Genomic DNA, 144,179 nt, shown 5'->3' with positions numbered 1-144,179 from the left:
TGCGCCTTCATGACATAAACGCGCTTACATATTGCACAGACGCGCCTGCTTTGCACAGACGTGCCCACATAGCACAAACGCACCTGCACAACGCAGACACGCTTGCATTTGACATAGACGCCTTCTCCTGCACAGACGCGCCTGGCACAAACATAGACGCACCTAGCCAACCTAGATGTGCCTGGCACCAACACAGATGCGCCTCGACATTTTTTGACCTTGTTTGACATACCTAAAATGCATTTATTGTGCTACCTAACATGCATTAATGACAACATGTATTACGACAAAGTACAAAGAGGTTTTGCGGTACTTGCAGTACTTACCGACTCTCCTGCATCTGCTGGCCTTTGAAATCGGTGAATGCAATCGAATCTGTGAACCAATGCCATCGCTGCTGACTGCTGCTGCTCTTTGCTCTTTCCACTCTGATCTCTTAGGTGTGTGGATGACAATGAGGATGTTTTCCCTCGTAATCTATCTTATAGACTACCCTAGCCCTAGTCTCCTGAGTCAGTCTTCTTTATCCCATGACTCTGTCACTCTATCTTGTCAGTCCATTCTAGCCTTTCTTTTTTATCGAGAGATTGTCTACGATATTTTCAGACATTTTCATCCAATCTCTCGAGGGGGCATATCATTCCCATCTTAGGGCAACTTTGTATCAGTTCATATTATCTTCTTTGAAACAACGCAACAAGCTGCATTGTCTCAAAGAGGGGCAAAATGTAGACACCTAAAATTGTCCAGTCTAATTAAATAAATGTCTTTATTTATTTAATTATTTAAGCCTAATTCTTCTATTAATTAAATAAATATTTATTTATTTAATTAATTCGTTTATCCTCTTCTAGCCTTATTTCTCATTTAAATAAATACATTTATTTATTTAAATTATCCTTTTCCTAAATTAAATAAATATCTTATTTATTTAATTGATCCCACTTCCTCTATTGATTAAATAAATCTTTATTTATTTAATTAATTCATTAGCCTTTTCTACCCATGACACATGTCATTCTTCTTAATTCCTACACTACCTACCCTCTCATTGTTTTCTTATTTCCTTTACCTACCCTCTAATCATAGCCGACCATTTATCTTTTACACCTCTCAATCTTACCCCTCCATTTCTTATAGTGTCTTCTATATAAGGAGATGCTTCCTTCATTATCAACCCTGAACTAACTAATGGACTGATCAATTGACTACACTACGCTTTTGACCTTTCATACACGATCCTACTTGCAACCGCATTTCTGTTCTTTGTTGAGCTCTTATGCACATATAAAATTTGAGAGCAAATATATCAAGCAAGATCAATGGAGATAGGAAGAATGGAGATTCAAACCTTATTGGACATGTGATGGTATAATCTTTGTGATTTCGTTTGATTTGCATTGTCTTAGGTAATCTTCATATGTTTTGGTGGATCTTTGTTGTTGTTAGGCTAGGGTTTTGTGGTTGAATTCATTTAGCCTTTGAATATTTTTGTTATCCATTTTCACCGTATACAGTTCTATTACCCATCAAATTAGAGATCATGGCTTGTCAAAGGAATTTTTTAGAGGAAAGTCTATGGTAGTAAAAGAACTGGAGGAATGGGAGCTTTGAGAAGAGATCTTTTGGAAGAAAAAGTCAAGTGTTGACTGGCTCTAGGAAGGTGATAGAAACACAAAGTTCTTTCACAATTTTGTGAAGGATAGAAGGTATGGAAACTCAATTACTTCTTCTTTTTCCTATAAAGGATTCCACTCTCCTCCTTTAGGGATTTCTTTCAGGAGGTGGTTTGATTATTTGCAACTTTGTTTGTTGAAGATTCTCCCTGTGCTAGTGTGGAAGAAGGTCTTGTGCTTGATTGTATTCCTTCTTAGACCTATTTCCTTGCGTGAAGTTGAGGATTTTGTGCCTGGGATGAAGTAGGGTAAATATCTAGGTTCAGATGGATTTCCTAAGAGTTTTATCCAAAATTTTGGGATGTAACTAAGCTTGATATCCTAGAGGTGATGCAGGAGTCTTTTAGAAATAAACATATGCTAAAGGCTATGAGCACTACTCTTCTTGACCTCATCCCAAAAATGGTAGGAGCTTGTTCTTGCGGTTCCTTTTGTCCTACAACTTTATGTAATTTGTGTGCTATAAAATTCACAAAATTGATTATTGAATGACTTAAGCCATAAATCAATAATCTTGTCTCTAAGGAACAAGGTAGTTTTGTTGCTGGGAGACAAATTCTTGATGGGATTATCATAGAAACAAAAGCCATTCATTCTATGGAAATTTCTACGGATAAGTCCATGTTTATAAAACTAAAAATGGTCAAAGCGTACATGGTAGAGTCAAATGGAATTTCCTTAAAAAAATGCTTGCTTCCTTTAGCTTTGATAATGAGTGGATTAAATGGGGCATAAGTTGTATCACTTACACCTCTTTTTTAGTTTTGATCAATGGCGAGCCCATTGAGCTCTTTGGTGCCTCTAGAGGCTTGAACGCCAAGGCAACTTTGTCTCCCCTTATTTGTTTATCATAATGGTAGAGGGTTTGGGAAGATTTATCAAGTCTAATGTGAGACAAGCGTTGATTCAGGGTTGGGCTTGGGATAATGGTCTTCCTCCTTCTTTCCATCTTCAACTTGTATATGATACTACTTTGATGGGTGTTACTAGAATTAATGAGGTTGCTAATTTTAGAATGGCCTTAGATGTTTAAATTTGGATGCTTTAGGAAAAAAAATCAATGAAGATAAATATTTTATCTTCTATTTCAATACCCCCATTCTTATTGAGACTAGGATTGTCAGGATCTTGAGATTTCAAGTTGGTTCTCTTCCTCTTGTTTATATGGGAGTTCCTCTCTTAGCTTGCTCCTTACCTAGTAGGTTTTGGCAAGATATTTTGGATAAGCTTCACATTAAGGTTATTGGAATTTTAGATGGATCTCAATTGCTGGGAGAGTGACTCACTTGAAGTTTGTGGTTCAGGCTCTCCCTATTCATAGATTCTTTGTGTTGATTTCTCTAGCTAGTTTTATTAAGGAATTTGATGCACTCTCCAGACATTTTTCGTGGATAGGTAATTTTCTCTCTTCGAAGTAGAGCTTGGTTAAATGGAATTGTATTTGTAGGTTGATATAGTATGGAGGTCTTGGTATGTGCCAAGTAGGCATGAATAGTTGTTCTCTGGCCACTAACCTTTTTTGGAGATGGTGCACCAACCAAGATCAACACGACCAAAATTCTTAATGTCAAGTATCTTGGAGGAGTTACTGGCAAGGATGTTCCTCATTACAATTTGACAGGTAATGGCCCTATGATTTGGAGCACTCTTAAGAAGGGAGCACAATTAATTAAGCAAGGGCTCTTTTGGATCTATACCAAGGGTGTTGAAGTGATATTTTGGCATGATTCCTGAGATGGGTTTTCTCCCATTCTCTCCTAATTTCCTTATTTGCAATCTCTATGTGACAAATTTTTGGAAGTTGGTTGGAGTAGAGTGGAGGATTTTAAAATTGCTTTGAATTTGGGGCAAGGGGAAGTTGTTAGGTGGAAAGAACCGCATTAATGGCCTCTTGGAGGATTTATGGAAGCTAGGGAAGATCCTGCTCAAATTTTGGTGGGGAAATTGTGTAACTCTTTGAAAGGTATTGATATTCATGCTTGGTGACCTAACCCAAAGGAAATTTTTTTGGTGGCTTTAAGATACTCTAAGTTGGATAGATTGACCTATGGGAAGGTGAATGCTTCTTGGTAGAAATAGGTGTGGTACAGATTGGCTTGGCCCAAGTGTAACTTTTTCCTATGGCTCATTGTGCAGAATAGATGTCTTACTTGGGAGAATCTACGAAAAAGAGGATTTTAGGACCCTTCTATTTTTTTGTGTGTTACAATGAGAGGAAAGTATTTCTCATCTATTTTTTAGCGCCCTTTGACCAAGAAAATTTGGCATCTTTGGTGGGGAGGTTGGAAGCACACCCGTGTTCATACTAATTCCTTGGTTGAGTTCTGGAATATTCTTGGAAGACCCTTGTGAAGACTCCTTTTATTCATGTTGCTTGGGATGTTGGAATTGGATTTATTACTTGGTAGCTATGGTTGGAAATAAATTGCAAGATTTTTTAGGGTATGAAGATGTTGGTTCAACAAGTGTGGCTGAGAGTCTTTAGCATGATTTAGGAAACCTTGATGGCAAAGTCTGACCTTTCTGTTGTTGTTGATCCTAAAGACATGCATATTGCTCAAAATCTAAATATCTTTGGTAAGCGCATTGGAGATCCTATTTTTAGGAGGATTCTATTAGTGATGTGTCAACATGATAAAAAGAAGGCTTAACGGGATGGTAAGTGATCCCCTCCACCATAGGGGGTTCTTAAGATCAATTTTGATGGTTCTTCTTGAGGAAATCTTGGACATGCAAGGATTGGAGGTGTGGGTAGATATAGTTTGGGCAATGTGATTCTCCTCTTTTCAATATATAAGGGACAAAAAACTAATTAATTTATAGAGGCTTGTGTTATCCTTTATGCACTTGAAAGAGGACGTGCTCCTAGTTGGAAGAAGATTACTTGTGAATCTGATTCTTAGATTGTTATAGATATTCTGAATAAGTAGAGGATGGAACACGTTGATTGGCATTTGGTTGTGGTGGGTAGACAGGTCTTTTATTTGAGGGATTCTTTGGAGTCAATCTCCTTTTTCTACATTCCTTGTAAATGCACGTGAACTTCAATGGATGGGAAATATTATATCATGTGCATTCATATTGGGGGGTTTAATATCTAAAAAAATAAGCACAATGTATTGCCCCATTTGATTAAAAAATAGGGGGATTTTTAATTCGGGCTATGAAAAAATTCAATATATGGCCAGAAGACGGGGGTTTTTAATTTAGGTGGTGTATCGGGAGGGGGTGACAAAAAAGGATTTTAGGGAAATGTTTTTTGAAAATAGGGGGATTATTTAGTATGCCATGAACACGTATTCTATAACCCAGGTTCACTAAGTGAAGCCCCTATGTGTAAATGGAACAAAGTTGTAGATTGTCTGGCTAAATGAGCAATAGAGGGGTTGGATAGTTGGAATGTTTAGGAGGTGAGTCAGTTACCTCCAAAGTGTGCTCAATCCTTTGGGAAAGTTGTTACGAAGGATATAGTGGGGTAGCTTGGCCCTTTTCAAGTCTTTTTCTTTAATTGTTTTGTTGGTTGGGCTTTTTTGTTGGGCTGGTTGGCCTTTTCTCTTGTACAGTTTTTTATGATTCAATAAATTTCTACCCTCTTTTAAAAAAAGGGTCATATAGTTATAAAATATATATATTTTAATTAATTCATTTAATTTCACAAAAATGTGATGTAAAATTAGTTTTCTAACTTTTTGATAAATAGAAAGGAGACTCCATTAAGGCCTAAATGATTTAAGACAATGGAAATTTTATCCTAGATGGTTTGATCTAATCCTCTTTAGTTAAAATCCCTGAGATAGCACTCTCAAGATTTAAATGATTAATTTTTCAAAAAAATAGTTGATTTAAAACAAAAAATAGAATGCCCCATAAGTGGGACACACTATTGTGGTAATATCCTAGAATAAATTGAGCATCATGATAATGCATGTGTGATAAGGGAAAAGTGAGCATAAAACAAGGATAATAGGGGTATATTACTCTTCTATAAAAATATTGATGTCAAATTATCATTAAAAATCCATTGCTTTAAACATGTTAATTGAAATGGAATTTTGATAGCTCTTCTATAGGTAACTCCCGAGGGTTGGGCGGGTGGATGCGAGGCCTATCATAAGTGACCCAAGGGGCAACATGGTCTTAAGCTATGTGGCTAGCCTTGAGATGCAAACCTCAAGTTTTACAGAGGTGGTAGCTATTTATTCTAGCATAGTTATTGTAAGAGATAGAGGGCATAGACAAATCATTATCGAAGGTGATTCAAAAAACACTAATTTAATGCTCAAAAGAGAAGAAAAACTTAATTAGAAATGCGAGTACCTCATTGCCAATTGTCTTGATCTCCTCCCCAGGCTTGGCCATGTAAGACTTAGTCATACGAGAAGAGAGTGAAATAAAGTAGCAAACATAATGACCTATGTAGGCCCATTTTTACATCATACGAAAATATGGATGACTTTGCACAAAATTCCTAATGTGGTTTATGCCACTATCCTTGCTGACATAAGGTTTAATGATGCAAAATAATCCTAAGATCTTGCCTTTTTATTTCTTGCCATAGCCACCCTTTTTGCCAATCATTTATTGTTTAGGTGGCAAACTTTTAATTCTGGCTTTAGTTGCAACTTCCCTAATTTTGACTCGTGTTGTCCCTTGCATACTATCGGTAATCAAATTCCCTCTCTAGTTTTCACCTTTGTGGTAGCTATGTGGGGTGACCTCATTCAAATTGAGCCATGTAGATGTGATGATTTAAAAAATAATGCTATGCTGTGGCCAAAAGTGGTAAATGACAACTTAGAAAACTATATGGAAGGGATGCAAGGTTTTGACCCAACCCTCTTTGAAATTTTTTCCCAATAATGGGAGAAAGGTGGGGTGAAAAACAGGGGAGTGGCCTTTATGGTCTCTGTGAAAACTATTACCGTTTTTACTAGGTTATCTTTGGAGGGAGTGACTTTTACAAAAAAGTTGAAAGTGTTCTATAAAGATGAATTTAGGAGATTCTTTAAGCCATGAGAAGGGGTCTCAAGGCTGCAGAGTGGGTACGACAAAGAAGACCTTTTGGGGGTTTGGAAGGATGTGGTGCTCACACTTACGAAGTACTTCATGCTAGAAGATAGATATTTTTTGTTTCTTATGTTACAGGTTGCTGAAGATAACATTAATTATTTCGATGCTTCTACAACACTTCATTGACATATACTTATAGTCTATGCTCACCGATCAAGGTATGCCTTGACCGGTCATGTCTTTTGAGATGCCCGATCTAGACATGTCTTGATTGGTGCATAGGCACCACTTCAGTTAATATTACCACATTAACATGTGTTATACCGATAACTATCGATCACGTCATTTACCATATTAACATGTTTATACCGATAACCATTAATAATCGGGGCACGTCAAGTAATATAGTCATCTGATAAATAATCGAGATAAGTCAAATATAATCATCGGATAAATGATTGGTATTAACATGCGATTAGGATGATAACTATTATAGTTATCATATGATAGCATCAATCGATGCTATCATATGATAGCTATGATAGTTATAAGTCTGGTCTGATCACAACATGAGTAATATTATCGATTATGCATATAAGATGATTATAACAAGTTCGTTTATTAATCATGAGGTCTATATTTATATTGTAGTTATATCGATAAGGTAGATGATTGAATGAGAGATAAATGAAGTCTCTCATTCAATCATTTATCTTACCGAAGCTACTAAGTTTCAACACTCCCTCTTAGCTCGGGAAGATAACTAGAGACCTATGAAAATAAGCATCATATTTCTCATAATAAAATGTATTACACGACTACATAATACAAAGGATCATATCACATATGCTCGTGACATGATGCATCACATAATGAGTGACATAGGAATATATCACATCATCTCGTGATATAGATATCACATAACACACGATACCTTGGATATAAAATACTTGAGAATGTTGAATTCCCTTATATCCAAGTTATGTCTTGTGCATTGACATCATGTCACATAATGTCTACCATAACATATCATGACACACCATGAGTCGGAGTGATATCAAGTCAGCATGATATCAACATTACAAGATCGTCACCTCATAATGTTTAATAAAAGTGTTCATAGTCTAAAAGATCTTCACCTTTTAGAATTGTACACAGGGGGTGGAACCCATAAAGTCATAACATGACAAAAGAAGTTTACACATTAAACATCTCATATATTAGTACATATTACAAAAACTGATTATTTAAATCAATCATACCAAGACCTTTTCTGAAGTGTTCAACTTTTACTCTGGCTAGAGGTTTGGTCAGTATGTCTGCTGTTTGGTCTCCTGTACTGATATATTGTAACTAAATCACATTCCTATCCACCATATCTCTCACATAGTGATAAGGGATCTCAATGTGTTTGGATCTATCATGAAATACAGGGTTCACGGAGAGTTTTACACAACTCTAATTATCACAATGAATTATAGTAGGTTTCTTTGGTTCTCCGAATAATCCCACAAGTAACTTCCGTAGCCATACAACTTCTCGTGCAACCATGAAAGCTGTGATATATTTAGCCTCTATAGAGCTCTGAGCTACTGAAGACTGTTTCCTACTAATCCAAGATATCATGGTTGAACCCAAGCTGAAGCAGCACCCTGAGGTGCTTTTCTTGTCAGTCACACTTCCAGCCCAACCTGAATCAGTGAACCCGTGAAGATTCAAATCAATATTCTCATACTTGAGTCCATAGTTGAGAGTGCCTTGAAGGTATCTCATTATATGTTTTACTACCATAAGATGAATCTCCTTAGGTTCACACATGAATTGACTCAAGGCATTCACTGGATAATAGATATAAGGTCTAGTATTGACTAGATACATTAATGATCCAATCATCTGTTTGTAGAGCATATGATCTACCAATGGGGAATCTGTTGCTGCCTCCTTCAGTTTGTGAAGATTAGTTTCCATGGGAGAAGTCATCGGTCTGCAGTTCATCATGCCAAATCTCTTCAATATGTCTAAGGTGTACTTCCATTGATTAAGCACAATATTGTCAGAGTTTTGCCAAACTTCCAATCCAAGGAGGTAATGTAGAATGCCTAAATCCTTCATATCAAACTCCTTCTCAAGGTATTTCTTACATTGATCAAAAAGGTGATCTTCTCCTGAAATCAAAAGATCATCAACATACAAGATCAATATCAATATATTACATTTGATTCATTTGAAGTATATATTTGGATCTGCATCATTCTTTGAGAATCCCAATCCCATGAGGTAGTTGTCAATTCTTTCATACTAGGCCCTGGGGGCTTATTTCAGTCCATATAGGGCTTTCTTTAATCTGCACACATGTGATTCTGCATTGTGGATCTCAAATGCTTCTGGCTGCTCTAAGTAGACTTCCTCCTCAATTTTCCCATTTAGGAAAGCAGTTTTTACATCCATCTGATGGACTTTCCATCCTTTGGCTGTTGCAATGGCTAGTACTACTCTGACTGAGGTGTATCTAGCAATTGGAGCGAAAGTCTCATCATAGTCCATTCCCTCTTTCTGTGAGAACCCTCTGGCTACAAATTTGGCTTTATGTTTCTCTATGCTACCATCTGCAACATGTTTGACTTTGAATAGCCACTTGGATGAAACAACAGATTTTCCTTTTGGCCTAGGAACAATTTCCCAAACATCATTGTTTAAGATGGAGTGATATTCCTTTGACATGGCATCTTTCCATACTTGATGTTTAAGTGCTTCTGATACATTAGAAGGTTCTGATTTGGAGAGATCATTCATTAAGGCTACATAGCTAGTGAATCTTTAGGACCTCTTACTTTCTCTAAAGACTCCTGAAGGAGCTACGAAGTTCCTTACATCTTCCACTATTTTGTGAACCCATAGTGGTCTTTTCTTAGGGTTTTCCTGGTGAGGAATATGAACTTCATTCTCATTCTCTTCTGAATACTCCCTTTGAACCCCACGAACATGATCCTTTTCTAGGTCTGAAGATGGAGCATAAGTTTCTGACTCAATAGAGTATCTAGCCCTTTTGAAGGCTATGTCTTCTTCAAATATTACATCTCTACTAAGTTCAATATTACTATGTCCAGGTACAAATACCCTATAGGCTTTAGAAGTTTCACTATACCCAACACAGATTCCTTTTCTTCCAGAAGGTTCTAGTTTTGTTCTTTTCTCTTTAGGTATATGAATATAAATAGGGCATCTGAACATCCTAAAGCAAGTGATATCAGGTTTTATACCCGTGAAAACTTCATCAGGAGTTTTATCTTCAATGTGGGAGTGATGGCATCTATTTTGTATGCATACATCAGTGTTGGAGGCTTTTGCCCAAAGATGAGTTTCTAAGTTTTGGTCAAGAAGCGTGACTTTGGCTGCCTCTACAATGGTTCTATTTTTTCTCCCAGCAACCCCATTTTGTTGGGGGTTGTACAGGACAATGAACTCCCTCTTAATCCCAACATCTTTACAAAATTCTCTAAAAATGTTTGAGGTGTATTCCCTCCCATTATTAGTCCTTAAGGTTTTTATTTTCCTTTTGGAAGAGTTTTCAGAGAGAGATTTGAATTCCTTAAATCTCTTGTGAATCTTTTCCGATTCTTTACGTTTAAGAAAATAGATCCAAGTCTTCCTGGAGAAGTCATCAATGAATATTACATAGTAAAGGAACCCCCCTAATGATGGTATAGACATTGGCCCACATAGGTCAGAGTGAACTAGCTCTAAAACATTGCTTGTTTTTCTAGAACTATTCTGAAAGGAACTCTTAGTATTTTTGCCTAGGGCACACCCCTTACATGTACCATAATGATATTGTTTTAATTTAGGAAAACCAATTACTAATTTTCTATTGAACATAAAGCATGAAAGTTTAAATGACCTAATCTTCTATGCCAAATTTCATTTGAATCTATAATCACATGAAGTAGGGCTAGGTTAGATTTAGTACATACCTCGTATAAATAGTCTTTTCTATGTCCTAGGGTTGTAGCCTTCTTGATAAAAGAGTTTTGTGGCCATACTAAAATTTTACCATTCATGAATGTTATTTTGTACGCATCATCTTCAAGTGCAGATATGGAGATTAAGTTCCTCTTGATCCTAGGAACGAATAGGATTCTAGTGAGTTGAAGAGACATGTCTGTCTTTAGCTTAATGGTGTAGGTACCGACGCCTTTCACTAGATGTGCAGAGTCATCACCAATGGTTACTTCCTCATCGATTTCTTCTAGCATGGAATCCAATAATTCTTTATACCCAGTGATGTGTCTTGGAGACCCACTGTCAATGATCCAGGTGTTAGATTTATTGGATACTTGACTGGAGAGAGCAGAGTAGAATACATGCTTCTCGGAGTCATATTTTTCCCTTTTAACTTTTGCAAATTTAGCTTGTTGTTTGATTCTATCTGGACATCTTGCTACATAGTGTTGATCACACTTAAAGCACTGAATGTGAGAGTTGTCTCTTTTAGATGACTTTTTCTCATGTCGGTTCTTTCTCTTCTTGAAATGTTTCTTCTTGTTTTTCTTGTTGGAGTTGGTATTTAAAACATGGAGATCTTCATCTATGTTCTTTTGTTTGATCCCCTTCTTATTTAGCCTTGACTCCTCTTGAAGACAATCTGCTCTTAGCCTATCAAATTTTGGATATTTAGCTCTTGCACTGATGCCTTGGACGAATGTCTCCCATGTAATAGGCAACCCATCTAGAGAAATTGTCACCTCCTTCAAGTCTGTCCTCAAATCTGATAGCATTAGCCATGGGAAATATGATGTTTATATCTTCGGTTTGAAATTCTCAAATTTGAATGCCTTAGGTTCGATCAACGTGGCTCTAATACCATGTAAATGATATTCAAATTTATGTTCAAGTCTGAAGTTATATATATTATTATTTTCTTTACTGATATTTTCTATTTCTTTTGTCATAGGTTGCTGAAGATAACATTAATTATTTCGATGCTTCTACAACACTTCATTGACATATACTTATAGTCTATGCTCATCGATCAAGGCATGCCTTGACCGGTCATGTCTTTTGACATGCCCGACCAAGACATGTCTTGATCGGTGCATAGGCACTGCTTCAGTTAATATTACCACATTAACATGTGTTATATCGATAACTATCGGTCACATCATTTATCCTTTATCGTGTGTTATACCGATAACTATCGGTCACGTCATTTACCATATTAACATGTTTATACTGATAACTGTAGACGTATAAAAATGACCATTTCTAAATGAATATTTATGTTCATTTCTCTATTTAATTAAATCTAATTTAATTAAATTATCCACATTCTTCTATTTTATTAAGTAAATTACTCAATTTATTTAAATAAAATTCACTATACCCATTTAATGAATAAACCATTTTATTCAATTAAACCCCCTCCATCCACTTTTAATTAAATTCAAATTTAATTAAATAGTTATCCTAAATTGAATAAATCTAATTTATTTAATTTCTCCAAATTGCAACCAAATTGAATTAAATCACTTTATTTCAATTAAATCCTATTATCCCTCCATCCACTTGCAAAATCCCAAACCCCTTTCTAATCCCTTCTAGAATCTTCTAATCGCTTCTAATTAGCCTAACCCATCATTCTAAACTTTGTCACATCGCTAAGCAAAGGGAAGTCACTTCTCAAAACCTCAAAGTCTTTGATAACCATTAAAGGCTTTCAACCTTCAACCACTTAATTCCTCAAAGTCTTTGATAACCATTAAAGGCTTCCAACCTTCAACCACTTAATCCCCCAAAGTCTCCAATAACCATTAATGGTTAATTCAAACCCTTTTACATGGTTAAAGAATTTGTTTTAACTCAACCTTCACCCAACCCAAGGGTCTCATCAGACCTTTAATGCTTTGACCATGATTATCTTTTAATCATTTGCACAAAGGTTTATCCTTGGATTAACTCTTAATCCATTGGGTAAACCTAACTTAAGCTTGACCCTTATCTCTAGATAACCATAAGGTCTTCTTAGGCATTTAATGCCTCCAACCCCTTTTCTCAACCAGTCTTATGTTGACATTTGTCACCATTTCATTGGTGCAAATTGCAAACATGGATCCCCAACTATCAAACTCAACCCTTGATCAACTCTTTCAATCCTGACCATCCATTGTCCTATTTTTGCTATAAATAGAACTCTCATTCCTCCATTTTTGATCATCCTCCAAATTTGTAGTATCACACTTATGCTCAAATACATTCAAGCTTTCACATATCATCTTTATGCTCATCATTTTAGCCTCTCTTTAACTAGAAATTAGTCTAAATATGCATGTTTAGAATACTTTCTTTATCATTTAGCTCAATCATAGACTAAATATATCATGTTAGGATAGTATTCATACTAACCTTGTCATCTTATCATCTAGTTTATTGCATTTCTAGAATCATACATAGCTTAACATACCTTTCATTCTAAATCTATCAAAAACATCCGTTGTTCTTGCATTTGCCATCCCTAAACCATTTTGCTCAGTGATTTGAGAGCAAAAACATTGGTTTGAGGGACATTGTGAGATAAAGAACCATGGGACCCACCTTGGGAAGCTGAGTAATATTCTGTTACTCCATAGCTTGCACCAAGAAGTCCTGTGTGTGTGTGTGGACTAGTATTTAGCAATATTTTCATATATTGAGTTTTATCAACGCACTTTTGTTGGGAAAAATGGTGTCTCAACCTTGCATTTATGTGAGGTTACTATTTATAGTAAGTTTTTATTTGAGCACGAAATGGTGCGAAACTCTCCCTGAAGCTTCTGGTTGGCTAGATAAGCATTCCGGTAAAGTTGCGTCGCAAGGTCACAACTAGTTTTGAAGATATTAAAGTTTTCGTCTTGGAGGGGTGCAATAAAATGTTTAAACTTAATTTTGGGGACTTTAGAGGCTCCGAAACGCCCTGAAAAGTGGCTGTAACCGGCGAAGCAGGTTACGAGGTGATAGAGCACTTCGCGAGCTTTTCGGCGCTTCAAACGGTTCGTCAATCGGACACCCGGTTCTCAAGTTATGGCCTCCGGAAGTTTGTACTCCTGAAATAGGAAAAATAATTTGTATCGAATACATAAATGAGCTGTAAAAGGGAGCGACACATGTTGATGTGTGCTTTAACATGTCATAGGGCATCTAGAAGGGAGATAAGGTCGGCTACACCTTATTGGGTGGTTTTAGCCCATGGTTTTGTAATACCGTTTGACGGTTTCTTGTATTGTATCTCCTATTTATGAGGTGTGTGAGATAGAGGTTGTGTGAAAGAGTCTTATAGCTATTGAGTTGCCTCTGAATCTCTGATTAGTGGTACTCCTGCGAAGAGCTTGCTCTGCAAGTATTTTGTAATCTGTTTTTGATTGCTGAATAAAATATTGAGTTGCTTTTGGAGGGTGGGGTTTTTCTCCCGAAAGGGTTTTCCCCACGTAAATCATTGTGTTGTGGTATGAATGCTATTGTATCTATTTCTATTTTCTGTAACTGTTGTAACGATCTGAAAAAGTTTTGCATTACCCTCCTCTCAAGGTTAGTGTAGGAAGTTGTTTCCGCTACTTTACTTCCTTACAAGTGGTATCAGAGCCTGATCACCTTTGGTTTCAATTGTGGGCAGTTGGGTTTTTTGAACTAATCCAGATTTGAGTGGGAGCTTGTGCAGAAGACACTTTTTGATCCTGTTGCAGGAATATTCAGATGGCGAGTTCGTCAGGGAGAATAGAGGTGGAGAAATTTAATGGAAGTAATTTTGAGATGTGGAAGCTGAAGATGGAAGATCTGCTAATAGATCGAGATCTTTGGGATGCTGTTGATGCGAATGTCCAAAGGCCCTCAGATCCTACTGCGGCAGCTCAGTATGATGTTATGGACCGAAAAGTCAAGGGTCTAATCAGACTGTGCCTGGCAGACTCTGTTCTAATCAATGTCCATGAAGAGAACTCTGCAAAGAAGCTATGGACTAAGCTTGGTGAGATGTATCAAGTGAAATCTTTATTAAATCAAATTTTCTTAAGAAAGAAATTGTATTCCTTGAAGATGGAAGAGGGTGGACGAATTGCAGACCACCTAGAAGCATTCAATATGATTGTGGCTCAATTAGTATCCGTCGGTGTTAAGATGGACGAGGAGGAGAAATGTCAGATCTTGCTTTGTTCTTTGCCTGATTCGTGGGATTCTCTTGTTATGGCTATCGGTAGTACTTCTGTTGTTTTGAAATCTGAAGACGTGGTGGGTGCCCTACCCGGTGAAGAGATGCGAAGGAAGGTATCCATCAGTTCAAAGGAAGCCCTAACCGTTCGTGGAAGACCTAAGGAGAAAGGCAAGAAGAATGAGAAGCGCGGCAAGTCCAAATCCAAAGGGAGATCGAAATCTCCTGGAAAGTCCAAAGTCATTTGCTGAAATTGTGGTAAACCGGGTCACATCCGTAAGGACTGCAAAGAAGAAAAGAAGAAGAAAAAGAAAAAGTTCGATTCTGATTCTGAGTCCGACAAGGAAGATGGCGATGCATTTATTGCGGCTTTGGCGACTCATGCAGGTAATGATGCCTGGCTAATTGACTCAGGTGCATCTTTTCATATGACTTCCAATAGAGATTGGTTTTCTGAATATGAAGGATTTAATGGAGGTAAGGTGTACTTGGGTGATGATTCACCTCTAGACATTGTTGGTCGAGGTAAGGTTAGAATCAGGTTTTCTGATGGTAGAATAAAAATGATTAATGGTGTGCTGCATATCCCTGGATTAAAACGAAACCTGTTATCTGTGAGCAAACTGATAGATGCAGGTGTGCAGGTAGTCTTTTCTGAAGCAGGATGTAAGATGATTAAGGGTGCTATGGTAGTTGCTAGAGGTGTCAGGTTTGGCACTTTGTATAAGCTTGAAGCATACACTGTTGAGTGTAATAGCACTTCTGTAAAAAGTAAATCTGCGGATACTTCACTGGAAGATTTGAAGGTTTCACCTTCAGCAGATGGAAATGGTTTTTGGGTACCTAAGGGTGCTCTTTCGTCTGAAGCAAAGTTACCTGCAGAGAAGACTATGTTATGGCACCAGAGACTTGGCCACATTGGAGAAAAGGGTCTAAGGACCTTGAAAAATAAAAATCTTGTTGAAGGTTTGAATGATTGTAATCTTGACTTTGATTTCTGTGAGCATTGCATTTATGGAAAACAAAACCGCGTTCAGTTTTACTCGAGTTCTCATAAAACTTGTGGTGTTTTGGATCTTATCCATTCTGATGTGTTTGGTCCAGTAGATGTCTCTTCGATTGGAAAATCCACATATTATGTTTCATTTATTGATGATTTTAGTAGAAGGACATGGGTATATTTTCTAAAGAGTAAATCTGAAGTTTTTAGTCGTTTTAAAGAATTTAAAGCAATGGTTGAGTTGCAGACTGGAAAGAAAATAAAATGTTTGAGAACTGATAATGGCGGTGAGTTTTGCTCTAATGATTTTGATAGATTTTGTAAAGACTGTGGAATTAACAGGCAGAAGACAACTCCGTATTCTCCACAGCAGAATGGAGTTGCAGAAAGAATGAACAGGACACTGATGGAGAAGGCTAGGAGTATGTTGAGTGGTGCTGGTCTTGAACAAAAGTTTTGGGCTGAAGCTGTTGCCACTGCTTGCTACCTGATTAACAGGTCTCCTACATCAGCTCTTGTTGATAAAACGCTTATGGAAGCATGGTCAGGTCACAAGCCTTCATTGAGACATCTTAGAGTTTTTGGTTGTGAGGCATATGCACATGTGCCAAAGGAGAAGCGAATAAAGTTGGAGAACAAGGCTGTGAAATGTATCTTCATCGGGTATAGTTATGGTGTGAAAGGATACAAGCTTTGGGACCCTGTTGCACAAAAGGTAATTCACAGTAGAAGTGTTATTTTTAGAGAAATTAAGTCTCCTTCTGTTACACTGCAGCCAGAATAGACTAAAAAGGAAGATGTGATTCAACTTCCTTCTACACCTGAAAGAGTTGAATCGAGACCCCTAGATAGGCAAGAATTTGAGGAGAGCTCATCTAGCTCTGAATCTTCAGAAGAAGAGGAAGAACCTCCAACTCAGCTTGTTCGAAGGTCTATAAGACATAGACAACCACCTGAAAGGTATTCACCTGATGATTGGAGATGTATTTTTGCTTTGAATACTAGTGTGGATGAACCGAAATCTGTAGAAGAGGCATTAGGTATGAATGATGCAGAATCCTGGAAGATTGCTATGGAGGAAGAAATGGCAGCTTTGAAAAAGAATGATACATGGGATCTTGTACCATTGCCTGAAGGACGAAAACCTGTTGGTTGTAAATGGGTGTTCAAGAAAAAGATTGGTTCAGATGGAAGCATTGAGAAGTATAAAGCAAGGTTGGTTGCAAAAGGCTACTCTCAGGTTGAGGGTGTTGATTACGGTGAGATATTTTCTCCTGTTGTAAAAATGACGTCCATTAGATTTTTGCTTTCTATTGCTACTGCTTATGATTTAGAGGTTGAGCAAATGGATGTGAAAACTGCTTTCCTTCATGGTGATTTGGAGGAAGATATTTATATGACACAGCCAGAGCACTATGTGGTGAAAGGCAAAAGTAATTTGGTCTGTAAATTAAAAAAATCTTTGTATGGCCTCAAACAAAGTCCTAGGATGTGGTACCAGAAATTTGATACATATGTGTTGAGTTTGGGATTTGAACGTTTTAAATCAGATCACTGTGTTTATTATAAATCTTATGGTGATCATTTCTTATTCATTGCATTGTATGTTGATGATATGTTATTCATTGGTAAAGGGAAAGGTATGATTTCAGAACTGAAGTCTCAGCTCGCTGCTAAATTTGAAATGAAAGATCTTGGTGCAGCAAAGCACATTCTTGGGATGGAAATTAGAAGAGATAGGGTAAACAGAAAGTTATGGCTAGGCCAAAGTAAGTATGTGAATTCAGTGTTACAGAGGTTCAACATGCAGAACTGTAGACCATTGAGTGTTCCTTTGACAGTTGGAATGAAACTATCCATTTCAGATTGTCCTACATCCCCATTGGAGATGGAAGACATGAGCAGAGTGCCTTACCAGAGTGCGGTTGGAAGCTTGATGTATGCTATGGTCTGTACTAGACCAGACATTGCCCAAGCAGTGGGAGTACTTTCTAGATATATGTCTAATCCTGGTAGAGTTCATTGGGATGCAGTCAAAAGAGTCTTCAGATATTTGAAGGGTACTTCAGAGTATTCTTTGTGTTATCATGGTAATTCAGTTGGAGACATGACTTCCCTTGATATCCATGGTTATGTGGATTCAGATTGGGCAGGTGATATTGATAGAAGAAGATCCACCAGTGCTTATGTGTTTACTTTGTTTGGTGGTGCAATTAGTTGGATGAGTAAGCGACAGGCTGTGGTTGCTTTATCCACTACTGAAGCAGAGTATATGGCAGCTACTCATGCTTGTAAAGAGGCCATTTGGCTTAAGAGACTGTGTTCGGATATTGGAATAAAACAAGGTACAGTGACAATTTACTGTGACAGTCAGAGTGCAATTAGCCTAGCTAAGAACCCGACATTTCATGCCCGGACCAAACATATTGATGTTCAGTATCATTTTGTTAGAGATATGGTCGAAGATGGTAGGGTGAAGCTGGTTAAGGTGGACACTTTGATGAATGTTGCAGATGCTTTAACTAAGGTTGTGAGCACAGAGAAGTTCAGATGGTGTTCAGAGTCTATGGGCCTTATGGCCCCTAGCAATTGATTCATTGTGTTGACATTCCCTTCCGCTCATGCAAGGTGTTCGACAAGTGGGAGATTTGTTGGGAAAAATGGTGTCTCAACCTTGCATTTATGTGAGGTTACTATTTATAGTAAGTTTTTATTTGAGCACGAAATGGTGCGAAACTCTCCCTGAAGCTTCTGGTTGGCTAGATAAGCATTCCGGTAAAGTTGCGTCGCAAGGTCACAACTAGTTTTGAAGATATTAAAGTTTTCGTCTTGGAGGGGTGCAATAAAATGTTTAAACTTAATTTTGGGGACTTTAGAGGCTCCGAAACGCCCTGAAAAGTGGTCGTAACCGGCGAAGCAGGTTACGAGGTGATAGAGCACTTCGCGAGCTTTCCGGCGCTTCAAACGGTTTGTCAATCGGACACCCGGTTCTCAAGTTATGGCCTCCGAAAGTTTGTACTCCTGAAATAGGAAAAATAATTTGTATCGAATACATAAATGAGCTGTAAAAGGGAGCGACACATGTTGATGTGTGCTTTAACATGTCATAGGGCATCTATAAGGGAGATAAGGTCGGCTACACCTTATTGGGTGGTTTTAGCCCATGGTTTTGTAATACCGTTTGACGGTTTCTTGTATTGTATCTCCTATTTATGAGGTGTGTGAGATAGAGGTTGTGTGAAAGAGTCTTATAGCTATTGAGTTGCCTCTGAATCTCTGATTAGTGGTACTCCTGCGAAGAGCTTGCTCTGCAAGTATTTTGTAATCTGTTTTTGATTGCTGAATAAAATATTGAGCTGCTTTTGGAGGGTGGGGTTTTTCTCCCGAAAGGGTTTTCCCCACGTAAATCATTGTGTTGTGGTATGAATGCTATTGTATCTATTTCTATTTTCTGTAACTGTTGTAACGATCTGAAAAAGTTTTGCATTACCCTCCTCTCAAGGTTAGTGTAGGAAGTTGTTTCCGCTACTTTACTTCCTTACAACTTTTCCCGCATACATTTCTGGCGCCCACCGTGGGGCCCGACCCCATATATCAAATCAGTTTTTGAAACTAACCACTTTTGCAGGCACGCGGGAAAATGAATTAGCGCATTCAGTTGACTGTTTAGCGCATCTAGTTAACAGCTTAGCGCATCCAGTCCACTGTTTAGCGCGTCCAGTCCATCATCCAGTGTGGGAAGACCATTTTTTAGCGCATCAAATCCTTACTTTTCCTATAGGTCTCAGCGCGGAAGAAAAACACAGTAGCGCATCTGCAAAATATATTGGCACTTCGGGTCTTTTAGACAGCGCATCCCATTTACCATCTAGCGCTTTAAGTTCATCAGCCAACGCATAAAAACAATCTTTTAGCGCATCAAATCAGTACTTTTCCTGCAGGTCTCAACGCGAGAGAAAAACAGAGCAGCGCTTCCGACGCACAGAGTAGCGCATCCGGAACATAGTACAACGCATAACGATATTGTTTTAGCGCGTACAGTCCTTTCTGTAGCGCATCACAGACAGCGAGCAAGAAAATTACAATTGTAATCGAAATAAAATCTAGACTTGTAGAAGTCCACCAAAATCTAGATTTTCTAACTATTCAATTGACTTTTGGCAGGACTCTAACAATTTTGTTGCAGGTGGATCGGGCCATTTTCTTTTAAGCGATTTCTTTTGTTGACCACCAACATCGAATTTACTTTGTTGACCAAAATTCTTTTTCATAGATCAGAAAATCATTGCCTTGAAAGGATAAAATAAACACCATGTTTTTGTGGAGCAACATCTCCACATAGATTTTAGCAAATCACTGAATTAAAAGGCTAAAAATAACCAACTTGATTGCTTTGTCTCGAAAGTGGAAGGAATATGCTCTCCCCTTAACTGGGTGATCAAAAATTCAGACCACTCTTAAAAGCTTTATTTACTTCAAGCAATACAACCTTTAGCAGGCCTACCTTCCTGAGGAGTTGAAATCAACTCTTAAAGCCGTTTATGGCCGGTGTGAAGGGAACGACCTAAGTGGGAAACGACTTTGATGCCAAGTATTCCACCCCCCTATAATCAAAAGTGAAAAGTGACGAAAGTCCTTTTCAACGGTTGCGCGCAGCAATTAGCCTTCCCCCAGTATCCTTGAGATACGTAAAACTTTTGTTCTAAAGGTTGGGAAGCCTCCTGAGGGAGTTTATCACTGACGGTCGAACGGGAAGCCTGATTACGAACCATAGAAATAGAAAGCTTTGAACCGAGTCAGTAACTAGACATTTGTAACATCATAGTGCAAAGGTGGGGAAGAATCTGCCCCCAAGATTACTCACCATATATCTCCCAAGATAACTACTCAATTGTGAAGCGATTCACTTTGAGTTAATTTCTGGTAAAAGACAAAAAAACGGACGCCCTCTAGGGGGTGACACGACTGTTTGAGCTGACGGAGTATCGAGACTAGTGGGCTATGATGTTATTTATGACCCTTGACTAAAGAGTCTTTCTGAAATGTATTATTTGTATCCAAACCTGTTAAAACATTGAAGATTTGAACACATCCTTGCAGAACATACACTTTTTGTTAGATTAGGCAAAATGGTTGTACTTTTTGTGCCATGCTTGCATTTATTACTTCAGAAAATCATCCATCAAACTTGAAAAATTTACAACACAAATTCAAAATTCACAAAAACCGAACCGAAGAAAAAAATCAAGGCAGTCTAGCGCATAAAAGCAACTTCTTAGCGCGTGGAGTACTTCTGTTAGCGCATCCAAGCATCAAGTTAGCGTGTAGGGTCCAAACAATAGCATTTTTATCATAGGTCAAATCAGTGTTGACACATTTAGCGCATCAGAAAAAGTCTAGCGCGTGGAAGCAACAACTTAGCACGTGGAGACCAAAAATTAGCGCATAAAGTCCAACAGTTAGCGCATAACAGACCCAGGATAGCGCATAGCTTTTTCAACAGTTAGACAACTTTTTTTAAACAGTCAAAACTTTAGCGCATGTCTGGGGGTAGCCTAGTGCGTGTGGTTATTATTTTAGCGCACAGAGGAATTTCAGTAGTGCATGTAGACTTTGTTCTAGCGCGTGATTCAAAACAGAAAAACAGAGAACCAAACCGGAAAATTTTTTGAAATTTTCAAAAACATTTTTAGAGCCCTTTTTCCATCAACATAATCTTTCATCAAAGCAGAGTGACAAACAAACCATTAAAACTATTTCTCAAGCTAAATTTGTGTCAAAACAAAAGTTGTCAGAATCCTAAACGAATCACGTCATAAAGGATGTCTCTCCTATTATAATCCAGAAATCTCATCATCAGTATCAACAGAATCCTTTACCATCTTGCGGATTTTTATCTCAAAACACTTGTTTAAAATTTTCAAATTGTCAAATCCAGTTTCCAGATCGAGAGACTTTTATCCATATCATTTGACACGCTTTGTCGTGAAGGGACATCTAAACCTTCACTTTGATAGAGTAAGATTTGAAATTTTCAAAAACAAGAATCCGCTGAATCCAAACAAATCAAAGGAAACCATTGATCACTCATGCATGACTAATCCCCTTATTCTGAGAAGAAAGAACCTTTATCACAACATCACGTTGAAGAAACAACAACCTTGTTTTTCCAAATTCATCAAGAGAAATAAATTTTTATATATCAATCGTCAACTCTTCAAATCTCATCGGATATTCCTTCATCACGTCAAACAGTATATCCAAAACAAATCCAACGAATTTGACAAAGAACGCTTGAAGACAAGAGCCTACTGTCAAAAGTCAGTTTTTAATCAAATCATAAACCGCGGAGGAAAGATCAATCTAGCATTCTTACCCGACGAGTGTATAACTTATAACACATCTCGACCAGAACCACCAACCCCCGAGCAACACATCGAAGAGGATTTTGTCCCCTTTATCACTGAAAGTTTCTACTATTAAAATGCTTGTTACTCGCTCTCAAAAGAACCAACAAAGCAAGACACACGCAGAATCAAGTATGAATCGAAGATTGTCAAACCCTTTTGAAGTTCCACACTCAGAAGAGCCTGAAATTACTGAAGCACTCCTTAAGGAATGTCAAGAAAACCCTTCATTCCAAAAACTTGTGGAAAGGCTTATGGAAAATGACAAAGAAAAGTATATGCTCATGCTCACAAGTAAAGGCGTTAAACTTCCTGAAGATTTCGACGCAAACATTTTTCAAACCGGGTCTCGACAATATGCATATCAAGAACAATAAAGAGAAGAAGAAACTCACATACCTGAGCAACATATTCCAGAACAACGTATACCAGAAATGCGTATATCTGAGCTCGAAACTCCAGAACAACACATACCATTTACCACACCTTTTCAATTAAGAACAAATACAAGGGAAGAACTCTTCCCTAGGCAAGATAATGCACTCTTGGTTGCTCTTACTCAACAAATGCAAATGTTGCAAAGACAAATACAAGATATGCAACAAGGGGCAACAATGCGGTACTCTATAAACGAAATTTATCCTTATCGATTTAATAGAAGATTGAACATGGTACCTTTTCCTCCAAACTCTGATGTTCCCAAATTTGATAAATATGATGGGAAAAGTGATCCTCGGGATCATGTTCGAGAATTTTGCACCATGAGTCTTGAATTTGCTCATAATGACACTTATCTGATGAGGTTATTCCTAAGAAGCCTGGGAGGACAAACAATGGAATGGTTATCCAAGATTACACCACCTGTCAGATCATTCGATGAATTGGTTAACAAATTCATAACACAATATTCCTATAATATTCAACATGCCATAACCATGCTAGATGTCTGCAATACCAAACAAAAGAACAATGAAACAATCATGATGTTCCTTCAACGCTGGCGACGCATGGTATCACGATATCCTCGAGATATTCCTGAAAAGGAGAAAATGGAAATCTTCATCGATAACTTGAATGGCGAAATGAGTTACAGACTAAAACTTCAATGTATACCATCTTTCGCTAAATTGATTGAAAATGGCATTCAAGTAGAGGAAGCACGAGTCAAAAAGGGAACACTCAAATTCTACAAGGAAGGAACCAACTTATCAAACTACAATAATCAGAATAACACCAACCTTGACAAATCTAGATTTTGGACTCGAAACAAAAATGAAGGCAACAATGAATCATATGATCCAAAATCTAAGCAACCAGTGCTTGCATTATCAGGAAATCCTCAAAATACAAAAAATCCTAAAAATGCTAATCCCAGTGCTAACACATATGCACCAAACACTGATCAAGGACAACTCAACACAAACAACACCAATGATACTCAAAGCAAAAACATGAATCCAGGACCTAACAACAATTCACGCAACAACACCAACAATTTCCAAAAGCGTATTTTCACACCACTGGGGCAATCATTAGAATTAGCGTTCAGAGAACTTTTGGCAAACAAGATTCTTTCTTTGCCTCCAATCAGCAACTATGAACCCCCAATCAAACCACCTTGGTGGAATGATTCACATTATTGTGATTTCCATCGTAACAAGGGTCATAGAACGAATGATTGCATGAGATTGAAACACCTGGTACAGGACATGATTGATGGAGGTGACTTAACGGTGGACGGTCTCAAAACAAATGGTGATCATGGAGCCTTCAAAAATCCTCTCCCAAATTACAACAAAGATAGAGCATCAACTTCGGATGATACACACGGAGCTCGTATCAATCACATCTACAACAACATGATCAACCACATATCAGTTGAAGATCATCAAGTAAATGTCATTACCATTCGAGATCGGCATGATCATGAATCTGTCAATGTAACAACCCGAACTCAGAAATATGTCTTGAAAGGACATACTGCACCTACGACTACCACACCAAAAATTCAATATGACTTGGTTAGTCAACTACGCAAGACTCCAGCTCAGATATCCATACTGGAATTATTGAAACTATCACCAAAGCACAAAGACATATTGGAACAAGCACTATTGGAAACCAATGTACCTCCAAATCTGGATACAGACAGATTTCAAGCCATGGTCGCTCATATGACAGGATCTCATAACCTCACCTTCTCAGAGCATGACAATACTTCCTTGAGTCATCCGCATAATACTCCTCTCCATATTGAAGTCATTGTTTGCAAACACCGAGTGAAAAGAGTCTTAATAGATGGAGGAGCCGGACTTAATATTTGTACTTTAAAGCTTATCCGTGCATTTGGCTTCTCAGAAGAATCTATTGATCCTTACAAAAAGATTACCATAAAAGCATATGATGATGAGAAAGGTACTCTAAAGGAACAGTGATATTACCTATTCAAGTGGGACTAGTACAAAAGGATACTATATGTCAAGTCTTAGACATAGATCTAACCTACAATATTTTGTTAGGACGACCCTGGATACATGAAATGCAAGCAGTACCTTTTACATATCACCAGTGTGTCAAATTTCCTTATGATGGACAAGAAATCTCCATATCTGCTGATCACACTCCATTTCAACATTGCAACGCAATGGGGGCAGCTCAGGACAGTTTGGTTCCTCATAATAGAGAAAAACAACGATCCTTGACATCAGATCTACAAACAGCAAAACCCAACTCCTTGTTTGAAGACTTCAAGCAAAAGATGCAAATCAAAGACCAGGGCATGGGAAAATATTCTTTGGAGCCTTTATGTTTAGCCAAATTGCCAACATCACCTAGATCGCATGGTTTGCCTACTACATCAACACATCTGGCCACTCAGCCCATTACCAGATTTGATGGTACCTTCATCCAATTGGGTACTCTAGCACATGAATCAGAAGATAAGGACATTCTTAGCTGGTTATACAAAGATGAGGAAGAAGATAATAGAGCAGCCGCTCTGGACATTGTTCTACCGACACACTTGTATGGAAAATGATACTTAATCATGAAGCAAATGGGATATGACGGTAAAGGACCTATTGGGAAACACAAAGAAGGAGTCACTGACCCTATAGATCTTCCTTCACAACCTAGTAGAAACAAAATAGGATTGGGTTCTAAGCTCACGTTCCTATTGAAACGGCCGCCACACACAACTACAAAATCTCGATGGAAGTTAAAGAAGAAGTACAAAGAAGAATCCTGGCAGGAAGCACTCTTTGAATCATCAGAAACAATCCGCAAGGCACGGGAACGCTAAGATCAAAAGTTGCATCAGGGAAAGCTTCTAAATCATAAGAAGGCCATATCTATAGCGGTAGCTCACATTCAAACACCAATGTCTCAAGAACAAATCATGTCATCTCCAGATACCGTCATTCCTCCCCGAGGAAGCATAGTCTATGAACAAATCCAGAAAATAGAAGACGGATCTGATACATAATCAACTCAAAATATCAAAATGGTATCCATCATCAAAAATTTGTTTTCACCATACAACATACCTGTTTATAGCACGGATAGAATCTGGGATGATGCCTATGAGATAGATTCAAATGAATATGAATGGGGTACCTGCTCCAATGCTACTACAAATATCCTGGATGATACTGATTCCATATCCCTTTCTCAAGAAGAACATAACGCAGAAGATAGACCTCTTGAATTTGGACCACAAAATATCTATGATGTCAAGGAAAGCGAACAGAAACATTATGCACAAGTCTATGCAGAAGATAATACCATCGAAGACCTCGACGAAATCCTGGACTTCTTTAAAACCAAGACCCATCACGATGAAAACTCTGTCCTAACACTTACAGTAGCAGAGCTTGATCCACCCAACGATTCCTTACCGCTTGTCTTTCCTGACCTCATCGACTGGGATGAACCTGAAACCTATGATATACCAATTTTCCCAGATGATGAATCTATTATCCATTACCTATGTACCGTATATCCAGAAATAGGCTCTACTAGTGAACAAAATAATGATGTCTGTCAATCAGGGAGTGCCAAGTCTTTCAGTCGCAAAAATGAACCAAATAAAGGATCTGATGCTGAAAACCAGTCAATGGCAGCTCTAGATCACAAAAAAGTAAAAATAAAGGATGCATCTGAAGGTGAAAACCTTTTTAAGGCACCTAACGATGGGAGACTTGACACTCTTCCTGAACACTTTCATGAGCGATCACCCATTTTGATTGAGCCCACTCAATCAATCAACATTGGTACCACGGAAGCAGCCAGAAACATACACCTTGCAGAATCTCTGACAGAGGAAGAACGATCAGCATTCATCATCTTCTTTAAAGAACATCAAATTAACTTTGCTTGGTCATATGCTGATATGCCTGGAGTAGATCCACACTTAATCATGCATCACTTATCCATCTCTTCCGGAGTCAAGCCAGTCAAGCAAAAACTACGAAAGATGAATCCACAGGTGGCACTCATGGTCAAAACTGAACTGAAGAAACTATTAGATGTCGGATTTATCTGACCCATTGACTATGCTGAATGGATTTCCAACATCGTTCCAGTATCAAAACCAGATGGTAGTATCAGAATATGTACCGACTTCAGGGACGTCAACAAAGCTTGTCCAAAAGATGACTTGCCTCTACCCAGTATCGACATAATTGTAGATCTCACAACAGGCCATGCAATCCTCTCATTAATGGACGGTTTCTCAGGCTATAATCAAATCAAAATAGCTCCTGAAGATCAAGATAAAACAACGTTCACCTATCTTTGGGGAACGTACTGTTGGAATGTTATGCCTTTTGGCTTAAAAAATGCAGGGGCCACTTATCAAAGAGCAATGACAACAATCTTCCATGACATGATACACACATTTATGGAAGACTGTGTGGATGATTTACTAGCTAAATCTTTCACCAGAGCCGAACATCTTGGCATCCTAACAAAGATTTTTGATCGATTGGAGAAATTCCAAGTCAGGCTCAACCCTAATAAGTGTGTCTTCGGGGTTACATCAGACAAATTACTAGGCTACATAGTCTCAGCTAAGGGTATTGAAGTTGATCCAGCAAAGGTACAAGCTATTATAGACATGCCACCACCAAAGAATATCAGTCAACTCAGATCTCTACAGGGACAACTTCAATCAATCAGGCGATTCATCGCTCAACTAGCAGATAAAAGTCTACCATTTAACCATTTGCTACACAAAAATGTACCATTCAGATGGGAGACTAAGTGTGCAGAATCTTTTTACCAAATCAAACAATACCTGATGAATCCACCAGTTCTAGTACCACCAGTCGCAGGAAAGCCTCTTATACTATATATCTCAACAACAGATATATCGCTGTGGGCACTATTGGCATAAGAAGATCAACAAGGAAAGGAACGAGCCATATATTACATCAGTCGGACATTGAATGGTTATGAACTCAACTATACATTCATTGAAAAGGCTTGCCTAACAGTGGTCTTTGCATCCCAGAAGTTTCGACATTATATGCTAGCACACACTATTAAGCTAGTAGCAAAGATTGATCCTCTCAAATATCTACTTAGCAAGGTAGCTCTTACAGGCCGATTGGCTAAATGGGTCATGATTCTCAGTGAATTCTATTAGGGTTTCAAGCAGATCCGAAGCAAATATGAACTAACAATTATATGCAGATTTAAATACAAAAGATAAAGAAATAAAACAGGACACAGATAACACAGAGATTTAACGTGGTTCACCCAGAATGGGTTACGTCCACCATACACAGCCGTCCAATCTTTCTTATTATCCAGCAAAAATAATACATCAACCTTACAATGCCTTAAGCATCCCAGCGACTTATAACATGCGTTTTTAGGGCAACAAACAAAGTCGACCTTTTTAGGGTTTTATTACAATGTCGGTTTTCATCAACAAAAATGGCAAAAAAAATTTTCTCTGGGGCTGCCGCCCCCGAACCCCTGCCCGGGGCCCGGCCCGGCCCCGGACCCCGGCGAGGATACTTGCTGAGTGTACAGTACTTTGCTGATCAGTCGCCACATTTCAACAATCTCCCACTTGGAGACTGATACTACACGACACCACTGTACATGCAACATCCGCTGGATAAAACACTAGGACTTGACTGGTATAAATTCCACAATTATTAATCAAGAAGACCAACAGAAACTGATGAAGAAATCAACTTCTCCTGTGGAACTACCTTTGTGAACATATCGGCAGGATTCTCACTTGTGTGAATCTTCTCAAGCCGTAACTGACCCTCCTCCAAAATAGTCCGGATGAAGTGGTACCTGAGCTGAATGTGCTTTGTCCTTGAATGAAAAGCAGAGTTCTTCGCAAGATGAATGGCACTCTGGCTATCAGTATACAATGGGCTATCCTCTTGTGTCTGACCCAATTCCTTCAGAAAACATTGCAACCAAATCATCTCTTTGCTGGCTTCTGTAGCAGCAACATACTCAGCTTCAGTGGTTGAAAGTGCAACAACCTTTTGCAGCCTAGAAATCCAACTGACTGCAGTTCCCCCTATAGTAAAAACATACCCTGTAGTACTCCTCCGTGAATCAATATCACCTGCCAGATCAGAGTCAACAAATCCACTTAGAGCAGCATTAGATCCTTTGAAACATAATGCCTTCGTAGTAGTTCTTTTCAAATACCGAAGAATCCATTTCACAGCATTCCAATGTTCCATACCCGGATTACTCATAAACCTGCTCACAACTCCCACTGCATGTGCAATATCTGGCCTTGTGCATACCATTGCATACATTAGACTGCCAACAGCTGATGAATATGGGATGTTAGACATTTTATTAACCTCTTCCTGTGCCTTTGGACACATCTCCTTGGTTAATTTGAAATGACTAGCCAAAGGTGTACTAACTGCTTTTGCATCCTGCATGTTAAATCTTTTCAACACCTTCTTTATATACTCACTTTGGGACAAATTCAAGGTTCTATTTTTCCTGTCCCGTGTAATCCTCATACCGAGAATTTGCTTAGCTGCACCCAAATCCTTCATAGCAAATGACCTGGCTAATTTTTGTTTAAGATCATTTATATGTTGCATGTTAGACCCAGCAACAAGCATGTCATCAACATAAAGCAACAAGATAATATAACTGCCATTATCAAATCTCTTAAAATATACACAATGATCAGAATGACATCTATGATAACCGTGTTCAGCCATGAAACTATCAAATTTTAAATACCATTGTCGGGGTGCTTGTTTTAGGCCATACAGACTTTTCTTCAACCTGCACACCAAGTTCTCCTTACCTTTGACCTCATATCCCTGTGGTTGCAACATGTAAATTTCCTCCTCCAAATCTCCATGGAGAAAAGCTGTTTTGACATCTAATTGTTCAAGATGTAAATCATCTGCAACCACAAGACTAAGTACAGTTCTAATTGAAGTCATTTTTACAACTGGAGAAAATTTTTCATCATAATCTATACCCTTTTTCTGTGCAAAACCTTTTACCACAAGTCTGGCCTTATATCTTTTCTGACCTCCTTCCTCCTCCTTCAACCGATAAACCCATTTGTTAGGCAAGACTCTTTTTTCTGTAGGTAAAGGGACTAAGTCCCAAGTCTTATTTTTCATCAAGGAGTCCATCTCTTCTTTCATGCCTAGTTGCCACTGTTGTTTGGCATCCACCTGCATTGCTTCTTCATATTCTTCTGGTTCACCAGAATCTGTTAATAAAATAGAATACAAAGAAGGAGAAAATCTTTCAGGGGGTCTACTTGTCCTCGTAGAACGTCTAACACTTGCAGGAGTTTGTGGGACAATCTGTTGTTGCTGAGCATCAGGTACTTGTGGCATTTCATTTTCAGGAATCTCATCCAACACCACATATTCTTGTTTGTCCTGTTCATGCTTCTTTTCCTGCATCTGTTCTTTATACATAACCTTCTCATTGAATATAACATCTCTACTTCTAATTATTTTCTTATTTTCAAAATCCCATAACCAATAGCCATATTCATCTATCCCATATCCAATGAAGGTACATTTCTGAGATTTAGCATCAAGCTTGGTTCTATTTTCTTTATCAACATGGACAAAAGCTTCGCAACCAAAAGTTTTTAGAAAAGAATAATTTACCTTTTTACTAGTCCATGCCTCCTTTGGAATACCACCATCCAAAGGGGTTGAAGGTCCTCTATTTATCAAATAGACAACAGTATGTACAGCATCTGCCCAAAAATGTAAGGGCAATCCAGCATGCAATCTCATGCTCCTCGCACGTTCCATGATGGTCCTATTCATTCTCTCTGACACACCATTTTCCTGTGGAGTTCCTGGAACTGTCTTCTGCTTTCGAATCCCATTTAAGGAACAGTAATCTTCAAATGCTTTGCTGCAATACTCACCTCCATTATCCGATCTGAGACACTTCAACTTTTTTCCTGTCTCATTCTCAACCAGAGCTTTCCATTTCTTAAAAGTTTCAAAAACATCTGATTTTTGTTTTAGAAAATATACCCATGTTTTTCTAGTTGAGTCATCAATAAAAACAACATAACAACAAGAGCCACCAAGAGATGATACCTGAGCGGTCCCCATACATCTGAATGTACAAGCTCTAACTTCTCACTCTTCTTCTCTTTCCCAACCTTGAGAAATCTGACTCTTTTCTGTTTACCATAAACACAGTTTTCACAGAACTCTAAATCAATCTTCTTTAGTCCTGGCAATAGATTTTTGGAGTGAAGGATTTTCATCCCTTTCTCACTCATGTGCCCAAGCCTATGGTGCCACATTATCGAATCTGTTCTTGCAACATTTATTGTTGTTGTCCCTGCAGTAACTTTATCTGTAGCAGCTAAGGTAGAGTAAGTGTTACCAGCACACAGATATAATGTGCCTACCTTCGCACCTTTAGCTACTACTAACGATCCTTTAGTGACCTTCCACATACTGTCTGAGAAGGTAACTATGCAACCTTCACTACCTAGTTGCCCTGCAGAAATTAAATTTCTTCTTAAATTAGGAACATGTCTTACCTCCTGCAGAAACCAGTCATTACCATTCTGCAACTTGATCTTTATCTTTCCTTTTCCAACAATTTGACATGGCTCATCATCACCCAAATATACCTGTCCAAAATCACCTTGAACATAATCTAGAAAATATTTTCTATGGGGTGTAGCATGAAATGAAGCCCCAGAATCTATTACCCAGGAATCATTAACATTATCCAAACATAAGATTAAAGCATCTTGTAGAGTATTACTTGCAATATTAGCTTCCTTACTGTCATTTTCATTTTTGTCTCCTTCTTTATTTTTCTGAGACCAACAGTCTTTCTTTAGATGACCAGGCTTTCCGTAGTACCAGCAATCTTTCTTTCCTCTAGATTGAGAGCGTCCTTTCTTTGACTTCCCTCGTGACTTCTCATTCCCAGGGCCTTTTCCTCTTTCCTTGGGTCTTCCTCTGTTCTCCACATTCAAAACACTACCCGATGATGTTGGAGTCTCACCTGTGCTTTTCCTTCGCATTTCCTCGCTTAGGATAACACCAACAATATCATCAAATACCAAAGTATTTTTACCAGAGACAGAGTTACTTACAGCCATAACCAAGCTATTCCAGCTTTCTGGCAAAGAACATAAAATCAAGAGAGCCCTAACCTCTTCTGCAAAGGTAATTTTTACTGAAGACAATTGACTAGTAATTGTATTAAATTCATTTAAGTGCTCCACTACAGATCCTCCCTCACTCATTTTCAAATTAAACAAACGCTTCATAAGAAATACCTTATTCGAAGCTGAGGGTTTCTCATACAGCTTAGCCAATGTTGCCATCAAATCTACAATCATTTTTGCTTCTGTTATATTGAATGCTACAGACGCCGCAAGGCACAATCAAATGGATCCAAGTGCCTTTCTATCTAAAATGTCCCACTCTTCATCTGATATTGTGGTCGGTTTCTTTGCCTTTCCTTCCAATGGCCGCCATAAATCTTTTTGATACAGGTAATCCTCCATCTGCATTTTCCATAACTGATAATTCTGGCCGTTAAACTTTTCGACCTTGAATTTGGAATCCTCCATTGCTCCCACTCAAATCTGAAAGTCCTGCCAATTTATAGAAAACCTCGCTCTGATACCAATTGTTAGGGTTTCAAGCAAATCCGAAGCAAATATGAACTAACAATTATATGCAGATTTAAATACAAAAGATAAAGAAATAAAACAGGACACAGATAACACAGAGATTTAACGTGGTTCACCCAGAATGGGTTACGTCCACCATACACAGCCGTCCAATCTTTCTTATTATCCAGCAAAAACAATACATCAACCTTACAATGCCTTAAGCATCCCAACGACTTATAACATGCGTTTTTAGGGCAACAAACAAAGTCGGCCTTTTTAGGGTTTTATTACAATGTCGGTTTTCGGACCCCGACGAGGATACGTGCTGAGTGTACAGTACTTTGCTGATCAGTCACCACATTTCAACAAATTCGACATCCAATACACAGAAAGACGAGCCATCAAAGGACAAGCAATTGCAGATCAGCTGGCTGAAGCACCGCTACCAGGAAAACAAACCATGGAGATTGAATTTTCAGACAGGGACGTTCTTGCTCTTTCTCCCAAACAATGGACCCTATACTTTGATGGATCTTATATACAACATGGTTCAGGGGCCGGCATTCTATTCATCACTCCTGAAGGACACACTATGCCACGATCATATAGGCTTATGTTTCCATGCACAAATAATGTGGCTGAATATGAAGCATTGGTTATAGGCATCAAACTGGCTGTCGAATGGAAAATCCCTGAGTTAAAAGTCTATGGCGACTCACAACTAGTCATCAATCAAATCAACAACAACTATCAGACAAAGGATGACAAGCTATTACCCTACAAGCGAATGGTGGATGACTTCAAACAGTATTTTGTGCACATCACCTTCGAACAAATACCAAGATTGACCAACAAAGCAGCCGATGCAACAGAGTCCACTATGGCTTCACTACTACAGATTCCAGAGCAACAGAGTCGTTACGAGTTCTTGGTAGAGCAACTGTTCTCCCCCGCCTATGACCACTCTGAATCCCGGGTTATCTATGCCATGACTGGTTCAGATTCTCCGTTATATGGACCAATATATGACTATCTCAAACACAATATCTTACCAATTGACCAATCTCGTAACCAAAAACGTAACTTTATCCGACAAGCCGCCCATTACACCCTTACCGCTGATACTTTATATCATCGAGGTCTCGATGGTACTCTTCTTCGTTGCCTTGATCGTAATGATTCCGATTCTGCTTTACATGAGCTTCATGAAGGTATTTGTGGCACACATTCAAGTGGCACTACTCTTGCTAAAAAGCTTCTACGGATGGGATACTACTGGCTTACAATGGAAAAAGACTCATATCACTTCGCCAAGAAATGTCCTAAATGCCAGATCCATGGCAATCTGATACATGCACCAGCACAGGAACTGCAGCCATTTACAACGTCCTGGCCCTTTTTTCAATGGGGACTAGATTTAGTTGGCAAAATTCATCCTTTATCTTCAAATGGACACAAGTTCATTATAACTGCAACAGAATACTTTACCAAATGGATCGAAGCAGTTCCCATGACCATAGTGACTGAGAAACAAATTGCCTCTTTTATCCTAAATTATCTGATCTGTAGATATGGTATTCCAAGTTCCATCGTCACAGATAATGGATGACCTTTCAAAAACCAAGGTGTACAGGAACTATGTGAAAAGTTCAAAATTCAACATCGGTTTTCTACACCACACTACCCACAGGGCAATGGTCAAGCAGAAGCATCTAACAAAACCATCTTGAAAATCCTAAAGAAAACAGTGAATGATGCAGGCAAAGATTGACACGTACAACTCAATCCAACACTTTGGGCATACAGGACCAGCATCCGCACACCTATAGGAGCAACACCATACTCATTGGTATATGGATCAGAGGCCATTTTACCCCTGGAGGTAGAAATCCCATCTCTCAGAGTCTCTTTGAAAGGTTTAATCCCAGATGAAGAGTATCGAGTTAACTGATTGCAAAAACTTGAATTATTAGATGAAAGACGCTAGCATGCTTACACCCATCTCAAAGCATATCAGCAACGCATGTGCAGGAGCTACAATCACAAGGTCATTCCCAGAAACTTCAAAGTTGGTGATCTAGTCCTCAAAGAAAATCCAAGAAATCAGCAAGATAGAGAAAAGAAAGGGAAATTTGAACCTAAGTGGTTGGGTCCCTATGTCATCATATCAGTCTATGGATCAGGTGTCTACCAGTTTACAACTTAAGAAGGAGATATGCTCGAAGAACCAACTAACACTATCCATCTGAAGAAGTACTATACTTAAGTAGCCTAGTGCACGAAAAAAGCCAAAAACAATCAAAAAAATTCAGAAAAAGCAAAAACAAAGTACAATAAAAACAAATGGTGAAAACCTGGTAAACAGGCGCTCTTGTGAAAGAACGACTCCTCTATCTATCTCCATGCCATTTTATCCGTACAAACATTATCGGCTATCGCCCGACACTTAGCATATATCCATTCAGGACATACTTAGCGTAGTCACTATCCTGGGTTATTCATATATATATATCCTCTTACCACATTCCACCATAGCTTGGAAATCACTGTACATGATCATATCAAGAGGCACACTCAGCTAGGGGCATTAACTTGTTCAAAAACTTGCAAACATTCAAGACATCACAACTATTGCAAAAACTCAGAAGCATGACATCCAACAAACAAAACTACACTTCATCGCAAAAACAAAACAAAACAATTCACAAAAATACCAAGGATGGATGATTTTCTGAAGTACTAAATGTTGCATTCTTGCATAAAAATCTAGACTATTTTTGCATTTTGAACTTTTTAAATTATTGGAATCTTCTCCTTATCTCATAAAATGCTTCAAAGCTAGAGATCATGGGGAACTTCCAATATTTTCTTAGTCTTTTGTCTGGGAGGCGATCACTTGTACTGTGTGAATCCTTGCCTTGAGACGTGATACATCAAATATCACTGAAGGCCTGATTCCACTTCACGCATACAAATGATTTAATCTTGCCTGTTTACGCAATACGCATTCAGGTCATCCTGGTTCAATTATACCTTGACGCTTGTGTTATCTTGCAAAATCAAACATCATGTAAATTTTTCTCAGGTCATCATGGTTCAATTATACCATTATGCTTGTATAAATTTTCAACATATCCTAAACAAATCAATGCTCAATGATGAAACTTACAAAGAAAGCAAATACAATGGTTGTATCAGGGATGGCAAAAATGCAAAATGAGGATGCTCCAAAAACATTAGTTGCATATCATTTTACAATTAGTTGCATATCATTTTACAATTAATTGCATATCACTTTCATACATCTCATTTTCAAGATACATTTCACAGCATATCATACATCTCATTATCAAAACATACATTGCACAGCATATCAAATCATACATCTCATTTTCAAGATAAATCTAAAGCATACATCCTGCATCGTACATTTAAGCATTGCATCATCATAGAATAACGAAATAGCCCACATAACATGCATCCATATAAACACATCACATGATCAAAGCAAATGGTGCCGAATATATATATATATATATATATATATATCTCAAAATGATCCAAATGTACAAAATGTGTCAAAACACTGTGTCCAGTACAAAGAATACAATGCTAAAAAATACAACAGAGACCATGTCCCTGCTCCTGGATCTCTAGGAAGGTCTTGTCTCGGTGGCCCCGTAACACCTCGGCTCTCAGATTGCGAACCAATATCTTGATATCGACTAGATCTCGACTGTGCAAAACTCTGTACTCGGCGATCCCTGGGTACTGCAGCCTCATAATGCCGCCTATAGTACTCCGCCTCCTGAGCTCTCAATGCCAGCTCTCTCAGGGTGTCTCTCATAGGACCACCCGCTGCTGCTCTCTGCATGCTAGACACCACCTCCTCTGCTCGCCCCCTCCGCTCAATCTCAGTATCCCGCTTAGTGGTCAACTGAGAAATCTGTCGCTGATAGGTCAAAATCTGTGCCTGCAGCAGCTGTACAGTCACATGTAGGGTCCGGATCTGTGCATCCTCAACGTGTGTAGGGATCCGAACCCGTAGTGGTACTTGTGTCGGGGCAACTCCTCCAACCCTGCCTGTCCTCAGTGCTGGAGGTGGGAGCACATATGTCCTCCTCCTCTGTGCTGGTCGCCTCACCTCATCAACACCTCCCACTGCAGCTAGCACCTCCCCCACTCTCCCCTCTCCACCGGCTCCAATTGCTAATCCACCTCTCCCCCTGTCTATCACACCCCGTCTCACCGCTCTCTCCCCACCCCTATCTCCTCTCCTAGCTCTACCTCCTCGTCTCCCTCTAGCTTCTCTCCCTCGTCCATCTCCTCCATCCTCTCCATCATCATCATCATCATCATCATCATCATCATCATCATCATCATCATCATCATCATCATCATCATCATCATCATCATCTCCCTCTCCCTCCTCCTCATCCGAATCAAAAGCCGACCTCATCTCATCAGGATCAGATATCCTGGCCACCGCCCGTGCAGCAAACAATCGGGCAAACTCATCCATCATGCCCGCATCCTGAATCTCAGGGGCATAATCCCATATCTGCCCGGCCAACCTGACAAACTCTTCCACCACCACCCCACTATCAATGGTCGGCCCCCAATCAACCACATCCTGCCGCCGCCGTGCATATCGACACATTCCCTGTGGAATACCCTGCTGGTGCCCAAACTGCCTCAAAACTCGGGTCACCAAAAACCTCTCGATCACAAACGGAGTCCTCCCGATCAAGTATCTAGTCATAAAAACAAAGGGCATCTCCAGCCCGTCCTCTGCCCACACCTCACATCCTGTATACGGTCGCTAGATGACCGTATATATATCATCAAGCACTCTCCTCCAGTGCTCTAGTTTGCCTAGCTTACGCTGGACAACTAGACCCCTGTATCCGTATGCATATGCACACCCCATAGGCCTGTCCCTGTCTGCTAGTGGCCTCGCCGTTGGAATGTGCTCCCAACACCATACCTGTAACAGTGTCACGCCAGCTGACAAACTGCCGTAATTGAGGTATACCACCTCATGCAGGCCCCTGTATAGATGAGCCAGCATAGCTGACCCCTATGAAAACCTCCTGTCTTGTGTGACCATCTCCTCCAAAACTAGCCTCCATCCCACCGAAAATCCCTTTGACCTACGATCAGAACAAATGAATCCACCAATAAACCCTGCTAGTATGGATGGCAGCGGTGCATAATCTAGGTCCAAAAACTCCTGCCATGGGATCTCATAGCCGCAAACTGTATCATCTTGGAATATACGGCGTCGTGCCTCTGTCCCACCCTCCTCCGACTGCTCATGGTAGTAGTGCACCTACTACGGAAATCCGCAGAATCTTGTAACAGTCCTCTGGGGTGACTGTCATCTCTCTAGTCGCAAAGTGGAAGGTGTTCGTATCACTATGCCACCTCTCGGCCAATGCTGTCAGTAGCCCCCGGTTCACAGTGAACCGAGGCATATCCAAAAGGGAGGTCAACCCACATCTCTCAATAATATCAAGATCGGCCTAAGACAATCGTGGTATCAATGTCCACGGTCTGGGAAATCTCTCTCGTGACTAAACCACACCCAATCACTCCTGTCAAAACAAGCAAAACAAATCCAATATCAGTTTCCACATCAAAACAACGATATCAAAATCAAACTCACATCAACAACATGAAACAAATTTGCTCATCTACATCAAGTTCAAAATCCTATCATTTCATATCAATTTGTAACACAACTCATTTCATATCAACTTGTAACACAACTCATTTCATATCAACTTGTAACACAACTCAAGTTCTCAAAAACCATATCAAAACTTGTAAAACAACTCAAGTCTCCAAAATCACATAAACTTGTAAAACAACTCAAGTTTCCCACCTATATCAGCTTGTAACACAACTCAAGTTTCCAACCCATATCAGCTTGTAATACACATCAGGCTTCACACATTGAACTTGAAGTAAGAACACGCACATGCATCATATTTTGATCAACACAACACATTGATATCTATGCATAACTTGGAATATCGCAAATCAAAACAAGTTATATCGACACTCATATTGGACAAATCCATAAAATCATGATAACACGACACAAAAAATTTACAATTCCACTCATCTTGCAAAATTTTTCCAGATGCGCTAAAACAGATACCCAATGCGCTAAAATCCCCCCACGCGCTAGGCTGTCTTTCCTACGCGCTATTTTATCCACCAGATGCGCTAGACTGACTCTACGCGCTAATTTTTCCCCCCCATGCACCACCTAACCTACTCTATGCGCTAAATTCTGTCTACGCGCTAATCTATACCTCCTAGGCGTTACCCGTTTGACCCTATGCACTAAACCCCCTTACCCATGCGAACCCCTGTGACCCCTATGCGCTAGGTCTACCCTATGCGCTAACCTCCTGACCTGACGCGTTACTCGATTGTCGCCATGCGCTATTCTACATCTATGCGCTAACCTATTTTTTATATGCGCTATCCTATCTATTTCGGACGCGACCCCTAGTATTCGACTTGATGCGCTACTTCAAACTTCGTATGCGCTAATCTACGCCCTAGGCGCGCTAAAACGTTAAACCCAAACTTTGAAAATAAAAAAATGACTAAAAACGATCAAATGAAAAGTCAAAAGAGGGAAAAAAATGTTGACTTACTGGTGGTCCATATGCTACTGGTCTCCGGTACCTCCGAACGCGCTCGAAACAGTGTCTATGGTACGGAATAGGCATTTTCTCTACAAACCAAATTCTCTTTCTCCAAAGTCAACAAAGCACAAATGAATCTAATTCAAGCCCTTTTCCCCTTTTATAAGAGGAAAATGAGATTAGGGTTAGCTAACTGGACCTGTAATATGGTCGCGGTCTCCCCTATACCATAACATTTGTAACTTATCGGGAGATGAATCAATTTACCCACATTTCACATACACGAAATCCTGCACATCATACGAATCTCATCAAATTAAATCAAAATTTTTCAAAAAAATTTGATTCATCTCCCGAGGGGCATCACCATCAAATATCGAATCTGGGGCATCACACATCAAATCAAATCCGGGGCACGATTTACAAATCACAAGAGCGACACAACAAAAATTGCATGTGATCATAAATCACAAAAACACATCATTTTCTTTGAAATAACATGTGCACACACGTCACTTCAAAGAGGGGCAAAATGTAGACGTATAAAAATGACCATTTCTAAATGAATATTTTATGTTCATTTCTCTATTTAATTAAATCCAATTTAATTAAATTATCCACATTCTTCTATTTTATTAAGTAAATTACTCAATTTATTTAAATAAAATTCACTATACCCATTTAATGAATAAACCATTTTATTCAATTAAACCCCCCTATCCACTTTTAATTAAATTCAAATTTAATTAAATAGTTATCCTAAATTGAATAAATCTAATTTATTTAATTTCTCCAAATTACAACCAAATTGAATTAAATCACTTTATTTCAATTAAATCCTATTATCCCTCCATCCACTTGCAAAATCCCAAACCCCTTTCTAATCCCTTCTAGAATCTTCTAATTGCTTCTAATTAGCCTAACCCATCATTCTAAACTCCGTCACATCCCTAAGCAAAGGGAAGTCACTTCTCAAAACCTCAAAGTCTTTGATAACCATTAAAGGCTTTCAACCTTCAACCACTTAATTCCTCAAAGTCTTTGATAACCATTAAAGGCTTCCAACCTTCAACCACTTAATCCCCCAAAGTCTCCAATAACCATTAATGGTTAACTCAAACCCTCTTACATGGTTAAATAATTTGTTTTAACTCAACCTTCACCCAACCCAAGGGTTTCATCAGGCCTTTAATGCTTTGACCATGATTATCTTTTAATCATTTGCACAAAGGTTTATCCTTGGATTAACTCTTAATCCATTGGGTAAACCTAACTTAAGCTTGACCCTTATCTCTAGATAACCCTAAGGTCTTCTCAAGCATTTAATGCCTCCAACCCCTTTTCTCAACCAGTCTTATGTTGACATTTGTCACCATTTCATTGGTGCAAATTACAAACATGGATCCCCAACTTTCAAACTCAACCCTTGATCAACTCTTTCAATCCTGACCATCCATTGCCCTATTTTTGCTATAAATAGAACTCCCATTCTTCCATTTTTGATCATCCTCCAAATTTGTAGTATCACACTTATGCTCAAATACATTCAAGCTTTCACATATCATCTTTATGCTCACCATTTTAGCCACTCTTTAACTAGAAATTAGTCTAAATATGCATGTTTAGAATACTTTCTTTATCATTTAGCTCAATCATAGACTAAATATATCATGTTAGGATATTATTCATACTAACCTTGTCATCTTATCATCTAGTTTATTGCATTTCTAGAATCATACATAGCTTAGCATACCTTTTATTCTAAATCTATCAAAAACATCCCTCGTTCTTGCATTTGCCATCCCTAAACCATTTTGCTCAGTGATTTGAGAGCAAAAACATTGGTTTGAGGGATATTGTGAGATAGAGAACTATGGGACCCACTTTGGGAAGCTGAGTAATATTCTGTTACTCCATAGCTTGCACCAAGAAGTCCTGTGTGTGTGTGGACTAGTATTTAGCAATAGTATCAGCCCACTTTTCCCGCATACAATAACTATTAATAATTGGGGCACGTCAAGTAATATAGTCATCCGATAAATGATAGAGATAAGTCAAATATAATCATCAGATAAATGATTGGTATGAACATGCGATTATGTTGATAACTATTATAGTTATCATATGATAGCATCAATCGATGCTATCATATGATATCTATGATAGTTATAAGTCTGGTTTGATCACATCACGAGTACTATTATCGATTATGCATATAAGATGATTATAACAAATTCATTTATTAATCACGAGGTCTATATTTATATTGTAGTTATATCGATAAGGTAGATGATTGAATGAGAGATAAATGAAATATCTTATTCAATCATTTATCTAATGGAATCTACTAAATTTCAACAAAAACGACCAAACCATCATAAGAAATTCACATAGGAGTGGGCGTCAAATTCCAAGGCTTTTCACACCTTTCCCATATCGCTATAATCAATTTAATATTTCCCTATGTCCACTCATTGTTGCGGGCAAACAATAGAACTGCTCGTTAAAAAGAAAAACGACAATTGCCTCGACAATTTATTAAGTTACGGTTAAGGAGATACATCGGGATTCGGTATTGATGGTGATAGAGAACCAAACTGATCTTTTCAGTGAGCATAACTCACCAGGTGGATGTAATGCTGCCACGTGGACCCCCGAAAGATTCAATATCTCACCAATCTTCTTTCTTAGTATCGGATTTTATGCCGTGAAAAAGGATTGAGCGGGAAATTTAATTTAGGCGCGCTCAGGTAGTGGCGTATTTCTTGAAGGTTGCGTTTTGACGGTCGGATAAAAGGAGTACTGACAAATGCCGTAATAATCCTGACCTGTTGATCGGGATACCTGGATTGACGGTGCCTTTCTTGTTTTCTTTTTTCTGTGGTTTCAAACCAGAGACCGAGAAGGCAGCTCACTAAGCATGGAGGGAAAAGAGAAGGAGAAGGGGCAAGAGAGGGCCATTGGTATCGATCTGGGAACAAGTTACTGTTGTGTTGGGGTATGGCAGCCGCAGCATAACATGGCTGAGATCATTGTTAATGAGCAGGGAAACAGAACCACTCCTTCCATGGTTGCTTTTACCCAATCCCAGAGACTTATTGGCGATGCTGCTAAGAACCAGATTGCAACCAATCCTCTCAATACTGTCTTTGATGCCAAGCGACTCATTGGAAGGCGCTTCTCTGATTCTTGTGTGCAACAGGACATCAAATTATGGCCTTTTGTTATCGAAGAGGTGGATGATAAGCCTCTCATTAAGGTTACTTACAAAGGGGAAACAAAATTATTTGCGCCTGAAGAGATCTCATCCATGCTGCTCATGAAAATGCAGACCATTTCTGAACGTTATCTGAAGTGCGAGGTGAAGAATGCAGTTATTACTGTGCCTGCTTATTTTAATGATGCGCAAAAGAGGGCCACAAAGGATGCTGGTAAGATTGCAGGCCTCAATGTCATGCGAATAATTAACGAACCAACGGCTGCAGCTATAACTTATGGCTTCCATGATGTATTTACTGGAGAAAGAAGCGTTCTCGTCTTCGATTTGGGTGGAGGTACGTTTGATGTCTCAGTTTTATCTGTTCAAAAGGGTTTCATTGCCGTCAAGGCTGTTAGAGGGGATATGCATCTAGGAGGTCAAGATTTTGACAACAGAATGCTTAATTTCTGTATTCAAAAGTTTAACACAAAATACAAGTTGGATATGAGGATGAGTGCCAAAGCTCTTCGAAGGCTTCGTTCAGAATGCGAGAGAGCAAAGAGGAATTTGTCCTCCGAGGTAGAGACTGTTATCGACATCGACGGTCTTTACCAGGGACATGATTTTTTTTTAAAGGTTAGCAGAGCCAAATTCGAGGAGCTAAATGTCGACTTATTTCAGAAGTGCATAGAAATAGTGAGAGAGTGCCTGCAGGATGCCCAAATGACCAATGACCAAATCGACGACATTGTGTTAGTGGGAGGTTCGTCGCGTGTAACAAAGTTGCAGGAGTTACTGAGGCAAGATTTTGGGCAGAAAAAGCTATGCAACAAAGTAAACCCCGATGAGGCCGTTGCTTATGGCGCGGCCGTGCAGGCAGCGGCATTGAACAATGAAGATGTGACCCTAATGCTCACGGATGTTGCACCTTTGAGCCTGGGAACTCAAATTAAGGGTGGTGTCATGAGCGTAATTGTTCCACGAAATACCCCAATTCCCGTTCAGAGGGAAAAATATTTCACTACAGCCTGTGATAATCAGACTGCAACAATTTTTCCGGTTTATGAAGGAGAGCGAACATTGGTCGCACAAAATAATCTTTTGGGTGAATTTGAGTTGACTGGAATTCCGCAGGCCAGATGGGGGGTGCCAAGTGTGAAGGCTTGCTTCAAAATAAGTGAGGATGGCATTCTCTCAGTCTCTGCAGAGGACGAGGGTAGTGGAGCAAGTAAAGAGATTACAATAACCAATGCCGGTGGAAGACTTAACAAAGAAGAGATCGATCAAATGATAGCCGATGCAGAAAAATTTAAAGAAGATGACAAAAAAGTTAAAAAGAAGAATCTGGCCAGAGGCAATCTGGTTTACTATATTTACAACATGAAAATCAGGGTAAGTGAGGCCAAGACCAAACATAATATAAAGGCATCTGCTGCAGAAGACGTCCTATCGACACTGCATAGTGCTCAACAATGGTTGGATGACAATGAGGAGGCAGAAGCTTCTGAATTTGAAAAAGAGTTGAAAGAGCTTCGGATCGATCGGTTGCCTCCTTTTACCAGGAATTTGTAAGGTATGCCGATTCTTAAAATATTTTTTTTTTAATTTTGGGTTGAGAGAGAGTAGTAACTAAACATAGTGTGTTAGGTCAATTTGAGATTTGTAGCTAGGAATCTGCCATCATTGTAGCCTCACTTGTTATCGAAGCTTATTTTTGTCTTTTTCGGAAAATATGTCTAAAGTGAAGATAAAAGCAGCTCTATCGAGCGTACAAGTTTTTATATCTCCGAAGACAAAAGAAACATGCGTAGTCTTATTTATAATTCTATTTTTATCAAATTTAGAGCTTTAGTGTTTTTATTTTTTAATTGAATGATTTGTACTCTATTGGTTATAGGGTAATTTTTTTTCGATGAGCATTAAATTTTGCTAAGTTTTTAAAAATTATTTATAATGTCAATATCATTTATTATAATAGAGTATTGAAATATCACGAGTTTGAAATGTAATTTTTTATTTCAAAATTTATTTTTAATTGAATATATGTTTTCTTATTATAAATACAAATATGATATAAATTTTGATGTATATCATTTCAATCCATTCAATTGTTACCATGTCTTTTTTAAAGTACGATTTCACAATTTTCTAAAAAACTAACTATGAATATTTGAACTTCAATCCCTTGTACAACACTATTAAAATCCTTATATTGTTTATAGAGAGGTTCCTCTTTTTATTTTGTGGTTAAAGATATTTACATTGTTTGATTGTATCTTATTGACTTGTATAAACCTTTGACAAGATGATTGCTTTAAAAAAAAATATATGATGGAGACTAATCTTCATTTCCAATTTTTTTTGAACATTTAGAGATAGCCTTTCAATTGATTTTATATGATTAATTAGATTTTTCATTTTTCTCAACATGTATTCATTTATGAAACATTTTAGAGATTTAAGAGAATTACATATGGGTACGTCAAGAAAAATTATAATAGAAAAGCTATTGAAAGCTTCTACAAATTGATTGAATATTGAAGTAATATTTAAAATAAAAGTTAGGATGATGTCATGATTTATTAATTTTTTCACTTCTAAGGAATTTTTAATATATTAATAAACAATATAATCAATACTAATCTTCATTACGATAGATATTGAACATCTAGAGATAACCTCTCAATTGATTTTCTTGATTAATTATTATTTTTTGTTTTGCTTGACATATGCTCATTTATGAAACATATGAGAGCTTTACATGAAATTACATTCAAATATATATTGATATGAGTAAGAAAAGATTGACATACCTATATTTTGAAAAATCTATCTAAAGACGTTGAGAGATATCAATTTTGAAGTATCTATTTGTTTGAAAAAAATTCTAATAAAAATACATATTTAGAGAATGATATCTCTTTATCTACATTGATCATCCTTGAAATATTAAGTACACAACTATGAGATTCCTTGGAAAACAAAATTCTTCCACTCTTTGAAATGACAATAAGCACTTTGCAAACACCAGCATAAACCTTGCAATCCATCAAAATATGCCATTAGATCTTGATATTGGCATGAATAATAAATGATATTGGTAAATATCATGGTCCTCATAGTCCATCTGAATGGCGAAATGGTCCTATACTTACACTTCATTGGGCTATAGATTATCTTAGATACTCATGATTGCAATTAAAGTGTCAACTTTAATGATTTTTTTATTTTATTATAGGATTCTACTAATACATCGTTTTAACCTTGACGATCAAATGAAAAGATTACTTTGAGGACTACCATACTAACATTTTCTCCATAAATTATACAATAATATTGCATCATTTTATTCTCATAATTTCTATTAATTTAAATTTGTAGCAAATTTAAACACGCAATCTCCAACAAAGTATCAAAACATAATTATAATTAAGAGTGCATGGCTCCTAATAAACAATTTAGATTTGTTGCCATTAAAAGAGAGTAGCTTCATACATGATTCTGAACTCTTGAAAGCATTGAAAACCATCATGGAAGATCATAATTGCAATGTACCTAAGAAATGGATATACTCATGAGGCATTGAACCTGATCAGTTCACCTTTTCTAGCATTCTTCTAGCCTATGAAAAAATAAGTTATGGACATGTATGAGAAATATGAAAATATAATTAAAGCACATAGATTGTTTGATTAAAAAAAAATGGTTAAACACATCCAAGGGACATAAAAACCTAATACATGAAAATAAACATCAACAATAATACAAAGATGACACATTGCATGAGATGCAACCATGCCACTCTTGAATCTTTGCTAGATATATGAGATGTGGTTGCACTCGGTAGTGAATAGAAGGTGCACTTACTACAATGCATTAACCCTTTAAACCTTTCCCTTCAAATATAAGAGGCTTATAACATTGAGTTTTAGACACACATATATCATATGATATGGCCAAAACTGTAAGAATTTTGTCACAGATTAATTAAATATTCCATTAATAAAAAACATTAGGAAAAAAGAAATCAAACAAATATGAGATCATATTGCTTTTTAAGGATTTCAATAATTAACAATTAGCAGAATTAGAGTGGCCTCTAAAAGTCCACCAAAATTAAAAAGAATCCCCCCAAAAATTAGAGTAAGAAATTGTTGTGCCCTGTGGCATGTTTTGGCATTCATGTCAAAGCAATAAGATACTAAGGTGATCTTCATTTACGTCAAAGGCATAAAATGAAAGGCATTCTCTTATATGTGGTTGACATTATTAGTATTGCTCAGTTGACAGGTTACCATATAAACAGATTGTTATATTTCATCATTGCATTCTTGTCATATGATTGATTAAGCTTTCTTGATATCTCATAAGGTATAGATACTTAAGTTATGCAATATGATTTTAATTTGGCAAATTTTGATGACTATATACTTGATATCATGAGATGTATTGTATCATTGGGGTCTTCTTTGGATACATGGTTTTGGTCACTTTAACTGACTAGGTTATCACCAAGGGCATATTTTTTATTAATCCCATTAAAATGTATTTTCGTGATGTTGGTAACTAAAAGTTCTTGTGAAGGCATAACTTAGAGTTTGCTAAGTTATATGGATATTTTTGAGTAACATTCCTTTTTGTTTGAGACCGGTCTTCAAATCCTAGCCGCCTTTGCTAGGGCATGACTGTTAGAGGATTTCAATGGAGATTGTGCAACGTTTGTTTATGGTTTTTGGGAGCAGCTATGAGCTAAAGCAATGGTAAAGGAGTGAGGCAGTTTGGATTTGGTTTTGCACAAATTTCACAGGTTTATCTAATCCCTGTTTGAGTCAGTTTTGGTTTTTCGATTGCAGTCAAAGTTTAGTTTGCAGTTTTTGTTTGTCATGATATTAGTGCACTGTAAACGATTCTCTTAATGGTTCTTGTTCAACAAGTTTGTCTAAACAAAAATAAGAGGTTGGCTTATTCATTTTTGTTTAATACTATGTTAAGGCTTTGTTAATACTGTAAAGAAAAGGGTTTTTGTCTTTCATTTTTGTTAATATTATCATTAAAACCCTTGGTTTGAGAAAATAGATTGTTGTTCAAAACTCTAGTTTGGGGTTTGTGTCAGTCTGGTTAGTCCTGTTGGGTCTGCATTCATATATGTTGAGTAAAGCACATTCTCTTACAAAGGCATAATCACTCTTTCAGTTATTTGTTAAGAGGTAATTATGGAAATGAAAGTTTGTTTTCAGTTCAATAATGATGTTCACATTGTCTATCCCATGTTGAAGACTTTCAAATGTTGACCAATGTTGATCGGCGAAGAAATTAATATTTGTTGTTTCATACTTTGTATAAAGTTATTATACTCAATATTGTAAAAGGCATTCGAAAGTACTTGCAGAGCATTGAAAAATAGTTTTATACTCTATATCATTGTTTATACTAAACATATGCACAATGGTATATAGTGCCTAAACTTTTGCTTCCCAAAATTTAGAAGATGTTGTGAAATGAAACATAGATAAAACTGTGTATGTAAATTCAAAATAGTGATTTGAAAAGTGATGTCTAGCCAATGAGGCATTTTTCTATCAGTGGGATAATATTGTCAGTGAGACATATCAATCAGTCATCGAGACATTTTTTAGCGGTTTTTTTTCCCATGAGGGTTTTCCACTCATGAAATTCCTTGTGTCAACTTTCATGGTTGTATGATTTATTTGTCATATTTCATTTTAGTTGTTTGCTTCTTATAGTTACTCAAGCAAATCAAAACAAGTTATTTGAGTTGTTTTAATTTATTGCACATTGTTAGAACACTAATTCACACCCCCACTCCCCCCCCTCTAAGTGCTCTTTGTACTCCAACAAGTGGTATCAGAGCCAAACCCTAACATAAGTCTTTTAGGGGATTCTTGGTGGAGAACTGACTGTGGCCAATTAGGACGGTCTCTCTACAGTCAGGGAACCATTATTTGATGGTACTGGTTATGCTTTCTGGAAGCTTAGGATGAAAAGACATATAACCTCCTTAGGCTATGAAGTTTGGGCTGCAGTTGAAATTGCATATACTTCTACTTCAGCTCCTACTCTTGATGAGAAAAGCTTACAAATGTGATGCAAAGGTTGCAAATGCCATTTGTTGTGGATTGATGAATGATGTGCTTGTCAAAATAATGTATTGTAAAAATGCAAAATCCATTTGGGATAAAACTCTCTAGTATAGATGAGGGTGATGAAAAAGTTAAAGAAGCAAAACTTCAAACTTTTAGAGCAAGATTTGAAAGTCTTAAAATAACGGAAGAAGAGAAAATAACTGATTTCTTTCTAAGAGTCTCAGAGATTGTTAACTCAATCCGAGGAATTGGTGAAGAATTGGAAGGAAAAGTAGTTGTAAAAAAGGTGTTGAGATCAATTACACCAAAGTATGATTCCAAAGTCTCTACTTTAGAAGAAAGAGATCTGAATGAACTTACTATAGATGAGATGCATGGCATCTTAACTGCTTATGAAATGAGAATTCGTGAAGTGTCTCAACTAGTAAAGAAACTGCTTTCAAAACCCAGAAAAAAGGATAATGAATATGAATCTGACAAGCTTGACGAGGATGAGTCCGTTTTTGTAAGAAGACTAAGACAAGGATCGGGTAGATACAAAGGGAAATTACCTTTTAAGTGCTTTAATTGTGGCAAAATTGGTCACTATGCTCCTCAATATCCTAATAAAGAAGTTGCAAGTGATGATGAAGATCCTAGAAGACAAGAAAAGAAAAAATCTTTTAATTATAAAAAGAAAAATGTCTTCAAAAAGAAAAAAAGTCTGTATGTTGATATTACAAATAGTTGTTCCGATAAATCCCTTGAGGAAGGCGATGAAACTCTGTTTATGGCTATTGTAGCTACTAGTGAAAAACAAGAGGAAATTATTTCAGATCATTCTAAATCTGAAATTGGTCTTGAAGTAGAGTTAAAGTTTGTTCTCAAGGAAATAAAGAAACTAAGAAAAGATGCTATTATTCTGAAAGATCAAAATAAACATGATATTAAACTCATATTTGATCTCAACCTTCAAATTGAAGAAGGTAAAATAATTCTTGAGGTGACTCAAGAAAAATTGAATCACAAAGAGAAAGAATGTTGCTCTTTAGAAGAAAAACTTGTTGATTTACAAAAGAAGCTTACATTATATGAAAATAATTTGACAAATTATCTGATTTGTTGAGCAAGCAAAAAGATTACAAAGGCAAAAGTAATCTAAGTTTTTCAGAAGGAGAATCCTCAAATCATGCTGGTGTTGAAAAAGAAAAATATATTGACAAATCAAGTAAGTTTTCTAAATATAATTTTCATTTCTCTATAGAGTTGATACTTGATTGGGAGGACCCATATGTGATAGAGAGATTCATTTTGACTCGTGTATCGACAGTTTGGTTGGACCTAGGGGATCCCTCAAGGTTCGGCCTTGTATGCCCGTACACACAGGGACATGGCGGATTGGGGCCTGTCACTGGATTTTGATATTGCTCGTGCAGAGTTCTATGCACTACCCCGGTCAACATGGGATATGGAATTGAGAATTGTGGACGTGGGGATGACAACACAATACACATTACATGGCGGAGCATCCGTTTCCTCGGTTGACAGGGCCAGGACAATCGATACCACCCTTAGAGGAGGTGGATGATGATGATGATGATCATCCGAATCCATGGGGGTCGAGAGCAACTAGTGGTCGAGGGTGGGGGAGAGCTGGGGGTAGGATTGGGAGGGTTGGAGGAGGAGTTGGCAGAGGTAGAGGTGGCAGAGGAGATGTGGGCCAAGGGAGAGGTGGTGGCAGGATTGATAGAGGTGGAGGGTGGAGGGGTTTAGGCAGAGGTGGACCCTTGCAGATGGAGGAGGATATCGATGGGATTGGGGGTGATGAGGGAGAGGCTTTTGACTCCGAGGAGACCAAGGAGGAGGATGAGGAGGAGGTGCCCTTGATTAGGAGGAGGAGAGTAGAGATGGCTCCACCTTCAGCTCCACTAAAGGTTGTCCTAGTACAGGCTGCACAAGATCCACAACCTTCACAACAACCGACAATATAGATTGCAATGCCTCTTCATCAGCAACACGCACAGATAGCAGCTTTGTAGTCTATGGTACATGGGTTACAGGGATAGCTCTCACAGGCACAGGCACAAATCTCTCCAACTGAGCGAGATATAGCGATAGAGAGATATGACCGCACTGAGGCATTGGTATAGACTCTACAATAGATAACTGCCTAGGGGATGACCAAAGAGACAATGAGCGAGTTGGTATATCAAACGGGACAAGCTGATTATTACAAGGTTGTCTACTTCCAGGTCATTCCTCCAGAGAGACGGGCGCAAACCTATGCACAAAGCTCAAGGCATGGGGGATCACAATGAGGTACAGAGAGTCGGGGTGTTACAGCCCCCAAGAGAGATCCATGTAGTGGTAGCGCAGGGTGTTGGTATCTCAGGTGCAACTGGAGCGAGGCCTACAACCTCTAGGGATAGTCATGCGCAGATTAGTGTGCCCCGATACTGTATTATTTGGATATATATATTGATTTATCCAGATATTTATGTGATTCCTAACCATTTGGGATGTATCTCTTATTTTGATATGATATCTGGGTATTGTTGACAGTGATTCTTTTTTATGATCATATGAGATGCAACAACAATTTTATTTTGGATCCATATGTGGTACTCATGCTTGATAATATGATGCTAGATATGTTTATACATGTTATGGATATTTGTGGTACATGATGGATGCATTTACTTTATGATTAAGATGCCTATATGCATGTCTATATGATTTTATGTTTATGGATGCATATGATCTCTATGTGGTGAGTGATTTCATGATGATGTGACCTATATGTTTTAAAGGTGATATATGATAAATATGCCTATATGATGATTTGTTGATTCATGTTTATGCTTATGTATGATGATGGATTATGCAATAATGATGTTGTATGTATGATGATATTTATGCATATGGATGTGTATAATGTTCTATGATATGACTATTTACCCTTTTATGGATGAATGACATGCACGATTATGTTGATATGATGTGATGTAATGGATGTAACGTATATGTGATGTATGGATGTAATGTTCTTTGAAATGTGTATTTTTATATGATAATGCACCTTATATGCCCTAATATGCAACTACACGCGAGGATAATGATGTGTATTTAAATGATATGCAATGAAATACAAGGATTAAGTGACATGTAACTAAATATAATGATTAAATGATGTGCAACTAAATGCGATGATGAAGTGATGTGAAAAACTAGATGCAATGATGAAGTGATGTGAAAAACCAGATGCAATGATGAAATGATATGCAACATGCAACTAAATACACTTATGATAATGATATTGATGATAATGATGATGAATGCAACTAAACACACTAATGATAATGATAATGAATGCAACTAAATGCACAAATGATAATGATAATGATGATGAATGCAACTAAATGTAATTATGAGAATGATGATAATGATCTATGCAAGTCTAATTGTGCCACGTTGTCGTTCTGTCGGCCAATTGTTTGTGCCCTTTTTTATCATCGTTGAGGTTTTAAAATGTTGAAAGTCAGTACAAACATCGATAGTAAAATTGAACCATGATGACCTGAGTATAACTTACATGGGTTTTGATATTGCAAGATGACACAAGTGTCGAGGTATATGTGAACCGAGATGACCAGAGTGTTGCTTGCATAAAACAGGTAAGAGTTAACCTTCATCCTATGCAAATATCAAATGTCCTCGATGATACGTTACCGATCACTTCTTGAGACAAATTTGTATAGTATTAAAGATTTGCTCACAAATAGTAGACAATAAAAATATCAAACTCCCTCCTTGCGTCTCTAGTTTCAAGACATCCTTGAGTAGCTTGGGAGATATGATAACCAAAAAACAAACTACCACAGATGAACATTCACGTTTATTCTTGACACTTGTCAGATAAAAACATCTTGCTAATGGATTTTTGTTTGGTTTTGCTATGGATATCACCAAGGTGTTTGGATCTTGTTTTTTTTTCAAAGTTCACCACTGATTTTATGATCTTGGTTTTGCAAGATATGTCTCTATTTGTTAGATTGTCTGCTTGTTTATGCTAAAAAAAAGTAAGTTGCCCCCACTAAGTTTAGGATTTTGCCCCCAGTCTTAGACACAACTTTTGATATGGATACATACACTTGATTACCAAGCCATGGTGAGCCATTATGCGGCTGACTGTTTTGACAATTAAGGACAATGACTACGCCAAGTGTATCCAAGATTGTATTCGACCGTGGTCCCTACTTCATCTCATGGCTTATCGACAAGAGTCAAGACTTCTGCAATGTCCTTAACAAGTCTTACCGAAGCTCCATAATACACCAAAAAACCCCTTCATCAAGACACAACAATGTCTCAACGAACATTGGTTCATTGGTGAGGAACATAACTTCGGCAAGCTACTTGAAACATCTCACCGAACATCGAAGTCATATCAAAATCACCTTGTCGCTAAGACAACACATAGTCTTATCGATATAGTATTCATTGACAAATAACATAAATTTGGCTAGCTCCTTAAATAGTCTTATCAAACACCGAAATTACACCAAAAAACTGCTTGTCGCCAAGACCAACCTGATGTCTTATCGATACCAGCTCCATCAGCAGGAAATCACAACTTCGACTATCGGCTTGAAAGGTCTTATTGGCATCACATGTTACACCGATGAGGGACTTTTGTTGACAAGACCAATCAATCCCTATATCGAAATAGTCTTATCGCCACAAAATGAGACTTCGAAGAACTCCTTCAGGCAACTTACCGAAACCCCAAGCTACACCAAAATTTTCTTAGCTTTTCGCCAAGACTCACCAAATCCTACATCGAAATGGTCTTTATTGGTGAAGGAACATGACTTCAGCTACCGTCTTGAATTGTCTCATTGAACACTAACTTGGTTACATCGAAATCAATTGTTTGCCAAGACCACTCCAAAGTCTCATCGAAATGGTAACTCATCGAAGAATGACGTGACTTCTGCTAACCGCTCGGAGAGTCTTGCCGAACTTAGATGTTACATCGAAATCCATATCTCTGCTCGACTTTGCCAAGACATTGAATAGATCACACCGAAATGCTCACTACAAGAACAAAATGCCATCTAACCGAGATTTAAACCAATGAGTTTGAGACACAAATTCTCAACAAATATAAGGTCTGTAGTTTGAACCATAGTTGTCTAGGACCATGATGTAGCCTCTAGTGTGTACATAGAATGAGATTTGGTATGCTCTTGAGATGTTGATCTATGTTCATGCTGCCTAAAGTCCCTTATGTCACAGTAATTGTTGTTGTCATATCTGCTAGATATAGTAATAGAAAATGAGCCACAACCAAATCAAATATATGGACTGCTCATCATTTAATGATGGGCACACCCCCAACTAGGAGGTCTTAGGTTCAACTTCTAACTAGTCCATTAAAAGTTTAATATATAGACTAAAGTGGTCTGTTGTACAATAATTCATTCGAATAGACTAAAAATATATATACATTTGATCAAAATGATAAACCAAAACCCAGAACAGGTTTTATTGCAGGACAACAAATATGAGCTATATTACAAGAACAATAAGAAACAGGTACTTTGATTAGAATGATAGTGCCAAAATCTGGAAAGGGTTTCATTCCAAAGAGTAATATGTGTAGAAAGGAAAAGGTATAACGTTGACAAATTGAAATCCAACCATATTGAATTCAAATAGAGAACATCAAAAGAGTAATAACAGTATTAAACTTGAAGCCCACGTGCCACCTGGTCAATAAATAAGTAAATCCCAACATAAGATGAATCCCAACCAAAACAAACAAACCATAAATTAATTGATAGATAGAGTTTGACTTGGTTTGGTTGGTTTCACATATAAACAACAAATTGGAATATCTCAACTTGACATGGATATCTCAACTTAAAATTTAAAATCATATTGTTTCAACTTTAATTGGACTGTTGAAGAAGCATGGGGTTTGAACCTATGTGAGACGATTGTTTATTCGGAAAAAATAGTGTCTCACCCTAAATTGTTTTTTTTATGAAAGCAACTCATAGCAGAATGTGTGAGATATCTTCAGAACAGTGCATTCTTTGTAGAGGAAAGAGGGTGCAAATGGTAACAAAAGTAAACAACCAAAAAATGAAAACTAGGCCAAGAATTTTTTGGGAGTCATTCTATCAAAATGAGTGATTGTAAAGACAAACTCAAAATATTGAATGGGTTTTATGAACAAATCCAAGCCACATGGAACACACATTATAATGAGTTTGTATAAGTGAATTTATGGTAGACACCATAAAAGGGAAAGAAGCCATACACTCTGGGAAACTAAACCCTATTGTGATGATTAGATAACCCAATCTATAAAACCATAAAAAAATAGTTCACTTCTTAAAACTTTTTAAGATTAAGGACCATCTCAACTCGCAATGGATGCGAATTAGGAGGAAACTACAAAGAATAGTTTGCAAAACATGATAGTCAATTATGATTGACTAGTTATACAACCAAAGAACTGGTATAGGAATTCTCATGAAACTCATCTACAATTTTTTTTACACTTCTACAGACCGATGCTTCTTCAGGGTGTCTCTAATTTAAATGAGAATACAAAGTTGAACAAAATTGAACTAGTTTCAACCATCTGAATTGAAATACTCAAATCATTTTAAAACTAAAACAAGGAAATAAAGTGTAAAATCTAGCAACATATTCATGGATTTTATGAGGATTGGGTATTTTTAGAATTGTCAATCCACTTGGATATATTCATGCATTTTGTAATCCCTGCAAACACCAAACACCCAAACTCATTAGTGGAAAATAAATATTGACTTAAAAACTAATGGTAGATGAATAGAAACATTTATAATAATAAAACACACATTTAAATGTATATTTGGAGCTTGTTGGAACTTAGACTCCTTCCTTGAGATTGAACCATATATTCAATTGAATACATCATAGAAAAGTCGTTGATAGGCAAAGAAAGTTGTAAATGTAGATCACCAACAAAGGCAACCATTGGTGCAATAGGACTGGGAATATGACATACATATTAGAGCACTAGAGGAAATTAGAGATAGACTACCCAGAAGTGGCAAGAGGCGAGAAAGAAGAGTTCCTCAATTTGATTGAGGAACCGAAGCAAGAAGAAGAAGCTAAAAATGAGGAAGCTATTGATGCAGAAACCTCAATCTCTAAACTTAGAACCCAAACTAAAAATAGCTAAAAATCCCCTCCCCATAACATGATTTGCAAACACAAACCATAAGTCTAAAGATACAAAATCCCCAATCTAAGCACAATACCCAAACTAGACACATGACTAAATAAAGGGACTAAAATAGAAACAAGTTTAAGATATGAATGAGAATTTTTTAATGAAGTTCATTAAAATAAAATTTAGATTGGTTATCAATCATGACTAAAATCAATTAATAGAACTAGTGATGAACAAATAAATAGACACAAATTAACATAACATTTCAAGAGCATCATGATAAAAAAGGCTTCTCATTAAGGTACATGGATGTGTTAGGGTTTTCAACAATGGAAGCCTATGGGGTACATGGATGTGTTAAGGTTTACAACAATGGGAGCCTCAAAATGATCTATAGTGATTAATTGGTTAAGACAATGACTATATCAAATGAGAATATGAGATTTACAAAGATTAAATATATATTTCCAGGAATTGACATACCTCATGTAGATTCGTTGCAAAATGAGGCAACCGATCAAACTGGAGCTCTTTCAACTTGTTTTCAGATTCAAAAGCTTCTACATGCTCATTGTCATCCAACCATTGTTGAGCACTATGCAATGTCGATAGGACATCTTCTACAACAGATGCCTTTATATTATGTTTGGTCTTGGCCTCAGTTATCCTGATTTTCATGTTGTAAATATAGTGCTCCAGAGTGTCTCTGGCCAGATTCTTCTTTTTAACTTTTTCATCATCCTCTCAAAATTTATCAGCATCATCTATCATTTTATCTATCTCCTCTTTGATCAGTCTTCCACATGCGTTGGTTATTGTAATCTCTTTACTTGTTCCACTACCCTCGTCCTCTGAAGAGGCTATGAGAACGCCATCCTCGCTTATTTCAAAACAAATCTTGACACTTGGCACCCCACATCTAGTCGGCAGAAGTCCACGCAATACAAATTCACCTAACAAATTGTTTTGTGTAGTCAATGGTCTCTCTCCTTCACAGAGGGGAATAGTTACTTCAGTTTGGTTATTATAGGTTGTAGTGACACATAACCCTATCTGACAAGGAATTGGGGTAGCTCGAGGAACAACTACGGTGATAACACCAGAGCCAGTTTCGATTCCAAGGCTCAAAGGTATAACATCCGTGAGCGTTAGGGACACGCCTTTATTGTTCAATGCTGATGCTTGCATGACCGCATCATAAGCAACTGCCTCATCAAGGTTTACTTTGTTGCATAACTCTTCTTGCCCAAAATTTTGTCTAAGTAGTTCCTGCAACTTTTTTTATACGCGATGAACCTCCCACTAATACAATGTCGTCGATTTTATCATTGCTCATGTGGGCATCCTCTATGCATTCTTTCACTATTTCCATGCACTTCTCAAATAAGTCTACATTGAGCTCCTCGAACTTGGCTCTACTAACCTTTATTAAAAAGTCATGTCCCTCGTAGAGATAGTCGATGTCGATGATTGTGTCGTCCTGAGAGGATATTCTCTCCTTGGGACACATGGCACTTTTGCCACATGTCTCCTCCCATGGACACTTTCCCTCTCATGAGAAAGGCTCCTTGACACTTGTCACCACAGAGATTACAAGTGTCCCTTCCTCCAACCTCTTCTCCAACTTCCTCAATCTTGGCCCTTGATATCTTCAGATCAGATATGGACCGTCAATTCCTGCCACCTCATCTTTGGCCTTGGAATTCCTATAAATATCCCCCATTTTGGAGCAATGAGGATCCCTTGCATTCATAGCTTTAGCATCATTACTATAGGCAATTTTCATTTCAATCATCTAGTAATTAGCATTTTGGATTAATCATAGCATGTTAATCTAGTTTCTTAAATCATGCATTTCATATAATCTCCATAGTCAATCATGATCAAATAGCTACTCAACTCTTGAGTTGCCACTTTGGAGTTCATTGCTCCGCTGAGAGCCCATCAATCCAACACCTTCAAGGTCCTCAAGAATAGAGGAAAATGGGACATTTCAAGCAAGGCTTATGGTTTGTATTTCTAATATAGTTTTTAATTAAGCTTTTCAATTATATTTTATTGTCTCATTATATGTGTATGCCTTCTAGATACCACATTTTTAGCATCACAGTAAGTTGTTGACTTGTGTAGACTTTGACAAGACTATTGCTTTCAAAACAATAAAGTGGAGACTAATCTTGATAAGGCATTTGAGAGTTTAAAGTTTAATTAAATTTCAAATAGATTTAAGATGATTAAGTCGAGAAAATTCTATAAGAGAAATTAATAAAAAGATTTTATAATTGATTAAATTTTGGAATTGATAGTTAAAATAAATGCCAAGGTGATGCCATGATTTTCTAACTTATTATCGCTATCAAATTTTTTCATAAATTAGCATTCACAAGTAACCAATTGAGTTAATTGGAATATAGGAAAACAAATATTTTAACTAAAATTTGTATGAAATATGTATGATGCAGGAGCATCCATTCAAGGCATTCAGGGTACCAAGGTGAAGAATGATACAAAGTCATCCAATGAAGCAAGGAGACCTATAAGGTCCTCACATGATTTAATAATGGCCATTAGAGCCAACCAAATTGGAAAAATGTAATAGGAAACCCAAAAGTTGAAAATTGCCAATATGTGCAAAATTGACAATTTTGGCCTAGAACTTGGTTTTTGGGTAGGAGATGAATTTTATGAGTAAAATAGGTTTGGAGGGTCATATAATGACCACAGGGACTGATTCCATGCATTGGATAAGCCATTTGAGCAAGTTGACAACTTTGTGTGACAACATGACAACTTTTTGTGCATTTTTTTTGTTGTCAAAAGTTGCAAAATTGCATTTTTGGTGGTTAGAGGGTAGTTATCCATTTGAATTCGGTTTGGGATGAGCCAAACACTATATAAACCTTGTAATAAATCCCTAAAAAGGGGAGAGAGGGGATTGGAGACCGAAATACAAGTTTTGATGCTTCAATAAACGTGAAATAACCTTGTTTTTCTGCATTTTATCACGTGGCAGTCTGAAACTCTTTAATTTTCCATGCATTTGTGAATTGATTTCTGTTCAAAATTGATTGGAGGTTGATCTATGATGTCTTAAATTCATTTTGATACCAATATTGATTGATTTGGTGTCCATTTGAATAAGTTATAAGCATTTTTCTATAACCGGTTAAAACCCAGATTTAGGGTAAGCAACAGGCTTGTAAATGTAATTTCTTTCATTTCATTGCATGTCTTGACCCCAAACTTGGCAAGGGGCTTGGGGAAGATGTATATTACCTTGTCAAACCATTGGTTTGAGGTTTTGTAGGGTTGACATCCTTGAAAGTTGCAGATTTGCAGGGTTATGCATGATGAAGATGCTTGGTAGGGTATTGGTTTGACCAATCTACCTTAAGGAGGGTACCTTTTTATGAAGGAAACCATCTAGGAAGGTCCTAGGGATGGTGTAGGGTCCATCAATTTGATGGTAAGGTGCCTGGAGGTCAGACATTGACCAAGCCCTAGTTTCCTAGGGTCTACATGCTCAAATTTGGGGCTTTCTATGTTGCAGGTGGTTTGAGTCTAATTCCTCTCATATTTAAGCATTTTATAACATATATTGCCACTGTCCAAGAGATGGAGTTCAGGGGTTAAGATTTGATGGGTGTTCCTTTGTTAAATGACCCACTTTTATGCCATTTTGCAGTCCAAAAGTTGTAGCAGCAGAGACATGGTCCAAAACAACCCCTATCAAGTTTCACATATGTTGAAGAAATTAAAAAAGGGTATCTGAAAAGCCAAACACTTTGTCCAGTTCTTTGGAAAAGTTTTGAGTTAGTTGCTCTAGAAGGTCGCTACAGGGCTATAAGAGGGGCAATTAGGCCTCTTTGGCAATTCTTGGTGTTTGAGTGCTCCTTTGGGTTTTAGGTCTCAAAGTCCACCAAGACCTGTTCAATTGCTTTGTGTAAGGTGTCATGAAGTGTCTTAACCATAGGTGAGTGCCTCGAGGTGTTTGAAATCCATTTTGTGTCTTTTATGCCATTTGATCTTATTTGGGGAAGGGCTTTGAAACCTTGTATTTCCCTTATATGCCTGATTGGTTTGAATCTCTCAGTCCACCACACTTACCTCTGCATCAATGTATCTTTTTAGATTGATTAGTAGCGGATCTTATTGGGGCCCCTATCCTTAATCATGAATATTTGTTCATGGGACCCATGTCCCTACAATCCATTTTGTTGGATTATCACTTTAACTAACACTACCAATGAGGGATACTTTTACAATTATATGCAAACTCACATTTCTCCTACAATTGCACTACTATAAAAATTGAATGCCTCTTCTCACCTTCTTCCTCATTATATAGTGTATTTGTTTCATCTTCTTTATCTTTGACTACTATAAGTTCATTACTTTCTCCCTTGATCTTCACCTATAAGATAACTACTTTTATTCCTCCTTACTTTTCAACATCATTACCCACATGTCTATTGCACGTAATCATTGGAGTAAACACTCTAGCATTTCCTACCAACATTAAGATATTCTTGGTAAATTGAACCTATGTCTCCAACATGAGAATCAAGTGATCCTATAAATTGGCTAGAACCTCTGACAATTTATATGAATTTTATTTTTTATTGGTAAGGGGCACTTTTTAAGGTGTCCAACACTATTGCTGGTCAAATCCACGAGCTCACCAGCCCAACGAAAGTACCAAGCTTGTGAGCATAACATCCCAATAGGGTTTTGAACCTTGGTGGTGATTTCACCAAGCAAGTGTTTTAGCCATTGAACAACATGGGTTATTAAACCATAATTTTAGAATTATTTAAATTAGATGAGAATGGTAGATAAGTGATAAATAATGCACTTACATATTAATAATTATATTTTTAAATTTTTTGTTTGAATGTTTTGATTAATTAAAGCGGGATAGGCCCAAAGCTTTACATATACACCCAACCAACCAAAAAACATAGAAGACCAAAACAAGCTAAAACCCGATAAATGACCAGGGCAAAATTACTAAACACAAAAACAAAAAATAAATAACATCCAACCACCTGCCGAAGACATGAAGGAATGGTATACTAAGTGGGGACATTATCATCTTGCCAATCATTACACAAAACTTTATACAAAAAAAAAAGATTTTTGATAAGCTCTTTCTCAGAGGACAGAGTAACTGAATCCAGAGTAGCATTGATAACAGAGGTGAGAGGGCGTGTCACTAAAATAGAAACAAGTTTAAGATATGAATGAGATTTTTTAAAATAGAGTTCATTGAAATAAAATTTAGATTAGTTATCAATCATGAGTAAAATCAATTAATAGAACTTGTGATGAACGAGTAAATAGGCACAAATTAACATAGCATTTCAAGGACATCAGGATGAAAAGGCTCCTCATTGAGGTACATGAGGTACATGGATGTGTTAAGGTTTTACAACACCATAAGCAACGGCCTCGTTAGGGTTTACTTTGTTGCATAGCTCTTCTTGCCCAAAATTTTGTCGAAGTAGTTCCTGCAGCTTTGTTATACGTGATGAACCTCCCACTAATACAATGTCGTCGATTTTATCGTTGCTCATGCGGGCATCCTCTACGCATTCTGTCACTATTACCATGCACTTCTCAAATAAGTCTGCGTTGAGCTCCTCGAACTTGGCTTTGCTAACCTTTATAAAAAAGTTGTGTCCCTTGTAGAGACAGTCGATGTCGATGACTGTGTCTTCCTGAGAGGACAGAATCCTCTTTGCTCTCTCGCATTCTGAACGAAGCCTTCAAAGTTCTTTGGCATTCGCACTCATATCCAACTTGTATTTTCTGTTGAACTTTTGAACACAGTACTTAAGCATTCTGTTATCAAAATCCTGACCTCCCAAGTGCATATCCCCTCTAACAGCCTTGACGATAATCTTACCCTTTTGAACAGAGATAACCGACACATCAAACGTTCCTGCACCCAAATCGAACACGAGAATTCTTCTTTCTCCAGTAAATACATCATGGAAGCCATATGTTATAGCTGCAGTCATTGGTTCGTTAATTACTCTCATGACATTGAGGCCTGCAATCATACTAGCATCCTTTGTGGCCCTCTTTTGCGCATCATTAAAATAAGCAGACACAGTAATAACCGCATTCTTCACCTTGCTCTTAAGACATTTTTCAGAAATGGTCTTCATTTTCATGAGCAACATGGAATATGAGATCTCTTCAGGTGAAAATAACTTATTTTCGCCTTTGTAAATGACTTGGATGAGAGGCTTATCATCCTTCCCTTGGATGATAACAAAAGGCAAGAATTTCATGTCGTCCTGCACACAAGAATAAAAAAATCGCCTTCCAATGAGTCGCTTGACATCAAAGACAGTGTTCAGAGGATTGGTTGAAATCTGTAACTTGGCATCATCGCCAATAAGTATCTGGGAGTTTGTAAAAGCAACCATGGAAGGAGTGGTTCTGTTTCCTTGCTCATTAACAATAATATCAGCCATGTTATGGTGCGGCTGCTATACAACAACACAACAGTAGCTTGTTCCCAGATCAATGCCAATGACCTGCTCTTGCTCCTTCACCTTTGCTTTCCCCTTTCCCTTTCCTTTGCCCTTTACCTTACCCTTTCCCTTTCCTTCCATGCTCTATGAGCTGCCTTCTCGTTCTCTGTTTTGAAACTGAAGAAAAACAAAACGAAGAAAGCCGATTTAAAGAGGTTAAAGAGTGTATTTGGAATATGGTGCTCATCCGTTTGATAGATCTTGTGTTTGTAAGGAAATAATTGAACCTATGTTGTCGATGCTTGATACGTCTTAAAACTTTTCTTAATTTATTCGCCATAGATTAAAGTCTATTTATGACTTGACCGCATGTGAATAAATAATGTTAAAGTAAATCGTTATATATTTGTTGGGATTCCTTTGATATATGCTTTACACTTCACTCCTAGCTAAATGACATTATTATTTTTTAATTTATTTTATCTTATTTTTAATTTTTTTATTAGATAAATTATAAAGATTACAAAGAAATTAAATCGTTATATATTTGTTGGGATTCCTTTGATATATGCTTTACACTTCACTCCTAGCTAAATGACATTATTATTTTTTAATTTATTTTATCTTATTTTTAATTTATTTTATTAGATAAATTATAAAGATTACAAAGAAATTAAATATCAGTCTAAAAATAAGATTGTATAAAAAAAAAAGCTCTTATAGATGCAGTTGAATTCAATCTATTTACTAAGTTAAGGGTCAATTCATAATGCAAACTTTAAATAAAGAAGCCCACGCATTCTCAATTTCTAAAAAAATTAGACTTATAAAGCAAATGTTTCCAATAAAGATTGACAAAGCAAAAGACAAGAATAACTATTATGAATAATTATTTAATTTTGTAAAAGTGAATTCAAAATTCTAGATAAACATAAGTTAAAGTTTGATTGGTTGAAGCTTTTATGTGGGGTTAAAGTTTCCTTCATTGGTCCATCATATGTGGGGTTGTGTGGGTAATGATGTTGGAAAGTAGGGAAGAATAAAAGTAGTTAGCTTACATATGAAGATTAAAAGAGAAAGTAATCAAGTTATTGCAGTGAAAGATCGAGAGGATGAAGCAAATGCCGCATGTAATGATGAAGAAGGTGAGAAGAAAGAAAAACATTCAAATTTTATAGTAATGTCATAGTAGAATGAATATGAATTTGAATATAATTGGAATGCTATCCCTCATTGATAGAGTGTTAGTTAAAGTGATAACCCTACAAAATGGATTGTATGGAACATGAGTCCTTATAATCCCATTAACTTAATTTGATTGCGTGTGAATGTTAATATATAAAATTTATTGATAAATGATAGAAAAATGGAAAATCAGAGCTTAACTTCACATCTATTTAACTATTGTACTTTCATTCCATTTCTAACAAAAACACTTAAAAAAGTAGTAACCAGTGCCTAACATGTGTTAAGGAAAACATTAACCTTTAACGTTATTTGTCAATGTGTTTTGCTTGTCATTCACGTTATTTGTCAATGTGTTTTGCTTGTCATTCACGTCACCGTTTAGTATGGTAAACTAAAGTTTCAGCTTTTCCTCTTACAGATAGGAAAGATAAAAGCAAAACAATTCTTTAAACAACTAAAATGGCTGTTTTTTTCTTCACTTTATTTTTTCTTTGCCGTAGACTAAAGTCCATATTCTCAATTGACTGCACATCACTAAATAATTTTAGAGTATATGAAAACATATTTGATGGGGAGCATTTTTTCAATCTATTTTTCATAACGTAGATTTTAAATAAAGAAATTCAATCATTTTTCAATTTTCAATTTTTTTAAAGCATAAATTAAACGTTTCTAATCAAAATGAATTATTGTATTGAAAATTTTAGTAAATAGTTTGTGAATTGTATATCAAATTTTATAAATGGATAAAATTTATATTTGAAAATTTTCATAAATTAATTATTTTATATATGTCAAAGTTTTCAAGTTTTCTAATATTGGGTGAGGTTTTTATATAGAAATTTAAGCATAATTTGGGGGTTACTTTATGATATATTGAGCATTGTCCTCTTCATATTATTCATTCGTCTTTCAACCTGACAATTGTAGGTTGATATGTTGATTGTATGACATGGTTTGTTGATATTTTGAAGAGGAAATTAAATTATGTATTCATCATATCTTTAGTCGATAGACTTTAGTGTGGGCTTTTAAGCCCGAAAAATTGTTAGTAAGCCAAAAAAAAATTGCTCGCCAAGAGCCTCCTTCTTGGCGGTGGTCGGAAAGTTGTCGCTATCATGTCTGCATTTAGCGACGAGGTTTGTTTTAAAATTCAATCTTTATCTCCAATGTTGCTTACAAGCCACATTCGTACCACAAGATTTATTAGCGATAGGTTTATTGTACAGTGCAAGAACTACCTCCAACCACGTAAACCTGCACAGGCGTTTGATCTAACCCTATTTAATTAAAATACTTTAGATGGGACCCCTAGAAAATTAAATGACTAATTTTTAAAAAACTATTTGATTTAAAAAAAATTAGAATGTCCCATAAGTAAGACACACCATTGTGGAAATAACCTAGGTTAAATTGATAATCACATTAATGCATGTGTACAAGGGAAAAGTGAGCATAAAACAAGGATATAAGGGGTATATTACTCCTCTATAAAAACATTGAAGTCAAAATTATAATTAAAAAATTAATTTCTTTAAACATTCATACAAAAAAATTAAAAATATTATTGCTTAGCATTTAAGTGCATTTTTTATTACTTATATACCATTTTCAATAAATTTTAATTTAATTTAATTACTTAAAAAATAAAATAGTTTAATAATATATATAATATTTTCATATAAAATGTCAAATGATCGATTCTAGTCAATTTATATGATCACTTGGTTCTCATGTTGGAGATAGGTGTTCAAATTACCAATGATATCTTAGTGTTGGTAGGAATCCTAGAGTTTTATTCTTACTCCAATTATAATGTGCAACAATGGGTAATGATGTTGGAAAGCAAGAAGGAATCAAAGCAGTTATCTTATAGGTGAAAATCAAAGGAGTTCAAGTAACCAACTTATAACAGTGAAAGATGAAAAAGGTGAAGCAAATATCCCATATAATGAGGAAGAGGGTGAGAAGGAGAGAGGCATTCAATTTTTATATAGCAATGCCATAATAGGAGAAATGGGAGTTTGCATGCAATTTCAATAGTATCCCTCATTGGTAGAGTGTTAGCTAAAGTGATAATCTTATAAAATGGATTGTAGGGACATGGGTCCCATTAAAAAATCTTCATGATTAACAATAAAGGCCTTAATAAGAACCCCCACTAACCAATCTAAAAGATAATTTTTTCATACAAATTTTAGTTAAATTTTTTGTTTTTCTATAGTCCCATTAACATAATTTGATCACTTGTGAATGCTAATGTATGAAATTTGTTGATAAGGGATAAAAATTTAAAAATTCTTGATATCATCTTGACATTTATTTTAGCTATCAACTCCAATATTCAATCAAATTCTAAAATCTTTTTATTAATTTTATATTGTAGCTTTTATTGACTTACTCATCTTAAAATCTGTTTGAAATGTAATTGAATTATAAACTCTGAAATGCCTTATTAATGAGTATTTGTTGAGCAAAATGAAAAATCTAATTTCTCATAGAAAATTAATTGAGAAGCTATTCTAAATGTTCAAGGCCTTTTGGCAATGAAGATTAATCTCCTTTATATTGTTTTGAAAGCAATAGTCTTATTAAAGTATGTACAAGTCAACAACTCACAATCAAACAATATAGGTCTCTTTAACCATAAAGGTAAAATAAGAACCTCTATATATACAATGTATAGATGTAAAAAGTGTTACATATGAGGTGGAGCTTACACATTCATATAGACATTTTTTTTTCTCTTTTGCAAAAATGTTTACCATACTCATAGAATAAGAGATGACGATAACTAGATGGATTGAAATGTTAGGAATTAACGAGGGTATGGACTTATTTGATATCTACATTCATGGTAAGGAAACATAATTAAGTTAGAAAATAAAATTTGAAGTAAAAAGTAGGTTTGAATTTTAAATTTATGACATGTGAATTCTATTTTAACAAAAGATTACTAATAATAAAAATTATAAATACATAAAAATATTTCTCTTTAATTTTTTCTAAAGTTTAAATAATTATTGATCTAGTTATAAATGACTAAAAACTCACCAAAATTCAATTCTTATAAATAAATATTATATATACCTTCTAATTAAAAACCACAAAACATTCAATTAAAAATAAATAAATAAAATAAAAAACTTGGAAATGGTAGAGCTTTAAATTTTTAAATTAGATTTAGAAATAAGACTAATATACATTTTCCTTCATTTTCTCAAATATGTTCGTACCCACTTTAAAAGTTACACTTTTTTTCTTTTTACAAAATTATTTATCTATGTTTACATAATCACAAAAGAAAAAGAGGAACCTCTCACTAAGTATAACATATTGATGTGAAAGGTGGTCAATGATAATGTTAAAGCTTAAAGAGATTAACATTAACCCTTTTAATTTTTAATTTTTTTATTTTTTGCACATATTCAAATGATAAGACAAGATGACAACAACATGAACAAAAATGATACAAATTAAAAAAAAATCTAACTTTATTTGAATTTATGATAAAGAAATATAAATTACATAAAAAAAACGAAAGTTATCTACAACATTTCAATACTTTATTAATAAATAAATAATATTAACACTAAAAATTATAAGTTGAATAAAAAACAATCAAGTGATCATCCATTATGTTTAAAGATGTTATGCAATTACAAGTAACGAAACTCCATGACATGATTACGTCAATAAAAACTAAAACATCTTCAACAAACATTTTAAAAATCAAAATTAAAATAACATATATTTTAATAAATAATATTAAAACTGGATTCCCAAAGGCTGCCAAATCATGGAAAGCCCTCCCACTCAATGATCTACTTGTTGGAAGTTTCTCGGTGTCTGTCCAAGGCACCTGAGTCTTTAAGTCCATCTGGAAAGCTTGGGAGCATGTGCGTATACTTATCTGCAGCTCTAGCATTGACTGTGGCAATACTATACATGGTGAAAGGTCGATTTTGTGGAACCTCCACCACAACTCTAAGCCACTAGCCTTAACCCAAGGCTGTTTTGCTAGATTCTGGCATAATAAGGGGATCAAGTATCTTATGGATATCCTAGAAAATGACAACCTCATCACCTGGGAGGAACTTAGTAGTAAATTTAATCTCCCTGCTTCGCATAAGCAGACCTACAATATGATTAGGAATGCCTGTAACACCCTCAATCTCCCTAAGAACACTCATGTCGACACCCACAGGTACCTCTCATTCCTTTGGAAGGATGGTTCCCCCCTCCCTAAAATTAAATCCAAAGCTATCTACAACCTGCTTAACCAGGTCACCTCTGTGATCGACCATGTCAACACCCTATGGAATGTCCACTTTAGCCCTACCGCCTGGTATAAAATCTTTGAGAACCTTTGGAAATCTCCCATCCCCCCTAAGATCAAGTGTTTCAGATGGTAGCTCTTACTGGATAGATTGCCTATTAGGAATAATCTAGCTGCATATGATCTTTGTTCTGTATGCATTAAACCTGAATCCACTTGGCACATCTTCCTTGACTACCCTTTTGCTAGGGAGATCTGGTTAATGTTTGGAATATCCATTACTGAGCATGTCTTTACTTATGCTATAGTTACTGGTTTCGTCCATAATCTTAAAAAGGATGCTAACTTAATTTGGCAAATTTTGTCCTCTTTTATCCTTTGGTTTATTTGGAAACTCAGAAATGAGGAGAAGTTCCAAGGTAATCCTAGGGAACTTACTGATTTTTTTAAAAAACTAACACATTATAAACTTGCTGTACAGGTGTGCTTCCTGATGAATGTTGAACGAAACAAACTCTTACGGTTCCTCAAAGAAGGCCGAGCCAGCATGTTTATATACGAGATGCAAGATGGTTATGAATGGGCAAGGATCGCAGAAAATCAAACTGCCTTCGAGAGGGCAGTTAAGAAACTGATTAAAGAACTCCAAGATACCAGAGCTCTGCCCTTCAACAGGGTTGACATGTGCATACAAATCATGGAAAGGAAGAAGGTGGTCTGGATGGAAGGACCACAAGGGTGGACCACATGGCTGGAAGACCAGGATGAAATCCTCTTCTAGTTCCTTATGGCAGCAAGTACAACTTTATTTTGGAGCTTTCTTTTAGTACATTGTATATGACACTCGTCTAGTTCTTTTTGGTTTCACTGTTGAGGCCCTGCCTCCCCTGAACTCATATGTATAAACATCTTTTTTGGTCTCTCGATTTATAATATAAAAAAAATAAACTTAAATAATTAAATAAAAATAGTAATTTTAAATTGATATTTTTAATTTTTTAATTAAATATATTTGAAATTTTAATACTAATCTAAAAAAAATAAACTGAAATTTAATTCTTATTAAAATTTTAACAATATTTTTCCTCCAAAGTGAAAAAGTTCCTTATGCTTTTATCTTTACTCATGAAAAACATTTTCCGGAAGAAACGCTTTAATACAATTGAATCGAAGCTCCGATGATGGCGCAGGGGAAATACTTAATGGTAGTTTGACCTTAAATTTAAAAACATATATTTTCAGAAATTGACATACCTCATAGATTCCTGGTAAAATCAGGTAACCGATCATTCTGGAGTTCTTTCAACTCGTTTTCAAATTCAGAAGCTTCAGCGTCCTCATTGTCGTCTAACCATTCTTGGGCATTATTCAGTGTCAATAAGACGCCTTCTGCAACAGATGTCTTGATATTATGTTTGGCTTTGGCCTCAGTTATCCTGCTTTTCATGTTGTAAATGAAGTGCTCCAAACTCTTTCTGGCCATATTCTTCTTTTTAACTTTTTCATCATCCTCTCGAAATTTCTCTGCATCAGCTATCATTTCACCTACCTCCTCTTTGCTCAATCTTCCACCCGCGTTGGTTATTGTGATCTCTTTACTTGCTCCGCTACCCTCGTCCTCTGCAGAAGCTGTGAGAATACCACCCTCGCTTATTTTGAAGCAAACTTTAACACTTGGCACCCCACATCTGGCCGGCGGAATTCCACTCAAATCGAATTCGCCCAACAAATTGTTTTGTGCGATCAATGCTCTCTCTCCTTCATAGACACCAACATTCACACTAGTCTGATCATCATATGACGTAGTGAAATATTTCTTCCTCTGAGTGGGAATTGGGGTATTTCGAGGAACAACTACGGTGATTGCATCATCGTCAGTTTCAGTTCCAAGGCTCAAAGGTGTGACATCTGTGAGCGCAAGGGTCACATCTTCATTGTTCAATGCTGCCGCCTGCACGGCTGCGCCATAAGCAACCGCCTCGTCGGGGTTTACTTTGTTGCATACCTCTTCCTGCCCAAAATTTTGTCTCAGCAATTCTTGCAGCTTTGTAATACGCGACGAACCTCCCACTAGTACAATGTCGTCGATTTGATCGTTGCTCATGTGAGCATCATGTAGGCATTCTCTCACTATTTCTATGCACTTCTCAAATAACTCGGCGTTCAGCTCCTCGAACTTGGCTCTGCTAACATTTACAGAAAAATCATGTTCCTTATAAAGACAGTCAATGTTGATGACAGTCTCTTCCTCAAGGGACAAATTCCTCTTTGCTCTCTCGCATTCTGAACGAAGCCTTCGAAGAGCTTTGGCACTCTTACTCATATCCACCTTGTATTTTGTGTTGAACTTTTGAACACAGTAATTAAGCATTCTGTTATCAAAATCCTGACCTCCCAAATGCATATCCCCTTTAACAGCATTGACGACAATCTTACCCTTTTGAACAGACAAAACTGACACATCAAACGTACCTCCACCCAAATCGAAGACGACAATGTTTTTTTCTCCAGTAAATACATCATGAAAGCCATAAGATATAGCTGCAGCCGTTGGCTCGTTAAGTATTCGCATGACATTGAGGCCTGCAATCTTACCAGCATCCTTTGTGGCTCTCTTCTGCGCATCATTAAAATAAGCAGGCACAGTGATAACGGCATTCTCCACCTCGCACTTAAGATATCTTTCAGAAATGGTCTTCATTTTCATGAGCAGCATGGACGAGATCTCTTCAGGCGCAAATAACTTAGTTTCTTCTTTGTAAGTGACTTCGATGACAGGCTTATCATCCTTACCTTGGATGACAGTAAATGGCCAGAATTTGATGTCATCGTGCATACAAGAATCAGAGAAGCGCCTTCCAATGAGTCGCTTGGCATCAAAGACTGTGTTAACAGGATTGGTTGCAATCCGGTTCTTAGCAGCATCGCCAATAAGTCTCTGGGATTGGGTAAAAGCAACCATGGAAGGAGTGGTTCTGTTTCCTTGCTCATTAACAATGATCTCAGCCATGTTATGGTGCGACTGCCATACCGCAACACAACAGTAGCTTGTACCCAGATCTATTCCAATGGCCCTCTCTTGCTCTTTCCCACTGCCCCTACCCCTGCCTCTGCCTCTGCCTCTGCCTGTCCCCCTTCCTTCCATACTCTATGAGCTGCCTTCTGCTTCTCTCTTTTGAAATGTGAACTGTTGATTCAACAAGGTAAGACTGTATTTGCAAGTGGTGCTCATCTGTATGATAGGTCTTGTGTTTATTGTCTCTGCAGGCACGTACCAAAAGTATGAGCTGTATAGAAATAAATGCACCTCCACTATGGCTGTTGCTTTACACATCCGAACTTTACTTTGTTTCTATGGCGGTTGCTTTACACATCTAAACTTTATTTTGTTTCTTTGCCATAGATTAAAGTATTAAAGTCTATACCGTAGAGTAAACAGTCTACTCTGAAATTCTGAATTGACTGCACATTAATAAAAAATCATGATGACTGCAGTACAAGTGCAATACTTGTCTTAATAAGAATTCATCATTTACTTGTTAAAGTAAATAATCATAGATTTGACGAGAGCCCATCAAACACTTCAAACATTGATAAAAGAAAGGAAATAATTACATTCTGATTACATGAAGATTACAACTGTAGTGGGTACAGGGCAAAGTAATAGTTTTAAATGCTTATTAATTATATTGCGATTACCTATTCAATGCATACTTAATGCTCTGTATTGTTTGGTTTTAAAACAATTTTAGCAATTTTCTGTGTGCGAATTCGACAGAGTTCGGTAGATTAGAGTTTCTGCAACAATGCCCACATTCTCACTAGTTTCAGGAACATTTAACTTCTACAAAGATTTCTTGATGTGGCAGCCTTGAATGCTAAAAGGTATTCTTATAATAGCTCCTCCCTGTATTGTGTTAGGATTTTTATACTTTCACTCTATTATATATTTGATTTGATTTTCACGGTCAATCGCTTCTTAAACGTCTGTAAGACGAAATTTAACGGTAACAGTTTTCTTGTTTTAGTTCTGTTTGAAATTGAAGGGTTTAGTTTAGTTTTTCGTGTGTTGAACAGATATTGTATACAAAAGCTTACTCCTCCTTGTGAAATTTACTGTAAACACACCATATTTCTCAATGTAAGATGCCACTTTTGGTTTTTAAAATTCTCTATTGGTATCAGTACTTAATTATGCCATTAATCCCAAAGAGGTTTCTAAGCTTATGAAATTTACTACAAGATCCTTCATTAGCTAGACTGTTTGCTCTGGAATGTTGGGCAAGAAGAAGGTTTCCTCTATTTTTTGGTATGGTAAGTACTTAATGTAGAAATCATCTAACTACTTTCGTTCATGTTGTGAAATTTACTGCAAATAATCTTTATTGTTGGTAGATACAAAACGTACAAATTATTTCTTTATATGATTATTATTTCTTGATGGAAGAAGCCAATGTTTGTTGATAAAATCTGTCCTCGGGTGCTTTTCTTTATTTAACAATACTCTGCCGCAGCAATAACTCTTAATTACTTTTCAAGCCTCACAGTAATCAAATTTATGACAATATTTTTCATTAAATGTATTAGTTTATTTTAAACTTTGGGTAAGAAAAGAGTTTCCATTATTTCTTAGTGTAATAAATACTCATTGTAGAAATTAGTTAACTTTATTTTTTTCACGCTGCTAAATATACTGTAAATAATCATTATTCTCTATAATTGCTAGTTAAGTCTCTAATTGATGAAACTTAAGACAATATTTTTCACCATCCGTGTTTATTGGCTTTATTTTATTTGTGCTAGATTTGGAACAAATTCTTAACATATTATTTTGCCTGTCTTTGCGTATACAATACCATATAATTTTAAAATAACAATAATCAACTCAATCTAACCGTTGAGATTTTGTGCAAGGATGAGTTAAAAGAGAAATTATCATTAGAAGTGAAGAAAAAAAGATATTAAATAAAAAAGAAAATGGAAACTTCCATTTGCACTCCAAATATTCCATTTAGACTTGACACAAACTATGACAAATGGAGAGAAAAGAGGAGAGGGGAAAATGAGGTGAAATTAATTTTCCACTCATAACTCAAATTAGCCAATTAATATATAAAAATATTAATTATGACATGGACAAAAAGGGTGAATAAATAAATTTATAAATATAAATTTATTTATTCAAAAAGAGACATGTTAACAAAAGAGTTGAAAAATTATTTAATTAATCAACTTAGGGGAAATGGTTTGAATAATTTAAAATACCAATCGGATTGTTGAATTAGGTCCTAATAGTGATGATTGATTGACTAATAATTGATAAAAATTAATGACAATTGACTGAAGTTGACAACAAAATAAGACGAAGATTGAAAAAGATCCAAGATTGATAATGATTTTGATAAGAGACTGATAAGATCGTTTGATAAAATACCATGAAAGGTTGATAGAGTGTCACAGAGGACCGATTGAAATGGATTGATAAAGAGGTTGATAATTAATGACTGATTAATAATCAACAAAGAGAGAATTGAGTCTATAGACACCTAAAATTGTCCAGTCTAATTAAATAAATATCTTTATTTATTAAATTATTTTAGCCTAATTCTTCTATTAAATAAATAAATCTTTAATTAATTCATTTATCCCCTTCTAGCCTTATTTCTCATTTAAATAAATACATTTATTTATTTAAATTACTTTTTTTCTAAATTAAATAAATATCTTATTTATTTAATTGATCCCACTTCCTCTATTAATTAAATTAATCTTTATTTATTTATTTAATTAATTAGCCTTATCTACCCATGACACATGTCATTCATCTCTTAATTCCTACACTACCTACCCTATTATTATTTTTCTTATTTTCTGTACCTACCCTCTAATCATAGCCGACCATTTATCTTTTACACCTCTTAATCTTATACCTTCATTTTTTATAATGTCTTCTATATAAGGAGATGCTTCCTTCATTATCGACCTCCCCCGACGAATCTAACATTCGAACTTTCATATGCGATCAAGTTTACTTGCAACCACATTTTCGTTATTTGTTGAGCTCTTGTGCACACATAAAATCTAAGAGCAAATATATCAAGCAAGATCAATGGAGATAGGAAGAATGAAGATCCAAACCCTATTGGACATGTGATGGTATAATCTTTGTGATTTCATTTGGTTTACATTGTCTTAGGTAATCTTTATATGTTATGGTGGATCTTTGTTGTTGTTAGGCTAAGGTTTTGTAGTTGAATTCATTTAGTCTTTCAATATTGTTGTTTCCATTTTTACCATAAACAGAGTCTAATTGTCAAGATGAAACCAATTCGAATTATTTGAAAATGATAAAATGTCAATCATAATGATTTAAGGCCAAATGCGAATAAACGCGACAGATTAGAGTTGGATTCGAAATGAACTGAAACCAAAAGAATGACACAATGTCAACATATGATGAAGATCAAATGTGACATAGAAGACATGCTAAAAATTAGGTTAGCGACGTAAGAGTGACGACCAATTTTGAGTGTCTACAATTGTGATTAAAAATTACAACAAATTTGTTTATTACAATACTATGAAGGCAAGTACTCACTTCTACATGGCACTTGTTTTTATCATTTCTTACATGTTACCTATTTTTTATTTTTTTTAATTTTGAGTCAATTCCATAATTTCAAAATTTAAAGATCATGCATTATAACTTTTGAAAATGGGAAAAAAAAGCATCACAAGAAAAAAAATCATAATTCTTATTGGTGGAGAAACAATAGAATAATAAAGAGTTAAGAAAAATTGATTGCAATAGTACTAAATTTATTGCAAGCACTAATAAATAATATTTTTTAAAATATTATTGTGATTGAATAAAAATGAAGTATTATTGAATATAATACTACAACAATTTTATTTTTTTAATTCGTTTTACTAAGCACAACCAAATTCATTATAAAAAAGGAGACACATAGCATCAAGTTCCTACCGAAAGTGTAAAGAGGTAGATAGGAAGAGGAGGGAAATAAATAGATAGAGGGATAGAGAAAGGTCAATGGAGAAATAAAAATAGAGAGATAGATATAAGAAGATAAACAAATAGAAAGGAAGAGGTAGAGAGAGCTAAAGAGATAGATAGGTATATAGGGAGAGGGAGAGATAGATAGATATAGAAGAGGAGGGAGAGAGAGTGAACTTCCTTATTTCAAGTCTATATTTTGAATAAATCATGAATCAAATAGTAGATTGAAAAATTATTACAATTATATAAATTATATACATTTATTTGTACTATAATTTTAACAATAGGCCAAATAATATATATATATATATATATATATATATATATATATATATATATATATATATATATATATATATATATATATATATATATATATATACACAAGAGACACAAGCATCGTGTTCTCGTCGATGGTGTGTTGTCGCAGGCTAATGTGGACCATGTTAAAATGCAAGCTACAATATAGAGCATGTGGATGAACATGTTAAAATGTTAATGGAATTTTAATGGAAAGTTTAAGATACATGATATCCATTGTATAATATTGTTACATGATATAGGAAGTTGTGGAGGTACAATAATCTTGAATCATTGCATGCCTTCATTCACTAAACAAAGAGAAACAAGGGTAACATGATCATTAGGTGAAAGAGTGTGAATTGTGATGACATCATTACCATGATCATTACAATCCACGAGAAGAATGCACTCGAAGCTCTCTAAATTGGATTTGAAACTTATACATTTAGATATTTTAACTTTTTTTGGGGGTTGCATTATTATTAACTTGCATAAAATATATGCATCCAATTAACATTTTCATTCAACATTCTCTGCATGTCTAATGATAACAATAGAATAAAAGTGTGAGACAATATCCTTTAAAAAGGTTGTTGGAGGAAGCAAAAACATCATTCTTATTATTGTTATGAAAAATAAAGAGAAAAATGCATTTAACATTTCCATTATAGCCAGAAAAGCACATATTCTTACAGCTATTCAATTGTGTGGGTTGATTGAACAAGAATTGTTTTGTAGCAAATAGTGTATAAGCAAGAAGGGGAGGTCACTTAATAAAAAATATTACATAATTTTCAGGTTGTGGCCAATACAAAACTTGTTAAATATCGTGAATTTATTTTTTTTGTTTGCAAAAACATAGTTATCCTTTGCTCTTGATCAGATATTGTGAACAGAAGATGTTACTTAATTGAAAACCAAGATAGGAGTCTGTCTGAGCAATATATCAGTTAAAGCCGAAACAATTGTATTTGACAGATGATAAGATAGAGAATCAACCTATAAGATCACAACAAAAAATAGTGATTTTATAGAAATTGCAAGACTTTTCATTGCTTTAGACTGGAATATAGAATTAACAAAATGTCAAAAGATAGTTGTATACTGAATAAAATTTTTATCGTTGTTGCGTTTGTCGTATGGTTTGTAGCTTCAGGTCCATTGATTTTAATAATTTCTCCATCAATCCAAGCTACTGTCTGCATTAAGTTAAAAATATTATAGTGAGTATTAAAGCGCAAAGTGCATAAAGTCATTTGTTTTTTTCATAATTTGGTAGAAAGCCAAAGTTTGTAATGAGGCCGTGTTTCTCTATTACTGATCAGGAATGTAAGCAAATAGTTGAAACACAATATAAGTTTTATAATAAATCACTAAATTCATGAAACAAATCTTACTGGCTACATTTCCCAAAAAATGAATCAAGTTGGCATGGGCGGGGTTGTACTATGTGCAATAGAACCAGTGTTGTTGCTTTATGCCTTATTGTTCGAAGTTCTAATGCACTGCAAAAATAAAATAACTAAATATATTGAAATGCATGAATGTGTACAACAGAAAAGAAACAGAAAAAAGGTTGCATTGTATGAAGGTGTTGTTCATTTCAAAATCCGACCAACATTTGGTGAATTTCATCAACTGAAAAATTTGTGAGTACCTGTGGGAATGATTTGCCATAGCAAAAAGATGAGGTTTGATTTTTCCAATAGTTGTTTCTTTGTATTGTTTTATCATATGGACATCGTACAAGTTTTCTGATATACATTGAAATGGTTGAGAACTTGAGAGCTATAGATATATTCTGAGTTTTTGTCTATTAACAAGAGACATGATACCAGTAGATACGAAAATGCTTTTGATTAAGCTCTAAAGAGGTTGTCAATTTGAATAAGAAAATAAAACTCTTGATAGAATTTCAGCTAGTAATTAAATTTCCAAGCATGGAAAGAACAACATTTAGTAGCTATATTGATGTAGAGAGCCCCCAATCAAGAGATTTTCAAACAGAATACTCTGACCAAAATTCCTATATACTGCACACAACTTGCCTAAAGATTCTTAGAACTTAACCTCCATGTCAGCAATCAAATAGCCAGTACCTTTGTCATTCAAGTGGGCAAACTCTGACTTTTTTGTTCAATTTTGCAGTTCAATCCTAAATCATTAGATCAGTGGAAATGAGAGAGCACAATCTAAAATCATATAAAACAGAGAAAACAGATTTATAAACTCTTTTACGTAAGAGGCAATGTTGATGCACTATTAAGCATTTCGCTATTGTAAATTACAAACTTTAACCGTTGAAATTTGAAATCTCATTCAATTTGACTGGTTCTCTCAAAATTAATTGAGAAGATTAAAAAAGACATTGTATATTAAAAAGAAAATGCGCAGAGCTTTAAAAAGTCCAGCTAATGAAGGATCTTGCAGTAATGTACTACTTGTAAAACAATCATCATACCAAAATCATAAAATTCCATGACATCAATAACATTATTCTATCATTGATTCTAAAACTAAATATCTTTTCTCCTAAATTTTGTTTTTTTGTTTTTTTGATCAGTAAAGACAGAGCCGAGTCCATACATTGATTTTAGCTAAATACAGTATAAACATACATGAATGATGGAGGATCAAAAACTTGTTGTATGCTACTGAAACCATTCTCAGCACTTTCGAGAATAAAATTTCAAGACAAACAGAAAACCCTATGCATCATCTTCTATCATTTCTAAATAATGAATACAATTATCAAGCCAACCAAATTTAATCTTATATTATTTTTTACTTGATAATTACATTTATAAAATTGACTTTAATACTTTTATTACTTTACAAATATATACAAATATACTAATTTCCATTTTTTAAATGAAAACCCACATTAAAAAAATCTTGCATACTGTGATACAACATCCACAATTCAGGTGTCGTTCAAACACTACAAATTCAAGATAGGGAAGAAAAAAGATCAGAAGCTGAAGTGGAGATTGAAATCAACGAGACTAGAACACTGAATCTTTTAAATAGTCTTCGTAAAATAGATTACCACTCATTGATGAACAGGTTTTTCTGAGCTGATTTCAGTTCCATTACAATTAGTTCAGCACAACACTGTATTGGGTATTGGCTTTTTAAGAAATTTCATGGCTAAACATTTTTAGAAAATCAAGAAAACATCACTAAAATTCTAATGGGTAAGCATTTCTACTTTGGAATTTCTGGATTCAGAAGCAAGGAAACAACACTAGAATTGTAATTGGTTTTGTATTTTGAAGTATATTGTATCCATTAAAGATTAGATTTTCATTGCCCATGCTGATATTGAATAAGGCTTCTGAATTAAATTGTGTTTGAAATTTTTGGTATCAATTCCAAAAGCATTATTCAATATATTATGAATTTATGCCCAGTTTTAAGCCTTGTGCTGAAAACCCAGGCTCTTGTTATAACTGGGTAGCGATACTACGTTTTCTATTATATGCTATCCGTCATGTAATATTTTCTTTTCTCGGTTGAAAATTCTGTTACGGTTTGTGTTTAATTTCTGTTGGATTTTGTCTTCATGCTTTCAATGATTGGATTAGGAATGTTTTTCATAGCTTGTTAGCTTTCGTGGTTGGCTAATGTTAGGCTTTGAATCTTTTATCCAATTCCTAGTTACAATTATTTTGCATTATTGTTATTTTAAAATTATAAGATGTTGTACACGCAAAGTCAGGCAAAATAATATGTTAAGAATTTGTTCCAAATCTAGCGCAGATAAAATAAAGCCAATAAACACAGATGGTGAAAAATATTGTCGTAAGTTTCATCAATCAGAGACTTAACTAGCAATTAAGAATTATAAGTTGGGCACAAAAATTTGTTTTTTTAAATTATCATGAAAGAATTAAAAAATAACACTGAAAATTGACAGAGTCGTCAGTATTTACAGTAAAATAACGTTTATATTCCTTTAAGAATAATGATTATTTACAGTGTATTTAGCAGCGTACAAAAAACCAGAGTTAGCTAATTTCTACAATGAGTATTTATTACACTGAGAAATAATGGAAACTCTGTTCTTAACCAAAATTTAAAATAAACTAATCCATTTAATGAAAAATGTTGCCATAATTTTCATGACTCTGAGGCTTGAAAAGTAATTAAGAGTTAATGCTAGGGCAGAGTGATGTTAAATAAAGAAAAGCACCTGGGGACAAATTTTATCGACAAACATTGGCTTCTTCCATCAAGAAATAGTAATCATATAAAAAAATAATGAGTACGTTCTGTATCTAGGTCAACAATAAAGATTATTTGCAGTAAATTTCACAACATGAACGGAAGTAGTTAGCTAATTTCTACAATAAGTACTTATAATGCCAAAAAAAAATAGAGGAAACCCTCTTCTTGCCCAATATTCCAGAGCAAACAGTCTAGCTAACGAAGGATCTTGTAGTAAATTCGATATGCTTAAAAAACCTCTTTGGAATTAATGGCATAAATAAGTACTAATATCAATAGAGAACTTTAAAAACCAAAAGTGGCATCTTACATTGAGAAATATGGTGTGTTTACAGTAAATTTCACAACAATGAGTAAGCTTTTGTATACAATATCTGTTCAACACATGAAAAACTAAACTAAACCCCTCAATTTCAAACAGAACTAAAACAAGAAAACTGTTACCGTTAAATTTCATCTTACAGATGTTTAAGAAGTGATTGACCATGAAAATCAAATCAAATATATGATAAGAGTGAAAGTGCAAAAACCCTAACATAATACAAGGAGGAGCTATAAGAATACCTTGTTAGCATTCAAGGCTGCCACATCAAGAAATCTTTGTAGAATTTAAATGTTCCTGAAACTAGTGAGAATGTGGGCATTGTTGCAGAAACTCTAATCTACCGAACTCTGTCGAATTCGCACACAGAAAACTGCTAAAATTGTTTAAAACCAAACAATATAGAGCATTAAGTATGCATTGAATAGGTAATCACAATATAATTAATAAGCATTCAAAATTATTACTTTGCCTTGTACCCACTACAGCTGTAATCTCCATGTAATCAGGGTGTAATTATTTCCATTCTTTTATCAATGTTTGAGGTGTTTAAAAAAAATAATGAAAATGAATTAATCACTTACTCTAATCCCCGACAGGAAACTCCGAACGGATAAAGCTAAAACACAAGAATAGAGTGCAATAATTTTTTTTTAAAAGTTAAACACAACACAATGATACAACGAGATTCAAAGTTCAGATTACACAACAGAAGACATCAACTAACACCTAAAGGGTTTCCCAACGAGATTATTTAATTCCACATTTAACTTAACTCACGCTAATTAATCCAATAAGTTGATTATCTTAATAACGAGATAATACTTTAAACAAGGATAATTTCTTTCAGTAAGATAAAAATATAGATCACACGATAATGTTCATCCATTAAGATTTATTCATATCTTACGTTCAAATTTTTCATTAAAATATAAGCTATGCATCTAATTTTATAACACACTTGAATTTCATCATAAACTAATGAGATCTTTCCATGCATACTTAATTTTCTTAATAATAACTAAATATATTCCATTATTCTAATTTACATTTTTTCATGATCTAATTACTGCATTTAAAAGATGACTGCATACATGCATTTACGATTACTTTCATCTAATCCACTTTATACATTCTAACATAATGTCATCCATACATGGTAAAGCTAAACATGAAACATAAGAACATAAGCATCACATAGCACCAAATTGATATCGGAGTTCACCCCTAGAGGGCTACATCTCCGGATCTGCTCAATTGCAAGACCCCTCTGATAATTAAATAAGTTAGAATACATGAGGTTCTCATCATTTACAATCCTGCTATCAAGGCGAAACGTAACCAATATACAAATGACCACGTCGGTCAATAAATACATAAACGATCCTTGAAAAGGAAAGGATCCAGCTGAACATAATGGAAGCAAATACAAAGGTCCACTGGAGCATCCGCAAAACTAAGTCATTGCTACCCAAAGTCTAACATGAAATCAGGTACTCACAAGGGCATAAGCAATAGGACGACTCCACAAAAGTGCTCCTATCAAGACAACACAACAACACACTAGCGAATATATGGGACAAGTGTCATCACTCAACCTGGTATGGTTACCATGACAAGTCTTCATAGGTTCCGGTCTCATCCACTGGGTTACCCTAGCAACCTAATCCGAACCTCCGGCCCATCCAAGCCTCATGTGGACCCACACATCCTTTCGTGAAGACAAGGACAATGGTTTGTCATCTCAGGCCTTCTCACTGCATGTCGAGTCTGTACTAGCACTCATCCAATGTGCGAGGCACAATTATCTTACTTAGTGATTCATTAACTAACACTCTAATATGCTATTAGGTTATCACTTATTAGATACACTTTCGATGGGTTACCCAACAATCACTTTGGGTGCGGCCCCCAATCGAAAGCCACTTTCCCATACGACACTAGACTATACTCAAACGAACTCAAAAACCAAGAAATACGCATGGTCAAGCAAACAAAGTTCACAAAGGAGGAAACAACCATCTGGTCAAACACGACTTCATAAGAGGTGACTGATGGTACTCTAACTAGAGACCTGACCAACTATGGTCAACCACAATTCATCATTCGACACCCGCATAAAGGATATGACCAACTACGACACCACCACAATACAACAGTCAAACTCGAGACCGAGGACAAAATCAGGTACACCAAATCAATCCATACGACAGGGTCCAATCAAACAAATCAAGGCTTGCCATTACTTAAACAAAAGCGAATACAGAAATGAAATTTGCATAGACAACAATTGGTAAATACAATCTTTTTCCATATAGATTTAAACATTAAATGTCGATCAAGTTTTCTAAATGATCTAAGTTGGATTGCAGTTATCTATCTCATCTAGGTACAGGTTGTTCTTGGTTTTCTAACTCACTGAGGTTCATTTGCATTGAACATACATAAATACGTCATTATGAGTTTTTAAATCAAATTCACATGAATATAATTAAATAAACATTAACTGTATAAATGTGATATTTAATCTTCAAATAAAACATCATTGTCCTGCTGGTTCGTAAATAATTGCCCAAGTTCATCTTTCCAGAACCAAGTTAAACTTTTTCGATTAAGAAAATATACATTTAAAAGAACCAAGAATGGGCAAACATTTCCCAAATCCACAAATTACTTCCTTACGCACGTAAAGAAAAATACAAAAATTAACTATATATATATATATATCTGTGATTAATAAAATATATCAAATTAATAATTAATAACCATATTAACAAATCAAGTATTTAATTAGAAAAATATTCATTAATAATTAAATAGAATTTGAATATTAATCAATATATATTTTCTATTATACAAATAATTAATAACAAATTAATCATAATTTATTACTTAATGAACAAATTAATCATAATTAAAAAACTTTATTAAAATTACATTTATTTATAATATTGAATTTTTGTTTTTTTTGTTTTGCATTAAAAAAATATATTAATTTTTTTTTTTAACAATTTCCAAATTGAAAAGGAAGGGGGGGGGGGGGGGGGGGCGGGGGCGGGAAAAAGGAGGGGGGGGTCACCCACGTGGACCCCACGTGAGCTCCATGGTAGCTCACGCTACCAATGGTAGCCACACGCTACCTTTGGTAGCGCTGCTACCAAATGGTAGCAAGCGGCTACCAAATGGTAGCAGTCGCTACCTCCCCGTGGTGGGGGTTTATCCTCGCCACGCGGGTTATTAAATATTTTTTTTTATAAATAATTTGCTGTTACAAATTTCACATAACACAACAAAACACAGTCTCAGCAGAGACTTAAAAAAAAATTTATTATTATTATTTTTTTCCAGAAAATTATGATTTTTCTAATATTTGCAATTTCAAAATAACCAAATCCAGGAAAGGGAAATTTCTTCCAATCAAGCATCATATTGGCAAAATAAGATTGATTTACATCCATATATCCAAACTCAGGCAAATTTCTTCGATTAGCTTGAATCTGAAAGCATTAATTTAGAATTTTAACAAATTTTTATTGTAAACAACCAACCCAATTTTTTTTTGATTTTAAAACAACCTGAGCAACCAAAATCTAAACTTGAGATGGAAATAAAACAAGAAGGGTTTGGATTGGAAATAAAATTACAACTGTTTCATTTTCCCTAAAAAGATGATATTTTTTTTAATCTTCACAAACAGATTTCTTAAAAAATCCAAAATATAACCAGAGGCCTCCCTGGTTCAGCAATCCTGGCAAGATTGAAGAAGAGCCCAATTCTCCAGCTCAAGAAATTCCTTCTCCTCCCAAAACCCCCAAGTTTTTCCATCCAAAAATATTTTCCAAAAAAATCAATCTCCCATATTTTTCCAAAAACCTAAGTTAAATGGGAGAAGTTTGACCAAAATTTTATTTTTGGAATTAAAATATTTTATTTAAAATAATTCTCCAAAAATCATTCCTTTAAACTATATCAATAAATTAAACTTGCTTTTCAATTTAAAATTGATTTTTTTCCAAATAACTGAAATTAACTTTTCTATTTCAAAGAAGCCAACACGATTAAATTAATTCTATTTCAATTAAATTTAATTCTTTCTTTTCCAACAACATAAACATAATAAATTTAACATTAAAATTAACCATTTAATTGAACTTTCTACCAACATGAATTGAGCAATTCAATTAATGATTAATCACATAAAAAGGGAGCCTATTTAATTTAGTCCCCAAAATACTAATCCTTAAACACACATTAAATCAATTTAAATATTAAGGATTAATTACTTGATTTAACCACACACACAAAACAAGCAACCCAAGAAAGTCAAACGAACAAACGACCCGCAACCCAACCAAAGGGAATATCGACGACGACTGACAATGCTCACTTGAGCACGACTATGGTCAAACGAGGGTCTTTCGACCACCTAATCCAACTCTAAGGATCAAAGAGGTAAACTCAAACCTATGAACCCAGGTGGAGACGAACCTCGCACCCATGCGGTACTGTACCTGAAATCTCTTGCAACCAAGAGTCATACATGCATACATATATGAACTTAATGAAAGAGTTAGCCCGAGATAATGACACGAAATAGGATAATTAATAACTTGCATATGAATTGGTGTGAAAATCACATTAACAGGTATGCACTAAAATCAAAATATCTTACTATAATCATTATATTATGATAAACTAACCAAGGTCAAACCGAGATTAGAAATTGATTAGGGAAGGGGTACTACACTTACACCAACCGATAAAAAATGAAATAAATAATAACAATATTAAATGACATAAAAAATAAATTCTTAATTCTAAACTATATAAATATAACAAATACATTTTAATATTTTAATCCGATTGGATAGAGGAAAAGTTAATTACATTTGAATGAATACATTAGGGGAAGAGCACTAGTGGTTGAGCATGTATCAATTGTTGTGAGGGTTGTTGATACCTTTTGTTCCAAAAATTGAACAAATAAAACGTATTGTTTGAAACATAAAATATCAATTTTTGTTAGGAAATGTACTAATATTGTAAAAAGTAACCAATCAGGTGATGCCATATCAGCTACACAACTATTGAGGCGTCTTTTGCACGCCTATTGGTCTCACTTTTTTTTGGGGCTGTTTTGGACACCTTGGCAAAAAAGCATACTGATGTGGCACCATACTTGATGATGTGGTGTTGAAAGCTTAGTTATAAGTAGGGGACTTGCCAAGTAAGCTACTGTAAAAAATTGGGAGTGATTTGAAATTTCCACGTAGGATTTTGAGAAGCGTGAAGTTAGGGTGCTCAACTACTGGTGCTCTTCCCCTAGTAACCTGCCTATCTGCAAGAACTAAAATTTTGAGATGTACAAAGAAAATGTTCTCAATCAAATTTTCATAGCAAAAGACAAGTAAATTTTTTATGAATAATTGACTTGTAAAAATTGTATTAACCATGCTAAATAAAGATAGATTTAAGGTTTGATTTGTTGAAGCTTTTACAATATTTTGGTGGATGCTCTTTAATATTCTACCAAATAATTTATCATAAGTACCTTGCATCAATATTCCAAAGTTCAAGTTTAGCTAATTTTAGAAAAAAATATAGCCATTTTTTACCTCCTCTTGTCCCCATTTTCATGCACTTAGCCAAGTCAAGGCTAACATCTAAATACAACCAAGGTTGTTTGAAAGTTTTGGAAGTGATATAGAAGAAAAACAAGGTTATCCTCTATCCTTGAATTTATTTGGGTTATACATTGACAAAGATATAAGATTGAATAAGCTAATTTGGAGTAGGTTTCCACTTGGTCAAGTATATGGTGAAACTCCTACTTTTTGTTAATGACCCAATTCTAATGGCAGAGACAACCCAAGATTTGAGAGCCTATTTAGATCTCTTTTGTAAAGAAGTGAGAATGTGGGTGAATATTGACAAAGCCAACATTTTTTTTTTTATTGAAAATGAAAAAGTATTTCAACTTGCAATTTGAAGGAGGGTCTTTTGATGTAGTGTTAAAATATAAGTATCTTGGCCTTGATTTCCATAGCAAATTCATTTGAAACACATGTAGGATGAAAACAATACAAGGAGGTTGGGGGGCTCTTTAATAAACTCCAATATTATGTAGAAAAGAAAAATTATGGGAGACTATAATCTACCACTAAGGTCCTATTTAGGTTACTTGTCACACTAGTACGATTGTATTGGCAAGAAGTTCAATATTGAGTTTGAAATTAAGGCAAATATAAATGAACCAAAAATGGCAAACAATAATTTCAGAATCAAATCTTTGTTTCCCTTTGAAATTATAGCTACAAAGATAGATTCTTTGTTTCTAGAGGCAATTGTTATGGCTAGACTATTATGTTACTTGTTAAAAAATGAAGATCGACAAGTGGCCTCAGGTTGCAAGAGATGAAGAGTCATATAAATATAACAAGACATGGATGGAAGAATATTACAAATGGATGATGAGTTGGAACATTAGCCTAAATGAATGACTAAATCTAATTTTAGATAAAAATTATGTGAATAAAAACTTTAGAGCAATGATGTGGATAAAAGAATAAACAAAAAAATGTAAAACTATATTATAAATTTAACTCAATTTACAAGCATCACACACACACACACACACACACACACACACACACACACACACACACACACACACACACATGTATATATATGTGTGTGTATATATACACATATGTATGCATATGTATGTATATATTTATATATATGTGCATATATATGTATACATATGTATATGTATGTATGCATGTGTGTGTGTGTGTGTGTGTGTGTGTGTGTGTGTGTCGGTCGCATGCATATGTGTATGTATATGTATATGCATTTGTATATGAATATGCATATGTACATAAGGGCTAAAATCAAAGGGAGGAAAAAGATCCTCATTGTTTAGCTAAGTATTAGTTTTGAAAGGTTCAAATGCAAGAGACACAAATAGACACACTTAAATAAGAATGATAAGGAGGATTACATTTTTTATGGTACATGGGTAATAGTATTGAAGGAACATTATATCCGTAAATATCCAAGGTATACATATATTTGCGTCAAATATTAAGAAACTTTATAAACCAATTATATAGTAGAATTATTTAAAGAAAGAATATTAAATGTATTAAAAAAATGCTAACACAAATCAACAAGAAAGGAATAATATTTTAAAAGATGTTACATTTTCACAAATATTTGAATAGACCAATCCCCCTTGTCAATATAATTAGTCGATAGGCTATCTGTGCGGGTTTTTGCCTGCCAAAGTGTCAAACTTCCGACAAACGTTTGTTTTTCGACAACTTTTTGAGCAACCTCCATTTTCTAGTTGATGAAAAGATAGGTTGGAGCATGTCCTCTATTGATGCATCAGACTGTGAGGTGGCGGTCAACTGATATACCACTAAACACACCCCATGCCCTTTGTGGATGATTTGGGTGGCATTCTGAAGAGCTTGAATTTAGTGCAGTTAAAGATTTCATTGTTCGTAAGCTTGTTTGATGTCCTTGGCATGTGTGTCTATTAGTTCCATTATCACAAAATGAAGTTCACTATTAATTCTGGGTTTTCATTCTCCGTTTTTATTGTCTGTCTCGGTGGAAACGAATTTCATAATTAATTTTGGGTTTTCATTGTCTATATTCTCTGTGTTTTCACTACGTCTATGTCCATTGTGGTTCTCGACTTCTTCTCTATGTTTCGATTAAGGGGAGTTGTTGGAGAAATGACGTAATTGTGTCTTTTGTGTTTCAGCTAGACAACTGAGGTAACTGTAACTTATCATTATTTGTTCGCGTTTTGATATGTCGAGTCTACAAGTTTTCTTGGGTTTATTTTGCAAACATCGTGGTGATAAAAAATGATATAATATATTTTTTAGGTTTGATTATTTGCGGTTTACTTGCATCTCTTCATTACTATGCCATTTAATAAATTTAGGGTTTACATTATCTGTGTTTTTAGGGTTCCATTGTGGGCATTTTGGCAGGTCATAGAATTCTAAAAAATTGTTAATTATTTTTTTTTGGGTTACATTCATTGCACCTTACTTATGTGGTTTCCGTTATATGCGTTTTTATTCTTTCTACCCGATGGATTTTCATTGTCTTCATTTTCATTTGTGAGTTAGTTGGTCTCGGTTATTCTTGCAATTAACAAATTTAGGGTTTTCATTGTCTACGTTTCCATTGTCTGTGCTCGCTACTATTTTGCTTAGTTAGCTTTGGGTATTTCATTGTCGCCATTTTCATTTTGTGCCTTTGTTACTCTTTTAGTTAGTTCATTTACGGTTTTCATTCTCTACATTTTGATTGTCTTTTTGCATTGGTGTGGGAATTAATTAAAATGATGGTCATGAAAAAAAGATAAAAAAATGAATTTGGGTTTCACTATCTGCGTTTTAGGAGGGTTTTGCAGCCATCACAATTTTTTAAAATGTGGACATAAAAAATGATATATTTAGGGTTTTTATTATTTATGTTTCCATTCTACGTATCTGTCACTATTTTGGTTTGTTAATTTTGTGGATCAGAATTAAAATTTATCTTCTTCTATGTATTATCTATCATTGAATTGTTGTATAAATCTAATTGTCTTCTTTTAAGTTGGAGGAGAGGAGGAGAATTTTTATTTCAATGTCCATTCTCACACATTTCATTTGGTATATGTAGTGGGCTGGGTATAGTCAAGTGATCCCTTGATTGGCCATGTCTTTTGGACATGGCTGATCAAGACATCACTTGATCATGCCCCCTCACGATAATAAATGTTTGAATGAGAGACTTCATTTATCTCTCATTCAATCATTTATCTTACCGAGGCTATCATGCATTAACACTCCCTCTTAGCTAGGTAAGATAAATGTAAAAGGTATTGGGAGCAATATTCATAAATTGTATGATGCTTATCTTGGGACCATAGTTTCAAGATGTGAATTGCCTCTGTCGACGATTCTATTCACAAACTCTTGAGTGGATTGCTTCTGTCAGTGATTCTATCCATAAGATCTTATGTGGATTGCCTTAGTTGGTGATTCTACCCACAAGCTCTTGTGTGGATTGCCTCAGTCGACGATTCTATCCATGAGCTGTCACGTGCATTGCCTTAGTCGACAATTCTATCCATGAGCTCATACGTGGATTGCCTCAGTCGGCGATTCTATCCATGAGCTCTTGTGTGGATTGCCTCAGTCGGTGATTCTATCCACAAGCTCTTACGTGGATTGCCTCAGTTGGTGATTCTATCCACAAGCTCTTACGTGGATTGCCTCAATCGGTGATTCTATCCATGAGCTCTTGTGTGGATTGCCTCTATCGGTGATTCTATCCACAAGCTTTTACGTGGATTACCTCAGTTGGTGATTCTATCCACAATCTTGAGTAATTGTAAGATTGCCACCTTCCAATAACCTCAAAAATACAAGTGGAAATCATTTGGAAGTCGTCACTTCCTTATGATTTACATAGGGCCCATAAAATAATTATTAGTATTAATAATAATAATCAATATTTACAATTTTTACCTCAGAAGTGCTCAATCTTGATTAGTAAGCTCCCTCTCAATCACAAGGTATCTTGAGTTTCTTCTAGAGAACATATTTTTTTGAACATACATCTGAATTTCTAACTTCAGCAAGGGACGCTTGTAGTTTAAGTCTAAGAGGACAAGTTCTTGCAATGTGGCCATATTCGAGACTTTCAAGGAGATATCAATCTGATCTTAATCAGATCTTCCTTCAGGCGGTTAGGCTTTATAGAAGGAAACCTGGCTCTGATACCATGTTAATTTTGTGGATCAGAATTAAAATTTATCTTCTTCTATGTATTATCTATCACTGAATTGTTGTATAAATTTGATTGTCTTCTTTTATGTTGCAGGAGAGGAGGAGCATTTTTATTTCAATGTCCATTCTTACACATTTCATTTGGTATATGTAGTGGGTTGGGTACGGTCAAGTGATGCCTTGACCGGCCATGTCTTTTGGACATGGCCGATCAAGACATCACTTGATCGTGCCCCCTCATGATAATAAATGTTTGAATGAGAGACTTCATTTATCTCTCATCCAATCATTTATCTTATCAAGGCTATCATGCATTAACATGGTTAATTGATTTTGGGGATTTGTAGTCCTCATTTTCATTCATTGCTTTGGTTGGTCTGTTAGTTAGTTAAATGTCTCTCGGTTAGTTTGCCATTTAACATATTTAGGGTTTTCATTGTCTATGTTTGGATTCTATTTGTTCTATGGGTTTTCATTGTCTTCATTTTCCTTGTGTGTCTAGGTCATTCTATTACTGAAGATAGTCTGTATTCTCAGTGTGTGTTTGTACTAGCTTGTTGCTTGATTAATTGATGGCTTCTAAATGTCCTTCTTTTCATTCTATCTGTGTCATTTACTTTGTCGATGGTGATATCCACCTTAGTGCATTGTCTTGTGGTTGGGTATTGTACTTTGTCTAGAAGGGTTTCTGTTAATAGCTTTGCAGAGAAAAAGTTATGCAAAACAATAATGTTATTTGTTATTGTGCCATAGAGCTTGCATTGTTCCAATTTGCAAACAAAATTTACTTGTTGTGGTTTATAGAATACTTATTGCTATGTTAACCAACCCAAGCTCTATGCATGCTTTGCAACAACTTTGTACATATGATCTTGTAAGTTTATACATTACTTTTCCTTTGCTCTTCATATCTATTTATCAGTTTATGAAATATGTATAAGTGTATTGAATTTTTTATATAGTTATATGTATGTGTCTATGGATCTATCTGTTTATATGTTTCTACATTTACATAGATAGATACATGTTACGTTTTTTCATATTGTTCTTAGTTTTCTCTAGATATTAAATTGCAATATTATGCCCTTTGTATGGATTGACAATACCACACGTGAATCTCAAATGCACATATGTATGCTGATACATAAACGCATCTATGTATATATGTATGCATGTAAAATGTGCATATATGCATACACATACATATAGATATAGCCATGCTCATGTATGCCTCTAGAAGAGCCCACAAAAAAACACATGGGAAAAGGATGTATAAATACCTGGTTGAACATGCATACATATATGTATATGTATATGTATATGTATATATGTATATGTATATGTATATATATATATATATATATATATATATATATTTGTAGATATATATTTATACATACATACATACATACATGCATGCATGCATGCATACATACATACATACATACATATAGATATAGATATATGTTTGTCAATGTGTAAATATGCATATGTGTGTATGTATGAATGTATAATTTTTCATATATATATGTATGTATGTATGTTAGCCAATAGGTTGTCTATGCAGGCTCTTGCTTGCCAAAGTATCAACATGCCGTCCATCGTTTGTTTTTCGACAACTTTCTGGCCAAGCTCTATTTTTTGGCCGATGAAATGATAGATTGAAGCATGTCCTTTATTGGTGCATTGGAGTGCGACATGGCAGTGAAGTGACATACCACAAAATGTGTCCTCTATGGATGTCTTGGTTAATGACGTGAAGAGCCTGCATTTCATATGCCTACATATTTGTTTGTAGTGAAGTGACATACCGCCAACCATGCCCTCTATGCATGGTTTGGGCGATGATGTGTAAAGCCTGCATTTAATGTGGCCAAACATTTGGTTGCTCTTAAGCGTGTTTGATTTTCTTGGCTAGTTGCATGTCACTTCCATCATCACAATTCAAAGTTCCCAATCAACTTTGGGTTCCCGTCCTTTCTATTTTTATCGTGCCTCTTGGGAGAAATGAAGTTCACAATTTATTCTGGGTTCTCGTTCCTTGCATGTTCATTGTGTGGGATAAAGTGGCATACATACTGGCCAATGGTACATTGTAGGTTCCTTGCCGATAATGTGGCTAAAGATTTGGCTGCTCTTACACGTGTATGGTATCCTTGGGCAGTGTGTTTGTGACTTTGATCATTGTAAAGGAAGTTTGCATTTAATTTTCCTTGCTAAATGGTTCTATCTCTTGCATGTTGATAAATAATGTGCACAATTTTATTCCATTTTTAATTGTTTGCATTTTCATTGTGTCTATACTTGTTGGTCATTTATATCTATGCATAGATGCACATGTGTGTATGTCTACCGAGCCATATACGTGTTCAAAATTTTCATGGCCTTTGTTTGTTCCTATATGTGGCTTCAAATGCAAATGTAGAGAACAAGCCTCTCTACATTCAAATAAAAAACCAAAGAACGCACGCAACTTTGTACACATACACGCATGTCTAACTATTTTAGGATATTTGTTAAACTCAATAGAAGGATATTCCCTGTCTCTTGTTGATTTCATTGGGTATGAGCCAATATGTGCTAAATCCTTCTTGGAAAACTATTAATTATTGTATGTCTTAGACTTGCACCTATTTTATATGGATGGTCAATGAAGTGTTGATTCTTATACAAAGTAAACAACATAAACAAAGCTTTCCCACAATGAAAAGTAGAAAACAAAGTGATAACAAAGTGGCTAAGATAGAAAATGAAAACCTTGAGCTTTATTTGTATATGTGTGAGCTTGGCCACTCCTCGTGGATGTGTGTGTGTACGTCCACCCATTTTATGGATGCCTAATGAAGTGTTTCTTGTTAGACAATGCAAAGAACATAAACATACATTTCCCGGAATGAAATGTAGAAAACTTGAAGTGAGAATTTGATATGTATGTATATACACAAATATACATGTCCATACATATACATCTACATACTTTGATATGCCTATACATTTATATTGGTTGTATATTTATTGTATTCACACAAAGATTAATACATGTGTATGGATATATGTCTACTTTTGGAAATGGATATCTATATACAAGTCTATGTGTGTCTCTATATCGTTGTACATGTTTATATTATTTCCTTCTTGCACAAGATGAAGTTATATAAATATACATATAAATTGTTTGTGAATCTATCCTTATAGACATAGACATCTATGGATATACATCAATTCATACCTGAATGCCCCTTTTTAACCATACTCTTAGGTATAAAATGGATGCACTAGTGTATGTATATATCCAGCGTATGCGTTGATAGTCTTCAACTCACGCATATAAACCACATCCAAATAAAAGAAAGATTGTTCAACAGTATCAATTTTCCCTGGTGTACATATAGATCTGTACATATACTTGCATACACATAGACACAAATCTATAGATACATACAAATAAATAGACACGTAATCATAAACATGTATGGCTATGCATATTTACATATATACATGTATGGCAATGCATATTTATATATATTTTAAACATATTTTGGTAATTTCAATATCTAGTGATCATATATTTTTTGATAATTTTTTGTTTCATACTTTAATTTTTATTAAATTTTTGAACTGAGACTAATTATAACCTAGATATAGGTTAATTTATTAATGTATAATTTTTTGTTGTGTATCTTAAAATTAAAATTTTCTTATTTAAAGAATTAAGGAGATAGCCATCTAGTGCACAAATATTTTTTAGAATTTTTTAATTTTCTTTATTTTTTTTTGTGTATGTAGAACAAAGACCTTAATGTTAGGTAAAAACCTTACATTCACCAGAAATAGAAAATAAATATAGTTATATAAAATATTGTGTGTACATACATATGTACATGTATATATGTGTGTATATATATATGTACAATATATATATATATATACATGTATGTACACACACATACATACATATATACTTATGCACACACACATATATGTACACACACACACACACACACACACACACATATATAGATACACATACACATATATACATATACATATACATATACATATACAAAATTATACATTTTAGAAAGCTTCTATTCACGGTCACATAATAAGAATTTTACAATTAAAGGAGCAAGAATTAGAGGATGCAGAGGCTACACATGCATGCTGGTTCCTTTCTCTGTGCATATCGGGGGAGTATTGGGGGAGTCTGTGGACGAGCTGCATAGGGGTAGTCTATTTCTTGTTGCGGTGGTTGGGTTTTGTGCCTGTGTGGTGAGGGGATTGTAGGTTGTTGCTGGGTGCTACACTTTGGGGAGGATTGGAGTGTGTTGCCCACCTTTTTCTTCATTTCCTTTGTTGTGATTGTTATTTTCAAGTGGTTGTGGCCTTGGCTTAGAGGTATAGCTCTTTGTGTTGAATTTGTTGTGTGGGCCTTGCATGGACATGGCTAAAAGGCCCTTTATTTGGATCGAGTTTTCATCTTAAGGAGGCAGTGACTGGTAGTGGTTCGTCACTGAATATATATGAAAGCCTCACTTTTGGTGCAAATAGTGCTGGCATGGGAGAAAATTCTTCGCAAATCGGGGGTTCTAGACCATCAAAGATTAATGGTTTCTTTGCAAGAAGTGATAGCTGACCTATTCTTGTGATTCAACCTGCACCTATTGAGGAGGAAATCAATTATCTATGCAATCATGCTCTGATTTGTAAGTTCATGGGGATTTGGGTATCTTTACCCTTCTTGGAATCATGTGCTCGTTACACATGGTGTTTGGAGGGGGAAATGGAATTATGTTGGTTGCCTATAGTTAAATTTCTTGGTAGTTTTTTCATGCATGTCAAATAGAGATAAGGTGTTCGAAGGAGGACCTTATTTTTACAATCATGTAGGCCTTTTTATCAAGCCATGGCATGTTGGATTCAAACGTACTAAAGAGCTCCCATCAAAGGTTCCAATTTGGGTGTATGGTTCCCATTGGAATTTTGGAGAGATGATATTTTCAACCTAGTTGCTTCACAACTAGACAAGCCAATGGGTCCTCCACAACAAATGATGGGAAATAAGGTAGTAACTTATGCCCATGTTTGTGTTGAGATTGATCTAAATAAACATTTTACCCGATTCTATAAAAAATTGTCTAGGGTCAAGTTCAAGGATTCAACAGATTGATTATGAGACTTTGTCATTTTGTTGTCATATCTGCCATGATAAGGAGGAATCGATCTTAGTTAAAACCCGCAAAAGGGAAGAGGACAAAAAATAACTCTTAAAGAGAGACAATTAGATGAGGTGTTAAATAGGTTTGATGCTCTGGATGATCTGGACCAGCTTGATGGAGCAATTACATTTGTGCTTGTTGGCCAAGTGTTTTTAGGGACGGGACAAATGGATGTTGAAAAGGACAATACTACCCCCACTGATTTATATTAGGGAGGTTTATCTGCTAAGATGGATACGAATAATTACCTACCAACCTTTGGTGAGGGGGGGATTAATGGATACAAAGTAGTGTCAGATGGTTTAGAGGTGGCTAGTTTGGTGATCACCATGGGGAAAGGTCCCCAAGATTGTGGTAAAAGCAAGGGATTCCCAATAATCTTAGGAATTCACCAAAAAGATCTAAAAAATGGTGCTCTTGAAAAGCCTCCTAAGGTGGGCTTGAAGAAATATTAGGAAAAGGTGAAGTTAATTGGTGAGACATTGGTGGAGTTTAGCTCTATGAAGACCAATTCCCATTTCTCCTCATCCCAAAGATGATTTTCCTTTCATGGAATGTAAGGAGGTTGAGTAGCATCCCTAGACAAAAAGCTACTTGAGAGTTGATTGGTTCTCATTCTCCTTACGCGGTCTTTATTTAGGAAACTAAATTATCTGTTGATGGTATGATGGACAAGACATCTAGGATTTGGGCCCCCAGTGTCATTGTCAGTGTATAGAGGTTTTGGAAAATTCAAGAGGTATTTCTTGCCTCTAAGACCCGCACAAAATTGTCCCACTTTGGTGGTTTTCTTGTAGGTCCTCTATCTCTATGGTGGCTATAAGTTGTGAATTAGGTGAATCTCTTCTTTTCACAAATGTCTATGCTCCAACTAATCTTATGGGAAAATTATTTCTCTAGTCTCATATCAGATATGTGTGGTCACTAGTTCTCCTTTTTCCTTGGATATTGGCAGGAGATTTTTATGTGGTTTTATGTCTGGATGAGAAAAGAGGAGGTAATATCAGGCTTGAGTCCTCTATGTGTCTTCTGAGGGACAATATTGAGTTCTTGAAGGTTGTGGATGTTAAACCTTCCAATGGACTGTTCACTTGGAATAATAGATGTGGAGTACAAGCAGTAGTTGAGAAATTAGAAAGATTTTTGGTCTCTTGCTATTGGATGGGTGATAATTGGATGACTAGATTAAAGATTTTAGATTATAGAGGCTTTGACTATTGGCTGATCTAATTCAATGCTACACTTTTACAAGTCTCAAAGAACGATGCTTCCTTTAAATTCCAACTCATTTGGCTTAGAGACTTCTCTCTTCATGAACTTGTGTTTGAATGGTGGAGGAAGGAGAAACCTGCTTACGGTACTGCAATTTACTCCTTTGTCAAGCAACTGCAATTTGTCAAATATAAGTTTAAAAAGTGGAATAGGTAGTTTTTTGGTAACATCTTTCTAATGAAGGGGGAATCTCAGGCTCGAGTAGTGCTATTACCCATCAAATTAGAGATCATGGCTTGTCAAAGGATTTTTTTAGAGCAAAGTCTATGGTAGTGAAAGAACTGGAGGAATGGGAGCTTCGAGAAGAGATCTTTTGGAAGAAAAAGTCATGTGTTGATTGGCTCTAGGAAGTTGATAGAAACACAAAGTTCTTGGGATGAAGTAGGGTAAAGATCTCAGGATGAAGATTGTTGGAAATTGGTATGGTGTTGGTGTTTATTTTTAAGATTTTTTTTTGCAAAGTTCAAGAAGCTATAGTATGGAATTGGATTAACAAATAGAGGCTTATGATAAAATTAAAATAACACCTAAAAATGATCGGAACAAAATGAAACAGGCAAGACTAATGAACATAAGTGGGCTGGGGTTTTGATCAGAATGGTGAAATCTGCAGAATACAAAGGGGTCTAAGCGGGAGCGACAAGTGGATTGTGGAGGAGGCCTCCCTCCTCCATGTGGTTTGATTCTTCTCTCCCTTGTTTTTTCTTCTTGGCTTGTTTTTCTTTTTATGTTTTCTCTTTGTGTGTTGTCTCCGTGCCGCATTTATTTCTTAGGTGTCTTCCGTAGCCTCTCCCTTGTGCGATCTTCTCTTGCTCTTTAATGGAGCTTGGATCGGACGATGCATTCATTGCACTGTCCCAACCTAACCCTATTTCCTCATGATTGGATCATTCTAGTGTGAATTCCGATAAACCTTCATGTAGAGATATTGTATCTAGGGCTTCCCTGGCCGTCTCTGACCATGTGAAGTTCCTGGCAACCAGCGGCGAAGGAGGTGGTCGTTCGGAAGGTAAGGATTCTTGTGATGACCCTGAGTCTATCCTTATCTTCGCTAATGATTCTATGGTTCACAAAATTACATTAGAAAAAAATAGACTTAAAGAGACTGCTATTTTCTTTGCTTCTGTTGATATTGATAAATGTCCTCCACGCAAATTCATGGATGATTGGTTTCATAACTACTAGAACTTAAAGCTTGGTTTTCAGATTTCCTTCTGTAGGAAAATTTAGAAAGGATTGTTTGTTATCTTTTTTAATAGCCATGATATGTAGGTTGAGGTTCTCAAAAAACAATATTGGGCGGTCGGTAAGACTTCCTTCCGTGCCCTTGGGTGGTCTCTTGAAGCTATTAGTGAGGAGGTCTTGTCTCCGTCGTGCCCTAGATGGGTTCTGCTTAAAAACATTCTGCCATTCTTATGGTTCTTCATTCCCCATATAGTTGAACCGATTGGTAAGGTCATTAGGATGAATGACACCTCCAGACTCATCCCCCTTCTTGATGCTCGTGTGCTAATTTCCTTGAAACCTGGGATTGACATCCCTAAAGTGCTTAACCTTAGCATAGGTGGAGAAATCTACTCATGTCCTATTGAAATCCTTGGAGGTTTAAACACTTGATTCCTTTTTAGGAAGGAAGGTCACCTTCACAAAGATTTCCCCACCATTAAAAAGAAGAAATTTTTTAAAGAACTGCGTGTTGATAAACCGAGGCCCTCTGTTCCTTTGAATACTACTCATGTGGTCTCCTCTGGTGAACCTATCCTCACTGAAGCTAACAATAAAACTTTTGAGAGTAATCCTACCATTGATGTGAGCAACTCTAGCAAGCCCACTCCCTACCTTGATTTTGGTTGTTTTAATGTGGACCCCCCTCACTACTCCCCGATTGAGCAAGCCCTCGAGCAACTGGAAAACGATCAGGGGGATGATTTATAGCTGGTCATTTGTAAGTCAAAGAAACGCAGAATAAAAAATGCACAGCAACTTGCCTTGGAAAAAATCAACTCTGTTAAAACTCCGGAACAGGGTAAGGATAAAAAATCCGATGCCCTCTTAGACCATGGTATGGTCACCCGATCCTCTGCTAGTAAATCTGGGTCCAAGTTGGTTGTTAAATTCATTGTTAAATCCTTTGAGAACCCAAATCAGATGCATGGTGATTCCAATATTGGAGGAGTCCCAGGTAGGCCTCCAGTTACTCTTGGTACTCTCGAACACAATGGTAAATTGATTGGGGGTCTATTTGGCCCCTCCCCTTGTATTGAAACTAGTGTACATTCGACCTTGGTTCCAATTCCTAGTATATTTAACGAAATTGGTGATGATTCGGTTATGCATGCTATCCCTACTAAATGCGATGATAGTGCTCTCTTTTCACAAGTTCCATGCACTGTGAATGAGGAATGCCATTCTCACTCGAATAATGAGATGAAACTGCATTATGTTGAGTCACATATGGATCTTGACTCCGATGGGGATGATATTGATCTCCTTGACTCCAATGTTAAAAGTAGGGGACGACCATTGGGATCCAAAAACAAGGGGCCCCTGCACAAGAAAAACAATAAGGAGCTAAATTTTTCTCCTGTCAAATCTAGTAGCCTGAAGGCTACTAAGGACTCCTAACTCTCGTTGATCATGAAGGTTGTTTCTTGGAACATTATAGGTCTGGAAGCTCTAGACAGGAAACATGCTATCAAAATATTTTTAAATAATATTAAAAATATTGATTTCCTCATGCTTCAAGAGCTTAAATCTACCAGTTTCACCCTTGAAGTTAATCTGGATTTTATTTGGAAAGATTCTGCTAAAATTTTCTCGAACCACCCGAGAGGTAGAGGGGGTGTTGGGATAATTTTTAATAAAAAAATGGGAGAAGCACCTTATTTAGAAAGGCATTTCCCCCAGTAATAGGGTTGTTTGGGCCATTTTTTAGTATTGTCAACTCTTGTTTCGGGGTTTGTGCTGTCTATGCTTCCAATGACTATAAGGAAAGATGTGAGTTGTGGAACTACCTTGCCTCCTTGAATGATATACCATGGATTATAGGGGTAGATTTTAACATGATTGAGAACCAAGAGGATTAAGTTGGTGGGAACCCTTTTGAGTGGAAAAGCCTTGAGAAGATCCAGTGGGATAGGTTTAAACATCAGAAAAACTTGTTTGATCCTCTAGTGGGTAATAAAGGTGTTGATAGTGGTATTTGGTTCACCTGGTGCAACCTTCAGAAAGGTGATTCTTAGATTTACTCTAGACTTGATCGTTTTTATGCTAACAAGGATTTTCTCTCTTTTGTGCCAGATGAGAGAGGTAATTTTGTTGGTGTCTGGCCTATTACGCTCTCGGATCATCACCCTATTATTTCCAATTTTAAAATCCCCAACTCCTTGGCCTGTACCTCTATTTCTAACTCTAAGTTCCTCCTTAACGTTGCCTTGCTTAAAGATTATGTGGTGCTTGCTGCCACCAACATGATTAGACTTCTTAATAATCATAATAGGAACCTCCTCTCCCTTGTTAGTAAATGGAACTATAATGTTTCTGCCTGGCAAAAAAAATTTCAAACCATTGGGCAGAAAAAGGCTAAGGATTATAGATTTGTTGAGAAATCTCCTACTTGTCATCTTCATAAGCTTGAGGAAGAATGCCAGCTTTCCCCTAGTAATAGTGATTTGGTTACTAAAGTGGCTAAGGCCAGAGATGTTCTCAGAAGACATCAACAAGTTAAGATTAGAGGGGCCATAGTTAGGGCTCATCATCAGTGGCTCCAATTTGGAGACAAAGGATCAAAATTTTTCTTTAATTTTCTTAACTAGCATAAAAACACCAGGGAGAGAGTGGATAGGTTGATCATAGATAACCAAGAAATTTTTGATATTGGCAGTATCACCGAGGCTTTCTCCCTCTTTTATCAGAACCTTTTTACCTCTGAGGAATCTGACCATGCCAAAAACTTGAGACTTAGATGCAAGGGCATTATCCCGTGTAGGATTTCTACTGAAGACTCTCTTCTTCTCAAACAAAGGATCTCAATTGGAGAGATTGATCACACTATAACTTCTCTTAAAAATGGAAAAGCCCCTGAACCGGGCGCTCTGCCTGTTGAGCTTTATAAAGCTAATATTGTCTGGGTTAGCAAAGACCTGCATGAATTATATTTGCAAGCTTTTGAGAATGGGACTTTAGGTGGTGATATTAATCAAGGAATCATTAAACTTATCCCTAAAGATGGCGACAAATCCCTTATCAAAAAATGGAGACCTATTACTCTCCTTAACATGTCCTATAAAATTCTTGCCAAAGTCCTTGCCTTCGAACTTGAGAAAATTCTCCCTAAGTTCATTTGTTCTACCCGAACTAGCTTCATCAAGGGTAGGTACATCCTTGAGAATTTGATTACTAGCTGGGAGGCCATGGAATGGGCTAGAGTTTCTGGTCAAGACTCTGCCATGTTCCTCCTTGACTTTGAAAAAGCATATGATAGGGTTGAATGGGGTTTTATCATCATGATGTTGGGAGCCTTCGGCTTCCCTAGAGAATTTTGTAGCTTTGTTAAAGTTTTATTCAAAGATTCTTATGCTCTTGTTGAGGTTGATGGTGTTGTCTCCCCGCCCATTAACCTTTATCAATCCATCAAACATGGATGCCCTTTAGCCCCTTCTCTCTTTGTTATTGCTTCAGATGCTCTTTTTTAAATCTTTTGAGGGATGATTCTCTTTCCCCTAGGGTTAATGGTTTGGTCCTTCTCGATGACTCTCAACTCTTGAACATTAAATTTGTCAATTACACTTCCCTTTTCCTTGACCTCAATAGGCATAACTTTGACGCTCCCAATCAGAAACTAAAATTCTTTGGTGAGGTCTCGGGGGCCAGGATATCACAATCTAAATCCATCGTTCTTAGGTGGAAGGATGAGCCTCCTGACTGGATCTGACAGTTTGGTTTTCAATGGGGTGGCCCTAACAAATTGTTTAGATTTCTTGGTGTTCCTTTCTCCATATCTCCTTTGCTCAAAGATATGTGGCTCTGGGATAGAGAAAAAATTGATAAGAAGCTGAATAAGTTGAATAATAGGTTTCTTTCCCTGGCTGGTAGAATCCAACTGTGCCAAAAATCCTCTCATCCTATGATATTTATTATTCTTCAGCCTGGATGTTAAGTAACTATCAAATTTATGAAATTCAAAAGGCCATTAGGTGATTCTTATGGTCTAATGGCAAAGGGGGTAGTAAGAAACATGTTGTTAAGTAGAAGTGGTGCTTTGTTGATAAGAAGCTTGGTGGTCTTGGCCTTAAGGATCTTAAAACCTAAGGTATCTCCCTTGTTGCTAAATGGATCTTTCATGCGCTTGAAGGGTAGGAACCTTGGAAGATTTTGATTAGGAACAAAATTCAAAGGGTTGTCCCTAAGAGTGCTAAGTTCTGGAAGTCCCTTCCGTTTAGTGACATTGTGGCTAGGAACTTCCTTGTCTCTGTTCAAGGTACTTGTGGTTTTTAATCTATTTGGAAAGCTTGGGAATCGATTAGAAGGATTTTGATTAACATTGATTTTCATTCTAACAGTGTTGTGCATGGTGAAAGATTCATCTGGTGGAATCTTCTTCACTCCTCCAAACCCCTCACTCTCACTAGGGGCGCTTTGCTAGATCTTGGGCTCATAAGGGTATTTCTTGTTTTATGGACATTCTGGAGAATAATTCTCTTATCTCCTAGGAGGAGCTTAGTAACAAGTTTGACCTGCCCCTTTCTCAGAAGAGAACTTATAAATTAATCCAGCTTGATTGTAGATATCTTGGCCTTCCTAAAGATTGTCATGTTGATTCTCACACGTTTCTTTCCTTTAAATGGCCAGATGGCACTCTTCTCCATAAGATTAAAGCTCATAATGTTTATTCTGTTCTTACTTTTGATGACTCTATTATCTAGCATCTTAATTCTCTCTGGTATGCTGATTTGGATGTTCCTCAATGGCAAAAGTTTCTTAATAAGTTGTGGAAAAATCCCATTGCTCCTAAAGTTAAATGCTTTAAATGGTTAATGCTTATTGATAGGCTTCCTCTTAGAAGAGATATGTCTTCTCCTGATCTACGCTCTATCTGTAAAATTCTGGATTCTTGCAGGCATATCTTCTTTGACTGTCATATTGCTAAGGAAGTCAGGATTTTATTTGGTTTTCTGATTCCTCACTGTGTTAATACTTTGGAAATTATTACTGGTTTTATTCAGGGGCTTAATAAGGAAGCTATTCTCTTTTGGTCTATTCTTTCTTCTAATGTGCTTTGGTATATCTGGAAGATTAGGAATGATGATAGGTATCAGGGCCACACTAGAGCCCTTACTGAGTCCTTTTGAAGACTCACTTTTTATAACATTGTTGTGCAGGTCTCCATTGTCATGGACTTGGAAAGGAATAAGCTTCTCAGGTTCCTAAAGGATGGGTTTTCCACTATGTTTGCCTACGAGATGAAGGATGGTTGCAATTGGATGAGGTGTGCTGAGAATCTTTCCTTCTTTGAGAAGGCTCTCAAGAAGCTGATCAAAGATATTAGTGACAACAAAGAACCTTCTTATGCTCGGGCTTGTATGCTTGCCCAGATTCAAGACCAGAAGAGCATTGTTTGGATGGAAGGCCTGGCTGGTTGGACCACGTGGGTTGAGAATCAAGACTACATTCTATGATACTGCTTCGTTTGTATATGGTGCTTTTTGCTGTGACTTTGATGGTTGAGGCTTAGCTTCTCGGTTCTCTTTTGTATTTCTCTGTTACTCTCGATGGTTAATATAAAAAAAAAAGTTCTTTCACAATTTTGTGAAGGATAGAAGGTATGGAAACTCAATTACTTCTCCTTTTTCCTATAAAGGATTCCACTCTCCTCCTTTAGGGAGTTCTTTAAGGAGGCGGTTTGATTCTTTGCAACTTTGTTTGTTGAAATTCTCCCTGTGCTAGTGTGGAAGAAGGTCTCGTGCTTGATTGTATTCCTTCCTTTGTCCCTAATGAAGTGAATGAAGATATTCTTAGACCTATTTCCTTGTTTGAAGTTGAGGATGTTGTTCTTGGGATGAAGTAGGGTAAAGATCTAGGTTCAGATGGATTTCCTAAGAGTTTTATCTAGAATTTTGGGATGTAACTAAGCTTGATATCCTAGAGGTGATGCATGAGTCTTTTAGAAATAAACATATGCTAAAGGCTATGAGAACTACTTTTCTTGACCTCATCCCAAAAATGGTAGGAGTGTGTTCATGCAGTTCCTTTTGTCCTATAGCTTTATGTAATTTGTGTGCTATAAAATTCACAAAACAAATTACTGAAAGACTTAAGCCATGACTCAATAATCTTGTCTCTAAGGAACAAGGTAGTTTTGTTGTTGGGAGACAAATTCTTGATGGGATTATCATAGAAACAAAATCCATTCATTCTATGCAAATTTCTAAGGAGAAGTCTATATTTATAAAACTAAAAATGGTCAAAGTGTACACGGTAGAGTAAAATGGAATTTCCTTAAAAGAATTCTTGCTTCCTTTAGCTTTGATAATGAGTGGATTAAATGGGGTATACGTTGTATCACTTACACCTCTTTTTTAGTTTTGATCAATGGTGAGCCCATTGAGCTCTTTGGTGCCTCTAGGCTTGAAAGCCAAGGCGACTTTGTCTCCCCTTATTTGTTTATCATAATGGTACAAGGTTTGGGAAGATTTATCAAGTCTAATGTGAGACAAGCGTTGATTCAGGGTTAGGCTTGGGATAATGGTCTTCTTCCTTCTTTCCATCTTCAACTTGTATATGATACTACTTTGATGGGTGTTGCTAGAATTAATGAGGTTGCTAATTTTAGAAAGGCTTTGGATGTTTAAATTTTGATGATTTAGGAAAAAAAATTAATGAGGATAAATATTTTATCTTCTATTTCAATACCCCCATTCTTATTCAGGCTAGGATTGTCAGGATCTTGAGATTTCAAGTTGGTTCTCTTCCTCTTGTTTATATGGGAGTTTCTCTCTTAGCTTGCTCCTTGCCTAGTAGGTTTTGGCAAGATATTTTGGATAAGCTTCACATTAAGGTTATTGGAATTTTAGATGGATCTCAATTGCTGGGAGAGTGACTCACTTGAAGTCTGTGGTTCAGGCTCTCCCTATTCATAGATGCTTTACATTGATTTCTCTAGCTAGTTTTATTAAGGAATTTGATGCACTCTCCAAACATTTTTTGTGGATAGGTAATTTTCTCTCTTCGAAGTGGAGCTTGTTTAAATGGAATTGTATTTGTAGGTTGATATAGTATGGAGGTCTTGGTATGTGTCAAGTAGGCATGAATAGTCATTCTCTGGCCACTAATCTTTTTTGGAGATGGTGCACCAACCAAGATCAAGACAACCAAAATTCTTAATGTCAAGTATCTTGGAGGAGTTGCTAGCAAGGATGCATTACAATTTGACAGGTAATGGCCCTATGATTTGAAGCACTCTTAAGAAGGGAGCACAATTAATTAAGAAAGGGCTCTTTTGGATCTATACCAAGGGCGTTGAAGTGCTATTTAGGCATGATTCCCAAGATGGGTTTTCTCCCATTCTCTCCTAATTTCTTTATTTGGAATCTCTATGTGACAACTTTTTGGAAGTTGGTTGGAGTAGAGTGGAGTATTTTAAAATTGCTTTGAATCTAGGGCAAGGGGAAGTTTTTAGGTGGAAAGAACCACATTAATGGCCTCTTGGAGGATTTGTGGAAGCTAGGGACGATCATGCTCAAATTTTGGTGGGGAAATTGTGTAACTGTTTGAAAGGTATTGATATTCATGCTTGGTGACCTAACCTGAAGGGAATATTTTTGGTGGCTTTAAGATACTCCGAGTTGGATAGATTGACCTATGGGAAGGTGAATGTTCCTTGGTAGAAATAGGTGTGGTAGACATCGGATTGGCCCAAGTGTAACTTTTTCCCGTGGCTCATTGTGCAAAATAGATGTCTTACTTGGGAGAATCTACAAAAAAGAGGATTTTAGGACCCTTCTATTTTTTTGTGTGTGTTACAATGATGAGGAAAGTATTTCTCATCTCTATTTCTAGTGCCCTTTGACTAAGAAAATTTGGCATCTTTGGTGGGGTAGTTTGAAGCACACCTATGTTCATACTAATTCCTTGGTTGAGTTCTCGAATAGTCTTGGAAGACCCTTGTGAAGACTCCTTTTATTCATGTTGCTTGGGATGTTGGAATTGGATTTATTACTTGGTAGCTATGTTTGGAAATGAATTGCAAGATTTTTCAAGGTATGAAGATGTTGGTTCAACAAGTGTGGCTAAGAGTCATTAGCATGATGTAGGAAACCTTATGGCAAAGTCTGACCTTTCTGTTGTTGTTGATCCTAGTGACATGCATATTGTTCAAAATTTATATATATTTGGTAAGCGCATTGGAGATCCTATTTTTAGGAGGATTCTATTAGTGATGTGTCGACATGCTAAAAAGAAGGCTTAGCGGGATGGTAAGTGATCCCCTCCACCATAGGGGGTTCTTAAGATCAATACTGATGGTTCTTCTTGAGGAAATCTTGGACATGCAAGGATTGGAGGTGTGGGTAGATATGGTTTGGGCAATGTGATTCTCCTCTTTTCAGTATATAAGGGACAACAAACTAATTATTTAATAGAGGCTTGTGTTATTCTTTATGCACTTGAAGGAGGACGTGCTCCTAGTTGAAACAAGATTATTTGTTAATCAGATTCTTAGATTGTTATAGATATGTTGAATAAGCAAAGGATGGAACATGTTGATTGGCATTTGGATGTCGTGGGCAAACATGTCTTTTATTTGAGGGATTATTTGGAGTCAATCTCCTTTTTCTACATTCCTTGTAAATGCATGGGAACTCTAATGGCTGGGAAATATTATATCACGTGCATTCATATTGGGGGGTTTAATATCTAAAAAAATAAGCACAATATATTGCCTATTTGGTGAAAATAGGGGGATTTTTAATTCGGGCTATGAAAAAATTCAATATATGGTCAAAATAGGGGGGTTTTTAATTTAGGTGGTGTATCGGGAGGGGGTGACAAAAAAGGACTTTAGCGAAATATTTTTTGAAAATAGGGGGATTATTTAGTATGCCATGAACATGTGTGCTATAACACAGGCTCACTAAGTGAAGGCCCTGTGTGTAAATGGAACAAAGTTGTAGATTGTCTGGCTAAATGAGCATTAGAGGGGTTGGACAATTGGAATGTTTAGGAGGTGGTTCAATTACCTCTGGATTGTGCTCAATCCTTTGAGAAAGTTGTTACAAAGGATATAGTGGGTTAGCTTGGCCCTTTTCGAGTCTTATTCTTTAATTGTTTTGTTGGTTGGGCTTTTTTGTTGGGCTGGTTGGCCTTTTCTCTTGTACAACTTTTTATGATTCAATAAATTTCTACCCTCTTTTTAAGAAAAAGGGTCATATAGTTATAAAATATATATATTTTAATTAATTCATTTAATTTCACAAAAAGGTGATGTAAAATTAGTTTTCTAACTTTTTGATAAATACAAAGGAGACTCCATTAAGGCCTAAATGATTTAAGATAATGGAAATTTTATCCTAGGGGGTTTGATCTAATCCTCTTTAGTTAAAATCCTTGAGATAGCACTCAAGATTTAAATGATTAATTTTTGAAAAAAATACTTGATTTAAAACAAAAAATAGAATGTCCCATAAGTGGGACACACTATTGTGGCAATACCCTAGAATAAATTGAGAATCACAATAATGCATGTGTGATAAGGGAAAAGTGAGCATAAAACAAGGATAATAAGGGGTATATTACTCTTCTACAAAAATATTCATGTCAAATTATCATTAAAAATCCATTGCTTTAAACATGTTAATTGAAATGGAATTTTGATAGCTCTTCTATAGGTAACTCAAGTTGGGCAGGTGGAGGTGAGACCTGTCATAAGTGACCTAAGGGACAACATGGTCTTAAGCTATGTGGCTAGCCTTGAGATGAAAACCTCAAGTTTTACAAAGGTGGTAGCTATTTATTCTAGCATAGTTATTGTAAGAGATAGAGGGCATAGACAAATAATTATCGAAGGTGATTCAAAAAAGACTAATTTAATACTCAAAATAGAAGAAAAACTTGGTTAGAAATGTGAGTACCTCATTGCCAATTGTCTTGATCTCCTCCCCAGGCTTGGCCATGTAAAAATTAGTCATATGAGAAGAGACTGAAATAAAGTAGCAAACATAATGACCTATGTAGGCCCATTTTTACATCATACGAAAAATATGGATGACTTTGCACAAAATTCCTAATGTGGTTCATGCCACTATCCTTGCTGACATAAGGTTTAATGATGCAGAATAATCCTAAGGTTGCCTTTTTATTTCTTGCCATAGCCACCCTTTCTGCTAATCATTTAATGTTTAGGTGGCAAACTTTTAATTCTGGCTTTAGTTGCACCTTCTCCAATTTTGACTCGTGTTGTCCCTTGCATACTATCGATAATCAAATTCCCTCTAGTTTTCACCTTGGTTTGATTGTGGTAGCTATGTGGGGTGACCTCATTCAAATTGAGCCTTGTAGTTGTGATGATTTAAATAATAATGCTATGTTGTGGCCAAAAGTGGTAAATGACAACTTAGAAAACTATATGGAAGGGATGTAGGGTTTTGACCCAACCCTCTTTGAAATTTTTTCCCAATAATGGGAGAAAGGTGAGGTGAAAAATAGGGGAGTGGTCTTTATGGTCTCTGTGAAAACTATTACCGTTGTTACTAGGTTATCTTTGGAGGGAGTGACTTTTACAAAAAATTCAAAGGTGTTCTATAAAGATGAATTTAGGAGATTCTTTAAGCCATGAGAAGGGGTCTCAAGACTGCAGAGTGAGTATGATAGAGAAGACCTTTCGGGGGTTTGGAAGGATGTGGTGCTCACACTTATGAAGTAATTCATGCTAGAAGATAGATTCAAAAGATTCAACACCTATATATTTTCCATAGCGATTCATTTAAGGTATGACATCAAAATGAATTTCCTATTCTGGGTTTGTTCCTCTTTATCATAGTCAGTTACTAGGGCAAAATATTAGAATTACCTCCCCCTCCACCAAGGCTTAATCTTGAGGCTCTATAATTTTCACTTGGTTTTGACCCGTCTAGTGGGACCCCTTTGATTTTTCTCGACCCCTTGTTAGATTCTAAATTGGTTGTGGAGATTTCTAGTTCTCCTATTTGGAAACTAGATCCCAATTTGGCTTCCTCATCCAACACTAAATTTGTCCCTACCTGGTTCAACCCTTTTCATGAGGCTAAATAGAAAATTACTCTTGTCTCTTCTTCTAAGGATATTGAATTGGTGGACTTTGAAGAGGATGTGGATTCAAAGAATTTTGATTCCACCTTGGCCAGGAGTTTTGACCGGTCTCATATTGGTTTTGAGGAGAAATCCCCCTTTAGTACCATGTTAGAGTCCTCTTCACTCGTCCATGGTGTTTCTACCCCCAAGCCTAACTCTCTTGCTCTAGCTAAGAAAGTGCCTAAGCTGGTTGAAGTAGTTGAATGACAGGATGTGGTCACATGTTGGATCCTCTCCCAATTGAGTGTGGTGAAAAAGAAGATAAATAGGCTTGAAGTGGTGGTTGAGGTTAAGGCTCGTGGTGACAACTGGGCATTGGATGATAAGGACGTGAGGGTTTGGAAGGTTGTCAATGATATGGTAGGGAAATTGGAAAAATGGGAAATTGTTGAAAAGAACCTCAAGGACCTTAATGAAAAAATTTCTTAGAGGGACAAGAGGAGAGATGTGGCTGAGTTGAAGAAAAATCATGGGACTCTAAAAAGAAAGGTTGAGGAAATGACCGCTCTAAGTTAGTAAATGGTAATGAAGAATATGACCTCTTTGCATGCTATATAGGAGGGGATAGAATGAAGAAAGGTGAAGAGAAAGAGATACTTGGAGTCTCCATTTGTGGTGATGGGCCCCCTCACCTATGTTGTCAAGGCTATTCCAAATTCGGTCACTTTATCCTCTGGGAAAGATTCTAACATTTTTTTTTAATTTCTTTTTTTGGATAAAGTTAAACTTTTGTGCTATTGTTAGCAAGATGATAATGTCCCCACTTAGCATACTATTCCTTCATGTCTTTGGAAGGTAGTTGGATGTTGTCCATTTTTTGTTTCTATGTTTAGTGGTTCTATTGTGGTCATCTGTTGGGTTTTAGCTTGTTTTGGTCTTCTACATTTTTTGGATGGGTGTGCACTCCTCATGCATCTCAGGTAGTTGCTCTTTAGCAGATATGTTAAGATTTAGGCACATTCTGCTTTAATTAATCAAAATATTCATACAAAAAATGTAAAAATATAATTGCTAAAATATTAAGTGAATTATTTATTACTTATTTACTATTCTCAATAAATTCTAGTTTTATTTTTTAATAATATATATAATATTTTCATATAAATTGGTGTGACCCATGTAGTTCAACAATTAAAACACTTTCTTGGTGAAATTATCATCAAGGTTCAAATCCTTGTTGGGCTATTATGCTCACAATCTTGGTACTTATGCTGGACTGGTGAGCTCGTGGATGTGAACAAAAATAGTATTCAACTCCTTAAACAGTGCCCCTTACCAATAAAAAATAAAAACTAAAAATTCATATAAATTGTCAAAGAGATTCTAGCCAATTGATAGGATCACTTGATTCTCATATTGGACACTTAGGTTCAATTTACCAAGAATATCTTACTATTGGTAGGAAATGCTAGAGTGTTTTTATTACTCCAATGATATCGTGCAACAGACATGTGGGTAATGATGTTGGAAAGTAAGGAGGCATTAAAGTAGTTATCTTATAGGTGAAGATCAAGGGAGAATGTAATGAACTTATAGCAGAGAAAGATAAAGAAGATGAAATAAATACCCTATATAACATGAGGAATAAGGTGAGGAGACACATTCAATTTTTATAGTATTGCAGTAGTAGGAGAAATTGGAGTTTGCATGTAATTGTAATAGTATCCCTCATTCATAGAGTGTTAGTTTAAGTGATAACTCTACAAAATGGATTGTAGGGACATGGGTCCCATGAACAAATATTCGTGATTAAGGATAGGGGCCCCAATAAGATACCCCACTAGTCAATCTAAAAAGATGCATATTTCATACAAATTTTAGTTAAAATATTTGTTTTCCTACAGTCCAATTAACTCAATTGATTACTTGTGAATGCTGATATATAAAATTTTTTGATAGTGATAATAAGTTAGAAAACCATGACATCACCTTGACATTTATTTTAACTTTCAATTCCAAATTTTAGTCAATTTATAAAATCATTTTATTAATTTTCCATTAGAGAGTTTTCTTGAATTACTCATCTTAAATCTATTTGAAATGTAATTGAACTTTAAACTCTCAAGTGTCTTATTAATGAGTATTTGTTGAGAAAAATGAAAAATCTAATTTCTCATAGAAAATCAGTTGAAAGGTTGTCTCTAAATGATCAAGGTCTATTAATAATTAAGATTAATCTCCATTATATTATTTTGAAAGCAATAGTCTTGTCAAAGTCTACACAAGTCAACAACTTACAATCAAACAATATAGATCTCTTTAATCATAAAGGTAAAATAAGATCTCTACATACATATTGTATATCTAGAAAATGAGTTTCATATGAGGTTAAATCTTAGACATTCAAATACATTTTTTTTTCTTTCAAAAAAATATTTACCATACTCAGAATAAGAAATGACAACAACTTGATGGATTGAAACGTTATGAATCAAAGAGGAACCAAGCTTCTTTGATATTTGCATTCACGATAAGGAAATACAAATTAAGTTAGTAAATAAAATTAGAAGTAAAAATATATAATTGAATTTCAAACTATATGATATTTCAATGCTATTCTAACAAAATGATACTAACAATAATTTTTTTATAAATACGCATAAATATTACTCTATATTTTTTTAATGTTTAAATGATTATTAATCTACTTGTAAATGACTAAAAGCTCACCAAAATTCAATTCTTATGAAAAAAAAATATTATATGTACCTTCTAATAAAAACCACAAATCACTCAACTAAAAATAAATAAATAAAATAAAAAACTTGAAAATGCTAGAGCTCTAAATTTAATACAAAGATTTAAAAATAAAACTAAATTTAAAATATTTTATCTCCCAAATTATCTCCTTAAAAAGAAAGACTAAAAAGATTACTTTTATCTACAAAGATAAAATAACAAAATATCTTTAACAATGATTGTTTTTATTTTTATTTTTATGAAATCAAAATATATAATGTTAGCATCTTTGTATTGAAATAGTAGATCAAAAATAATTTAAGTATAAATCTAAATCACTAATCACCGTTGGTTAAGCAATTGTGTACATGGGATTTAGTCCATCAAAATCACCTAGAGATGAATGTGTCTCCAATGTACTACCTTTTTAATAAGACTTACGTAAACAATTTTTTTTTCTTTTTGCAAAATTATTTACCCAAGTTATCATAATCACAAAAAAAAAAGAGGAACCTCTCACTTAAGTATAACATATTGATGTAAAAGGTGGTCTCACATAAAGTTTTCGATTAAGTGAAAAGAAGGTTTTGAAGGGGCCCCGAAACCCTATTACAGAAAGATAATCAAAAGATAGGGCATTATAGACCAGCTAGAAAGATCAAAACACAAAAAGAAACTGTTGGCAAAGATAAAAAGCATGTAAGAAGCCAAAAGAGGCGGATGGACAACATAGAGAAAACTAAGGGACAAACACGAGAAACAAACCCTAAGAAAGGTTTATGATAAGCTCCAACACTTCTTGCACCAGCAAGATCATAGAGTCAACAACACTCTTCAATTCCTCTAGCTCCCTGGTATGTTGGGTCATCTTCCTAGTACTAGTATGAGTTCTTTTGCCATGACCAGTAGTCCCTCCTTTAAGAGTCAACACCTTATCCCCGGTAGTATCAATAGTGTTCTTTTCTTGGTGGATTTGTTTCTGTTTGTTGATCATCATACTGAAGCTATCGGTAGAGGCTTTCAATTTTTTTTTGGCTTTGTTCTTTAATTTTCTTTAGGGTGTTCTCATGATTGAGAACCCACTTCTCCAGATCATTGAATCTATCCTCCACAACCTTAAATTGAGATCCATATGCTCCAGTGATAGCCTTCACATTGCTGATGGCTTTAGTCAATTCATTCAGGTAGTTAGGTGGGGTACTGAGATTACCTGTTCCAACAACTTCTAGGGTATTCACTTCCCTGGATGAATCTTCCAACTTATTCTTCAAACTATTGATCTCCGAATAGATCCAATCAATAAACTTTCAAAATTCCATAATCCCACTCTTCGTGGTATTCAACATGGTTAAAGGAGAGTTTCTGCAATCAATGTTGATCTCAAGGGTAGAATTATCAAGGGTCTCCACATTAACATCAGTAGCACTGGGGGGCAAAGTTTCACCTTCCTTCACTGTCTTCCCATCTTCTTCAACATCATCTATTGATTTATTGGGGTCCTGAGGATTGGGTTGAACATTAAGTGAATCATTTCCATTATCTGGGCTGATTTCGATGATGACATGGCTCTACTTGTTTTTCTTCTTTGGTGGAGGGCTAACATAATCACTATCAGTCTCCATCCCCTCATCATCCTCTTCATCATTTTCAAGCCAATTGTCCTCCTCCTGTACCTTACTTCTTTTTCCTTTAACCCCTTTTCTAGTTTTCTTATTTCCGGACCCAGAAGCCAAATCTTTGTCCTTCTCCTTGCTAGAACCCTTAGCAGGGGTAATCTTGTCAACATCATCTTCCTACTCAGTATTAGACTTGTCATCTTCACTGTCATCTAAATTCTCAGACTCATCATCCGAATCTGAAATCTTTGTGATAGAATGCTGCACAGAGGAAGCCTTGACATGGTTGTATAAAAGCAACATTAACCCTTAATGCATGGGAGGGTTACTGCCCGGGTTAGCCTTAAAATCCTTAATGCTAGTGTTAAGGGAGCTAAACAAATAGAAGGGAATAAACACCAAATCTTTATGACGAAAATGATTCAGAAGCACAAAGTGATAGCTGTAGACATGAGAGTATCTACCATCAAGAGTAACATATTGCATGAGAGCAAACAGAATCCATCTCCATACCTTCTTTATCACTTTTAGTGAGTAGTAGGTTTTGTCGGATTTCACCAACTTGGTTTTCTCAGAGTCCTCCTTCGGGAATTGCTTGATAGCAGCTTCAGTGAGCTTCTTGTCTCTGTAAAAATTTTTGCCTTCCATCGGCATACCAGTAACTTCCACAATCATCCCTTCGTCAATTTCAGCCTTTCTTCTTCCTATGGTAATTTTTCCATCTTTCCAATTCTTTTTGAAAATTCTGGTCATGGTAGAGTTTTTCCCTACAATTCTCTCCACATACCATGTCATCTTAGCCATTTCTAGAATAGTCCAAGCCTTTGGCTTGTCTTTCCATTCATCGCAGGAGAGCAGCTCAATTATTTTCCTATTACCTCCCATGGCATCCGCAAACAGATAATTCTTCTCCTTCACAATGCAGAACATGGCAAAAAATGGAGATCAAAGTACAGAGTAGGAAGGTCTTCAAAATAGAAAGGTGCACCCACAAAACGTGCGAAGTCTTGTCCGCATTAAATGCCAGCTCAATCTTTGAGCGCCGCTCTTTCCAATTCATTATGACCTTTTTCATTGATAAGTGCATTGTCATAATTACTTATCACTCCCTCGTAACCATGCACTCTATCATAAATGAGGAGGACACGCGCCTCGTGAGGAAGATCCATCTCACCTCTCTAGCTCATAGTGTGATCAGCTCGGACGACCATGTTGGCAGCCCAATCAATAATATTGTTGGTCTCACATAAAGTTAAAGCATAAAGACATTAACATTAACCATTTAAAAAAAAATGATTTGCACATACCTGACAAGACATGACAATGACAACATGAATAAAAATGATACACATTAAAAAAAATCCAAATTTATTTGATATTTATATTTGTGATAAAGAAATGCAAATTAAATTTAAAAACGAAAGTAAAAAAAAATGTTTACAACGTTCCAATACTTTTTTAATAAATAATATTAACAATAAAAATTATAAGCATAAAAAATATTATTTTTTATATTTAAAAAAATAAATCAAATGATTATTAATCATGTTTAAAGATGTTCTACAATTACAAGACATGGAACATCATGTCATGACTATAAAAATAAAATCTAAAATATAGCCAATATATATTCTAAAAATTAAAATTAAAATAACATATATTTTAATCAATAATATTAAAACTATAAAATAATTCTTAAATAATTTAAAAGTAAAAAAAAAAACTTAAAATTAAGATTTTAATTTTTTTTTAAATAAATATATTTGAGATATCTATACTAATCTAAAAAATCCACTACAATTTAATTCTTTTCAATCTAATTTAATTAATATCCTTTTAATCTTTATATGACTTTTGGATTTTTTTCATTTCTTGGTTCCTTGTCCTTCATGTAGCCCCATGTCCTTTCCTTCCACTTATTTGCTTTTTTAGGTTGTTTCTTGATCTACAACAAACATTTTTAATCTCTTCCAGCTCTCTATTATCATCCTATGATAGAACACAGTGTGTGATAAATGCAAAGATGAAAAACTCTAACACAATCTAATTCAGAAATAATTATAAGATTCACTATTAATTGTGAAAACCTAATATCTTTAATTTAATTTTTATTAAAATTTTAATAATATTTATCCTCCAAACACAAAAACATACAATCTAATCCACAAACAGTAATACTAGAACAAAAACACATCTATAGAACTTAAAAATATATATATTGACGGAATCGACATACCTCAGAGATTCCTGGTAAAATGAGGCATCCGATGAAACTGGAGTTCTTTCAACTCGTTTTCAAATTCAGAAGTTTCTGCCTCCTCATTGTCGTCCAACCATTCTTCAGCGCTATTCAGTGTCGACAGCACGTCTTCCGCAGCAGATGTCTTGATATTATGTTTGTTCTTGGCTTCAGTTACCCTGCTTTTCATGTTGTAAATGTAGCACTCCAGATTCTTCTCTTTAACTTTTTCGTCGTCCTCCCGAAATTTCTCTGCATTAGCTATCATTTCATCTATCTCCTCTTTGCTCAGTCTTCCACCGGCGTTGGTTATTGTGATCTCTTTACTTGCTCCGCTACCCTCGTCCTCTGCAGAAGCTGTGAGAATACCATCCTCGCTTATTTTGAAGCAAACCTTAAAACTTGGCACCCCACATCTGGCCGGCGGAATTCCATGCAATTCGAATTTGCCTAACAAATTGTTTTTGTGCGAACAATGTTCTCTCTCCTTCACAGACGCCGATTTCGACACTCCCTCTAGTCTGAATATCATGCGCTGTAGTGAAATATTTCTCCCTGTGAGTGGGAATTGGGGTATTTCGAGGAACAATTACATGCATGGCACCATCATTAGTTTCAATTCCAAGGCTCAAAGGTGTAACATCTCTGAGTGCTAAGGATACGTCTTCATTGTTCAATGCTGCTGCCTGCACTGCCGCACCATAAGCAACAGCCTCGTCGGAGTTTACATTGTTGCATAATTCTTTCTGCCCAAAATTTTGTCTGAGTAATTCCTGCAACTTTGTTATACGCGACGATCCTCCCACTAATACAATGTCATCGATTTGATCGTTGCTCATGTGGGCATCCTTCAGGCATTCTCGCACTATTTCTATGCACTTTTTAAATAAGTCGGCGTTCAGCTCCTCGAACTTGGCTCTGCTAACCTTTACAGAAAAATCATGTTCCTTATAAAGACAGTCAATGTCGATGACAGTCTCTTCCTCGGAGGACAAATTCCTCTTTGCTCTCTCGCATTCTGAACGAAGCCTTCGAAGAGCTTTGGCACTCTTACTCATATCCACCTTGTATTTTGTGTTGAACTTTTGAACACAGTAATTAAGCATTCTGTTATCAAAATCCTGACCTCCCAAATGCATATCCCCTTTAACAGCCTTGACGACAATCTTACCCTTTTGAACAGACAAAACTGACACATCAAACGTACCTCCACCCAAATCGAAGACTACTACGTTTTTTTCTCCAGTGAATGCATCATGGAAGCCATAAGATATAGCTGCAGCAGTTGGCTCGTTGATTATTCGCATGACATGGAGGCCTGCAATCTTACAAGCATCCTTTGTGGCCCTCTCTGCGCATCATTAAAATAAGCAGGCACAGTAATAACCGCATTCTTCACCTCGCACTTAAGATATGTCTCAGAAATGGTCTTCATTTTCATGGGCAGCATGGACGAGATCTCTTCAGGCGCAAATAACTTAGTTTCTTCTTTGTAAGTGACTTGGATGACAGGCTTATCATCCTTCCCTTGGATGACAGTAAATGGCCAGAATCTGATGTCATCCTGCACACACGAATCGGAGAAGCGCCTTCCAATGAGTCGCTTGGCATCAAAGACAGTATTGGGAGGATTGGTTGCAATCTGGTTCTTGGCAGTATCGCCAATAAGTCTCTGGGAGGCAGTAAAAGCAACCATGGAAGGAGTGGTTCTGTTTCCTTGCTCATTAACAATAATCTCAGCCATGTTATGGTGCGACTGCCATACCGCAACACAACAGTAGCTTGTTCCCAAATCAATCCCAATAGCCTTCTCTTGCTCTCTCCCCCTACCCCTGCCCCTGCCTCTTCCTCTTCCCCTTCCTTCCATACTTTATGAGCTGCCTTCTGGTTCTCTCTTATGAAATGCAAACTGTTGATTCAACGAGGTCAGACTGGATCTGCAATGCGGTGCTCATCTGTATAATAGCTAGGTCTTGTGTCTATTGTCACTGTAGGCACGTACCAAAAGTATGAGTTGTATAAGAATAAATGCACCTCCACTATGACGGTTGCTTTACACATCCAAACTTTACTTTGTTTCTTTGCTAGACATTAAAGTCTATACGGTAAAGTCTATATTCTGAATTGACTGCACATTAATAAATAATGTGAAAGTATATCGCAATAAAGTTAACAGAACACTTTTTCAATCTGTTTCTTAGGTTAAAAATCAATTCAGATTATAGATTTTAAGTTAAAAAAATTGACGCATCCTCAATTTTAAAAAATTAGAGAAATATAAAGTAAATGTTTCTGATCAAAATGACAAAGCAAGATGAATTGTTGTATGGATAGAAATTCTATTAATAGTTTGTAAATTGTACAAACATTTTAGATAATTAACTTTGATCAATTGAACAATTAACTGTTAGGTGTTTTTAACTTTTCTAATTTATTCATTCGATCAAGCTTTTATGTAAGATGACTATATGAAAATATAAGAATTTTACTTTGGTAGTTATTTTATAATGTAATAAGTATCTTTCTTTTCTATGTTAGATGGAGTAATGAAATGCAAATTGAAGTTTATTCATTAACTTAGATACATTCAATTGTCCACTTTGAGATAACATGCATATTATGGCTAGTCACAATGTGGTGACCTTCTAAAGAGAGTTTTTTAATTATCAAATAAATTATTATTTACTTTATGAAAATGTTATCATACTAGGGGATAATGGCTCTTTGTAGAGTAGGGATCCATATGGATAGGAAATCAATACCTTATGAAATGGATGTTGGGCTCATGGTAGGAAAATGGGAGATCAACGTGGGAGTGATTTAGGTAATTTATCAATACATTATTGTGGTTGATGATGTAAAAATGGGAAATGATTTAAAAATGAAAGTTTGTTGTAAAATAGAAGCATCCAAGTACATAGGTCATGATAATTCATAGATGGAAAAGAAGTAATTGTTAAAAAATTTCAAACCATAATGCAAAATATACATTGAGAAACTCTTGCAGAAAAAAATTCTACATCTAAAGAGACCCAAAGATTATATTACTTCAAACTTGAGTTACACCAATACAACTCCTTTTGAATTTTTCTAACGCTTCATTACTTCTACAACTTGTAAAAAGAGCTATGCTTCCTTCTACTTGAAGCCCCTATATATAGATAAAAGCAATACAAGAAACTACAAATATAGCTTCTAATACAACACACTCAAACCATGTGTTGGAAAATTGGTGTTATTGTGTTGTCATTGATGTCAATCTATCTTATGTTATCATTGATGTCACTATGAGTTGTATACGAGTACAATCTTGTGTTGTCATCAATGTCACTATGTGTTATACAAATGGTTTGGAAAAGTATAATTTGGTGTTGTTGAGTGGTCTGGTAATGACATTGAGTAAGTATGAGGTGTTTCTAATTGGTTGGTGTAGTAAAAGGTTCGATATGCAAGAAACAATATTTATGTAGGAAAGAGTATTTAATGTCCTAATGGAAGAATGCTTTGCATTCCTCTAGTATGTGAAGATTATGAAGTGCAATTCTAGATATAATGTTTATGTTTTGTGTTTATTGTACTATCAAGTTTACAGGTCCTTTGTTTCTCAGATGGTTGTATTAGTTGTTTTTGTTTTTGACAGTGGAATGTCTTTCAAATCTTGTCCAAAGAATGCTTCATTTCTTTATATGAAGTTTTCTATGTTGCAGCTTGGAGGACATGTTTATTTATTTATTTAGTGTTCCAGTTCAATTTTCTTGTGATGGTTCGACCCAGAAGTGAAGTTATGATGTTTTGAGTTTGGTACTGTCAATTGGTCTAGGTTTCAACTGACTAAGGTGACGTGTTATGTCTGGATCATGCCTTTGTCATCCAAATACATTTTGGTGATAAATTTTGATGTTGATATGGGTTTCAACACGGTGTGTGTTGATCTGTATTAAGTTATGTGCATTGGAGAATGTTTTTGAGTTGATTGGTTGGCGTGCTACATTGTTTATCTACATGTTTCATTTGGTGCTAACCTATGAGGATGTGTTAGTGTGTGCAATTCATTTGATTTGGTTGAAAAGGTTGTGTTATGAAAAGTTTGGGTCCTCTCCATCTCCTCAAGTGGATTACATTTTATGTTATAGGTCTGGATGGTCTAATTTGTGTAATATTGTATATTCTATTAAAACTATAAACAACGCGTACATGCTATGTTTACTATAATAGCGCATACACGCTACGTTTGTTTAATTTTTGGGAGTGTGTATAATATGATATTTTATATATAATATGTGTATATACATATAATATAACTTTTATATATAATATATAATATTTATATATATATGTATATATATATATAAGATATTAAGTATATATACACACATATAAGTGTATTCTCTCTCTCTCTCTCTCTCTCTCTCTCTCTCTCTCTCTTCCCTTCTTCCATACTCCATACCCCATCCCTCTCTCTCTCTTCTTCTCTCCCTCCCTCCCTCCATACCCCACTGCAACTGTGTCTACACTTCTATAGAAGCAAGTGAATTTATTTCTTGTCTGCAACTTCCTCTTTGAATTTTATCATGTATGCTCTCCTAAGAAAATTGACTGATGGATTTGTGTGCGTATATTGAATAGGAGGAAGAAGGGTCTGAAATTGAACCATGGGTGCATTACCATGACAAACAAGGAAACTTGCAACAATATTATTCTCGAATGTGTTTTTAATGAGTAGAGTAGATGTGGAAAATAGTGTCAACAAAGCAAAATTATGAGTTAGACTACCTGCAATATGTTTTTAAGAAGGAAAAAACTGGTAGGAAGAGAAAGAGGGAGAGTAACACAAATGATGTCACAGAGAATGATAGTGGTGGGTATGCGAGAGTTCCCATGCTGTTACACAATGCTTGTCATCTAAAGAAATTGAAGTTTGTTGTAAGCATGGCAGTGGTAGTATATGATGATCATCACTTGTCAAAAGGCCTGGAAGGGTACATACCCATGAAAGAAATCAAGTGTGTAATTCCTATAGTCACAATCGAGATCAGTCCTATAGCCTTGCAAATTTAAGAGCATCATATGTTTTAGAAAGGCAGTACTCTTAGGGTTAGGTCAAACTCTTACACTTTCTTTTTAGCGAAGCCTCATTGTTTGTTTGCCTGGAGTCTCTCTTATGCTGACAATGGTCTAACTTAGCTATATCAAAACTAAACTATCAATTTTCTATTGTATGATGTTCTATTTATAACTTTAAATAATATATCATTTTATTAGCCCACCATATGACCCCTTAGGTGTCATTAGAGGTCATATGGTGTCCTATGACCCCTTAGGACACCATATGACCCCTTAAGACAGCATACGACCCATAACAACACCATACGATGTCCTAAAGGGTCATATGCTCTTATATGATCCCTTAGGACACTATTTGGTATCGTTATAGGTCATATGGTGTGCTAAGGGATCATATAGTGTCCTATGACCCCTTAGATGTTGTTAGGGGTCATATTGTGTTCTAAGGGTCATATGGTGTCCTATGACCCCTTAGGACACCATATGGTGTCGTTAGGGGTCATATGGTGTTCTAAGGGGTCATATGGTGTCCTAAGGGGTCATATGGTCTCCTACGACCCCTTAGGACACCATTTGACCCCTTAAGACTCCATACGGTGTTGTTATGGGTTGTATGGTGTCTTAAAAGGTCATATAGTGTTCTATGACCCCTTAGGACACCATTTGGTGTCATTATGGGTCCTATGGCGTGCGAAGGGATCATATGGTGTCCTATGACCCCTTAGGACTCCATATGACCTCTTATGTGTCGTTATGGGTCATATGGTGTCCTAAGGAGTCATATGGTGTCCTATGACCCCTTAGGACACATGCATGGATCCCTAGGATACCATATGACCCCCAAGAATACCATATGACCCTAGAGAGGGAGAGAGGGGGAGGAGAGGGATGGAATGCGAGAGAGATACACTTAAGAGAGGAGGAGGGAGATAGATATATAGAGATTGAGAGAGAGAGACAAGAGAGAGAGAGAGAGAGTACAAGAGATTAGAGAGAGAGAGGTGTGAAGAGAGGGAGAGAGGGAGAGAGGGAGAGAGTGAGAAAGCAAGGTAATGAGAAAGGGAGAGAGGGAGGGGGAGGAGAGAGGGAGAGAATGAGAGAGAGATACACCTAAGAGAAGGGGAGAGTGAGATAGAGAGATAGAGGATGAGAGGAAGAGACTTTTGAGATAAACAATGAGAGAGAGAGAGAGAGACTTAAGTGAAAAATAGACTTGATTCTCTCCCCTTCTCTATTCCTCCATACCCCTTCTCTCTCTCTCTCTCTCTCTCTCTCTCTCTCTCTCTCTCTCTCTCTCTCCCCTGCTCTCCCTCCCTCCCTCGCTCCTTCTCTCTCCCTCCCCCTTCTCTCCCCCCTCTCTCATTCTCCCTCTCTCCCTTTCTCTCCCTGCCTCCCTCCCTCCCTCAGTCTCTCTCTCCCTCTCTCTCCCTCCCTTTTCCTTCACATTTTCTTTGCTACAAATAGCACGTACAGGGTACTGAGCCTATTAGTTTGCTACCCTGCCATAACATTTTTAAGGCGTAGGAGCGCGTACGCGCTACTTATTACTTGTAAGCGCGTACATGCTACTTATTACTTGTAAGTGCGTGCACATTACTTATTACTTGTAAGCACGTATGGGGTATTGATCCTATTAGTTCATTGTCGTTCCATAACATTTTTAAGGTGTAGGAGCACGCACGCGCTAATTATTAGTACAAGGTGGAAAAAAAATACCGCTGGGCTTGTCAACATTTTATGGACTAACAACACGCACGCGTTTATTAATATAGTGCGTATGGGGTACTTAGACATAGTTTTATTTGCCCAAGTTCCTCAACGACCTCAAAAGACGTTTTTGAGGTCGTTGAAGGCCCCACTCCAACTGTGTCTACACTTCTATCACTGTTTTATACATAGAAGTAAGTGAATTTTTTGTTTTGCATGATTTCAAATGATTGAATTGTTGTTCTTATTAGTTTTGTTAATATTATTGTGATTGTTTAATATTTTTTATTCAAAAAAATAATGATAAGATGCATATTTATGGTTATTTGTTTGTTTATGAACTTTTGTTTACATATATATGTAATATGATTCTATTTAGGACAATTGATATCAACCATGGGAAAGAACAAGTGAGGAACGATGGAACAAAGAGAGGCTAAAAATGAAAGACAAAGGCAATGTATGAAGAAATTACATGTCATAAGAACAATGGGAGAAGAAGGTATGTCATCCTCAACATCTCAATTCGATTTACCAAATGAACATAATGTACCTAATGCAATTGAAGAAGATACCACATTGAATAATCAATTAAATGATGAACATACACCTTCTCTATTTGATGAATTGAATGTACATAATGTATCAATGTTAACACCTCCTAGAATCATTTGTAGGAAACCAAAGTATCTAATTGACATTGATGAGAATATATTGAAGCCAATGCCTGATAAAATGAATGAATGAACTTGTAGGAGAATGGTTAAAACAATATGGCAAAATTATTTTGAAAACTTAAATCAAACTGCAAGATGTTAATTAGTTCAAATGATTAAAAATTTGAATTTTTGAGAGACAATGAAAATTCTAGGCCTAAGATCATCTGAAAGTAACAGTGAAAGAACTATTGTGAGAAATCTATTTGATGCATATCAAGCTATTGGTTCAAAATCACGTACTAAAGATTCTAATCCTACTCGACGTGTCATTACATCAACCATAATGAGCAAGAAAATAAAAAAAGATCGTTTGATAAGCAAAACAAGTAAGTCATTAAATGTTAGTAGAACAACATTATGTAAAGCATTATAGAGGCGAGAAAAAATATAGGAACCTAACAATAATTGTCTTTGGGCATTCTTGGGTAGACTACCACACAAAGACAAGGTTGTTGTTGATGCACTAAGAACATTAATTGAAATTTTTTGGCATGACAACACAAGAGTTTCACCCAACCAAAGAGATGTTGTTAGAAGGTGAATCGAGTCTACAAATCGTGAGCCATATGCCAAACACTATTTGGATATGACTCAAACTAAATTTTATGAAAGATTCGTTCAAAATTTTCCTCAAATAAGAATTTCTCAAAGATTTTTTGAAATGGCAAAACCTTTTTATATTAAGATTAATCATGTATGCACCATGTGTTGTTGTAGGATGCATATTGAATTTTCCATGCACTATGATGTTTTTCGTCCTATTTGTTCTACTTTGCACACTAACGATGTTTTGTAGGAATGCAATATACAAGCACCTCCTAAGTCGGTAAGAGAATTTATTTCAACTGTGCTATGTAATAGACATAATGGTTGCATTTATTATAAGATGCCTTGTTTGGAAGGTTTTTGTGCTATATGTGGTGGTTTGCAACAATTACCAAGATGTGTATATTTGGAGAGCACACATGAAATTGGTAGGAAACTAGTTTCTTTTGGAAAATACAAGACAATCACATATGGAGTTATAGATGGAAAATATTTGAAGAGATGTGAGCTATTGAAAAATGATATATGTGTAGCTGAATTTATGACAATGTTTCAAGAGAAAGTAGTTTATGAGTACATAATGCATACACATAGAGCTTGATGGTTAGATGAACAATTCAAGTTATCTAAGGACACATTTCCTATTGGCACCATTGTCTCTATCATTGATTTTGCTGAAGATTATACATTGCAACCTCAAAATGAAGTGCACTCTATGTATTATCATTCTACCCAAGTTTCTATTTTTGTACACATAGCATTCATGCATGAAGATGATAGCACAGAAGAGGATAGAAAGGTTGTAAGAGAGTATCACTTCTACATAAGCAATGATCGTACTCATTCATCAGAGTTTGTACAAGGATACGTTAAAGTTTTCTATGATAGTTTAAGGGAAAGGAACATACAATAGAAACAACACTTAATATGGTCAGATAATTGCACCGCACAATTCAAGAATACAAGGATGCTTTATTGGTTGACAAGGATGCATATGACAAGCGGTGTACAACATTTTTGGATTTTCACTGAGGATGGACATGGTAAGGGAGAGAACAATGGTACAGGAGCATGTGTAAAAAGAGCCCTAGTTAGAGAAGAATTGAAGTATGAAGGTGGTGCTAAATTGATAGATGCAGAAACAATTGTGTGATGGTGTAAGTTTACAACGGGTCCAGGTAATCTAGGTACGTCAATGGTTCATAGATATTTTTGGTTGATCACTGAATCTAATATTGAAAACTATCTAGATTGTTGTACTATTGTAGGATCGAGTGACATGCACTCATGTATGAGTTCAAATGCAAGTTCACTAGTAATTTGTATGAGACAGATGGTATGTTTTTGCTCTTCATGCATGTATTGTTTGTGGGAAGAATGTGAATCACAAGAGTGGGTTGACAAATGATCTTGTAGACTGTTGGTTCCCATTGATACATATCAAATTCCCAAAGCACTACAATTGAGCCAGATAGAGACATCAGTGGATTTTGACCATGTACTCGACCTAGTGGTTTCAGGTGATTTTTTGAGTTAATTTTTTTGCAAGTATTCTTTTTGGTTCATTTTGTTGTACATCATATTTTATTTTTGGTATTAATTATTACTTTATAAAATGCAGGTCATGTGTATGCAGTTGTTGCAAAAGAGAACAATGAAGAAGGAATAGATTACTATTTGTGTTGTTGTGTTGATCCTAAAAGAAAATTGACAACCACAATCATTGACAGAGAGGGTATTGAGTACCCAATAGGGTCTTTTGTCGTGACATGAACATGGCTTAGGAGATACTCTATCAAGAATTCTGATGTTTGGTTGTTCGAGGACTTTGAAACACACCGACATATTCTTCATTTCTCTAACCTTATTGCTGCAACAAATATTCATTTGATGAAGTATTGTGGTAGACCTCATAATAAGATTTTATGGAAAATTTGTGAATCTGACCATGAGGCAATACTTGACACAATACAATTTAGAGCTGATCCTGAAGGCTCACTTGATTGATTCTATAGTTCAAAGTAGAATGATTTTGAGAATTTTGTATATATCATTGACGAATCGTTGTATATTCTTTTTTTGTATATATAAATGCCCATGAGCTGATTTTTACATGTTTAGGGGCATATGTTTGTATATTCAAATGGAAATGAGCTGATTTGTACATATGTAGATGCCAAATTTTGTATATTAAAATGGCGATGAGTTGAATCGCACATATTGTAATGCCAAATTTTGTATAAAAGCCCACAAGATGATTTGTAAGACATTTTTTTGTATATTCAAATAGCCAAGAGATGATCTGATCATATTTAGAGGTAAATTTTTGAATAATATGTGACAATGTTTTGTGAGTATTTTTTGTGTCTGTTTTGTGACTATGTTTTGAGTTTATGTGATGTGATAAAGTCAATCATGAGCATTCTTGATTCTTGTATAATCATGGAGAATTATTTGAGTCATTATCGGATCATAGGGGTCATAGATTTAGTCTAGATACAATTTTAGCAAAAATTATCATTATTGTCAAAAAAAAATTCAAAAAAGTTGTCAAACAACTTGTACATCGCATCGGTAGCTTATGACTCTTGACATTCCAACGCTTTGGGATGAATGAGAGGAGAATGACTAGCGTAAACTTGCCCACCCAGACACGCTTGTGATTTCGGTTTGTGCATACGACGAACCAAATCAATTATAGCCTATCTTGCAACTTTGCATTGCATGCAACTGACGATTATTGCAGCAATAGAAAAAATGCTATGAATCGAAAAAGGATTTGATTCGTCAAAAACCAAGATAGACCATTGTAGAGGAGCCTCACGCAACCCCATAGGTTTAAACAGATTGATCATATGTGTCCTGGATTGGAAGAAACAATTCGTCAAAGTTTGAGAATTTTTTGGACTCAGGGCACTTGAGAGATCATGCCGGTAGGGTATGACTCTCGACATTCAGACACTTTGGGATGCATGAGAGGAGCATGCCTAGCATAAAAATGCCCACCTGTATGCGCTTGTGATGTCAGTTTGTGCACATGACAACCAAAATTTGACCATTGTGAGCTGAGGGTGCTCGCACCACACACATATTGTTGTTTATATTCATATTGTCGATTTTTGTTGTTTATATTCATATTATTGATTACATAGGCAAATATTCATTTAAATTTATAAAAGGGAAGCCACCAAATACAAAGAATACACAATAATGAACTGAATACAAGGAGTTTTGTAGGATTAATTCAACATTTTATAAATTTTATCAAATTATATTCCACGATTGCAATGTTTTATATCATAGATTTTTGTTGTTTATATTCATATTGTTGATTACATAGGCAAATGATCAATTGACTTTATAAAAGGATAGCCATGAAATAAAATGAATACACAATAATGAACTCAATACACATTTATTGGATCGAATATCAACATATATATATATATATATATATATATATATGTTTTCCAAGTCACTACAAGTATTACAAAAGTGTGGCATATGCCATGTCCAAATTGATATACAATAAAAATGTAGAATATATCTACATGTATTGGTCATTCTATGACCAAAACTAACACTATATGATCCTAAACTTGTGGTGGATCATGAAATTCGAGCCTCTTCAATGCAGTACGCGATTCTATAGATGGTTGCAAAACCACAATTCAAAAGCCAAGTTAGAATTCTTTTGTAGAAAATAGTTCACAATTAACAACATAACTATGCATTTAACTATAATTCCTTTGCAATTGAAATTTAGATTACCTCATCGACTGATCTCAGAGCTAATGTCTTTGCTCTCCTCTCCTTGTCACTCTTAGGAGTTTTCTTGAAGACATACTTAAAAGGATCCATGTTATGGCCATACCAAGAAGGGGTCTCTTGTAGATTAAATGTATAATTAATACAATGTACTAACATAAATACATCAAAAACACTTAAAAGCTATAATATAGAGAACAATGGTGTACCAATGCCTGAGATGCTTCTCCAATGGACTAAGGATGGCTCACCATCGATGGAGAAACTGTCGCTATTACCTAGATACAAAAAATGATCAAAGATTAAATACAATTAATATAATAATAAGTATTGTAGGCTAAAAAAAATTAATGTAATATATCAAACAAAAATGTACCGGATCTTGAGATGCTTCTCTAGTGCACAGAGGAGGGCTCGCCATTGATGAAGCAACTATGGATATTTCTTGTATGAAAAAATTATAAGATTATAATGTATCACATGTATGCGTGCATATAATCATAAAATCAATAAAATAAAGTAGAGATACATACCTCCACCCTCTCTTTATCCACGAGCGAATCAGGTGCATTCAAAAAATCCACATAGCTCAATGGGTGTTGTACATGTAAAATAGACAAAAACACTAATCAATCTACAAATCGCAACTAATACTCGATTTCAATATTTTCAAACAATTGTACAACTAAAAATGTGTTCAATTACCTTCTTCCCACATTTTGGCGTCTTTGAGGAATTCTTTTTCTTAGGACGAGGCGTAGACACGGAGGGGGTACCCTAAAAAAACAAAATTAACATGAGATATTAGTATAGATAATATATTACATATAATTTAAAAAATCTAAAATAAAATGGCTTGCATATTCCATCTAATACATAAAAAGGGTTTTACAAAATATGATACCGTATAGCCTTGTAGGCCAAAATCGATCACTGAGAGCGTGATGTCATCAATCTAGGACATTTGGTCCATGTCAACATCTACAAACCAAAAATTGGACCAAGCATTAAAGACAGTTATTATATCTTGTAATATTTTGAATTCAAAGTGTACTATTCTATTTTAACATGTTACAAAATTTATACCTTAGGCATCGAAGTTGCAGCTGTAGTAACTACGGGAGGAGTATGGGATATCGTTGCTGCATCCTGAAATGCATATTATTTGTCTCAGCTTAAATCGATGAATAAATAAAAATTCATTTATGTAATTAGAAATTTAAAGTGACTGATAAATAAAATGCTATGAATTCAAATCAACACACCTGTGTCTATCGCTAATGGGCAAAAACCATGTCCATCAACTCATTTGTCATTGCCCAATCCTCAGTCGTGTGAGCTTAACATCTACTCTCGTAAATCATGCACAAATGAGATGTGGATCCATCTGCACTGACTGCATCATCTATCCCTGAGCATATCCCCGAGAAACTGACACACATATGTTGAATGGGCTCTCTGTCACCACTTGGAGCAACTAATGGCTTATCATCCAGTACAATAGGGTGTGCTAACGATGTCCCATGTTGGATGATGACACTAGTCAATGTTGTGGTCACCTGAAGAGTCGGTAGCTCCATTGACTCTTTCAGCTCTATTGGGACAACCTGATGCACCTTAGGTTTGGGTGCTAGGTGGAAATGACTCTCTGGGGCTACTCGCCAATGAGCTCCAGGTATACCTTGGGCAGATCCACCACCTCTACCGTGGAACTCTCTCATGTCAAAATAGTTTGGCCGCACATTGAGCACAAACTCACAATATAGTTTTCTCAAAAAATACAATGGCACCTCATAATTATTACAAGGTGGATCATCAAAGACCATCCACCACCTCTACCAAAAAAATTCTTCATCTGCACATTGGTACACTTATGTATGGGAAACCTCTTTGCGTTAAGAGGTAATGACTGACCAGTTTTAGGATCAACAAAAAGGGCACATATTTGTTGTTTACTAATATTTTTGTTTTTCACTCCCTCACATGATAACCCATCAGCATAGTATTGACGACACCTATCCCTAAAGTTTCCCCATTTTGTAATTTGTGTGGAAACATCTATGGCACCACTAGCTAATGTTTCTAGGCTAGTGGCAAGGGATTTATGATGCTCAAGTTTGGATGTTTTCAATTTATCAATCAGTCTATTTATTTTAGACGTATTTTGCCCTAACTGATTAATTAATTGCTCATGTGTTTCAGGTGTGCAGTTAAAAGAAGGAATTGGGGGTGTATCTTGTGGGTTTTCAGGAGCTACATTTTGTTGTTCTTGTTGTGGATTATCAGAATTTGGTTTTTGAAAAAAAAAAATGGAAAAACCTAATCAAAATTAACGAAATTAAATTCAAATGTAAAACAAATTGAACAAACGAGAAAGAAAGACAAAAATTAAGGAAAACTAACCTTGATCCATAGTGTCTGGAGGAGAAATGAGGCACCTCATTCATGGTTTCACAGAGGAAATGGGGAAAAAAATGTGGCTATCACGAGAAAATAAGACCCAGTTTTTAAAAAAAACTTTTTTTGATAGGTACCGCCTATGTGGTCCTTTAGGGCTTATTAGCGCGTACACTCTCACTTTCCTAAAATCAACGCGTACGTGCTCACTTTCCTAAAAGTAGAGTGTACACACTCACTTTCCTAAAAGCAGCACGTACGAGCTACCTTTTTTAGGCTCTGGAACAATGGACCTAAGTGCTTACACAATGATTTCAAATTTTATAACCACATACACACTACTTGTTTTTTCATGTTTTTTTTTGGGTGTTGTCCACTTTTCTGACCACCATCTTTGTGCACATACCCATTAGTGGCTGACCTAGTTTAGGGTTTCAATCAATTATCTTGTATACATAGGTGTGTGGATGTATGAGTTGAGTATGGGATGGATGTGAATTGATGTGAAGAGCACATTACGTGTAAGTATATTTGATATTGTAGAAGTGTGAATGATAGTTGGGAAGAGAGTTGAGATAATATTTGTGATCAGATATGTTGTCCATGATATCGATTGTTTGAAAAAGTGGTTCAAGGAATCTGTGGAGACAACCTAGAGAAGAGGCCAACACATTGAAGATGTAAGTGAAGATAAAGGAGAAGGAGCCCCGACATAACAAGTAAACCCACCGGTAGTTGATCCAGAGGAGGAAAGTTTTTTGAGGGTTTTGAGCAGGGCAAATACTAAACCTCCTTTTACCCCACCAGAATATGATGGAAAGTTGGATTCAGATGAATTGATGGATTGGATCTCGAAGATGGAGAAATATTTTGATTTTGAAAACATTGCAGAAGAAAGGAAGGTGAAATATGTCTGTTTCTAGTTGAAAGGTCATGCATCTCTTTGGTGGAAACATTTGCAAGTTGATAGACAAAGGAGAGATAAAGAGAAGATCAATACATGGGATCAGATGGTTGCTAAGTTGAATTCAAAATTTATGCCAGCTAATTATCAAGTGGATCTGTTCTGAAAGTTGCAGAGTTTGAGACAGAAGGAATCTAGTGTGAAGGAGTACATTGTGATGAATACTAAGAGGGGGGGGGGTGAATTAGTATGCTAAAAATATTTGCACTAAAACACTTACACAGTCTAAAGATAAACCAGTAAAGCAGTCTGACAGTCAAATCGGTTACCACACATGCAAACCAAAATGCGAATAAAACATTCACCCATAAAAGTAATACAACCATAACACAAGATATTTGACATGGAAACCCAACTGGGAAAAAAAACCACGGTGAGATGGAACTCACAAGTCACTATCTGTAGAATAGAAACCAGACCGGTTAAGGTCTTACAATGTTCTTCACCAGAACAGATCTTGTTAGGAATCTCAATCTCTGTTAGGAGATAAGTCCGATTAAAGAATACCTTGTCAGAGGATTTTAGATTCACATGTGTGAACCACCTTGTTAGAGGATTTTACAAAGGCTTTGAAGCCTACTCGATTAGGGGCTACAGACTTGTTAAAGATGTGAGTAATCAACAAGTGTTTGATCTGTCTAATAGCACAAACTGCTTGGTTAGATCTAGTAGTGCTCACAGCTAATGCATTCCAGCATTACTTCAGTCTTCTCTATCTCTCTCTCAGTTACAACTTGATCTTCTCATATAAGATCGCTCTTCCAACAACTCAACATCCACCTTAAACCCTAGCTCAACATTAACCCTTTTCGCAACCTCTTCAACAACTCAAAAACCCTAGACATGATGTCCTTTTAAAGGAATCTAATTTCATGTCAGTCCAATAGGATTTCTTTACAATTTCCTAGGTTCAATGAATCTAGACACACTCAGTGACATGACACAAGAATCACCGTCAATGTGTCGGCACCGTCAAACAATCGGTGGATTGGTAACTCATCACAAAATGTCGGTTGGTAACTCATCACAGAGTATTACTGGTTCATACAAAATACCAATTGCCGGTTTGACAAAAAATGAAGACTAGTAAGAATGTGTTGTGCCACTTTGCTCCCTCATACCGCTTGTGATCTACGAACCGCTTGGGGTCGACATGTCGCTTCAGACCGGGAAACACATTCTGCAAAATCGCCACTAGTCTAGAGACTAGTATACAACATACCGGTTGGAACAAATATCGGTTGAGCATAAACTCATACATATAAAGGGGATCTCAATACAAGTGTGTATCCATCAATGACAATCACAACATAAACCACAAAAATGCCAACAATCTCCCCCTTTGGCATTGATGGCAACACTTAGGAAAATAAAATTTTGACATCTATGTGTTTTACAACAGAAAAACTTGTCATTAACAAAATTTCTCCCCCTAAGCATATACACTATCCCTTAATCAACAGAATGTATAGAAGTTTTGCATTCAGAGCATAATCATCAGAGCATATAGCATATATCACAACATATATCAAAATTTCAAAACAGATACTTCTCCCTCTGATATACTTCTCCCCTGATATATCAAAATTTCAAAATTTAATTTAAAAAAAACATATATACTTCTCCCCCTTTGCCAACAATGACAAAGTACCGCTGAAAAACCTGTTTCCATATATATATAAAAGAGTTTATGACAATAATGAATAATACTTGTCAAAAACTACTTTATAGTCTTGCAAAAATTGTTTCATGGAAAGAGACCAGGACTCAAGTAGGGAGGTCACCACTTCCTTCTCTGTCTGCATTTGTGATACCTGTTCCTCCATGGCATCTATTGTGCTCAGTTCTTGTGTGATTGTTAGGGCATCCAGGTTCAGATAGCATTTCTAGAGAATTTGCAGTCGTGGAAGTAATACTAGTTGAAGCTCCTGCAAATCCCTAGACCTTGTGCTGATCTCTTGCTCCATCTTGGCTGACTGGATCTGGAACCGGTGAACGGTTTGCCCATATGCTGCAAAGGAGTCGTAAGGAGTCTTGAATGTGCTTAAGTAGGACTGTAAGTCCGTTTGAAGTTGTTGCTTCTTGGCTAGCACATCATCACAGAATAGATGAGGTTGACAGATTTTGCTGAGTAGCAAGTTTCCCTCATCCAAGGCACTCCTTATGTCCTTTTGATCCTTTAGCAGTTCAGTCCTAAGCTCATTTAATTTCTTTACTAGAGCAACATTAAGAGCCTTTTGGTGCTCTTTCTTTACATTGGCCTCTGTTGCTTCTTCTAGACTCTACACCTGATCATCCACTACAGTACACAGAAGTTTAAGTTGTGCTAGTGATGAATCAGTGTCAGGAAGATTAGTACCAGGGATTAAACCAGTAAGAGTGTCTACAGCTGCCTGAATGATGTCCTGTTCCTTTTTCCTGTGAATGATCTCAAGGCGCTCTTGAGCAACCTTGATGCTCTGCATAAGCTCTGACTCACTTGCAGATTGGAGATCGATAGGACTAGAGAGATGAACCGGTGATAGTTGACTTCCGGTTGCCTTCGGAGTCTCCACCTGAGAGCTTTTTTCCGCTTCACGTTCCTTGGCTTCTTCAACTTTCTTCTTTTCTGCTTCTTTTCTCTTCTCTTCTTCCTTGTCTTCCTCTTCCTTTTTCTTCTCCTCTGCTCTCCTCTTCTACTCTTCCTTTTCTTCTTCTTCCCTCTTCTTCTTCTCTTCCTCTTCATTTTTCTTCTTCTCTTCCTCTTCCTTCTTCTTCTTCTCCTCTTCTTTCTTCTTCTTTTCTTCCTCTTCCTTCTTCCCCGTTTCTTCTTCTTCCTTCTTCTTCTTTTCTTCCTTCTCCTCTTCTTCTTTCTTTTTCCTTTCTTCTTCTTGCTTCTTCTTCTCTTCATCTTTTCTTTTCTGCTCTTCCTCTTTTCTCTTCTATTTTTCATCTTCATCCTTCTTCTTTTTCTCTTCCTGATCTTTTGCCACTTGCTGTGTGTCCACAACTTGTTCACCACCTTGATTGGCCTGTTGCCCCTGTTCAGTTCCCTCAGAAGGTATGTCCTGAGTGACATCTTCTATATCTAGGGCATCGACATCTATGGTGTCGATTGGTTCCTCCACCAGGTTTCCTTCCTCATCAAAAACCTCATCCGGTTTGGAAATAACCGGTTCCTTTTCCGCTTGGAGGTTGGCCATTCGAGCTTTGTGAGAGCTGATAGCATGGGCCATGTGTTGATGTGTATCCTTTTCTACATCATCAACTCTCCCCTCCAACAACCAAAGTCTTCTTCTCCTTGTGAAGAAGAGACCTTTATTTTGATCCAATACATCAAATAATTCTAAATTTGAGAGTTCGGGGAAGTACTGTGCAAAAACTTTCTCCCTAATCTCCTATTCCTTTTCAATGGCAATGCGCCATTTGTTGTCCAATGCTTTAAATAATGAATCCAGTGTTTGAGATTTAATCTTTGATGGTGACCAGTCATTTTTACATAAATAAAGAATGATTTCCTGTAGTACTTCATCTTTTTCCTCACTATTGAATTCATCATAATAATCTATTAAATCATGAAGTAACTTTCTCCTAATATTCTTTACTGTTCTTTGACAATGTGTCAAAGGTTTGTAAGAGGAGATATCTATATTTACTGGTGTAGATGTTGCCGGTTCATTCTTCTTCATCTTCTTGGTCTGTCTAGCCTTCTTGGGTTGTTCATCAAACTCGGTTTCTTCAGAGTCTGGTTCATTTGCCTTAGTCTTCCTCTTCCTTTCGAAGACTTTTGCTGGTGTTACCTCCGATTTCTTCTTTTCCAGTGACCGCTTGGTCACTCTTGGAGTCACAGTGGTTGCTGATGCTGATGCTGTAGGCACTGCCTTAGCTTTCTTAGCTGTCGATTCTTTTCCCTTCTTCACCGATGGTTCTTCAACTAGTGCGATCCTCTCCAAGTAGGTTTCGGTTCTCTTAGCCTTTGGATCAAGAGGCGAGGCAATAAGGGTTGAAGCATACCCTTCCAGCATGTCAAACATGACCTCATAGCCCATAGGCTCCACTTCCTCCATTCTAGGCTCAACAACCTCCATTAGACATTTGTCCACCTGAATAGTGAAACAGATGTCATCTTCATATTTCTTCACTATGTCACCTGAGATTCGTACCCTCTGACTCATATTTCTTCTGAACTCATCAAAAAATTTGTTCAGTACCTCAGGGTAGCCAGTTCCAATGGCTTGCACAATTTCCTTTATCTGCTTGGTTACCGGTTGGTTAGGGGACCACTGGACATCTCCTACACCCGAAAAGTACCCTTGGAAATAAAAGAACAACCCTACCAGTAGTTGTCCAAACTTAAACCTCAGTGAATTTTCTTGTTTGATTGCCTTAAGATTTAACAGGAGTTGCCTTTGCATACCGGTGCATAGGTCAAATGATTTATCCTCTTTAATCATCCGGTAAGCAACATTTACCGTTGCAGCAGATACAAAATTAATTTTGTTGGCCGAGAATGTTCTGTAGCCTATCACCATGTAGGCATATTTCACCAGTTCATCCTTGATAGGATTAACTATCATACCTCATGAATCACTTGTCGAACTGGTGAGCTTGGTCATTTCCATTTTGCTTACCGTTCTCAGGGCTGGCACTTCCCCTGTGTTGTAGAAATTGATGACTGCATGAATTACCTCAGGCGTGATATCATGCGTTCTCTCTAGGTACATCTTGTCACCATGGACTCTGCTCAAGATGATCCTGACGTGATCCTTTGTGAAGTCTTCCAAAAAATATATCGCATTATGGAGTTTCTTCTTCTCTAAGATACTGAACTCTGGTTTGATCTTTTTGTCCTTGCCACAAAATAGACCTAACTGAGTGTGAATAGCTAAAGACCCTAGATCTTCTATTTTGCAATCAATATAATCAGAAATTCCTTCTTCGACTATGACTCCAGCCGAAACTTGTGACAAAGCATTATATTTAGACTTACTCTGAATAAAACTTTCCAACTTAATTGATGTACTCGAACTGGTATGAGAGGTAGAAGCCATTGAAGAGTATTTCAAGAACATGAAAAATACCTTTCAAACGCGAATTTAGGGCTTCCTGATTCTGCTTCACTTCACTCTTTGTCGAATGCCAAATCACCGCTTTGTGTTCTCTACTACCGCTTGCAAACTGGATTTGAATCTCTTTCAAGGTTATTCAATTTCTCGAAATCTAAGCTCAAATCGCCTTTTCTTCGCTCTTCACTTGAAAACTTTTCTTTGCTCAAAAACAGATAGTGAGAAATGATTTGAAAAATGCATTTATACATCTCTCACCTACCGTCATTAATGCTCCTCTATTAGGGCGTAAACCCTAATTTGCCTTTTTACCATTTCTAGTCTTCTGCCAAGCGACAGGTATCATATACCGGTTAAGGTCTTTTACCGGTGTCAACCGGGGGTTCGAAAGTATTTCGCCATTTGCTCCCCCTAAGCCTTTAAGGCTTAGTTTGCTGGTTCCGATATTTTCACACTAGGTGCAGAAACCGGTTCCTCTTCTGACATTATTGGTTTCTTCCTCCATGTTTTCTTCATGTCCCCTTGTACTTTTTCAACATCAATTTCTCCTTCCTGAGTGACCGGTATATCATCAGATATACTTTTTCTGCTTCTACAGAATCTTGCAATGTGACCCGGTTTGTTGCAGTGATAGCAAACGAGTCCAGGTGCTCTCCAAGGTCCATTGTACATGTTTCCATTCTTCCTTCTGCATGTTGCAGTAGTGTGACCATGACCATGATATATCATACAACTTTCTCTCCATCCGGTTGTCACTTGATGACCACCGCTTCTTGACTGATAATTGAAGTCATTAAATCGGTTGTGGTTCCGGTTCATAAAAGATTCAGGACCAGTTCCTTGGGTCCTCTGAGGATATCTTCCAGTGTTATCCACTACAGACCTGCATTCAAATGCTCTATGCCCAAACTTTTTGCATGCATAACAATGACCATTGAACTTATTGAATCTAGGTACATTGTTGATAAAATAAGGAAAATTATTGTAGGCTTTGCTCCTACATACATTGGGAGTGTGTCCTTCTTTAAGACAGTTAAAGCAAACAGGTTTGAATTTTTGCTTACCTTTTCCTTTGAGTTCCGGTTGCTTCTTTGATGCTTCAACATTTGTTCCTGAGGATTCTCCTTCCTCGTGTCCAAAAAAACCGAGACCATTGGTATTCTTTGCCGGTCTAGATGACTCAAGCTTTTGCTCTAGCTTGACTGTACTTTTACCAAACTTAGCAAGTATTTCCTTTGACTCAAAGAGTTCTTTGGAAATAGTAGTGTTTGTCTCCATAAGACTTGCATTTTCAGAGATGGCAATGTTTAGTTCTCCTTGCATGTCTTCTTTTTCCATTCTACTCTCATGAAGGCGAGCAGTTAGTGCACTAATCTCATGTTTCAACTTGGAGATCTCATGATCTCTGTCTTTTACCAGATCTTCAGCTTTTCTCCGGTTCTCAAGCTCTTGACTAAACCAAATAGTCAGTCCTTCCAACTCCTTTCTTAGATTGGAGTTTGAATCATTTAGCTTATTTACTTTAGCAATCATAGCTTCCATGTTAGCTTCATCTTCAGAACTACTTTTAGATAGTTCCATCAGCCTCTCTGCATGTTCTCTTCTTTTTGCTTAAGATGCCTTGTATTTGACCATAAGATCATCATAGGCTTTCTTAGACTTAGTGAGCTGTTGAGTAAGTTCCCTCAAGGTGTATTCCCCCATATCTCTTTCCAAGTGGTTAAACTTATAGAAAGGTTGGCTCTGATACCAATTGATGAATACTAAGAGGGGGGGGGGGTGAATTAGTATGCCAAAAATCTTTGCACTAAAACACTTACACAGTCTAAAGATAAACTGGTAAAGTAGTCTGATAGTCAAACTGGTTACCACACATGCAAACCAAAATGCGAATAAAATATTCACCCACAAAAGCAATACAACCATAACATGGGATATTTGACGTGGAAACCCAACTGGGAAAAAAAACCATGGTGAGATGGAACTCACAAGTCACTATCTGTAAAATAGAAACCAAACCGGTTAAGGTCTTACAATGTTCTTCACTAGAACAGATCCTGTTAGGAATCTCAATCTTTGTTAGGAGATAAGTCCGATTAAAGACTACCTTGTTAGAGGATTTTAGATTCACATGTGTGAAACACCTTGTTAGAGGATTTTACAAAGGCTTTGAAGCCTACCCGGTTAGGGGCTACAAACTTGTTAAAGATGTGAGTAATCAACAAGTGTTTGATCTATCTAATAGCACAAACTGCTTGGTTAGATCCAGTATTGCTCACAGCTAATGCATTCCAGCATTACTTCAGTCTTCTCTATCTCTCTCTCAGTTACAACTCGTTCTTCTCAGATAAGATCGCTCTTCCAACAACTCAACATCCACCTTAAACCCTAGCTCAACATTAACCCTTTTCGCAACCTCTTCAACAACTCAAAAACCCTAGACATGATGTCCTTTTAAAGGAATCTAATTTCATGTCGGTATAATAGGATTTCTTTACAATTTCCTAGGTTCAATGAATCTAGACATACTCAGTAACACGACACAAGAATCACCGTCAATGTGTCGGCACCGTCAAACAATCGGTGGATTGGTAACTCATCACAGAGTATTACCGGTTCATACAAAATACCAGTTGCCGGTTTGACAAAAATGAAGACTAGTAAGAATGTGTTGTGCTGCTTTGCTCCCTCGTATCACTTGGGATCTGCGAACTGCTTGGGGTCGACATGCCGCTTCAGACCGGGAAACACATTCTGCAAAATCACCACTAGTCTAGAGACTAGTATACAACATACCGGTTGGAACAAATACCGGTTGAGCATAAACTCATACATATAAAGGGGATCTCAATACAAGTGTGTGTCCATCAATGACAATCATAGCATAAACCATGAAAATGCCAACACATTGAAACATTTTACAAGTTGAATATCAGATCCGGACATGATGATGAAGTTGAACAATTTGCAAGATATTTGAATGGATTGCGGATGTCTATACAAGATGAAATTAGTTTGATCAAATTGCAGAGTGTTGAAGAGGCTTACTAGTATGTGATAAAGGCAGAAGATAAGCTAAACAAAAGACATGAGTAGAGGTAGAGAGGCAGAGGTGGAAGATTTATCGGGGGTATATTTCATGGAGGAAGAGGATATATCGGAGGTAGAGGTACCCGTACAGATCTGAATAAGGACAAGGAAGTAAACAAAGAAGGTAATTCATATCAGAAAGATGATAGAAATTTCCACTGGAGGAGAGAACCATATGGCTACCGGAATGAGAATTTTGGAAGACAAGACAAGAGAGCATTTAGAGGAACTTTCTATACGTGTGGAGGAGAAGGACATCGTGATTTCGAGTGTAAGAAGACAAAGAATACCAGAAGAGCAACAATGGTGGAAGAAAACCCCACCGGATCAGATAATAAATCGAAAGATGGAAAACTATTGATGGTGAGGAGAGATTTGTGTCATATCAGGATAGATGAAGAGCCCTTGTAGAGGAAGAATTTGTTCAAGACCAAATGTAAGGTATCCGGTAAGTGTTAAGAAGTTGTTATTGATAGTGTTAGTTTAGATAATCTTGTTTTAGAGGAGATGGTGAATAAGTTGAATTTGGAAAGATTGAAACACCCTAAGCCTTATCAGATAGCATGGATTCAGGATGAGCATAAGTTGTTAGTAAGTGAGCAATGTTCGGTGAAATTGAAAATTGGGAATTATCATGATGAAGTCTTGTGTGATATTATGCCTATGGATATTTGTCATCTTTTGTTGGGTAGACCTTGGCAGTTTGATAGACAGGCAGTACATGATGGGAGGAAGAATACTTACACTATTGTGGCCAATGGGATGAAGCAAACCTTGTTGCCCTTGGAGGAACCTTTGAAGAATAAAGTCTGCACGAATGCTAGAATCTATTTGGTGGATGGAAGGAAATTCCTGGATGGATTGAGACATGAGAATGTGTGTTTTTCCTTAATTCATAAGAAGATTGAGAATCCGAAGAATGAGGAGGAACAACCAGAAGAGATAAGAGATTTGCTGATAGAATATGAAGACATCATTTTAGATAATGTGTCTGATGGATTGCCACCTATGAGAAGTATTAGACATTGCATGGACCTGGTTCTTGGAGCTAGTTTGCCTAACAAAGATGCACACCAAATGACACTGATAGAGAATGAAGAATTGAATAGACAAGTGCATGAGCTATTGAAGAAAGGTTTGATTAGAGAAAGTTTGAGCCCTTGTGAAGTACCAACAATATTAGCACCTAGGAAGAATGGAGAATGGAGAATGTGTACTGATTCCAGAGCAATAAACAAGATCATAGTGAAATATCGGTTTCCTTTGCCTAGGATGGATGACACAATGGACTGTTTGAGTGGAGAAAAATACCTTACAAAGATAGATTTGAAGAGTGGATATCATCAAATCAGCATCAAAGAAAGAGATGAGTAGAAGACAACATTCAAGACAAATGAAGGACTGTATGAATGGTTGGTGATGCCTTTTGAGTTAACTCATGCACCGAGTACTTTCATGAGGCTGATGAATGAGGTATTGAAGAAATTATTTGGTAAGTTTGTTATTGTGTATTTGGATGACATTTTGATTTTCAGTAAGACAAAATAGGAGAATTTATTGCATTTGAGACAAGTTTTGCAGAGGTTAAGAGAATAAAAGTTGTTGATAAATATCAAGAAGTGTACTTTCATGAAGGATAAGTTAGTGTATTTGGGATTTGTGATATGTAAAGATGGTTTGAAGATGGACCCTAAGAAAGTGAAAGCAATTGTTGAATGGCCTACACCGGAAATCATTGGAGAGGTAAGATCATTTCATGGATTGGATAGTTTTTACCAGAAGTTTATCAGAAATTTCAATTCAGTTTGTAATCCTATGAATGAGACCATGAGAGGAGATAAGAAGGAATTCAAGTGGACCACCGAAGCAAATAAAAGTTTTGAACTATTGAAGTGGAAGGTGGCTGAGCATCCTATGTTGGCTTTACCAGATTTCAATGAAGTATTTCAAGTGGATTGTGATGCAAGTGGAACAACAATAGGAGGAGTCTTGAGTCAGGAAGGGAGAGCTGGTAGCTTATTTCAGTAAGGAATTGAATGATGCCCAAAGGAGATATTTAGTATATGATTAGGAGTTTCATGCCATAGTTCAAGCCATGAAGAAGTGGAGACATTAGTTGTTGCCTAAGGAATTTGTGTTGTATACAAATCATCAAGCCTTGTAGTATTTGAACAATCAGAGTAAGTTGAATCAGTGACATATGAGATGGGTAGAATTTTTGCAGGGTTACACCTTTGTATTGAAGCACATAAGTGGGAAATCTAAGAAATTTGCTGATGCATTGAGTAGGAGAAGGAATTTGTTGATCGAGATGAGAGTGACAGTATTAGGATTTGAGGAATTGAAGACCTTGTATGATGATGACCTAGCTTTTGCAAAACCTTGGAGAGCATGTAGAGAACCTGTTATGGTAGATAGAAATAAGTGGTTGGATTACTTCATTCAGGATGGGATGTTATTCAGAGGAGTTCAGTTGTGCATACCTAAGAGTTCTATGAGGGAGAATATGATAAAGGAGAAACATAGTGGAGGATTAGCTAGACATTTTGGTATTGACAAAACAATAGCATTGGTGAGTGAGCAACACTTTTGGCCCCAGATTCATAAGGATGTTAAGAAATATGTGCAAAGTTGTAGAGTTTGTCAAGTAGTAAAGGGTAGTAGTCAGAATGTGAGATTGTATAAACCTTTGATAGTACCGGTAAGACCTTGGGAGGATATAAGCATGGATTTCATACTTGGATTGCCTAAAACACCGAGAGGGAATGATTCTATATTTTTGGTAGTGGATATATTCTCAAAGATAGCTCATTTCATACCTTGTAAGAAGACATAAGATGCATTACATGTAGAAGACCTATTTTTCAAGGAAGTAGTGAGATTGCATGGATTACCTAAGAGCATAGTTTCAGACAGAGACACTAAGTTTGTTGTCTATTTTTGGAGAACACTTTGGAAGAAGATGAAGACAGATTTGAAGTTCAGTTCTACTTTTCACCCATAGAGTGATGGATAGACATAAGCAGTTAATTAAAGCTTGGGAAATTTGTTGAGATGTTTAGTTGGAGATAAAACTAGAAGTTGGGATTTGATTCTTTCACAAGCAAAGTTTTCCTACAATAATTCAGTAAATAGGGGTACTAGAAGAACACCTTTTGAGATTGTTACCAGAGTGCATCCTAGAGGTATATCAGAATTAAGAGATGTTAGCAGTGAAGACCAGAGAAGTTCAGAAGAAGAATACTTTGCAGATCACATGGTAGCCTTGCATATTCAGGTTAAGCAACATTTGGAAGACATGAACAAAATGTATAAGGAGAAGGCAGATGAGAAGAGGAGACATAAGGAATTTGAAGTTGGCAATGTAGTGATGGTATATCTGAGAAAAGAGAGATTCTCAGTAGGAATTTATAACAAGTTGCAGACGAGAAAGTTTGGACCTTGCAATATTTCGAGGAAGTTTAGTTATGATCATGCATATGAAGTAGAGTTATCAGATAATCTAAGTATTTCACCTATGTTTAACATTGTAGATCTTCATGAGTATCACGAACTAAAATTTGGTGAAGATAGTATTGTAGACTTGGAGAAATAGTTGACCTGGAAGGAACCAGATCAGATTGAAGACATTTTGGATAGTAGGATTGGGCGTAGTACCCAGAGCAATTGGTATAAGGAGTATCTTGTGAAGTGGAAGGACATACTAGTTGAAGACTCATCTTAGATCTCTCAAGCAGAGGTAGACCACCTTGGTTTCCCTTCGACCCCATCAAAGTGAGAGACTCACTTTTTCAATAACCTCAAATGTCTGAAGTAGGAGCATCCCCGGTTCATGGCAATCTTGCATCAACCAAAAACATTTTCTTTATGTTTTGCTTTCTCTTTACAGTTCATCATTTCTTTCCGTCTGTACTAGTTTTGGCTCACTAGATCCTGTGCAGTTGGATTCCACTTGAAGACTTGATCATATTTATTATTTCCAAACCACATCACATTTGGATCATTTTCCGGTAAGTTATCGCTATCTGTTTCCATGAAAGTTTCCTGTTACCGATTGACAATTTCTTGTTACCGGTTGCCTGGACCTATTTTGGTGATCTACCGGAACCCCTTTCGAAGCTTGCAGAGCCTTGAACATTGATTCCAATGTTCCTTGGTGTGTGGATGACCTTTTCCCGTGATCTGCACTTCATCCTTTGGATTTTTTGGAGGAATCTCTTGGTGGAGGCCGACCTTATTGGTTTTACACATTAGGTCTTGTTCTTTGGGCTTTGATACCTTTTTGGGCTGACTAGATCCCCTTGGATCGTATATATAATTGTAATTATGGATTGGAATTTAACGAAGTAGTTAGAATTAGCATAGAAGATAGATCTTGAGATTTTAGGTCCCGGTTGTGTCCTATTATGTACTTTGAGCATGTTTTAGCAGGACTATGAGCCGATTCCTGTAACCCAATTGTTACCGGTTGGTTGTAATCAGTTTTCATGAAATAATTTGATTTATTCTGCATTGCCTCCATCATATCTTTGTGTTTCCATTGTGTTTACTCTTGTTGACTGGTTCAGATTGATCTCTTTGAGGTCCCTCCTAACTGATGACTATTCACAAACATTGTAAGAATACTACAGAAAGGATCTAAAAAGTACAAAAGTAAGAACTACCTTTTAAATATTTCAATTGTCAAAGAATTGCTCATTATGCTTCTTGATGTACTTATAAGGATAGACCATGTTAGAAGATTTGATGATAATGATAAAGGAAGAGAAAATCATAGATGGAATAATGCAAATAGGAGAATAAATGACAAAGACAAATCTAAAAATATTTTTTGTTCAATGGAGATTCATTCATTTGAAGAGGGAGATGGAAATGACTCAAATGAAGAAGAATTGTTTCTAGCTATAGAAGAAAAGAGTGATGAAAGATCTATTAATTCAGAAGGAGTGGAGAATAGTGAAAAACTAGTGAATGTGAAGATTACAGTACATGCAAAATTTGAGCCCAAGGCATGGATAATTAATTTTGCATGTTCAAATAATATGACATGAGATAAAGGAAAGTTCATTAATCTTAAGAATTATGATGGTGGATTTTTAATATTTGCAAGAGAGTGTAATTTGAACCTATTTGTGGTAAAGGTAGTATTTCACTTGAAAGTAGGCATAAGACTGATGATGTTTATTATGTTAAGGGTTTGAGACATAATCTCTTGAGTGTGAGTCAAGTGTGTAGAAATGGGTATAAGGTCATATTTCATGGGTCCAAATGTGAAATCATAAAAGGATGTTCTAGAAGATTAGTTGCAGAAGGTACAAGGGCTAATGACAATGATTACTATGTGAAGGATAATAGTAGAGGAAATTGTATACTAGCACAAGTTTGTAATTGGGCTGAGGTTGTACCCATGATTAAGGCTATCCCCACTTCTGTAGAAGAGAAGGATGCTCTAGAAGATAAAAGTTGGGTAAAGATGGTAGAAGAGGAGTTGAATTTGACATAGGAAAGCTGGACATGGGAACCGGTACCTAGCTTGGTAGACAGGAATGTAATAGAAAAAAAATGGGCATTCATGAACAAGTTGAATAAAGATGATAAAGAAAAGATCATGAATGAAGTTAAAAATACTAATCAAAATGGTTTCTCTCATGTCCAAACAAGAAGGTTTTCATGAGGTCTCCTACTCCTACTAATACTAAATCATCTTTGTGGTTGTGAGGATGACAATGATTCAGTACTAATAGTGATGTTGAAGACAAGGAATAAGTACTCGTTGCACATACATGTACCTTATCTTTTGGAAGTTCATATCCATATTGATGTTTTAGGGTTCTAACAAGATCCATATCGAAGATAATTATAATCGGGTGTCTAAAGTATGATGCAAAGATGGGCATAGATGTTTGGGTATGATTTCAAGTTGTTGACAATGATATCATGTCAGTCTTGTGAACCACATTTAGGGTTATGATCTAAACAGTTCTATAAGGCATAAATTGAGTATATTCTAAGGCAAAGACACAATATTTGGGTTCACATTCCTCTACACAACAAGATATGATCTTGCAGTTTAGAAGCTAACATTGTAGAATAGAATCATAATATATCTATCATTTTCAAGTCAAGACCTCCTCTATAGAAAGAGTTATAGATAATTGAATACCATATAGTGCTTAGGTAGAGCAAAGTACTTCACAAGACATGTTGGAATGCTCCACATTTCATCATACTGACATATTTAATCAAGTGGTTTTAAAGACATGTTCACTATACCTAAGCCATGGTTTACTTAGGTTTCATATGATTTGGTGTAC

The 144,179-nt window shown here is 36.1% G+C and overlaps 2 protein-coding genes and 2 pseudogenes across 2 annotated transcripts; 1 reads left to right on the top strand and 3 right to left on the bottom strand.

The window, feature by feature from the left end:
• The first annotated feature begins 41,878 nt into the window (after nucleotides 1-41,878).
• LOC131031544 (heat shock cognate 70 kDa protein-like) lies at nucleotides 41,879-44,105 on the top strand. The gene has a single exon (XM_057962680.2). It carries the CDS (start codon nucleotides 41,990-41,992, stop codon nucleotides 43,838-43,840), a length of 1,851 nt encoding a protein of 616 aa, XP_057818663.1. The 5' UTR covers nucleotides 41,879-41,989; the 3' UTR covers nucleotides 43,841-44,105.
• Nucleotides 44,106-60,926: 16,821 nt separating this feature from the next.
• LOC131031543 (heat shock 70 kDa protein 18-like) lies at nucleotides 60,927-62,307 on the bottom strand (annotated as a pseudogene).
• A 6,337-nt stretch (nucleotides 62,308-68,644) lies between these two features.
• LOC131855766 (heat shock cognate 70 kDa protein-like) lies at nucleotides 68,645-70,786 on the bottom strand. The gene has a single exon (XM_059213384.1). It carries the CDS (start codon nucleotides 70,680-70,682, stop codon nucleotides 68,793-68,795), a length of 1,890 nt encoding a protein of 629 aa, XP_059069367.1. The 5' UTR covers nucleotides 70,683-70,786; the 3' UTR covers nucleotides 68,645-68,792.
• Nucleotides 70,787-75,543: 4,757 nt separating this feature from the next.
• LOC131031505 (heat shock cognate 70 kDa protein-like) lies at nucleotides 75,544-116,458 on the bottom strand (annotated as a pseudogene).
• Nucleotides 116,459-144,179: the final 27,721 nt, after the last annotated feature.

The sequence above is a fragment of the Cryptomeria japonica genome, chromosome 10 (genome assembly GCF_030272615.1).
Source record: "Cryptomeria japonica chromosome 10, Sugi_1.0, whole genome shotgun sequence".
Taxonomy (NCBI): Eukaryota; Viridiplantae; Streptophyta; class Pinopsida; order Cupressales; family Cupressaceae; genus Cryptomeria; species Cryptomeria japonica.
Note: the sequence above shows the minus strand (reverse complement) of the source record. Positions and strands in the feature narration are given on the sequence as shown.

Excerpts from the sequence above, each read along its gene's own strand:
- LOC131855766 (XM_059213384.1), bottom strand. The coding sequence starts at position 70,682 with ATGGAAGGAAGGGGGACAGGCAGAGGCAGAGGCAGAGGCAGGGGTAGG.
- LOC131031544 (XM_057962680.2), top strand. The coding sequence starts at position 41,990 with ATGGAGGGAAAAGAGAAGGAGAAGGGGCAAGAGAGGGCCATTGGTATC.